This window comes from Prionailurus viverrinus, chromosome D4 (assembly GCF_022837055.1).
Source record: "Prionailurus viverrinus isolate Anna chromosome D4, UM_Priviv_1.0, whole genome shotgun sequence".
NCBI classification, from domain to species: domain Eukaryota; kingdom Metazoa; phylum Chordata; class Mammalia; order Carnivora; family Felidae; genus Prionailurus; species Prionailurus viverrinus.
In genome coordinates this window covers 93,549,824-93,660,768 of record NC_062573.1, presented here as the reverse complement: position 1 = coordinate 93,660,768, position 110,945 = coordinate 93,549,824, and the positions used below count along the sequence as shown (strand labels likewise).

At 59.4% G+C, this 110,945-nt stretch overlaps 2 protein-coding genes across 6 annotated transcripts; both read right to left on the bottom strand.

Annotated features, from left to right (window-relative positions):
* Window positions 1-8,152: 8,152 nt before the first annotated feature.
* Window positions 8,153-67,763, bottom strand: CAMSAP1 (calmodulin regulated spectrin associated protein 1). 3 transcript variants are annotated; one of them, XR_007146326.1, is made up of 18 exons: window positions 67,299-67,584; window positions 46,261-46,523; window positions 45,283-45,444; window positions 34,867-34,947; window positions 31,186-31,327; window positions 23,822-23,961; window positions 23,636-23,732; window positions 21,057-21,234; window positions 20,568-20,659; window positions 19,787-19,871; window positions 16,783-19,126; window positions 15,725-15,861; window positions 14,571-14,779; window positions 14,385-14,487; window positions 12,914-13,029; window positions 12,389-12,507; window positions 8,829-9,298; window positions 8,153-8,402 (listed from the first exon to the last, which is right to left on the bottom strand). XR_007146326.1 is itself a non-coding variant. In XM_047830148.1 (18 exons), the coding sequence occupies exons 2-18, from the start codon at window positions 67,456-67,458 to the stop codon at window positions 8,996-8,998; spliced, it is 4,731 nt and encodes a 1,576-aa protein (XP_047686104.1). In that variant the 5' UTR covers window positions 67,607-67,763; the 3' UTR covers window positions 8,153-8,995. The 3 variants fall into 3 exon arrangements, 1 of the variants encoding a protein (XP_047686104.1); XR_007146327.1 differs by having other exon boundaries at window positions 8,927-9,298; XM_047830148.1 differs by adding an exon at window positions 67,607-67,763 and having other exon boundaries at window positions 8,153-9,298; window positions 67,299-67,458.
* A 17,783-nt stretch (window positions 67,764-85,546) lies between these two features.
* On the bottom strand, window positions 85,547-103,709 carry UBAC1 (UBA domain containing 1). 3 transcript variants are annotated; one of them, XM_047830666.1, is made up of 11 exons: window positions 103,463-103,709; window positions 99,799-99,919; window positions 98,817-98,890; window positions 94,300-94,407; window positions 93,330-93,432; window positions 92,949-93,057; window positions 92,808-92,849; window positions 92,069-92,291; window positions 89,329-89,415; window positions 88,417-88,555; window positions 85,547-86,156 (listed from the first exon to the last, which is right to left on the bottom strand). In XM_047830666.1, exons 1-11 carry the CDS (start codon window positions 103,598-103,600, stop codon window positions 86,041-86,043), a joined length of 1,260 nt encoding a protein of 419 aa, XP_047686622.1. In that variant the 5' UTR covers window positions 103,601-103,709; the 3' UTR covers window positions 85,547-86,040. The 3 variants fall into 3 exon arrangements, with proteins under 3 accessions (XP_047686622.1, XP_047686623.1, XP_047686624.1); XM_047830667.1 differs by lacking the exon at window positions 92,808-92,849 and having other exon boundaries at window positions 103,463-103,705; XM_047830668.1 differs by lacking the exons at window positions 94,300-94,407; window positions 98,817-98,890; window positions 99,799-99,919; window positions 103,463-103,709 and adding an exon at window positions 93,708-94,293.
* Between the last annotated feature and the right edge of the window lie 7,236 nt (window positions 103,710-110,945).

The window sequence follows — 110,945 nt, the reverse complement described above, 5'->3', positions numbered from 1 at the left end:
CAGCGGGTGTCGGCGGCTCACGGGGCCCTGCCGGCTGGCATCCCCTCCCATACCAGCATCCGGCCGCAAGGGACCCAGTCTCCCCTCCTGGAACCCACTGCCCGGCTCCCTGAGGGAGCGCAGGGGGAAAGGACGCTCCCCGCCACCAGGACCGGGAGGGGCTCGGGGCCTGCAAGTCTGGGGTCACCGGCACAAGTGGCGGGGACGGCACCAAGACACTGGGGGCAGGCTTCCCAGCAGGGGTCCTCAGACACCAGCGGACACGCCTCCTGTCTTCTTCCCGAGCCAACACAACTGCCCGCGGGGGGGCGCTCCAAGTCCGGGATGGCAGCCCGCCTGCCTGGGGCTGGGACTGGGCAACCCCGGCATTCCCGGCCCCTAGGGGCAGCCGGCCGGCCAGGACCACCTTCACCCCCAATGAGGCCAGCAGGAGCCCGGGGACACCCAGAGTGGGGCCGCTAGCCCAGGACCGTCCACCGACGGACCCGGGCCAGGCCGGGCCCTGTGGGCGTCTTCCACGGGCACCCACGGTGTATCTGGATCCTTTGCCTTGTCCTGGTTGCAGAGCACTGAGCTGGTGGTGAATGCCACCAATGGTGTGGCCTGACCGTCCAGCCTGGCCCAGGGCCCGGGGTCTTCGGGGAAGGGGCCACCACCGCCCAGGGCGCTCTGCAGGGGCCCCTGCCTCAAGGGGGCAGTGGGCACGGCCTCTCGGCCACACAGGCAGGCTCCTGGGGTCCCCTGGCTCCACAAGTGGACCCCTTCTCGGAGGGGCTCCTCAGAGGGGCTTCCCGGGAGGTCTGCAGAGTGCCTGGCTCCCGGGTCCTCACAGCCACTGGCCCTGTGCTTCTGGGGTCCGTCCGGGGCTGTGCCGGGAGGACTGCTCCCCCAGGCCACCTCCCTGTGGCCCCGTCCCACGTCCAGAGCCCACAACTGGGCATCTGCCACAGCCCCCATTCTGTCCTATCTCAGGGTCCCGGCCCTTCAGGACAGAGGGGGTCCTGGGACACTCCTCACCCACCTGGGGCTCTGAGGTGGCCCGGGGCGGGGAGGGGAGCCTTCCGAGGGGAACCCCTTCCCCTGGTGCCTCCTTGAGAGCTGGTGCCGAGATGCCCGGGAAGCACCGGGCGTCTCAAAGCCCCTCTCCAAGCCTGAAAGACAGGACAACAGCACAGGCACCTTTGTCCTTGGTCCCCAAATCCAAACCCAGGAGTCAGCTGATGGAGCCACACACCATCTCCAGAGACTTGCGCCCGGGGCTGTGCTCCACCCGTGGACTCACCTGGCCGGGAACCCACCTGGGTGACCTGGGGTCTCCCCAGCTGTGTCCTGGCCACGCCCCGCGGCCACGTGCTTCCCTCCACAGCCCCCCGCCCCCCCCCCCCCCCCCCCCCCGGCCCTTCCGCTCAAAACACTTTCCCATCGGCTTGTCCTCCAGCCCCCTCTCTGGGCTCCAGGACCTGTCATCTGCTCCTCCCTGCGTTTCTGGGAGGACTTTCTCATTTCTGCAAATAACGATCATTTGGGTTTTTACCTTTTACTGACCTCTTAAAAAAAAAACAGCCAGTTATTTGACCCGCAAGACGACTTTATTCGGGAACGGCGGACGCGTGCAACTCAGAACAAGCAACCTATGGCGAGCCCCGGAGCTCCAGGGCGCAGAGCAGGGGAGAGGCGGCCGCCAGGGGCTGTTTCTCCTCCCTCCCTCCCGCGGGCTCCCTTCCTCCTTCTTCCTTCCGGGCTGAAGCCGAGTGCTGGTGCGCGGACTCCCCCTTCCGGACGCCGCCGGTGACGCGCTTCCGGTCTCCACGCGTCACACCTCCTCGGTCCTTCCGCTGTTGCCACGGCTCAGGTGTGCGGTGAGCCCTTGGCCGGTCCCTGGGGCCCAAGGCCACCTGGCCTCCCCCCCCCCCCCCCCGACCCAGACGGGGATCCTTCCAGCGTCCCAGCCGCTAAGCGTGGGGTTTGCCGGAGGTCTCGCCAGGTGTTGCCAAATGGCACGAGCTCTAACTGCAAAACGTGTCGTGAACACGGACCGATGGCCGCCAAGTACTTTCCCGGGCAACGTGGGCGCGCGTGCACTCCTGACCCACCAGGCACGGTGCTTACCGTCCCGCGCCGCCGCCGGGGTGGCTTCTCGGCTTCGGCTGGCCTGCGGCACGTGCGCTCAGCGGGGACAAGCCGACCGCAGCTTCCTCTTCTCGGCTTCTCCTCGCGTGCCGGCACGCCGCCGTGCTGTCACCGGCCGGCTCTCCTGTGTCGTCTTCCCTTTCGGCGGTGTCCACTTCTGACGCGCGTCTCTCCCTTCCCCCTTCTGCTATTCTTTTAGCCTCCCCGCTGAAAGCTTGTTTCGCTGGTTTTCCATCTTTCTTAACGTTTTCGAAGTTTCTCTGCCTCCTTAAGCCATCTCTACCCCCAAGGTGGGGCTCGAGCTCACGACCCCAAGACCAAGAGTCGCCCCCGCTCTTTCTTAATTTTTAGCAAATACGTTTAAGACTACAAATTTCTGAGGGCGGTTTTGGGGGCACGTAGGTGGCGCCGCACCAAAGTACGCAAGCCGCTCTTGGCGGGGGCACCTGCTCTCCCAAGTATCAAGAGTTGTGACCAGGTCACAGGAAGCGACCGGGGGCAAGGTGCCGCAGAGACGGACAGGTGGACGGGGTGCTCCCTCCTGTCGCCGCAGTGGCTGCGGACGCGAGCGCCCCACCTTCACAGTTCCGTACGTCGGGGCCACGAGGCCGGTCTCCCTGCGTGACGCCCACTCCTTCCAGGAGGCCCCCGGGGAGGGAGGGTCCGCTGCCTGGCCCCTTCTCTCTCTCCCGCCTCCCTCTCGCACCTCTGAGGGCCCGTGAGCACACGGGGCTCACAGGACAACCCGGGTCGCCTCCCATCTCCAGGTCGGCTGCCTTACCCCTTCCACCCCCCTGCCACCCAGCAAGCACAGTCCCGGGGCCTGGAGAGGAGGCCGTTACTCTGCCTCCCACGTGGACCGAGAGGCCAGGAGAGCCCATCGCGGCTGCATCGCGGCAGAGGCAGGATGCCGGGGAAAGGGGGTGCGGTGCGCTCCGAAGGGCTCCGGGTCCTCAAGCTCCTGCAGAGAACGGGGACCGGGCTGCTCCCTCGCACGCGGCCAGGAACGCCGGCTCCAGGTGCACAAGGACCCAAACCCAAACGCCCAGGATACAGGCTGCACAAGTTCATTTGCAAAATACCTTCCTAAAGTCCTGGTAGCTCTGATGAGAACCATGGCAACTAGGCCACATGAACCTGAGGAACGTGTGTGGATCAGGACACCAGACAGTGAAAAGCCACAGGATGGGACACTTGTCCTCGTCTGTGTGTCACCTCTCAGAAATTCATCTGCCGGGAATTAATTAGAAAGAGGCAAACAACCCAGCAGAAAAACAGGCAAAAACACGAACAGGCATCTTACGGGAGGAAAACCGAAATACACAGCAAAGACGTGAAAACACGCTCTGCTTTCCTGTGACCAGGGAGATGCGGAGTCGAGAGAGGCCGCGGGAAGAGCCCGCACGCCAGGGGCCCGCGACCCCTGAGCTGTGCAGACTCGGCACTGGCGGGAGCACGGAGATCTGGGGCACGCCAACGTCCTCCCCTCGAGCCCTGGAGACCCCGGGCTTCCAGGCCCGTCTCCCCACGCAGTCTGCACTGCATCACCCAGGCCGCTTCGCGGTCTGACATGCACTTGGCCCCCCCCTCCCCGCCGAGCGTCCCTCAGGTCGCACGGGTCTCAGCCGCAGCGCCGTGGCCCGGCCTAGCTGGCCACACTTCAGACAAGGGTGCCCCTGGAGACCACTGACGCCCCTGTACTTCCTGCCCCTGCAGCTCCACGAGGGCTGGACGCGTCCCGTGTGCGGCATCCACACCTGTGGGCGCCCGGGCCGGCGGGAGCCGTGTCCCTCCGCGAGGGGAGAGACGGCTCCCGGCGCCCGTCACGCTTGGGAGCTATTTACACCTTACGCTTTCACCGAAGCCGTTAGGTTTTAAGTAAACAAAATCAAATTTAACAGCGTGGCAAGCAGGGACCGTCTCACTCAGTGACTCCGTTTCCAGCCCAGGCGAGGAGCAGAGCTCCGAGTGGGCCGTGCCAGCCAGCGCCCGCTCCGACTCGGCGGGCTCCAGGACCTGCCCACCCTTGCGGGAGGTCCCGCTGCCCTGGCCTCGCATTTCGGGCGGAGCCTGCCATCCGCACCCCGATCCTAGGCGACGGTGTGCTACCCCTGCAGGCCTTCGAGACGAGCGGTGCGTCACCAGTTTTAATTTAGGAGCAAACAGGTCAGGATCGCGGCGTCACCATCAGTAACCGGGTATAAACCCTCAGACTGAAAAAACAAACCCATGTTAAGAAAACCCAGCCTCTAGCACGGTTTCCAGATGTGCGTTCCAGAGCCTGGTACGGAAGGACTGGAGCCTCCGCCGCGCTGGGCCGGGGAGCGGGAGCGCCATCCCTCGGGGCCGGGCCGGGAGCACCGGGAGGTGGCCGCGAACCCACAGCGACCGCCTGCCGCCACACTGCCCCGGGGCCGGTTCAACGTCAACACGGGACAACGCTCCTCGGGCCAGAGGTCCCCACGCACGGAGGTTTTTGCAGGAAGCGTCAGTAACGTTGCTGCTTCCTGCAAAAACAGGCCGTCTGTCCCCGGAGCGCTGACGCCCCCGAGTACCGGCTGCTTACACCGGGAACATCACCCCCCACCTCCTTCCCACTCTCTGCTTCTTCGCTTCCCCGTCCTACCGAGGGCAGTTTTCGCCGGGTCAGCCCCAAACGCTCACTGCCTGCCGCGCGTGCCCGGCACAACGTCGAGCCCACAGGCGCGTCGGCAGGACAACCGGAGCACGCCAGATTCTCTGGGGGGCCACCCCCTTTTCGGCAGCTAAGGTCACTTGAGGCCTGTTTACAGCATGGCCCTCCCTCCGCAAAGCCCTTCCGGAGGCTTCTCCTGGGCACTCGGAGCTCAGGGCTCTGGCACGAGGCTGATTTGGCTGAGCACCATTCACTTACGAGTCTAAAAAGGCCCTTTGTGGAAACGCAGCAGGCTGCACGCTGGGATTCGTTAACTTTTCTGTGGGTGAGCTCTGCTTCAGGATAAAAAGAGAACGGGGGTACCCCTGGGGGACTCAATCAGTTAAGCGCCCAACTCTCGGTTTCGGCTCAGGTCATCATCGCGTGGTTCGTGGGTTCGAGCCCCGCGTCCGGCTCTGCACGGATGGTGCGGGAGCCTGCTTGGGATTCTCCCTCTCTCCTCCCTCCTCTCCCTCTCTCTGACCTTCCCGTGACTCTCTCTCGAGACAAATAACCTTAAGAAAAAAAAAAAAGAACAGGGATTGGTTTACAACAAAAACAAACGTCATCTGGAATAAAAGGGCAAAAGGTAAATCCCGCCTCCTGCAAATCTGCAGGCGAGCGAGCCTCATCGGCTCGACTGAAAACGCCGCGTGACAGCGAGCCTCGAGCGAGCTGGCGTGCCCCCCGCCCTGGTGGCCCCTCCGCGCCCTCTGGCTGCGGACGACCCCGAGACCACGTCACCGTCCATTTGACCCGCCACGTGAGACGGCGCTGTGACCAGCCACAGGACTTCCTCTTCGTGATGACGTACAACAGTGAGGGGCAGTCTGTCCGGTTCTTTCTAGAACAAGAGAGCGGTGACACGAGATCGTTTCTTGCCTGGCGTCGTGGCCTTCTGTCCACCTGGGTCTGGTGGCACGTCACATCCTGAGGACACCTCCGCCTGCGCCATCGGCACGGAACGCGGGTGGAGTGTCCTGACGGCCCCAACACGGGAGCCGCGCAGAGGACAGGGGCTTCGCGCCCCCGGCCGGCGACACACACCCGCCCCCACCCCACTTCCGGGGAAGCGGCTTCAATGCTGTTGCCGTGTCTCTGCAGCCAAGGAAGGTTTTCCCGACACACGCCTGTCACAGCCTCGCGCCTGCATGCGGGCCTGGACTGTGGCGTTTATGCATTGCTTCCCTCCACTGTTCACGCCGCCGTAAGGACCCACCGGCGCCATCGAGGAGACAGCAAGGCGCCCCGAGCTGCTGAGAAAAGACGCCACCCTGGGCACGACCTGCTTCTCCACTGACACGGACGGATGCGAGCAGAAACGCAGCCACAGCTTTCCACGCGCCACACGCTCTGACACAAAGACGTTCAGACCCCATCCCACGGAAGGAGCCGGCACCGATCATCGAAGGCGACGCAAGTTCATTCCAAAGGGAAAGTTTCTTTCAGCAAATACTTTCCCATCCGAGTGACAACCACAGTTGCAAATGCAGCCAAGGACCGACTTGAGAGCCCCCCCCCCCCCCACTCCCACCCCCTCTGCCTCACTGAGGGCAGCTCGGGGGCTGCAAGACCGGACCAGAGATGGCCCCGGTGTGGCACACTGAGGACACGGGGCCGACGGGCCCAAGGGCACCTGTACACACACACACCTGTACCCACAACACTCGTGCACGCCTGTGTATGGGCGCGAGATAAACGTCACCACGGGACTCACCCACTCCAGTGTCATTTATCTCAAACATCCACCCTCTCGGGCCCCCGGGACTCTGTGTCAAGACCAAGAACTTAAACTTCGCAGTTCCATCATTTGCTCAACGCTTTCGTTACAAAATTAAGTTCTCTACAGGCAGACGAGTGGCAATACGAGACGTACTTTTGCACAGTAAGAATTTACAACAAGACGCAAGCCCCAGAAGGGCTTTGGCGAGCGTGAAACATTCACAGAGCTACCAGTGCAATCCTAGAAACTGAAAAATAACGCTTGCCACATCGGGCCCAAAGAGACGAAAATCTCGACCGCAAAACGCATCCCGTGTGTCTGAAACTTTCCATAGTAAAAACGCCCGCCACACCATTCAGCGCACAAAGAACCCAGAGGGCGCCTATCGGCCCTTTAAGCACACACGTCGGCTGCCGTGACCGACAGAGCATGCCCACGATGGTCAGGGCACCCCAGAGGCTGACTCACCACACCGAGAGATCCTGAACTTTCCCAGAAGTCTGGCGGGAATGACCGCCCAGCTCTCCGCCGGGAGCACCCCTGTGTCTCCGTCGAGAACAATCCCACCCCACTAGCTCCGCGCGGCCACGTCGAAACCGGCGGCGACGCGGTCGCACGTTTTGACTTCGCAAAGGAAGCAGCTGGGAAGCCTCCCCACCCGACGGGCCAGAAGGAGGTGCTTTTCGAGAAGCGTGTTGGTCAACTAACGACGCGAAACTCCTCAAAAGATGCCAACCCACAGAAGGAGCCACGACAACCGCACACGTGTGTGATTACTAAAAAGCAAATTAATTACTTTATTACATCTCAGTGCTTTCTTAAAATAAATAGGATAAGAGAATATCGAACACACAGCGAGAAGCACAGGAGAACAAGTTCACTCAGGACCCTTTCAGAGCACTCGGCTTGCGGCCCAGGCGGCCTCCACCACCCACTGGCAGGACGCGGCTGCCGCGGACACGGTACTTACAGACGAATCTTCGGAAGACGGGGGCGCAGACGGGGGAAGCGGGAGGGAGGCCCACAGCCCCCCCTCGGGGTCTGTAGCCTGCTCCCCCCTCCCTGAGGCACGGGGCTCACTTACCTCGTACTCCACCCACAGTTAGGGAGCAGCTACGTTTGCCTAACTTTTCCTACGGATCTTCGGCGTCTCTACAGTTCAACACAGATTCAAGTAACACTCCCAAGAAGACATGTGCAAAACTAACGTGACTCCGGAATCTTCTGTCAGTCGGGTCAAGGCTCAGAGCAGCCGGTCCATCACACGGCGTCAGGCCTGCGACCACGCGACGGCCAGGCAGAGGGGAGCCGCGGTGCACACCCGGCGGGGCCGAAGGCCGGTCTCCCGGAAGCATCTGGTCCGGAGAAGCGTTAGCGACACGACCGTCTGGACCAACGTGGAGAGAACCCAAAGCCGCTCCACCGCAAATGACCACTTACGCCGCTTTTAAAGGCCCAACGGAACAAGATTATCAATCTGGACGAGGAGCCGCACACTCCTCTCGGGGCCTACTGCTCTTCGGAACAAGAATCAAGACAAGTCACGGAGCGATACGGCCGCCAAAGGGACCGTCGGCCTAGCGCGTCACCTCTCAAGAGAAACATGCTCAGAGTGAACACTGGTCTACTGTACCAAAATCTGTCTTTATTAAAGTGAACAAATCATCAGAGCGCAATCCCAAACTCCGGGAGCGATGGCGGTCACCTGCTCCGCTCGTCTATTTCCAATGAGGCGAAGGCCGGCTGATGGCACCACTCACCGTCCTCATGATTGCGTGGCAGAAAACCATCACGTCTGTAAACGTCATCTTAGTAGGAGACAGACTTTGCAGATTTCAGTGCTTTTAGTGAACTGGGGTTTTCAGTAAACGTTTTCTGAGCAGCAAAGAACAAGAATTTTTTTCAGAAATCTTAGAACTGGATATAAACATTGGCAGTAGACACAATCAATAAATATCATACAGTTTCTCAAACGAACAAGGTTCCCCCAACTTGAATTCCTTTCCTAACGACATTCAAACACCCTGACCCGAGACCGAGTCTCAGCCCTGTGACCCCCACGGGATTACAGCCGGCCGGCACGAGGGGGGGGGGGGGGGGGGGGCCGGGTCACGTGCAAAAGGGGTCGGGGTAGGAGGTGAGAAAGAGAAGACCGCTTTCCATTCACACCGAGGAGAACTTCAAGTAAAGGGATCCACTGCCCGGAGACCTCGCGACACGCGCACCCCACGTCCGGCCCCGCGTGGCCGGCGGTGGCCGCGAGCCACCCGACACGGCGCCTCCTCCCCCTCCTCGCCCCACCTGGCACCCGGTGCGTGTGGGGGGCGCCGCCGGGGAGGCTTTTCTTTTGTCAACCGAAGCCTCTCTGAAAAAGGTCCGCGACTCCACACGCTTCGTACCAAACGAACGAAAATAATAAATATCGATCCCGTCCACGCATCCCGCAGGCCGCCCCGCCGGCGCCGGTGTCATTTACGAGTCTGGGTCTTCTTTGGCACCGCGGGCCGCTTGGGCTGCCACAGGTGGTTGTGAATAGTGAGGGCGTCCACGCTGACGGACATGGTTTTGGCCGGGATCAGGTTAAACTGTTTCCGGTCTGAGCTGTACTTATACAGTTTGTCAACCATCTTCTTGGCGATGCTCTTTGGCCCCGTGCCGGCTAACTTGCAGATTTCTTCGGTGTCGGGGTAGTAGCAATAAAGTGCTCGGAACTGGCAGCCCGCGTCCCGGAACAGTATGATGTAGTGGTTGGCGTCACACTTCTCCAGCTCCTGTGTTGGGGAGTAGAGGAAAAGAGACAGGGACTTGAGGGCCACGCCCAACAGTCACGGCCGCCACAGCGCCCCCGCGGGTGCCCTGCCGACGCCCGGCCCCAGCCCTCCCACCCCGACAGCCAGCGCGGCAGGCATCACAGGCCACGGAGACTCAGGTCGGGCTACGCGAGAAAAAATGCTTTTACGACGGAGTGAAGAGCCACACACGGTAGGAGCCACCCGAGAAACGCAAATCAAAACCATGCGGGACGCCAAGGATGCCCCCGGGGGGGGGAACACAGCCTAACGGGAAGGTGGCCGCAGGTGCCGCTGCGGGTGTGAAGCTGGGACCTCCCGCTGCCCACCGGGGACCGGAACTCACGTGGGCGGCTGCTCCCAACGCCGCGGTCACAGCGGGCCACGGCACTTCGGTCTGAGGTGCGCACCCGGGACGCCGAAGCACCCACGCCGGCACACCCGCACGCGCACAAGCACGCCCGCCCGCCGGCACGCCGGCACGCCTCGCACAACAGCACCGTCAGAACCGTCAGGAAGGCGCGGACGGCCGAATGGCCTGTTACTGGCGCGGCTACACGCCCCGGGGCCGAGAGCCACAGGAGGAGGGGAGCCCTCACCCGCACCCTGACACGGAGGGGCAGAACCGCAACGCTCTGGGAGAAAGGCCCCAAAAGGCCGCCCGGCGAGGGGTTCCCTCCCGCGAGACGACCAGGAGACGTGCGTCCAGCGGCGGAGGGCGGGCCGGTGGGAGCGGGGCCGGGGAGCGGCCAAGCGGGACAGGTTCTCTCTGCGCTCCCACCGCGCGGTGCCGGGGCCACCGCTCCACCCACGGACGGGAACCCACGGAGCCCGCGGACGGGGTGTGTGTGTGTGGTGTGCGAGGGACACCTCAGTGACGCCGCCAGGAGCAGGAACCGGACGAAAGCGGCACTGCGGGTCCTCGTGACAGCGTCTGGCCCGCTGTGCTCTGAACTAAGCGTCCTGTGGCGGTGACGTTTGTGAACAGATCCTCCTCGTGCTTGGAAAGACCTATTTCGACGCTGTGCCCTCTCGCTTCCCAGGCCCCAGTCCCGGGGCTCCCGAGGCGCGACCAGGGGGCTCCGAGGTCACCGCCCTCCAACAGCAGCTACCGGGTTCCGCCTTGACCCCGCCCCCCTCCCCTCCCTCGCCCCCCCAGCGTGCAGTGGGCCTTTCCAGAGGCGACGTCACGGTCTCTCCGGAACACGCTGCCTGCGGAAGCAGACAAGGACCCAGGAACTTGAAGGGTTCGTAAAACCGTGAAACGGTGCCATTGTTCTTCCGAATCATTTTTTGCTTTAGAGACACTTACTTCTCAGAAACACACGTTGGTTTCATCACAGTACACAGGCTTGTCGTTAACTCAGAATAACACACAAACACGTATTTCAAAAGACTAACCGGGGAGAAGAGACTCCAACTCAACAAAAACCGTGTGGAGACTCACACGCCGCTGATGCACCTCCAGACAGGCCCCTGGGGGCAGCCAGTCCCATCACCGCCTTTCGAGTCCCCACTCCCACCCTTGCTCCCCCTCACGTCCGTGCTTGGCCCGCAGCCAACGTGGCGTTCGGAAGGCAGGCTGTCCAGGGTCCTCGGCCCACAGACGCCCCGTGGGAGCTTCCTGGTGCCCTCTGCCCTGCCCCGGGCTCCTCCGGCCCAGCGGCTCGCTCCCACCTGCCTGCAGCATCCTTCCCCTGACCCGCTGCCCGGCCCCCCAGGCTCATCACCCCCTCACCTACAGCACGGGCCACGCGTGGCCACCACCTGCCGCTGCAAACGACTTTATGGGGACAGAGCCACGCCCGTCCGTCCACACACAGTCTGTGGTGGGATTCACACTATGACATCGTGCTGAGCCCCGCAGAGCAGGAACCATTTCCTGTCTGGCCTCTTACGGAAGAAGCCGAGACTCCTCCATCAAGGGCCGCCTCATACCCTAGAATGCCAGCCGCACAGCCGGGACCTGTAAGTTTGCTCCCGGATGGACCCTCGGCACCTGGACCAGCATGAGACATCAAAGGAAAGGCACGCCCAGCCCCACACGGTGCAGAGGGCGTGGCTCACTCCACACTGAACACCGGTCAGGCGAAGGGCACATAAGTCCTAACCTTGACTCTCTACTTCCAAATGCCTTCCGCATCGTTCTTGCTGAGACCACCCCATCTCACCTTTAAAACAACCAAGGCCCAGGGCCCCCGGGTGGCTCAGTTGGTTGAGTGTCCAACGCGATTTTGGCTCAGGTCGCGATCCCAGGGTCATGAGATCGAGCCCTGAGGTGGGCTGTGAGCATAGAGCCTGCCTGGATCTCTCTCTCTCTCCCTCTGCCCCTCCCCCTGCTCGAGCCCTCCCTCGCTCTCTCTCTCAAAATAAAATACAAAACCCAAGGCCCAGCAGCGTTCTCGCGGCAGATGTGACGAGTGTTGCCCGTAGGAAGGTGGCGGTCAGCGCAACTCTCACCACCGAACTTCCACCCGTGCGGTGACCTGAGCGGACACTGAGCTGCTCCTGCCGCCGGGCGCCCCTCCACCCTGAGGACACCCCTGCCGCCTCCTCCTGGCTCCATCCGCCCATCCGCCACCACCGTAGCCAAGGCCATCAGCGTGCACAAGCTCCGCTCCCCCCCGCTACCTACAATCACGCTGTCCCCCGCTGGTGCGTGACGTCCACCCGCTCTCCCCCCGGCTCCCCGCCGCACGGCCCTGCCTGAGCCTCCGCTCTGTCCCGAGTGCGAGGCCCTCCGGCGCGGCCCGTCCGAAGCCTGCTCTTCCTCGCGCCGCCCCTGCCCCCGCGCCGCCCCTGCCCCCGCGCCACAGAGGCCGTGCAGATGGCTCCCGTGCGACGGCGCGCTCTCCCACGCCCCAGCACCGGGGCCCGGGGGGCTCAGCAGCAGGGCGGCCCAGAGCCACAGCAAGCAACCGCCCTCAGCACGACTAAGTGCCGCTTTAGGAAGAACCCTTAACTTACAAACACCCTTCGTTGTACACAAAGACTCAGCGGTTGGTAACGCTGTGCGCCAACTGAACTTCAATAAAAAATTCAAAAACCTTAGTGCTGACGTTTGACACTTGCCTCTAATATGGAATTCTTGTGAGGCTCGTTCACTTTCCCAGCCAGACAGCAGTGAGAGATGGCGTTGTGAATAATCGGCTTGTTTGATTTGCTACTAGGCTCCTTGAACAGCTTGGGACCTGTCAAACGGGCAAGACCCACGACGTTAATCCCCGAAGATGCGCTCCAGGCGCACATGCACCAGAACCGACGGTCTCCCAGAGCCAAGCGGCAGCCAGCCTCCCTCCATCAGCAAGGTCCAGCCACCCCAAATCTGTTCGGAAGAATTCTCAACGACAAACTAAGAAAAAGATTAAAGTGGCTGTTAGTCTGTCCCTTTCTACTTTCTCTTTGATCCAAAAAAAAAAAAAGAAAAAGGAAATAGTACGTTTTAAATTCTGAGGCTCCCCAGGACACAACACTCGTCGCGGGGCCGTGGGGACAGAAAGGCGCGTCACCCGCCATTGGGGTGGCCGGGGCCCAGCACGGCCCGCCCCACCCGGGCAAGGAGGTGCCCGTGCTCTCCACGGGGGGCAAGGCCGTTACCTGTGTACTCGGCCACGGAGGCGAGAGAGGACGCAGCGGACGCGGTTTCCCAGTCTCTGTCTGTGCTCCTGCTGGGGTTACGGCTCAGCGTGGGCAAGGCTTCCAGGGACTCAACTCTGCCGAAGGAAAGGGCGATGGGACAGGGATGGTCACAGGCACCCCCTGGCACCCCCATCCACACGGGGTAGTGGAACCCCGCCCCCCCCACCATCGGTGCAGGGAAATCCAAGGTGGAGACTTCCCGCAACGCGGGGGCGGGGAGGTGCCTGTCTGTCCGCTCCGCCCTGCGGATCACGACTGTAAGCCTGGGCGAAATACAAAAGCCCGACACCTCAGGTGTGGGAGAGTGACCAGAACAGACCCGCTAGAGGGACGTCGGCCTCCACCAGACGTCCGCCCGAAGGCTCCACCCCGACAGGGAGGGGCAGCCGCACCGGGTCCCCGCTGGCTCGGGAAGCGGGAGGACAACGTCTGGGACACCGGTGCTGCCGACACTCGAGGGACGAGGCCTCGGACAGGGAGGAGGGAGGGAACACCGAGGGGTCAGTGCAAAACCCCGGGTCTCAACAACTCTGATCCCTGAGCCGCGTCCCCCAGGGCAGTGTCCACCCAGCACAGCGGAAGCCGGTGGCACCGAGGCTGCGTGAGCTGCTCGCAGAGGAGCAGGGGCTCAAATCTAAAGCCGGTCCCGGCGACCGACCATTAGAACAAAACCCCGACTGGGATCTGGAGTCCCCGAGATGTGCCCTCCCCGAGGCCCGGGTGACAAGAAGCTACCAGACACATGACGAGCAAGAACAAGGTGGCCACAGCCAGGAGAGGACGCTCACGGGGAGGACAAGAGGAGACAACAACACACGCAGACGAAGGGACGAGGCAACGGCAGTGGTTACTGACGCCCCTGAGCAAACGGTGGGATCGACAGTCGCCAGCATCTTCTCCCAGATCCCTTCTTAAGCACAAAGGAGTTTCCCGGGGCCAGCAGGACCCCTGCCCCCGCTGCCGGAACGGCCCAGTAAGGACATGCCTGACAGGCCGTGCCAAGAAACACACGCTCGCCAAAAACGCACAGCCTGAAGCTCGTCGGGGGGGAATCCTCGCTGGGGGCGGCCCAAGACAGCCGGCCTGGACTGTCAGAAGCATCAAGGTCAAGGGAGGGAGAGGAGGGCAGAGGCCGGTCTGGCCTAAGGAGGCACAGGATTCACGTGACGAGCGGTCCCAGCAGGGTCCTCACCCTCAAGGACGCCATGGGACGGCTGGTGACCACAGACAGGGGCTGTGGGGCCCAGGGAAGCGCTATCTGGGAACTGTGGGTAACTGGTGACACGTCCTCGTTCACGGGAAAGACACGCGGCTAAAGTCAAGGCTACAGAGCAAAAGGGCTCCAGCTCGGCAGCAGCAGCCGGCCGCGGAGAGATCGCCGCAGAACCACCGCAGGCAACCCGCCGCCCCGCGCTCCGCTCCCCCTTACCGCTGGGAAGGCGTGCCCCCCGAATGCACGCTCTCGGGCTCGGTGGTGGCGGCAGAGGCCAGGGACAGGCTGGAGCCCGACTGGGCGCGGCTCAGGTGATCAGCTGGCGAGACAAGGGAGCTGCTGCGAGGCCCGCCGGGGGCCGCCCTGCCCGCCGCAGCCGCCCTGCCCGCCCCGCCTGCTTACGGGTGGAGGAGCACTTGGTCCCCGAGTCGCTGCACGACTCCTCCCGGTGGACGGACTTGGGCCGTGGCTTCCGGGACTTGTTCTTCGGCTTCCCCAGCCCCTGCTCCTCCAAGATCTGCTGCTGCTTCCTGCGCAAATACTCCTGCTTGATGAGCTCCCGCCGCGCCTTCTCCTCCTCCTTCCGGATGCGCTCTTCCTCGGCTTTGCGCCTTCGGGACACACGCTCCCCTCAGGCGTGGGCGGCGGCCACCGCGCCCGGTGTCCCTGCACGCCCCCCCCCCGCGGACGCACCCGCGTCCGACACCCCGTGCCCCCGCCCCCCTGCATCCAACTCTCCGCGCCCCCGCCCCCCGCCCCCCTGCGTCCGACACCCCGGGCCCCCGCCCCCCTGCATCCAACTCTCCGCGCCCCCGCCCCCCGCCCCCCTGCGTCCGACACCCCGGGCCCCCGCCCCCCTGCATCCGACACCCCGTGCCCCTGCCCCCCTCGCCCCCTTGCCCTGCCCCATGTCCCCGCATCCCCGCATCCAACACCCCGTGCCCCCACACCCCACACTCCGTGCCCCTGTACCCCTGCATCCTACACTCTGTGCCTCCCACACCCCACATCCCTGTGCCCCACACGCCGCATCTCTGTGCTCTGCACCCCTGCGACCCGCACCCCCACATCCCACACTTTGTGCCTTCGCAACCCTCACCCCTGCATCCAACACTCTGTGCCCCTGCACCCCTGCATCCGATTCTCCATGCCCCCCCGCACCCCACGACCCTGTGCCCTGTACCCCTGCGACCCAAACCCCCATGTCCTTCACCCTGTGCCTCCGCATCCCACACCCCTGCATTGAACAGTCTGTGCCCCACACGCCCACATCCGACACTCCACGCCCCTGCACCCCACGCCCCCGCCCCTGCACCCCACGCCCCCACACCTGCACCCGCCTCCCCCGGTGGACACCCCCGGCACCCCTGTGGAGCCAAGCGACCCCAGGGTGAGCACTGACAGCTCAGGGATGTTGTGCTGAATGAGAGGGATCAGTCCCAGAAGTGCCTCAGCCAGAGCTTGGCCTTGGGGCTGGGTGGGGGAGGCTGGGGCGTGGCAGCAAGGAAGGCAGACGGCAGGGGCGGGGCAGGGGCCAGGGGCGGGCGCCAGCTTACCGGGCCTCGTCTCTCTTGAGTTCCACCTCCGCCTCCAGCTGCTGCTTCCGCACCCGCGCCTCCTCGGCCTTACGCTGCTGCTTAAGGAGGAAGGCCGCCCGCTTCTTGGCGAGCTCGTCCTCTGCCTTCTGCTCATCCTACGGAGCAGACAGCGCGCATCACACCGAGGGACACGGCCCTCCAGGCGCCCGCATGCACGTGTGCACGGAGAACACGCGTGTCCACCGTTCTCCCTGATGAATTAGCGGGGGTTTACAGACGCTAAGATACAAACGGAAACCAGTCCCGGAAACAGCCCCAACCTGGAGCGCCTAGAGGGCTCAGGTCACAATCTCCAGGTCTGTGAGTTCGAGTCCTACACCGGGCTCTGGGCTGACAGCTGGGAGCCTGGAACCTGCTTCAGATTCTGTGTCTCCCCCTCTCCGCCCCTCCCCCGCTCACGCAGTGTGTCTCTCTCTCTCAAAAATAAACATTTAAAAACAAAACAAAAAAAAGAAACAGCCCCAACCGGCCACCTTCCTCAATGTCTCCTACTGAAGCCAGTTTAACCGCACGGGCTGTGCCCCGGGTTTCCACACAGTGAGCTGACACCCAGATCGATATCCGTTCATTTACAGTTTGAAAGCATTAAACACCAAACCCTGCTTCTTGCTTTTGGGAAAAGAGAAATCCTGTGCCCTGTGGGAGAAAGCCCATGAAAACAGAAAGGACTCCCCACCGTCCGTCTCTCTCCTCCACCTAAGGAAACACTATGAGAAAGGCAGAGACAGAAACAAAGCCCCCGGGGAACGTGCCTCCGCCAGCCGTGGCTCTGACACGTGCAGGTCACAAGGGATCCCCGAGTCGGGCCCAGGACAGCAGCCTCACCGGCACGCGGCCCCAATCGCACCTACAGGCCCTGCCCCGCGTGCTTCCAGCAGAGTCGGGTCCTTGCGACCTGGGGTGGGGGGCTCGGATCCCTCCCTGGCCCTTCGGGGGGCGGTGGGGGAGGTCCGCCAGCCCTGCTCTGAGCGTAAGGTCCTGACCCGCCAGCTGAGAAGATGCCGGGAGCAGTTTACCTTGAAGAAGAAGCCGACCCCCGGCTTCTGGTCGCCTTCACTGGCGAGGTCCACGGCGCTCTGAGGGCCCTCCGTCTCCCCGTCCTCGTCAGGGGCCTTCAGGTCCGAGAGGTCCACCTCGATGAGACTGGCCTTGCCTCTGGGGGGCTCATCCACAGGGACGTTCTCCTTCCCTGAGACCGAGGGGCAGCTGAGCCCCACCTCCTTCACGCCGCTTTCCAGAACTTCTTTGAGGCTCATCTGTTCGGACAGAATATTTGCATCTTTGGAAGAAGACAAGACAAGAGTCCGCTGGTTGTTCTCATCGTGGAGCCGGTAGCTGTCAAAGAAGTACTTCTCGGGAGGGTCACCGCCAGGCTCTGCAACACCGTCCCAGCCCGGGTCGGAAGGGGTGCGGGGCGGGCAGGGCCGTAGGTGCGGGAGGCTCTCCACGCTGGGCGTCGGGGTCTTGCTGCGGGAGGAAGCCTGCCGGTCCTTGGGGACTTTCAGCTCGGCCGGCCTCCCGGAGCGGGAATTCCGAGCCTGGCCGAGACGAGGAGGTTTGCGGTGAGCGGCCGTCCCGGGCGGGGAGAGCGGCTCCACAAAGTGGATGGCCGCGCGCACCTGCTGGTCCGGGCCGCCGTGCTTGGGGCCCGGGGCCGGGGCCGGGGCCGCGGGCGGCTTCATGAGCAGCTGCTCCTGCTGCTGCGAGATCCTCAGGATGGCCTGCTGCAGCGTGCTGATGGTCTCGTTCAGCTTCTCGATGGACAGGTCGCACTCGCTCGCGTCCACCGCCTGGCCGGCGTCCTCCAGCAGCGCGGCGGACAGCGCCCTGCTCTTCTCCAGCTCGTGCAGCGCGGCCGGGGCCGTCGCTTTATGCTGCAGGAAGACCGGGCTCTCGGCGTCCACGTCCGGAGACTGCAGGGCGCCTTCCCTCCCCTCCTCCTTCGCGGCCAGCTCCTCCGTCCCGGAGGCCCCGTCGAAGTCCTCCCCGTCGTGCCGCGCACGCTCGCCCGCCGGGCGTCCGGGCTGGCGGGGCGGGGCGGCGCCGTCCGCCTTCCCCTTCTTGACCACGTGCAGGAAGGCGGCCTTCCCCAGCTTCAGCCGCTGCCGCGCGGACAGGGCCTCCACCTCCCTCTTCTGCGCCTCGATGGCCCTGCGCTTCTCCTCCAGCTGCATGTGCAGCTGCACCAGCTCGGAGGCCAGGAGGCTGGCGTGGTCCGCGCTCGGCCCGCCCGGGCTCTGCTCCCGCCGCTGCTTCCACGTGGTCAGCGGGGCCGGGCAGCTCTCCGAGGCGTCCGGCGTGGTCTTCTGGGAGCTGCTGGTGCTGGACCTGGTCTCGCAGCTGTTGAGCCTCTGGAGCTTCCGCTCCGCGAAGCTCGTCATCTTCACGCTGCCGCTGGCCGCGGAGACGCCGCTGACCTGGGACACGGCGCTCAGACAGGGGCTCGAGCGGCCGCTGGCGTCGTCCTTGTCCTCGTGCTCCCTCACCTTCATGTCCTCCTGCAGCTTCGCCGACTCCTCCTCGCCGACGTACCCGGCCATCACCACGGGGTGATCCTCGCCGACCAAGTCCTGCTCGGCTTCCTCCAGGTCTGCGACGTCAGAGTCCGAGTCCTGCCTCAGCACGGCCCACGGCTCGGGGTCGTGGGCGCCGGGGCTCCTGGCACAGCTGATGCAGAACCTGCCCTCCGCGTCGTCAGCGGCCCTGGCCACGTGGAGAAAGAAGCCGTCGGCAGACTGTCCCCGGGGTGACGGATCGAAATCACTCACCGCCTGCGGCCCCGTCTCAGCGGGCACGGGGTCCACGCCCGCGGGAGGTTCCGGACAGGAGATCGGGGTGAAAGTCCTGGTCGGGTCACGGCCGCCGTGACTGCTGGGCGCCCTCTTGCGCACCAGGGGCTGGTGGCCCTCGCTGGGTCTCTTAGAGGCGAAGCTCCGTGGCCGCCCCTCTCCACACTCGTCCTCCTTGGCGATCGCCTGCTTCTCCTTGGCCGGCCTAAGCACGGCCGGCATCAACGGCTCCAGGAAGAAAGTCTCAGGCTTCCTTTCTAGGGTGTCTGCCGATCTCTGGGGAGACCTGGCACTTGCTGGCAGGCCCCGGTCGCCGCCATGGGGAGCCACGTCCGTTCTGATGACGGCCACGAGCTCTTCATCCTCGATGTGGACGTCGTTCAGGAGGCTTTTGCCATCGGTCTTCAGCGCTGCGGGCTGGGGCTGGTTCTGCGGAGTCAGGTTAATGACACTGGACGCCAGGCTATCCTTGCTGATGGAGCGGGCCAGGCTGACACTGTCACCGGAGCCGGGGTCCAGGTCACAGCTGGCAGCGTGATGGAGAGCAAAGGGCGCTGGCTGAGACACAGGCCTGCAACGTGGGGAAAGAAGCCTGTTGGACACGCCACCGTCTATTCGAGAAGGGGACTCAAACACACGGAGAGACAAGGCACTAGTTACGAAAAGAGAGCACCGGCCTTACGTCTAGGGGATTTAAGCAAACCCTTCCCCGGAGCAGAGGACAACAGAGACCAGCTCAAGTCCGGCAGTTCCCAAACACTTAGGGGAACACTTGGTTTGTGCATGAAGAGGTCCCGGGACCTCTTTGTGCCCTTAAAAGCGGCCGAGGCTCATTGAGTGCTCGCTCTGGAAGCACAGAAGCTAGTATTATTATATATCGATACCAATGTTTACGGTGCTAACATTAGAGCTGAAACATTTCAAAAACAAAAAAGATTATGGCAAGAAAGCCATCCCGTGAGGTATGACCGTATTTTCTAAACTGAAAAAGCTTATGTGGAGTGAAACACTCTCGTGATCCTCTCTGCCGTCTGCCTCGGGATTCGATCTGTCACAAGAATGAGAAAAACCGAGGAGAGGACACCCCGGCACTGTGAGGAAACGGTTCTGAGCCACGGACTCCCTGCGTGGGTCTCGGCGAGCCCAGCGGCCCCTGGACCCCCTCCGGAGAAGGGCAAGGTTAACCTGATGAACGTTTCACACAGAAACTTCCTTGAAACACAGAGTTCACCTGTTCTGTTTTTCTGGCCATGCTACTGCTGCACCTCGTGGCTGGCCATCCACTCGGGTTAAAGAATTGGACCGGTGTCGCTGATCTGCAGGGAGGAGGAAGCAGGGCGTTCGGTATTAAGCAGCTGACTTCGTGGCATCTCAAATTCTTGCAACCTAATATGGAAATTTCTCAAGGAAACGCACCATAATTCAGTATACCAGAACTGCCCAAGAAAAACAATGACAACCACAATACAGCCTTCAAGAGTTTCAGTAACACATGACTTAGTATTTAGTCCAAATCAAGACATGAGACCATCGGACCTCTAACTAAACATCCGTACGTGCAAGTCCTTGCTTATTAGGTACGACAGAACAATTTTCTGTATGCTTCACGTAATTAATTATACTTTCACCAGGGGTGCCTGGGTGGCTCAGTGGTTGGGCAGCTGACTTCGGCTCAGGTCATGATCTCCCGGCTTGCGGGTTCGAGCCCCGTGTTGGGCTCTGTGCTGACAGCTCAGAGCCTGGAGCCTGCCTTGGATTCTGTGTACCTCCCTCTCTCTGCCCCTCCCCGAGTCGTGCTCCATCTCTCAAAAATAAATAAGTGTTTAAAAAAAAAATGATACTTTCACCATAAAGACTATACATCCTAGGAAACATCCACACAAATTAAAATTTTCCGGACTAGAATGACCAAATCAGAGTAGGAATATCCCCCCGAGGACCATCACCTAATGCACAGGCTGCAGGAGGAGGGACAAAAGACCAAGGCAGGTGCAGGGGACGTGTGCTCTTACCAGGAAGGCCCTCCCCCTGCGCGGTCTTCTGCTGTCTCTGTCTCAGAGGCAGTAAAGGGTGTGACGGGCTAAAGGCAGAGGCGCCTTTCCCCCTGAATGGGAAAGAACAGGAAAAGAGAATCACCAGTATATCAGTCTTCAAGTTCAATGGCAAATGTATGTAATAAACCACAGAGAATAAACCACAGACAGAATCATGAATCACGGCAACATACGAGAAAATCACAGGTTCTTTGGGAAAAGTTAATTATAAAAATTAGCCAAGAGTACCAAGAACTTCAAACCCGGGATAAATATCCCAAAAGTGCCACTCGAGGACACAGTGGCTTGTGCAGACCCTCCCCTGCCTGGGGCTGCCGGAAGCAGAAGGCAACCGGGGGGAGGCCTCCCACGGCCAACCCCCCCCTACTTTCCCCATCACCCCTGCAGAACACGAACTGCGATTCTGAGTGCAAAGTAACTGGAGAGGAGAAGCGGACGGGGACTCACAGGTGCTCGGGCTCCTCGGGGTGCAGGCGGTGCCTGTGGCCGCCTTCGGCTGGCAGGGCAGCGGGGGGCTGCAAGTCGGCCGGGCTCGCCGCCGCGGGGCTGCCCAGGAAGCTGCGCTTGGTGGCATTGGAGATGGGAACGGGAGGCCGACTACTCTTGTGGTGCGACACCGTCTTAGCTGCACAAATGCCAATTTACAGAAACGTCCGTGTTATTCGCAGTTACCGAAAACATTAGCAAGAAGCGCCTAAAAAATGAAACATCCCGCAGACCTCTCCCAAAACAAGACGACTGCCGAAAGTGAAAGCTGCAACACCGGCAGGGCGGGAACCGGCCGGAGGCCCCGACCACTAGCAGGGACACAGAGCCTCAGCCCAGAACCGGGGGTACGGTGGTCAGGGGCACCCCAGGTCACCCACCCAAGTAAAACACAAACCACCACATCCCACAGCTCTCATGGGGAGGAGGGTTCTAGACGTGGCACGCTCTGACCTGGGGGGACACCCCGCCCGAGTGGCACACGGGCTCCGAAGGGGGTGCAGAGCAGCCAAGGGCCCCTCCACAGGCACCGCCACGTGGACTACAGGTCCCAGTGGGAGACACGCAGAGGCGGACGCTGGGCCCCTGCAGCCCCACGACGCCTGCTGACAGAAGAGAAGCCCAGGCCCGCTTAACAGGTGGGGCAACTCTGAACGCGGACAGATGCCGCAGGCTGCTGCCAGCCGGCCTGTCTTCAGCCCCGCCACGCAGGCACGGTGCGCCCGCGCACGAAGGGGCCGGGGCAGGGCTGCACCTACACGGGGAGGCGAAAGGCAGGCTCCCCCGGGGCCGGCACAGACCCCCTCAGAGGGACGGGTCCCCGGGAAGCCAGATGCCCACGTGGTGGCACGTCAAGTCTCTCAGACCCGCCGTGGGAGGACCGATGACCCACTGAAGCAGACGCACACACGTCCCGCCTCGAGTCCGCCTTCCCGTCCGCAGGGCTCAGCCACGCCTGTAGCCCAAAGCGGCCAGCAGGTGCCCACGCCGCCCACGTGATGCCAGGGACGTGCCTTAGAGCAGAGAGGCGCCAGGGTGGGCCGGTGACCCGTGAGCCCCGCCGTGCCCCCTCTCCCTGCCCTGCTGCCTCCAAGCCTCCCTCCCGCTGTGTCTGAAAAACCACCACCATCCTTCGGAGGGCAGCCCTTCCAGGCCAGAGCGCGCGTCGTCACCACACCCTGCAGCCAAACGCCACGAGTTTGCCCATCTCCGCCTCCAGCGCCGGCCCTGCTCCCAGGTGATGCTCAACACCTCGGGGTAAAACCCCAGGGGGGCGGGGGCGGTCGGAGACTCCCGGGAAGGCACTCAGGGTCCGGTGCACAGAGAGGGGTCATGTGCAGCACGCGACCTCACAGGACACAGTGGGAAGGAGAGCAACTGGGCAGGGACCAGGACGAGGCCCTCTGCAGAGGCAGAACAGGCGACCAGCCTCTCAAGCAAGAGATGATGCTAAGGTTCCTGAGCTGGGGAAGCCAGTGACAAGGACAGGGAAATGTACCCGCATTCTTCCCCAAGCCCTGGCACCGTTCGAGTAGCCTGCGGCCAACACGGCGGGGACATCTGTCGGTCACCGTTCCATTACCGATTAGGCGAAGCATCTCTGCATGCGTTTACTGGGCATTTGGAGCACCGCTTTATGGAAGTACCTGTGCAAGTCTTTTGCTTTTCTTCTGTTTGTTTGTTTTTTTCTCATTGGTATGAACAAGCTTTTTATACGACCTGGGTACTGAGTATACGCTCTGGGTACAGGTATCTGTTGTAAGTTCTAGGAGTGTCTTTTCCCCTTTATAGCTAGTTTTCTTTTTTTTAACTCTTTATCTCCCTTCAATGAAAACAAAGTCTCAATTTTAAGGTGTCTGTGTTACTAACTGTTTCCTTTGTGGCTTTTTAGATTCTTTCTATGGAATCGCAAGGACACGAACACATTCTTCCATACTGTCTTTTTTTTCCTTTTTAATGTGTACTTACTCTTGAGAGAGAGAGAAACAGAGCTGGAGCAGGGGAGGGGCAGAGAGAGAGGGAGACCCAGAATCCAGAGCAGGCTCCAGGCTCCGAGCTGGCAGCACAGAGCCCGACGCGGGTCTCGGACTCACGAGCCGTGAGAACATGACCTGAGCCGAAGTCGGACTTAACCGAGCTTAACCGACGGAGCCACCCAGGCACCCTTCCACACTATCTTCTGAAGTCCTTACAGATTTGTCCTACCCCGTGGCAAACGCAGTTTTTTCTGCCCCACAGACAAGACTAGAGCTGCATTCTTCCCAACCGAGGAGGCCAATCGCTCTCCGAACGAGCCGGACTCTGATCTTACGGGACAAGCACAGGCCCAGAGCTGCGCGCTGGGAAAAGCTCTAGGACATGATGCGAGAGCTGCAGACACGCAGCTGTGAGGACAGCGCAGGTCTCTGTATTCCCAGAGGAAACCACGTAAACGCCACTGACGATGACAAGGCGGAGACCCGTCAAGGGCGCCTCTGGAGCACTGTATTCGGCATCTCTGGGAGGAAACGGCCATCGATTCCCAGAAGGTTTTCACTCACCATCTTTCAGTTCCTGAACATCCCTGGGCTGAACGAAATCTGGTTTGACATTCTCAAACCACCAGAAGAGCTCGGCAATAAAAACCATAACGTTCGGCTGAAAGAAAACAAACAAAAACAGGGACACGGTAAATAGTTTATTCATCGATGGTTTTAAAAAATGTGTCTTTAATAATTCATGATTACCTTCAACACTAAGGGAGCATACAGCATGTCTTCTAAGGTGAGATAAAAGCATTTGTTAAGATACTCATTCGAGAACTCCCTCAGAAGCCGAATATTATACAGACTGTCAGCCATCGACGTTACCTCCTTCAAGCATATATCTGACGGGCAAAGAGAAAACTACAGTTTATCATACACACGCTGCTTCACAAGTGTGTTTGCATTTACATATGTATACATATGTGTGTGTATATATAGGGGTGTATATATATATATACACACACACGTGTATATATACACATAATTTGAAATGGAAACATTTTAAATGAAGGGAAAAGTGATGTCTAAAAGGATAACATTAAGACATTTAAACACTGTAATAAGTAGGGCAAGTAACAAGAAACACAGAAAGTAAGCACTCGAGAAAAAGACCGGAGAATCTCTAGGGTTTGAATTTAGCTGTTAACGTCTAAAAAAGCATACGAGAAACTTTGAGACCGTAAGCCTGCGGTTCCAGAATGGAGAGTACCGTCACTTTTCAGTTTATAAAGGACATTGCTGCATAAAGCTGTTAACATTTTACCAAGTTTCTTGCACCAGCTGGACCCCTTGCATGAGGTCATCTCCACTGTGGGGGCAGGGGGGGGGGGCGGGCAGGCTACCCAAGGAGTAGTCCAGAATACCACTGTTCCCCCCAAACCAGGAGACGACACGTAGCAGAGGTCTCCCTCCATGAAAGAGGCTGGGAACGGCTGGTCGGCGGCATCTGGGGCGCTGCTCTGCAGGCTGGTGGCGCCCCCACCGGACCAGCACCGCCAGACAGCCTCACGCAGCTCAGACTAAAACGGAAGGAGCCGTGCAGATGACTTGAGAGAACTCTGCCTGCCAATACACGTAAGTAAGAAAAGAACCGATTTAAAAATAATTTTTTAAAATAACTTTATTCTTCAGAAGAAATCACCGGGAAGAGTTCAGAAGCACAGATTACATTTGCGGTGCCCCAAATTCACGACGACGAAGTCAGTCCTCCGCCGCGTCCTGCACGATCAACACAAAACAGTGTTCTAAGCGGACTGACTACGCACTGACATGGCTAACGGGCGGAGTGACTCCGCGCCCGGGCACCGCTAACAGCTGCTTCCTTACTTTACGCTCTGATTATGAAACATTACAGACATCGGGATCAGACTCCCAAGGATCGTCCGCTCAGACGGAAGCGTTAACACCACACCTTATCTGATTCGGATCTCTTCCTTCAGTAATGAGACGGCACAGCACCCGCACCCCCACGGTAAGGCTCTCCTCCGCCGGAGACCGCTGCCCGCTCGCGGTCCGCGCGGCCACGGACGGTGCGCGTCCACAAACACTACCCTCTGGACCTGGCTCTCTTGAATCTACGCTCGCCATCCCACACCGCGCCTCCCGTTTGCAGCCTGTCCGTCCCCCAAACTCAGCGCTGTGTCCAAGTCCGTGTACGTTGATGGGGGTGGATTCCAGGCGTTCGTCTGAACAGCTGGACAGCGCTCCACAGTTTGCACTCTTGCACGCGAGAACCAAATCTGCATGTGCCCTCTGCGCCCCGCACACCCGGCCGCCCGGTGCTGGCAGCCCTGTGGGTCGCTGCCAGTTGGATGGGGGTGAGACGCCCCCTCGTGAAGCAGCACGTCGGTGACCACGGGCACAGTGTCACTCTCCACTTCTGCTTCTGCAACAAGCCTGCTCTCTCTCTGTCTCTAGGTTGTTCAACTTCGTCTAATTTGTACAAATTCTTTACCTGTATGGCCACAAAAGGGTCGTGTGACGGTCCTTTGTCAATTTGTGTTCGTTCCAAATACTTTTCCATGGATATAGCTTGTCCCTTAATTTTCACACAGTTCCTCCGTCAGCACGCCGAATTCTCGTGTGGTTAAATGTAATAAAATCTTTTCTATCGCTTGTGCTTTTCTTCTTGTAATTTCAGGAATCCATCCCAACACCAATGTCCCAAAGGTATTTTCCCGTGTTTTCCTCTCAAAATTACTATGTTTTGCTTTTCAGGCAGAGATCTGTCATCCAAGGCAGGGACGCCCATCTCATGTGGACTGAAGCCAGATGGCCACTCGTCCACAGTGCTATGCGCCCCGGAACGTCGCCGGCCGGGCTCCTTCGGGCCACGTGACTCTCCGGGACCCAAACCACAGCAGTTTAGCCAAAGTAAAGTTAAACCAAACTTGGTCTTTGTCAAGACAAGTACCCACACTCTCATTCTTCAAAATCACCTTGCCCGAAACCGGCACTCATCTACAACGAAACAGTGAACGCGTGGGTTCTCATCTGCTGAACGCACAAGAAGCCACAGGGCCCTCGTGGTGCAAACCAACCCAAGAACAAGTGGCAAGAAGGCACCCCACTCCCTTGCGGTGACAGGCCAGCTGATAAACAGAGGAGGAGGACAGGGCGAGCAAACTCCCCGTGGACGGGAACACCAGCAGGTCAAAGTCTGCTGGGAAACGGGCTGTTTGTTCAGTCTCAGAGCCAGTTCCCCAAATGACTGACGAGAAAGCGAAAACCAGCGACCTCAGACTGGAGAAGCCCAGCGACACCGCCTGAGCCAAGGGCGCCCCGACCTCACGTCCCCAGTCAAATGCACCGGGACGGTGCATCACTTTGGAGGCACTCTTGCTAGCCCTGAATCTAATCAGAGGAAACATGGGACAGACCCAAACGGGGACATCCGACAAACCAAATGGCCTGTACTCTTCACAAGGCCGAAGCCAAGAAAGACAAGAATGACGGAACCGCCTGACAGCCACCTAGAGGGAGTAAAGCCGGGCCACACCCCGCAGTGGGAGCAACGGCCACAAAGGACACTACTGGGACAAGTGACAAACCGCTCGGACCACGAGGCAGTGCCGCGTCGCCGTTAACTTCCCCGGTGTTCGTGGCGATCAGAGAGTGCCTTTGTCCCCCAGATTGTTCTCAGACGGCTCAGAGGCAGAAACAGCTCGTGTGACAAAATGTAACAACAGGGGCAGTGTGGATAAACGTACAGCCAAGGATGCCTCGTGCGTTCTTCTGTAAACATAAACACGTGCAAATAAAACGTTACAGGGGTTAATTTCATCCCTTAGGCCTTTACTCTTCCACATGAATTTTTACCTTACTTTGTCCATTTCTGTAAAAAAAAAAAAAAAATTATGTATTGGGCTGGCAATAAATGAACAAAGGAAATCACAATTTTTATACTGATTATCGGCATCTGAGAAAACAGCTTAGATCTTCTTCCAAGGACGACAAACGGGTCCTCCTTTGTCCAGGACTCACGGCGAGCTGCTGCGGGGAGCAGGGCTGGGGCAGGGAGGGCCCGACGTTGGAAGGCAAAGGCACCGAGCCTGACCCCCACGTGGGAGCGCGTCCACGGCAGCAGGGGCCGGGGCCTTGGTGGGTGGCATCGAGGCAGCAGCAGGCCGACAGCGTCCGTCACACGTGGGCCGTGGCTCCTAACATGCAGTTTCCTGCACATGTCGTATGCGTCCAGGGTAAGTCCTCCCACCTTCCTGTCCCGTCTTCCTGGACCGAGCCTCTCGCTTTTCCGCCTCTTCTCTCCCACTGTCCCTTCCGCTTTTTAGATGTCCTTTCCAGGAGATTTCTTTAAAGCCGTCATCTAACACTTCAGTAAACTCTTAATTTATTTTCAGAGACAGAGACAGACAGACAGAGATGGAGCAGGGGAGTGACAGAGAGGGAGCTAGAGAATCCCAAGCAGGATCCACACTGACAGTACAGAAGAGCCTGACACAGGGCCTGAACCCAAAACCACGGGACCGTGACCTGAGCCGAAGTTAGACACTCAACCGACGGAGCCACCCAGGCGCCCCACGCACCTCCGTGAACTCTTAAATTTCAGCAGCCACGTTTTCTCTCCACGGGCCCGCTTCTGCCCAGTTACGGCGCACCTCCGTCCAGGACACCGTGTTCCAGACGCTCTCCTCCAGCGCCCAGTCCGTGGCCACCGTCCTCTCTCGCCTGCGGGGCCCCTGCGGACTTGGCCTCGTGTTCACACCGGTGCCTTCCTCAAGTGTCAGGGGATCCGTGGCCACCCAGAGTCGAGCGCGGGGCACCGGGACGTGGGCCTCACGGTAGGGGGGCGGGCGGCGGCAGGGGTCTCAGTGATGGCCGCCCAAGGGCAGCGGCTGTGGGTCTTTGCCGGAGGCCAGATTCTGCAGAGAAGCGTCCTTCCCGGTTTTTTAGCACCGTATATCCACTTACTTAGTCAACGACACAAAGTCGGTAAGACGACACGAAACGAGATATAAAACACGCTCCCTTGAAAAATCACTAACACGAAGAAACGCTGGTAAAAAGCAAAGGTCTTCAAGCACCTTCGTTCGTTCCACTTGAGACGGCGAGAGCAAGCAGGAGCCACGGGAGACGAGCTGACACCCCTTACGCGTCAGGAGTGTCACACAGCAGTCCGGCGGCCACACACGTTAGGAAACGCTCACCGCGTAGGTGCGCTCACGTCTGTCACCGGACGAAGTCGCTCCGATACCGCGATCGTCCCCGTGCCCCTCGTCCTGTGGCTCGTTCTGTGCCCCTTCGCCCTCCGGCTCTTTTGTCCGCGCCCGCCCACCCCCACAGCGACCAGTTCGTTCTCTGCATTTACGGCGACTTCGGCTTTGCTCTTTACAAGCTCCACACACGTGAAATCGCACACTATCCTTCTGTCTTATTTCTTTATTATTTCTTTTTTCTTATTTCACTCAGCCCAACAGCCTCCAGGTCTGCCCACGTGGTCGCAGGTGGCAGGGTTCCGCTCTTTCTCGTGGCCGCCTGATATTCCACTGCGTTTATGAACCGAGTCCTCTCTACCCGTCGGTGACTCCTTCCCCGGCTGGAACGTACGCAGCCTCCTGGGGCAGGCGGACGGAGATCAGGCTCGCCTCCCAGCGTGAAGGATTTCACACAGAGCACCGATGCGGCGATCACCTCGTACCTGCCGGGCCGTGTGCGACACGTCTGGGACTCGAGCGTCTGGCTCAGCTGCCCCGGGAGCGCGGGCCCATCTCTGAGGCGTGTGGGGAGGAGGTCACCGCGGTGTCCCACGCCCCGGGCGCGTCCGTTCCCCCGCCTCTGCGGGATTCTGCGGGAGCGAGCCGGCCTGCTGCCCTGGCACGAGCCCGCTGCCCTCCTCGCCGCTCCCTCACGAGGTGCCGGCCGCTCCGAGACCAGACGTGCCCCGTCTCCTCCCAGACGGAGCCTGCGCTTCAGCCCCTTCCTGGTGTCGTGATCTCCGACTGGCGGGAGAGAGAAGACCACCGGCCACCCTCCTTCCTTCAGCGTTCTTTGGCTTTACCTCTTCACTACCGCTCGAGATGACCGAGTTCACGCTCATTTTCCAGAACGTGCCCTGAGGCCACCGGCTCTGGCGTGCGTGCGTGCGTGCGTGCGCGCGTGCGTGCGTGTGGTGCTCGCCCATTATGCAGTCAGTCGTCTCCTCAACACCGGCGTGTCCCGGGCGCCAGGTCTGCCGGCTGGGACGCGTCCCTGAACAGAACGGATGAAAACCCTGCCCCTCGTGCAGCCCGCGCTAGACGACTGCGCCGAGCCTGCGACTTTGAGCCACAAGCACGTGACAGCATCCTCTTTGGTTTCCGAGCATTGAAGAGTTGAGAGGTTTGCAGAAAGACTTCGCGCTCTGCCGCGCCGCGGGAAACCTGTCGTGGTCTGCGAGCTGCTGAGGCGTCTTCTGGGGCCACGGTCAAGTCCACTGTTTACACACGCTTCCGGGCTCGGCTATTCTCAAAGAGCGGACGGCATCGCGGCCGGCACGCTGGCCCACGCCCGTGACTCTCGTGTTCCACATCCCGTGGCCTTCCTCCACTCGTACCTGCTTCGTCAGCCAGGCCCCGTGACCGAGCTCGGGAGCGAGTCCGCTCGCTGCTCCTGAACGTCCGTCGCGTTTCTGACCTGCCAGCGTGCCAGGGCCGGACGCGACGAGGCCCGACACGCCACCACGTCCTCGCGGGCTATTCCTCCTCCTTCGTAAGGGCCCCCTCCTGCCAGGAGTCTGCTTCGTCTAAAGACCCCCAACAGATCGGCCAGAGGCAACTGCGGCAGGAACCGCCCGACCTGGCGAACCGCAGGCAGACCTGGGCAATACCGAGGACGCAGAGGACAACAGAACCAGGTGCTGAGGGCCCCGGAAAGTTCCATCACACGTTCAACAAGCTCGTTCCCCTGTCTTAGTGTTCCCACCGCCTCCCTTCCGTCCGCCATCACCGCGAGCATCCGGTGTCTCCTTCCAACGTCCTTTCCGCCCACGCCCGGGTGCCAGGCCTGTCTGCCACCTCTGCCGGTTCCGCGCAGGCTGTCGGCCCACGCGGTCCTCCTTTCCCACTGGGCTCACGCGCAGCGGCCGGGGCACCCCCCCATACAGCAGACCTCCCTCCTGCGTGACCCAGGGCTTCCACTAGGGCGAGACTCAGTTCCACGAGAACCTTCCCCTCGCCACACGGGCAGCGTCTAGTTCAGCCCCTCCCCGTCCGTGATGCAGTCTGGCAGCTCTGTCTCCTCAAGAAAGATCCCTGGCCCAGGGCCTGGGGCCCCTGGCATCCGACACATCTGCGGCATCTTTCCCAGGCCGGCAGATGGGCCTTTCCTAGCCCCGCCCAGGGTCCTGGTCACTGCCCCCAACCACACGCAGCCCCAAGGCTAGAGGGGCACGGGAGACCAGACAGGACTCGGGGCAAACGGGTGGCAACTCGGGACTGGCACTCCAGAGCAGAGACCCTCTGGAACCTGAGTCTCTCCCGCTCTTTCAAGTTCTGCTGTTGTTTTCTTTATAAAAGACGCTCTATCCAGCACTCTTGTACTGGGAGCAGGACCGACCCCTGCTCCGTCCTCTGGTGCCAGGATCTAAGACAAGTATTTCACGGGCGGGGGAGTCGTCTGGCCGTGCTCTTGGCCCGTACCTCCCTCCTTCAGAAAGAAGGACGCTCAGCAAAAGGTAAACCAGAATCCCCGTTCCCGAGGCCCCGCGCGCGGCCGCTGTCGGGCGGGGAGCGCCTAAGACACACGCTGGCACCGCACCACTCGTGCACGAGCCGCTCGGAGACGGCCTCTGCACCTTCCCAGCCCCCAAGCAGCTTCTAGGTGCTTTACATCAGCTGTAGCGGGATGGACAAAGTCCTCCCCGTTCTGAAACTTAAGAGAAGTCACGTACACTCAACACTCTACAATTTCTTCACGAGATACAGCTGCAGGTTAAGTGTGAGCACACGACCCGCTACCGTCCCAGCTGGCGTCTCAGCGAGCCACTTCCCAGGCTTCTGCGCGTGTGCATCAGGCTGCACGTGACGCTGCCCGGGGCCTCGCGCCCACCCCGGGAGGCGCTCTGCACTCACCATCCAGCTTCATCTGCTCCGGGCAGTAGTAGTGGACCACGGCCAGGAGGGCGGCCCCGTCACTGCCGTCTCTCATCAGGTCTTCCAGCAGCGGGAAGTAGGGCGGCTGCCTCGCGGACAGGTGCTCTCGGCGATAGCGCACCTGCGGGCGATAGAAGGGGAGTGGTCCACGCGTGACGTGCCTCCACGACCCCGGCCGCTACGGGCAGGCCGTTAAATCTAGAACTGCCCCGATGCCCGCGGGATGATGTTTCGAACAATGGCGATCATATGGAAAAGCTCACACGCCTGGATGACGTACTCGGCCTTGGACACACACGTCAAGATCCAGGGAACTGAGCGCCACGGCCACACTTGGGGGACAGCAGTTAGCTGCTAACGGTGCCAAGGCTGTCCCACGCTACAGGGCGCGTGAGACCGGATACGGGACGTGTGGCCACGCCACCAAAAGCCGCATCCTCTGAGCGAGCGAGAAACAAGTTAAGCAGTGACCACCCTCATGCTCCGAAGACCCACCTGACTGTTCCTTTCCTCCGCATCATCGGCACGAACCTCAGCCAGTAAGAAAAGTGCACAACAACGTTAACGTCCGGTCTGAGAAACTCCCCAAACCGGGTCGACAAAATTTCATAGAAAACATCCACCAGACCCTTTAATAACTGCAACGAAGCGTCAGGAAACCGAACGCACGCGAGGTGCCACGTAAAACAGGTGCTTTTCCAAGGTTTCCACACTTGCGCCTCTGGAGGGCAGGGTATGCACGCCACCCCGAGCCTCTCCGCGCGGCCCCCACGGCACCGCGTCAGGTTCCGAGCGTGCAGACACGCAAGCCGTCCGGGGAAGGGGGGGCCCTGTCCCAGACGTCCTGCCGCGCACTCCGTCCCTCCTGCGTTAACGCTTCCGGTCTGGACGCGCCTTCTCCAGCGGGAGAAAATACACGACAGAAGCGGGAGAGAGGCAACCAGCAGTCTGTGCTAACGACTGTGGGTCGCTGAGAGCTGCACAGATGGGTTCAGCCCGAAGAAAAACCATCTCTCGGCAGTCGAGAATTTAAAGTCGTCTGAATAAATACACAGGGTAATCGATGCTGGGATCGGGTACAAAACACGCCTAACGCATTCTTTCAAAACGGGAATGCGGTTTATTCTGTGTCACTCAAGTCTGTGTTGACGGAGACCTTAACTTGTTTCTCGAGGCCCGCGGCGGGCCCGGGGTGCGGCATGCAGGGCGTGGGGCATGCTCCAGGCCAGGCTTCCACACAGACCACACGGCACACATGGGACGGAGCACGGCATGCGGTGAAGCAAATGGTTTCTCCACTGAGCACAGATGGCATGTGTGTAACTAAAATCAGGGGACACAGCTGAACTCCGGGGCCCAGGGAGCCCGTGTAGGACCTTCGAGTCAGGTTCCTAAAACCTTCAGGCTGCAGAGCAGCGGGCTGAACCATCCAAGCCTGCCGGCCTGGCCACACCCGCCCGTGCTCGTCCTCACTGGCCCGTGCGCTGTGCGCTGGAGGCAGAGCCACGGCCACCAGCGTCTCCGAGGAGACCTGGACGCTCACTGCCCTTGGTCACGGTTTTCAGCTTCTACAAACCCCTCCGCTGAGACTCTGCTTCCTACAGGACAGCTCCACTTCTGACGCTCTCTTCACTAAATAACACAAGTTCATACTTAGCGCTGTGGCCTTCGGGATTCGGGAAGTTAAGAGGCACGTAAAGATTCACAAAAATGCTTTCCTCTTCTTCGTTACTGATCCATCTCAGAGAGAAGCAAAATTATCCACAAAGTTGGCCACAAAGCAGAACATGTCACTGCTCACGTGGGTCGGATTTACCAGCTTAGAGCCGTGGTATTTCCTTTATGATAGAACTCTAAGGATAACCTGGTCTGAGTAATTAAACTAAAGGAACAGACAATTGAAGGGGTGTGCAAAAAGGTGTGTTCTAAGACTTCACTGCAAAATGCACCCCTTGGAGTAGCCGGTGTTCTTCCACAGGAATGGCGTTAGCACGCTGGTTCTGCTCCCAGAATGCACCGCCAGGTGGGGAGCACAGCTAACGTGGTAGGTCCAAGTCACTAGCTCGTAACTTTCCTTTTACGGGAAGTTAACTTGGGTCCCAGAAAGCCTGCATCCACGCTGACCTAACTCAGACCCTTTCCCCACCCTGGGCAGGCGGGCGGGCAGCAGGGGTGGTCCCCACACCCAGGGAGCTGTCCCTAGAGACAGAAGCCCCTCTCTCCCTTCCACAAGGCCCTTCGTCCTCGGACGACCCACACGACACTTCCTGAGAGAGATCGCGTTAGATACCACCGTCAGGGAAGGTAACGTCAGGACAAAACACGTAGACAGTAACTCGGGAAATGAGACTAGTCTCATTCCCTCCTTCCCTCCGGTGTCTGCGAGAAGAAAGAACGTACGTTCGTTCTCCCGTAAAGAGCAACTAGGTGTCCGTAAGAAGAAACACAACCCTCGGTCTCTGAAATTACCTAAGAAACCTGGCAAAACCAAACTGGGCACGTCTACGGAAAGCCTGCTGAGCCCAGAATCGCGTTCTCACTAGTACTGCGGGAAAGCGACAACAATACCAAGGAGGACATTGGACAAAAGAGGCAGGTTCAGGTGTGAGCAGCTGTTTGATGGAAGCGGGTGATTGCGACAGGATGGCCGTCTGGACGCAGCGGGTGCGCGGAGGTCACTTACGGGCACTAACTTCCAGTACCACTTGGAGGGGGACTGCGCGGGAAGCAGGGAAGGAAGGCAGGAGACGGTGTCAGCGGGCGGGCCGCGGCCGGACCGCGTCACGCACACTTTCACACAATATTCACAGAAGAGCCGGGTGTCCTCTGACGAGTGAGACCCGCCCAGGGCACACGACCTGGATGCCCTGTATCGTCACACGACCGAGGCGGAGGGGACACAGGCACCTCCGCGGGACGCTCGGCGTGGACCGGCCACCAAAAAGGACAGCTGCCAACTGCAACTCGGGGGGTGCCAGGCGTGTCCCCTGTGCCCACGTGACGGACAAGGAGGCTCACAGACATGCGGCCCGGGGTGTGCTGCCCACGTTTCCCCCCCCCCCCCCCCCCGCCAGCCCCCCGCACCGCCGGCAGTGAGAGGACCAGGTAAGGGGTCGCAAGAGACCGCAGACGTGGCCGGGTCGTATCTCATGCGCATTTAGGGGATGGGGATTCAGTCACACACCCGCTTGGCAAAAAACCACGATCACAGGGGAAGAAAAGGGCGGAAATGACCAGAACGCATCGCGCACCACCTGTGTCATTTCCACACCCATCTGCCTGAATTCCACACAGGCTCGCAGAGGCGCACCAGCGGCTACGCTGGACCTCACGGGGGACAGACGCGGTTTTCAAGGGCACCCTGGACAGGAGGCAATTTTCTCCCCATTTGGTGAATCTAGAAGCCAACTCCCGGGTTGTCCCGTACGGCCCGCCTCCTCGAGCTTCAATGCGCCCGACCTCTCCTCCCTCGCCCTCCCCAGTTAAATACAAGGCCACCCCCGTGCAGGGAGGAAAGAGGAGCACACGGTCACGCCCACCACCAGGGCCACTGGGCGGAGACCTGGAAAATAGAGGAAGCGAGTGGCGGACTCGGACAAACGTCCTGACACCCGCGAGCGTCACCAGACGCGTTCCGGGAGGGTTAAGGGCACCCTTTACCTTTTGATGAGCCGGACTTTCCAATAACTGCTGTTTTAGCTTGACTTCTTTCTCTGTTATCTCTCTCATTTTAAGATTTACCTGAAGCAGAAAAAAATGCATTAAAAGGGTAACAACTTTCTCTGTGGGTCGTATCGGTAGCTTCACCTCCCACCCAGAGAGCCCGCCTCGCTCGTTTGCAGCCGGACTCTCAGACGCAGGTTGAGAATAACTGGTTTCGGCCAATTACACAAATGCAGAAACACGGATTCCACACGGTCTGTGCTGGGCGAGACCCCAGAGCTGGCCTGCAGTTCCAGGACACACTCTGTGCCTCCACACGCAGGCCACGCTCGTGGCCGCCCGCAACAGGGCCAATGAGCCACGCCACCGAATGCCCGGGGTGCTCAAACAGCGCGAGCCACCACCATCAGCAAATGCCGCCGGTAAGACAGTGTGGGGCAGACGCTCCCGCCCAGGGCCTAGGGGGTGGCTCGCATGTTCCCTGACCGTTCACAAGTAACACCAGATAAACTTCAATCGTAAAATGTAACCGTGCACTCCCTAGCTAACACGACTTCTTAGAACTTACTCTCTCCTGGAATGATTAACCCAACGATAAAATCAAAACCACAATTACAAAGTAACACCACGAGGAAAGACACTCATCAATGCTTCAAGGACATGGTCAAAGCTATGAGATGAAAAGACACAGAACCAAATGTTTTACTAAACAAGAATACACATAAACGAACTCACGCAAACCGAACCAAGAAGGTAGAAAATCTGTTTTGGAAATATGGTAAAAGGAAAATCAATACAGATAAATTTTAAAACAAATGAATCAGAATAGACAGTGGGGATGCCTGGGGGGCTCTGTCGGTGGAGTGTCCTCCTTCGGCTCGGGCCATGGTCTCGCGGTTCATGGGTCCGAGCCCCGCGTCGGGCTCTGTGCTGACGGCTCGGAGCCTGGAGCCCGCTTTGGATTCTGGGTCTCCCTCGCCCTCTGCCCCTCCCCCGCTCACACTCTTTTTCTCAAAAATAAACATTAAAAAATTCTTCTTTGAAGGAGAGACGGATGGATAATATAGCAAGTATTATAAAACATTATTTGTAAAATCTGGGTGGTAGGCACATGCACGTTCTCTGTGTATCTCTTCATGTTCCACAATTTTTCACAATAAAACCTTTTCACACGATGTGTTTCTGTCACATGCGAGAGAGTTTTCTAATACGGAAAAGAATTTTCTGATTAGATCGATGGCGATACCAACGAATGTAATCTTTGATACCGTTCATGAAACGTGACAACGTCACAAAGACCTTCACAACCCTCCCTGAAACTATTTTCCGAATGACCAATGTGCGACGTTACCGAGACACGGTGACTAAAAGAGCCAGGAAGGACACAAGAGCCACAAGTGGACTTTAATATAACCGAGGACGAAGGTCATGGAGTTAGTATCCAGAACATGCAGAAGAATTCTCCTAACGATAAAAAGACAGAGGATCCGAAAAGGTGTCTCTCCGGAGGAGACCTGCAGGTGGCCACGCGCACAAACTCGCAGGGGCTCCCCCCGAAGGAGATTCGAACCTGAACCGCAAGACAAGACCTCACACCCTCCAGAACGGCTAGAATCAGACAATCAGAAAGCAAGCGTCCGTGAGGACGTGGGACACTGGAGACCGGAGACACCGCCGAAGAGGTAAGAAATGGCGAGGCTGCTCTTCGAAAAGGTCAAGTTTCCACACGCTTCGGCGATCCCATCCCCAAACACCCAAGAAACAGGACAGCACAGCACACAAACCTCGTCCACAACGACCACAGCAGCATCCACGAGGGCCGAGGAAGGGCACAAGCGTCCCCCGGCCGAGGAGCGGCAGGTCCGCCACACGAGGGAGCGGAGCACCGTCGCGGGCTACGACACGCTCCGGCACGGGTGACAGCTGAAAACGCGATGCTGAGTGCGGGCGGCCAGACGCAAAACGCTACCAAGCGTAGGACCGCGCTGACCCGAAATGCCACGGTCAGCAAGGGTGCAGACAGGAGGCAGACCCGGGGCGGCCAGGGGCCGGGGCGGGGATGGGCAGTGAGTGCCGACGGGAACTCTCCGGACGTGATCAGAACGTTTGGAACTGGCGATGACAGCTGTACGACTTTGTGAATATATTAAACACCACTGAACTGGAGACTTCAAAATACTGCATTTTATAACCTCCATCTTATCCCAAAATTTTTTAAGGAGCTAATTGATAAGAGTTTCAAGTTCCATACTGCAATTAACCTCTGAGAAACTACTACCTGTCAAGTTTTGGTGTCGAATCAAAAGCAAACGAGCACGCGGACTTGCAGGGAAGTGGGCGGAGCGGGACGACCCTAAGTCCCCCGCTCGTCAGTGCAGACGACCCAGAAAACGGCCCGCAGACCGGCAGGACAGACCCCACGGCTAACCCTGCAGAAGCGGCCGCTTGGACATCAGAAGGGAGGACGGCATTCTGCCACACCGCAATCTCAACAGAACCCAACGGCACTCACTCTCCCACCCACACGTACTTAGGAAGCCAGACCATCTTCGCGTGCTCCCACGCAAACGCTCTGGGAAGGCAGGCAAGAGAGTCCGGCTTCCCTTGCAGTAAGCCAGATGTTAAAGAATCATACAAATTTGTAAAATACCATTTCCTCTTTCAGAAAATATAGTTATTTTTGGTAAAAAAAAAAAAAAAAAAGGAATACGTTATTTATATTAATATGAAATGAGTTTTGTTATTTTTAAGCAAATTAATAAAAATTTTAAATTTTGTGGGGTTTTTTTAATGTCTATTTTTGAGAGAGAGAGAGAGAGAGTGTGAGTGGCGGAGGGGCAGAGAGAGAAGGAGACACAGAATCCGAAGCGGGCTCCAGGCTCCGAGCCGTCGGCACAGAGCCCGATACGGGGCTCGAACCCACGAAGCCAAACTCAATGCTTAACCAACTGAGCCACCCAGGCGCCCCAATGTTTATTTATTTTTGAGTGACAGACAGACAGAGCATGAGTGGGGAGGGGCAGAGAGAGGGAGACACGGAACCCGAAGCAGGCTCCGGGCTCCCAGCTGTCCGCACAGAGCCCGACGCGGGGCTCGAGCCCACGGACCGCGAGATCGTGACCTGAGCCGAAGTCGGACGCTCAGCCGACTGAGCCACCCAGGCGCCCCTACATTTTCTTGTTCTTGATGTCTGATATGATCAATACTGACAGATGAACTTTTTTAATTCTTTACAATCCAGTTTTCTTAAGAGCATAAAAGGGGACCTGAGACCAAAAGTGTGAGAGCTCCTTACGCACACAGAGGAATGAAGGGGAACAGAAATGGAAACTACGTGGATGAACATTCCCTAGTTCCAGTCCCCTTAGGACACGCCTAACCGGACAAGCGCCGAAAACACAAGTCCCGTGATTTCGCTGAGGCTGCAGCAAAGCAGGTGGCAGCGGCACAGCGGCCAGGGAGGCAGAGGTCATCACCGATGAGCCGAGGGACACGGCATCACCCTGCCTGAGGGCAGACGGTGGGGACTAAAGCCTGGACCGGCCCCAAGAACTCCCGGAGAGAAGGGAGTGCCAAAAGATGCCCAGAGAAGAGGGAAGAAGGCAAAATGAGATGGGTCGAAAGCCGACACCATGTCAGCCCGAGAGACCTCAACCATCGCATTAAACGGAACAACAACAAGGCAGACTCTCGGACTGAATAAAAGAGCAGGGCCAACTCCACAGGGTCCGTAGGAAACTCGCGTTAGGGAGCGCCTGGGGCGGGGGGGGGGGGGGGGGGCTCAGCTGGCTGAGCAGCTAACTCTCGACTTCAGCTCAGGCCGTGATCTCGTAGTTCGTGAGTTTGAGCCCCGAGCCGGGCTCTGCGCAGACAGTGCGACCGCGCGGGGCCTGCTTCTGATTCTTTCTCTCCCTCTCTCTGCCCCTCCCCTACTCGTGCTTGCGCTCTCTCTCTCTCTCTCTCTCTCTCTCTCTCAAAATAAATAAACTTAAAACCAATGTTTTTTTAAATAAACGAACTCGTTTTAAGTAGAAAGAAAGCAAGAGGGGCACCTGGGGGGCTCAGAAGAAAGAGGATCTGACTCTTGATCTCACAGTTCCAGAGATCAAGCCCCGAGACAGGCTCTGTCTGCACTGACAGCCCAGAGCCTGCTTGGAATTCTCTCTGCCCCTTCCCCACTCACACTCACTCTCTCTCTCAAAACAAATCCATAAACTTGAAAGAAAGAGAAAGGAAGAAAGAAAAAGGGAGGAAGGGAGGAAGGAAGGAAGGAAGGAAGGGAGAGAGACAGCATGAGAGGGGCTCCTGGCAGGCTCAGCCGGTGGAATGTGCACCTCGGGGATCTTGGGGTCATGAGTTCGACCCCAGTGGGTGTCGGAATTACTTAAAAATTAAATTTAATTGGGGCGCCTGGGTGGCGCAGTCGGTTAAGCGTCCGACTTCAGCCAGGTCACGATCTCGCGGTCCGGGAGTTCGAGCCCCGCGTCGGGCTCTGGGCTGATGGCTCGGAGCCTGGAGCCTGTTTCCGATTCTGTGTCTCCCTCTCTCTCTGCCCCTCCCCAATTCGTGCTCTGTCTCTCTCTGTCCCCCCAAAAATAAATAAATAAACATTGAAAAAAAAAATTAAAAAAAAATTAAATTTAATTGATTAAATCATTAAAAGAGAAGAAATTAAATAGAAAACAATAGAAGAAACCAGTAAAAACCTAACGCAGGTTTTTAGATTAGAGAGACTGACGAGCCAGACCAACCCGAGGGAAGGAAAAAAAGTGACAGAAATCACCTGGAGCAAGAAAACACCAGGGGGCATGGCTACGGGCACACGGACACGCGTTGAAAGGACAGCCATTTAATTCAACGAGGAAAGCACAGCTGAGAAATTCCTTGAAAATCACGGGCTCCCAAAACGGACACAGAATTAAATACAAAACCTGAAATCGGGCAAAATATCGGAACACGCACCTAACGAAACACACACAGGTGCGTTCAGCGGCGAGGGGCACGCAAATGAAAACCGCGGGAGGACAGCCCCGCACACGCGCTCGACGGCTACCGCTGACAGACAGACCGCCGCGCGTGCTGGCACAAGCCTGGAGCGGCTGGGATTCCCCTACCGGCGCCGCTCAAAGTGGTGCCGTCGCTTCGGGAAATACCTGGGCAGCTCCTCCTCACGTTCGATGCGACTTTATCACCGACCCGGCAATTCTACGCCTAAGAACGTGACCCAAAGAAAGGAACACGTGTCTCAGGTAAGACTTGCACGCACAGGTTCCCGGCAGCCTTCGCCGGCACAGACCAGAACTGGAAATGATCGCAGCGTCCGCCGGCAGGGGAACGGGTAAACCGTGGTCTGTTGGCGCGACGGAACTCTCCAGAGTGTGAAAAGAAAACCACTGCCAGATGCACTGACACGGATCAACTGCAGAATCACTTTGTTCCGTGAAGGGCACATACGCGTGACCCAGTTTTATCAAAACCCAGAAGAGGTAAAACTAACTTCTAACCGTAGAAAGCACATCAGGGGCGATCTGGGCTGGAGGGCAAACCGCAAAGGGAAACAGAAGAACTCATTTAGGGCGATGGAAATGGTGCCTTGTGGCGAATGTTAAACAGCAGTCACTGGTCAAACTCAAAGAACCGGGCCCGTTCGCTGCGTGCGAATCATGAAGCGGCGAAGCCGGGTTCTGTCTTTCAAAGACTACAGCAACGGGCTGGGCAGCGGTAAAAACGTCAAAAGCCACAGCAAGACGGTCACGGTAAAAGTCCACAACTCTGGGGACAGAGGACAGCTCAGTCCCTCACACAAAGAGCAGGGAATCTGGGGGACGGCTTGGTGGTAGCCCCAATCCTGGGGAGGGCAATTTCTACCCCCCAGAGGGCCTGATCATCCAGGGGGAGGAGGGAGGGGGAGGGGGGGAGGGGGAGAGGGAGAGGGAGAGTGGTCCCTGGAAGTGATGCACATAAAAAGAGAAAGAAACTCACAGCAGTCACCTGACGGGCCTGACTGTGACTCCAGAGCTGCGGAAGAGGGGGAGAGCACCCAGACCCAGAGCCAAACACGAAAAGGAAGCGAACCCACAAAAATACCTTCACGAGTGAAAATGGCCAGCACGGAGGTGAGAGAGCTTAAATGTACACTATTCACACAGCAGAAATCTTGGGAACATTATCCACAACCACAGTTTCAAAGGAGATCCAGATCTTATGAGGCATCAAAGACTGACGCTGAAGGGAAAACTCACCGCACGTGAACCCTCAGGAGCCCGAACCTTATCAAACACGGAGGCTGCTTTCGGTGGGGAGAGAACCCAGCCGCCAAACGAAGGTGGGAAGGCTTCTGGACCCGGCTCTAAACTGCCAGGCACCAGAGGACCCACACTGCAGAGGCCACGGCCACTGTCCCTGAAGGAAAAGCTTGGGGGAGCTGACACCTCCTCTGAGTCCAGGGAAAGACCCTCAGTACACAAAGCACGGAGGCACATCTCACCCCGCGTCAGAGCTCACATCCGAGAGGAGCCCCTCGGGCAAGTGCCGGAAACCTCCTCAGCGAGCGCCCCCCTCATCTGACACCGTGAATCCGCGCCGGAAAGAAACCACACGGAGGCAGCAAGTGTGGGGGAGCCCTTGGCCAGAGCTCACCGCTCAGTCGACATCAGAGAATGAGAACACACACAAGGGAAAATCTATCAACGTAAGAAACTCAGTTCGTTTGGAAATGCTAAGGAAATACAAAATTTGGAAAACGCTGAATAAAACGATAAATATTAGGCAAGGACCAGAAAGGCCACAAAAAAACAAAGCAAGTACCAACTCCAGGAAAACCGAAGTGTGGCACAAGAAAAGGGACGTGAGCTGTTGAAAAGTCATACCTGGTCATCTGACTACAGATCCAACCACAGTAGGCCGTGTGACCACAGTGGACCAGCAGGGACCGGACGGGAGGGTCACGTGAGCTAGCAGTACATCAGAAGGCAATGCCCGCCAGAGGCCGATGCAGAGTCAGAAATACAGTGCACCTCTTTGTTTGTTTTTTTTTTTTAATTTTTGTTTTCAACATTTATTTATTTTTGGGGGGACAGAGACAGACAGAGCATGAACAGGGGAGGGGCAGAGAGAGAGGGAGACACAGAATCAGAAACAGGCTCCAGGCTCTGAGCCATCAGCCCAGAGCCTGACACGGGGCTCGAACTCACGGACCGCGAGATCGTGACCTGGCTGAAGTCGGACGCCTAACCGACTGCGCCACCCAGGCGCCCCTACAGTGCACCTCTTTGAAAGACAGAGGTTAACACCGGAAAACGCACGTCAGCAGATAAAGGCTGCACCACATGAAGATCGTCTTCCACACGTCAGCCAAGTCCACAGGCAAACGGGCGGCAGTAACCTGGAAAACCGTCTACACAAATACGGCAAACAGGGAACGCCCTTAATGGGATCAGGAGAAACTTGATCAGGCACAGGAGAAAAGGAATGCACCCCTCCCCCGAAGAAATATGGCCAAAGATCACAGACAAGTAATTTATCAAAGAGAAAGACAAACAGCCAAACGTACACTCTATCTCTTAAACTTCAACTTTACCAGTAAATGAAGAAACGAGAGTAGATGACACTATTCCCCACCTTTAAAAAATGGGAGGGGCGCCCGGGTGGCTCAGTCGGTTGTGTCCGACTTCAGCTCGGGTCACGATCTCGCGGTTTGTGAGTTCTAGCCCCACGGTGGGCTCTGTGCGGAAAGCTCAGAGCCTGGAGCCTGCGTCCGATTCTGTGTCCCTCCCTCTCTCTGCCCCTCTCCTGCTCATGCTGTTTCTCTCTCTCTCAATAATAAATAAATGTCAAAAACATTTATTTTTTTATTAAACTTATTATTTTTTCATTAAAAAATTAAAATTAAAATTAAAAATAGCAAATATTCTTTTAGTAATATCCAATCTATGGGAAATCATGGAAAAAGACACCTCGACGGACTGAGAGTACGAAAAAAATACTATAGTCTTTATGGTCAGAAATTTGGCAAAAACCAATCAAAACCAATCGGAAGCCTTTACAAACGAACCTCAGCCATGTGGCCACCACTGCCCGCCCATTACATGTGGGAGGGAAATGCCCGTGGTCACCTACAGAGCCCGGCGCCTGAGACAACAGCAGGCGGGCACTGAAGCCGGCCCTGGAGAGACCCCTCCCCATCCTGCCACAGGCCTCAGCTTTCGGCCCAGCACCTGGGAGCACCTAACTGTGCTTTTAAGCCTGGGTCTTACACCCAAAAAAAACTATGAGGATTTATTCTTTTTTTAAGTTTATTTATTTTTGAGAGAGAAAGAGCACAGGCGGGGGAGGGGCAGAGAGAGGGGGGTACAGAGGATCCAAAGCAGGCTCTGAGATGACAGCAGACAGCCCAATGTGGGGCTCAAACTCATGAACGGTGAGATCACAACCTGAGCCGAAGTCGGACGCTCAACCAACGGAGCCACCCAGGTGCCCCTAAAAATTATGAGAATTTATGTTAAAACGCGTGTGTAGGTGGTAAGGTTATGGGGAGTTTATATTTCGTTTTATTTGCTTATTGTATTTTCTAGCTTTTCTATAATGACCACGTCATTTCATTTACAAGAAGGAAAAACTGGGGCGCCTGGGTGGCTCAGTGGGTTAAGCGGCCGACTTTGGCCCAGGTCAGAATCTCACGGTTCGTGAGTCGGGGCCCCGCATCGGGCTCTGTGCTGACAGCTCCGAGCTTCAAGCCTGCTTTGGATTCTCTCTCTCTCTCTCTCTCTCTCTCTCTCTCTCTCTCTCTCTGCCCCTCCGCCACTCACGTGCTCGCTCTCTCTCAAAAATGAAAATAAAAAAGGAGAAGCCAATACAAGTTATCAGAGAGAAACAAGTTAGAACCTGGATTTTGCAAGGAGGAAAGGTGTAGCACAGGGCATACATCAAGTCCCCTGACGAGGCTGTGTGGCGACAGCTGGCAGCTACACTTGTTGAATCACCACGCTGGGCACCGGAAACAAACGGAGCACCACAGGTCAGTGGCTGAAAACACACACGTGAACTCGTGGCTGCAGGACGGCCGTGTCGGGAGTACAGAGCTATCAGCCAGGGCTCAGTTTCCTCTGGAAATGTGCACCGGTCCCGAACATCCTTCCTTAACCACGTTCCCGTGGTTCCCGTGGTTCCTGCTTCCCACAGGCACGGTATTCTGCACGGCCAGGGGGCAGGTGAGGCACGGTGCCCACCACCAGGAGGCAGACTTAGGGGCACTGGCCAGCGTCTGAGTCCAGACGTTGCAGCGAACCCTGGAAAAGCCCTCTACCCCACCCGGCAATCGGGGATTTAAGGGGGTCTGCCCACGGACTGGATTCCCCCACCCCACCTCCGGGCAGGAAACCAAGTAAACAGCAGGGCAAGCGTCTTAGCTGGAAGTCACAACATGCGCTTGACGTAAGGCCTTGCTCGTCACAACCACGGAGGGGGCCCTCTCAGGGGAGCCGGCACACGCGCCACGGCCTGGCTTTGCCACGTTCTTCAACTAATTCCGCGGCCACTGATTTTTACTTGGTCTCTCATAAAGCCTCACGTTATAAAGAACACGTACACAAACCATATGAGGAAATAATTTAAATCTTGTGGGCAGACTAACACAACTACTGAAGTTTGTTCATTTATTCGGTGGGGTGGGAGGGGCAGAGAGAGAGGGAGAGAGTCCCAAGTGGGGTCACGCTGTCAGCGCAGAGCCCGACGCGGGGCTCGATCCCACGAACCGTGAGATCACGACCTGAACTTCAATCGAGAGTCGGACGCCTCGCCGACCGAGCCCCCCAGACGGTTGCCTCAGCTGCCCCAAGACAACTCTACGAGGGGCTGCCCCGCCTTCCACGTCCTCACTCCGTTAGCTAAGTGTCCCCAGCTGAACACCTTTTTACACACGGAGACGCTTCACGACCAAACTGTTGTGGAAAGGTAACCCCATGAATAATCCCGCGCCACTGAAAATACCCTCTCTATGCTTGTGTGAAAGATCACGCTGTAAGCTCCTAAACGTAGAAAGAGAAAACACTTAGGAAGACACCGCTTCTCTCTTCATAATCAAAACGCCTCTGAACTCGAGCACCCCTTCGGTGCACAGAGACCCTGAGATGAAAATAACAAGAACGTAGTAATTCAAACCGCGGCCACGCTCCGCGTGCTCACGAGGACCCCTGCCTGTTCTGTCTGGACAGGAGCAGACGTGCTTCTGGACACAGCACATCCATCTGACGCTCCTGGGGCCCCTGCCGGCGCCCGGTTCTCGGGCGACACACGAGGCGGGCGCAGCTCTCGGGGGAGGACCTGCCACCAGGGAGCGCCCCGGCCCGCTCGGGCCGCTCGAGGAGACGACCCGCGGCCCCAGTCCTCGCACCGGCCACGGCTCCCAGCACTGACCTTGTTGACCCAGAACACCATGGCGTCCTCGAGGTCGTACGGAAGCTCTTTCGAGGCGCTGAACGTTGAGAAGCGCTTGACGCTGGCCACCACCTTCTCGATGCTGATCATCTCCACGGTGTAGGCCATCATGAGGGCGTCCACCATCGCCATGTGGGCACTCTGGGAGCAGAGGTAACGGTTAGGGCGGCCCAAGCCCACCTCACCTCCGCGGCAACCTGGCGAGCCCCAGGGGCTGGCGGAGGGGAAACGTACGAGCACAGAGAGATGCGCCCAAAGCTGCACGACCGCGAACAGGGCCCGGGGTTCCAGCAGGAGCCCTGCTGCCGAAAAGCCCGCCACGCCTCTGCACCGTCTCCTCCCGGAACCCGAGGCACATCCCGTTGACCCACGACGCGTCCTCCGCGAAACCCACGCGTGAAAAGCCACAGAGCCCAAGTCGCCAGAGAACAGCCAAAACCCAGTGACGTGGGAGGCACCCAAACTGGCCGACCTAGGGCAGTCTGGAAAAGTCACATCGACAGTGCGGCTTCCAGAGAAAAGGGGGGAGGGGGGAAAACGGAGTCTTTCCTTCTTTATTTGGACACAAAAACACAACGCGCGTGAACAGCCTAACAGAATAGGCCCGACAGCTGCACGTCACAACGTCCGTGAAAGATCTGCCTCCGGATGTTTTCGTTAACGTGCCTCGACTTACCCTCCGGCGCACAGAGGGCTCGTAGGGAGGAAGAGAGCTGACGGGGAGCTGCTCCTTCCCCGTCCTCCACAAGTCACAGGCACTTCAAGACACACAGCTCAGGAGACCGCCGCGCAGCCGCGAGCCCCGCCACCCGGCCGGACGCTCCCACCATCTGCACCGCGGAGGGCCGGCTGGCGGGACGACAGGCCGGGGCGCCGCACGAGTGCCCGCGGCAGAAGCAGTCGCGGTCGGTGACAGACCCTGCCTCCCCCCCCGCCCCCCCACCACAGGACACTCACCATCTTTATGGGTGCGTGGCTGAGGTCGGGATCCGTCACGGGGGTGTCGTCACTCTCCATCACGTAGATCCCTTTCCGGCACAGGGCCTGGATGACAGACTGGTGTCCCTGTAAGGCCGCCACCTGGTCCCCCTTCAGGATGAGGCTGCACACACGGCAGTAGAGCTCGCTGGACAGCAGGAGCTTGATGACGGGCGGCTTGATGTGCTCCTGCTCATACTGGTCAATGTAAAAGGGGTCCCTGAGGTCCTCGGGGATGTTATCTGAGCCAAGAAGAGACCGGCACGTGAGCATGATGCCAACGGGGGACAGAGCTGCCGTCAATCACGACGGGCACCTAACCACATAAAAAGACCCCATCGTCTCCTCGGGCAAAGGCGACCCGGCTGCCGACACCGCCTGGGCGTGTGGGTGACGCGCTCGCCTTAGCGACGTGGCCGCCACGACCTCCAGGGGTGACTCTCCTGCCAGATGGCAGCGAGAAGCACGTGTGGGAGCCCTAAGCAGGGAGCGGAGCCCAGGGGAAACCGAGACGCGAGCCGGCTGGACTGCACGGCACCCGGTCACGCCACGGGGGCCACGCGTGGCACAGGCAACACGCAGGCCCTCGTCACCCTGCAGACGGCGCGGGGCACACGTAGCACGGGTCCCGGGGAGGAGGTCAAGCGCGCCCTTTCCTGAGGTCACACTGGACACGACAGCGAGGCCCGACACCACAGCCAGGCCCGCAGGCACCGTGACAAAGGCACGACCGCAGAGACAGGCCCTCACCTGACCCCGGGCCAGGCAGCACTCAACGCCACGAAAGCCATGTGACTTAAGCACGCGGCAACTGTCAAGCTGAGACTCTTATCCCTGCGTTACTAACGGGAAAACGGAGGCACGGGGAGAGCGTGCCATGTGCCCAAGGCCCCGAGCGGCAGAAGCCGACTGTGAATCCGGCCCGACTCACAGGTCTACGCCACCTCCCGCACAAACACACCAGCCACACGTGCACCGCTGGGGACGCTCAGTTTCTAAACGGCTGGAGCATGGTCTCCCCAAGTGTCCCTCACACTTGCCCTGCAAGACGTCCATCGCTGTGCCCTGAAGCTGCGCAGGCTAAGGCTGATCTCCTGCAGTGAGGCCCCCAGACCTGAGACCGCCCTCTGGATGCTCTGGAACGACCCCGCCTGTGAAAGAGTTCAGACGGGCCTGGTCTCTCCGAGGACACCGGGGAAGGGCACCCACGGCACCTAGTGCCGAGACCCGGGGCGCCAGCGCGCCCTCTCCCCGCACAGTCCGGGCTCTCTGCGGCGACCTGGCGAGTGGCCTCCAACAGTGGCCTCTGCCTCCCCACCCCCCCCACCCCATCCTCACTGTCCTCATCACAGACGCTTTTCTCGGGGCCCTGACTCACTTCCTTGTGGGTGTGGGGCTCCTCGGTTCCCCACTGGCTCTCCTAACAGTGGCTAACATTCACACTGCCCTTCCGTTTGCAAGGCCTCGGTTCACATCTCCCGTGACCGTGACTGACACCGTGGCAGCCCTGCGGGCACACAGAGCCAGCCCTTCCGAGGCGGGAGGGACACACCCTTGGCTCAGGGTCAAAAGGACCCTGTCAGAGCCCATCCTATTTTAAAATCACCCAGAGTTCTGAGACAGAAGAGATCATCCCGACCACAGAGGAAGGGAGCCCCAGGGCAAAACGCCGTGGGAAGATTTCTGCTGCCTTTGTAGGCGGGGTGACTTGTGAGTGGGGGGCCGAGGAAGGGACAGGAGCCGGCCCCACGCGCACCGGAGTGCGCCGTCCCAGGGAGCAGACGGCAGCCCGGGAGGACACCCACACGGACGATGCAGGACCTGGTTCTGACGGACGGGAGTCCAGGATGGGAGTCGAGGAGGTCGCGGGGCCAGGGGGTCCGCCAGCCTAGTCCGCTTGCAGGTGTAAGAGGCCAGGCGGACTTCGGCAGCGGGGACTGAGACGCAGGGACCCGGGCCCACCCCGTCCTCCTCCTCTCCCCACGCCTGTCCCAGCTCCATCGCCTCTGCTGTGGAGAGGCCTCCGTCGCTCCCTCACCTCTCCAGGACTGGAAGGGCGCAGGTGACTTCAGTCAGTCTCGTGGCTTGAAGGAGCACGGGCGTGTTGTCACCGTGAACACACGTCCTGAGCCCAGCCACTTCCCTGGGTCTCCGTCCCTCTGCCCCTTAAGGTCCGCGCGACGGGCTGGCGGGCGCGACGGGCTGGCGGGCACGGGGCCTAATCCGCCTGCAGGGTAACTCCACCTCCCAACGTGCCCCTCCCGGCCTCATCTCAAGGTCGGCCGCTCACCAGAAGTTTCAGGGTCAGCCAGTTCTCCTCCTGCCAAAGCCCTAGCAACTCTGGCTGACCCGCCCCCCCCCCCCTTTTTTTGTTTACTTTTTTGTTGTTTTTATTATGTACTGCAGTGACGTGCGACCATAACCGAGTTATTTTCATCAACGGGGAAGAGGCTCCCTTAATCAATATCCTCCACATCCTTTGACACAAAGTAACGATGAACTCCAGAGACCTGCCTGTCAAACTCCACTAACTGGACAGGAGACAAGCCTTTCTTCCTCGCCCCCAGGACCGAGCCCGGGGATGTGCACGGTGGCTGTGCTGGGGATGAGCAGCACACGGCCAGGACACCGATCCTGGGCACAATCTCGAACGACATCGTGCCACAGTTGCTGGGGCCACACTCTTCCTTCTGGCCCCCTAAAGGCGGTGACCCAGCCTCCTAGCCAGAAAACGACAGCTTGGGGCCACGCCACAGCCACCGCCATGCCACCGTCCCCCCAGCGCCGGCCCCCTCGCCTCTCAGATTACCGATGGGCTCCCCTCCAGGACAGCAGAGACCTGCAGGCCTCAGGACAGAAAGGTCCCTTAGGGTCACAGCTCTGGGAGGAGGGGGTGGGACACAGGCACAAACGGAGGGTTGGCTGCAGGAAGGACAGGCGTCCAGGGGCACAGGTTCGGAAAGACACAGCCTACCCGCACCCGGGAACCCGGAGAGGCTGGACAGAACCGCAGCCAGGGTTCTGAAGCAGCTTCTCTGTCTACCCAGGAGAAAGGTTTCCACGGGCGGCCCACTTGGTGGAACTTTCAAAACTAATCGATATAAACTGAGTCGGATAACCCACTTTTTAATTACACGTGAACACGCACGTATGAATCACAGAGCTGATCCCCGTAAACTCCACATTTATGGGAAGATGACGCGTCGGCTGCAGGGAAGCGCTCTGGACACCGTGCGGCTGCGCCCCGCCTCCCCCCCCCCCCCCCCGGCCCCGCGCCCCCCAACCCCTGCGCCCCCCGCCCCCCTTCAGGGCAGCCTCTGCCCTCAGCCGTGGGCGGAGGGGGGCCGGTTACTGTGCTTCAGCAGGTCAACTGCTGCAGGGGCTTTGTGTGCCAGCTGTGAAATTCCCTCTCGGTTTTACTAAAACCGACAACTGTTTAAAAGACGACAACTTCGCAAGTGCCTTACGGCTACTGCCAGGGACTCAGTTTTCGTTCCCGCTACAAACTGCAAAGACGATCTGTCAGAATTACTCCTGTGCGGAGCCGTCATTTACTGAGCACCTACTGTGAGCCAAAGACACACAGAAATGAGGGGGTTAACGAGGACGAAGACGTCACCACTCGGGGCAGAGCCTCTTAAGATGGCAGGAATCACCAAGCGCCGTGCACAAAACGTGCTGGGCGCCACGCAGGACAGGTACGGGGTGCTCTGTGCTGCTCTGGGGCGCAGATGAGCCGGCACCACAGGGCAGGGAGGCCGGGCAGACTTCCGGGGAGGGAAGCAGCCAGGCTCTGGTGGCAGAGAGAGCGGGAACAGGGGAAGGGATATGAGACCAAGGGAGGGGGACGGGATGACGACACATGAGGGACGCACAAAAGAACGACCCCGAGAGAGGGTTCTGGAAAAGTGCGGCTCAGCACAGGAGCAGCCAGCCGCACAGGCCACTTCTCGGCTCACCAACAGGCAATCAACTAAGTACCTACCAGCAGCCTTCACCAGGAGGGACTGGGGGCGCCAGTGGGGTCCCTCAGTGACAGGGACAGGCACAGGGGGCTCTGAAGGCCTGAAGGGATGTGACCAGCCCCCGTGGGGGACGAGGGGTCGGAGGAGTTGGAGGACATAAGTCCCTACCCACCAGAATCCCACCACAGTCAGCGGCCCGAGCGACAACGGAGGCGGGCCAAGAACCGGTGGCACCAGGAAGGGGCACAGACACCCAGGAGGCATGGGCATAGGGCCTGGGGTGTGGCCAAGGCAGCAGACCTCCCACTCTGCCGACGAGATGCAGGACGGTGCCTCCGACACAGGAACCGGTAACGCGGAGGACGGTCAGGGGAGAGGGGCGGTTACTCTAGGCAGGACGTCTCTGAGGTGCCCGTGGGACCCAAGTGGAGACTTCAAAGCCGCAGGAAAACACGGAGATCAAAGCGCAAGGGAAAGGGTCTGGCTGGACACACAGGCTTGGGATCTACCACGCAGAAACAATTATCGCAGCCACGGAGCACACGCACGGGGGCAGGAAAGGTCATCGGGTACACCTGGCCAACGGCCACGTGTGGGGCAGACCTGGGCAAGTGGGAAAAGGAAGCCGGAGACCGGCATGGAGAAGTGATCGGGGAAGGGGGGAAAACAGAAGGCGGGCTCGGAGAAGACACTTCAAAGCAGGAGCGACCAGCGACCACGGCGGGAAGAAGATGAGACAGACACAAGGCGGACTGAGAGGGGTCCGCGGATTTACAAGCCGGAGGCAGTGCCAGCCTGGGAGAGAGCAGCGGGAGGAAGGGTGAGGGACGGAGGGGCCAAGGAGAGGGCCAGCAGCCCCCTCTGCTTGGAGGGAGGCATGCGGAGGCCGGGGCACCAGGAGCGGGCTTGACCGACCACGGGAGCGCAGCCGGTGACGGGGGTCCGAGAGCAAGGTCTGGAGGCGGAGGCGGCCAGCGGGAGGGAGGAGCCCGCGTCTCTGGCAGAGAGGGCTGGACGGAAGGACGGAAGGCGGGAGGGGTGAAGCAGCCGCTAAGCCGGAGGGCAGTGGCTCCGTGCCGAGGGCACCCCCAGGACATGGCCTGGCGGGAGGGACAGCGGTCCCCGTGACCCCGGTCTGCAGCAACAGCGACAGTGCGTACACGGGCTGGCGATCCGGGGCTAGGGCCCTGCAGGCACACCAGACAGGAAGGCTGGAGGGTCCTGAGAAGCCCGCACCCGCCAGGCAGGACGCAACATGCAGCAGGAAGGAGAAACGGGTGACAGCTGGGGGAGAGCAGACGCTCAGAGCTCCAGGTCTCCAAGGCAGGAAGGCGTGCGGCCAGGAGCAGGACCCGCGCCGGCCGGCCCGGCCCCTCAGAACCCCAGGCACACACATGACAGCCCGGCCCCCTGTCCCCCGGGTGAGGGCAGGTGTGTGAGCCGAGGCGCTGAGGGCAGAGCCTGCCGTCAGTGACAGTCACACAGGTGCCAGCTATCACTCTCATCCGTCGCTGTCCACCACACGCCCCACCCTGTCGACTGACGCCGTGCCTCTGCACCCCGAGCAGGGCCAGGGACCCCCCCCAGGTGCCCCACGGAAGCCTAAGGCCTCACCTGGCCCGGTTTGGTCTCAGGAGAGCAAAGCCCACACAGCCACCAGCGACCGGCAAGACGGTGGTCCAGTCGCCTGCTGGTGCCCAGCCCCTGCCCAGACCGTCGACCACGACGTCATGGCCAGAGGCCTTGAACTGTGGCCACACCCCAGGCCTATGCTGGCAACACCAGACAGAAGAGAGAGAAAAACAGCTCTGCCAGGCAGACTCACTGGCTCCCCTGCCCCACGCCAGGCCAGCACCAGCAACAAAACCGTACCCAACGGTGGGTGGGGGGTGGGGGGGAGTGAGGGGGCGCCCACAGGCTCTTTTCCCTCCCTCTCTGCTGACGCAGCTCAGGTGCAGGAAGCACACAGACTCTTCCAGCCGGACTGGGAAGGGAGACCCCTGCAGGGGAGCCCACCGGAGAGCAGGAGGGGGTGCTGAATGAAGAACCCTAAAATCCGCGTGTACCATCCTGGATGACGCGAGTGGCCCCGTGTGACACTACCCAGGAATGGCACAGCGTGGACTCTGAGAACTACAGCGGGGCCCCGGTTTCACAGAGGTGCCCTGCGGACAGACCAGAACGGTCCAGAGGCTTCGGGACTAAGCCAGCGTGGAGCAAAGGCCCACACGAAGCAGCTCACGAGGACTCACAGTCTCAGCCTAACTGGGCTGACTACCTGTTTAAAAGAAAAAATTCTCGGGGCGCCTGGGTGGCGCAGTCGGTTAAGCGTCCGACTTCAGCCAGGTCACGATCTCACGGTCCGTGAGTTCAAGCCCCGCGTCAGGCTCTGGGCTGATGGCTCAGAGCCTGGAGCCTGTTTCCGTTTCTGTGTCTCCCTCTCTCTCTGCCCCTCGCCCGTTCATGCTCTGTCTCTCTCTGTCCCAAAAATAAATAAACGTTGAAAAAAAAAAATTTTTTTTTTAAAAATTAAAAAAAAAAAAATTTTTTTCTAGATTTTAGCAGACCCCAGGGTCTCACGCGCAAGAATCAGAACGTCCCAGACACGATGCAAACTTACTCGGCGCAGAAGACAGACGGAACCCACGAGCACCGGAGAAAAGGCAACCAACAGACCCCAACCCCTGATGGCCCAAAGTCAGAAGCTTCTGACGAGGATGTGACTGGTCTCTAAAAATGCGCTCTAAGAGGAAAGAGCAAACGCTTTTTAAAGGCACAAAAAACTAGCATAAAACGGTGATAAAGCCCAGGCAAAGAGAAACCCCAGGATGGAGAGAAAGCACAGGCCAGAGCAGAAGATGGCCAGAGCCGGGGAAGAGAGGGGGCAGAAGGTCTCACAGCCGCCTGTGCCCCCCCACGGGCCCCGCCCCCGCTGGGAGGCAGAGAAGCGGCCACACTGATGCAGGCAAGCGGCTCACGGGCCCCCCCACGGGGATGCCGTGCCAGCAAAGTAAGTGGGGAGCCGCCCGATCAACCCTCAGCACCCCCCTGCCCCCCCACACTTCGAGGCCCAGGGGACAGCTTGGGGGACAGCTCTGACCTGGGACGGTGCCCGAGGGAGGGAAGGTGACCAATGGGAAGGACAGGCCACAAACCTGAATGCCAAGGTCCTGGCCAGACCTCCCTCCCTCACACCTCACACTCCCCAGGGAAGTGACACCCCAGGGATCCCCACGCAGCCGCCCACCAGCACATCCAGCAGCCCGCGTACCAGCCCGCCTACCGGCACACCCGCCCGCGCACCCCCCAGCCACCCACCAGTGCGCCCACCAGCTGCCCAGCCGCACGCGCAGCAAGCTGAGCAAACCTACGTCCGGCAAGGGAAGATTCTGTGACCAAACGTGGCCAAATGCAGAGGGAGCATCTGTAGGCATCCGGCGTGGAGAGGAGCTCTCCGGTACCAGGGGACAGCATGGTCCAGTCGGCACGCACAGAACGCGCCTCCGCTGGCCGCACTAGCTGACCAGGGGGCAAGGTGGCCGGGCCGTGTGCCAGGAGAAGCCTGCAGCCGAGAGCCCCGGCTCCCACACCGCGCCGACAGAGGCTGTGCTCCGTCCGTGGCAGGTGCGACGAGGGGGACCTGCGTTTCTGGCACCTCCCAGGTCAGGGGGACGGGACTTGCAGGGGACCCTGGTCACCCAGCAGGGCAGGCATGCGGCCGGGAACCCCAGAGGCTGCTCCCTTGGAGCCGACGTGACCCAAGTACAGCAGCCCTCGAGAGCACCCCAGTGCGTGTGCTGGAGCACGGGAGCGAGGGGGTCAGGGACGGCCGGTGCCTGGAAGTGCAAGTTTCTCCGGAGTACGGCACCGTCCTGGGCCTCTGGTGACGCCCACCGCCTCCCGGCCACCTCACCCACTCAGCCAAGTGAAAGCAGCAGCCGAGCAAAGCGACAGGACACCCTGAACAAAGCCAGCGGTGACACCGAGCGAGCGACAGAAGCAGGCTCCCAGGCTGTGGAGCTGCCACTGTGAAGCGGGCCACGACTAAGACCCCGCCCAGCGCCACGTGCAGCCACGGGAGGATCCTAAACGTGAAGAGCAGCAGGCGACCAGGGGGCAGACACAAAGGCCCAAGAAGCCACACCTACGGGGTCCCCGGCTCCGTGCCCACTTCCTCTAGGGGCTCTGACCCACAGGGCAGCTGGACGCACGCGCGCGGGCAGTCAAAACGCGGACAGAAACCCGGCCTCTCTGGCCAGAGCACCAGGAAAGGGGCCCCCGCACGCTGGAGAGCGGGAGGAATCTGGGCTTTCCTCCCCTTCCTCTCTTCCAGCCCAGGTTACGGAACTCTGGCAGGGCAGGGCCCTCGGTGGTCTGCAGAGGTGAGGGCACCTGACGTTCTCGTCCCCTGCGCAGGCAGTACCGCTCCGAGCGAAGCCCCGTGTTTCCAGCCGGAGGACAAGGAAGGGGGGGCTCCCTGGAGCAGAAAATGCAGAGGAATCCAAGAAAGGAGAGAGCCGGGAAGGGGACTCCTCCTTCCGCGTATGAGCCCACGCAACCCTGAGGACCCCCCTGGCTACGTGCACGTGGGACAGACCCACAAAACCACACTGACCTTGAAACCATGGCACACGAAATGACAAAGAGACTTGGGGTCTGAGCTTCAAGGTGCTCACTGCCACCCGGCTACACAAACGGACCACCAAGAAGACATCAGCGTGGACCGGAAAGCAGCCCCACAGCGCAATATCCAAATGTCCAGGCCACGACCCATAGTTACTCAACATACAAAAACCGGAAAATGCAACCGATTCCCAGGGCAAGAGACAATCCACAGATGCCAACCCTGACATGACCCAGATGTCAGAATTATCACAGACCTTAAAGCATCCGTTGTAAACAAGCTCCCTGAGGTCAATGTAGGAACTCTTGAAAGAAATGAAAACACAGACATTCTCCACAGAGAAAATTTTTTAAAATAATAAAAGAATCAGAATTCAAGAACAATACAGTGTATCGACAAAATGTTCACCGCACAGGAGAACTGAGAGGGTCAGTGAACCTGAGAGACGTTATGGAAACTGCCACCCGGAAGGCAGGGACTGAAGAGAAGGAAGAGTGTCAGGGAGCAGGGGGACATCAAAAGCCTCGTGGCCGTGCTCCTGCAGGACAGAGACCGCTGCCCAAGAGCATCTGAATAGGTAATGGCCAAAGTCGCCCCATGTTTGGAGAAAGACACCGATCTGCAGGCACAGGGAGCCCAGCAAACCCAAACAGAACCAAGCGGAAGAAAACCATGCCCAGACGCTTGTAACCAAACTGCTAAAAACCAAGAGGAAGGAACAGGCCCCGGGGACCCACAGCTGGCGTGAGCAGCCACAGACTTTCCCTGACCACGCTTGAAACGAGAACATGAAGAATTCTGACAGAAGTATTCGGAAATTACAGAAAAGAAGAGAAAAGAAGAGAAAAGCACTTGGCACGGGAAGACAGGGGAAGTGAACTGCATTCACACGCTGGGGTGCCGAACAGCAGGCCAGCCAGAGGAGAGACAGGACAGGAGGGAAGGCGGGTGACAGGGACCACAGGCGTCACACAGTGTGACCGGAGGCCCAGGGAGGCAGGACAGAAAACATGGGACAGAAAACGGTATTACTGCAAAGAGATAGGACGCAAGGAGTTTCCCGTCCCTGTAAACTTCATGAAACCCAGCGGGACAGAAAGGAGACACACACACCAAAGCACGTGCTGCTAACAGCGATCAAGTAGAAAAACAAAGCAAAAACATAAAGCAGCCACGAGGGCCTTGCGGTCAGGACGAGGTGGCAGGGACTCTTCTCCACGAAGCGCAACTGTAAACCTTGGAAATGACTCAAAAGACAAGCACAGGAGAACCCAAAGGCCGCACGAGGAGGCAGACGGGGGGGGGGGGGGGGGGGGGGGGAGGGACACCAGGGCGGGAGGAACAGCACAGTGGCCACGGGGCGTCTCCCGACCTCCCACCCAGCAGGTGACCTGACCCGGCATCTCCCGGCCCTCGGCCTGGCGACGGAAGGCGAGCCGCGCGGGCTCATCCCCGCCCCAGACACCAGGCCAGCCTGGCAGAAGCCGGGGCACGAGCTGGCGGTCTGCAACACCTGCCCCAACAAAGCCCCCCGAGTGCTCTCCCTCCCCACCGGACTCGAGGCACAAGCGTTCCCCCGACACCGTGCGCAAGGGGACCCCGCCACGACAAGCACCGGGACCGGACCGGGAGACGCCCTCTGTCCTCCAGGGGCACCGGGCAGTCCGGCACCAGAAAGCTCCTTCCACCTCCAAAAAGCAGCGCCAGCAGGGCCACGGGAGCCCCACACCAGCCACGCCGGCAAAGGCACGCTGCGAACGTCAGACTGGCGGGACCGCATGCTGCCCCAGACCGGAAGCTGCTGCCGCTGCCGCTGCTGGGGACACTTTCAACAGGACCCGGAGTCTCCGACAGAAGAGGCAGAGTGACCGGGGAGCAGCCGGAGGTCACCCGGCACACCCAGAACCAAGAAAATCATGACTTTAAGGAGAAAAGACGACCCACGGACACCAGCACCAAAACGAGTCAGATGCTGCAATTCTCCGACACAGAGTTTAAAGCCACTGTCGTAAAAGTGATTCCTCGAGCGATTACAAATTCTCTGGAAGCAAACGAAAACCAGAAAATCTCAGCAAAGAAAAAGAGGTTCTAAAAAGAACTGAAATGTAAAACTGCAAAATAGAGCAACAACTCAAACTCACTGGACGGGCTTGAAAGGAAAGTGGAGGTGACAGGACAGGATCGGTGAACTCGTGGACGGATCAACACGAGGTGCCCAACCCCAACGACAGACAGAAACCACGCTGAAAGAACCCGAACACGGCCTCAGGGACCCACAGGAGGGGAACACGAGACCCAACGGCTGGATCACTGGAGTCCCGGAGAAGAGGGCAGAATCAGAGGGGGAACACGGCCTCAGGGACCCACAGGAGGGGCACACGAGACCCAACGGCTGGATCACTGGAGTCCCGGAGAAGAGGGCAGAATCAGAGGGGCCGAGAGGGCACTGAAAGGACCACGGCCGAAAGCCTCCCAAACGGGGCAAAAGGTACAACCCCACAGGTTTCGAGGAACTGAGCAGACCCCTAATAACACGAACCCAAAGAAATGCACAGCAAGGCACATTATCCCCAACTTGACGAAGAGCGTTATCGTGAAGCAGCTGGAGGGAAACACTGCGCCCCAAACGGGGGCCACAGGCTTGGGGGACGGCAGGTCTCTCGGAATCACGGGGCCAGAGGGAGGGCGCGTCACTTTCCAGCGCTGCCCGAAAAGAGACGTCAGCCAGATTCCACAGCTGGGGAGACTTCCCTTAAGGCAGCAAGGAGCCCTACAGACCTTCTTAGACCAAGGAAAACTTACAAAAACTCATCTCTAGCAAACCTTAAAGAGCGGTGGAAGGAGATTCCCCAAATAGAAAAAAATGAGAAGGAAGGGGTCCTGAGAACCAGGGAGCAGGAGTGACAGGTGCAGCTCATTTGGGCAAATACAATGGTGAGTTTCCTACATTCCATTGGTGACAGAACTCCCACGCCTGCACACCCTCACAACAATGGCATTTGAAGGTGGGGAGAGCAAAGATGGAAGAAAAGATTTCTACGCCTCACTTGAAGGGGCAAAGCAACACTGGAGAGCTGCTGGAAATCATGTATAAATACGGTCACACCCAGAGCAACCACTGAGAAAACTACAGACACACCCCAAAACAACACATATAAATCACAACGGGATCTTTTTTTTTTTTTTTTTTTTTTAAATTTTTTTTTTCAACGTTTATTTATTTTTGGGACAGAGACAGAGCATGAACGGGGGAGGGGCAGAGAGAGAGGGAGACACAGAATCGGAAACTGGCTCCAGGCTCTGAGGCATCAGCCCAGAGCCTGACGCGGGGCTCGAACTCCCAGACCGCGAGATCGTGACCTGGCTGAAGTCGGACGCTTAACCGACTGCGCCACCCAGGCGCCCCATATCACAACGGGATCTTAAAAAATAGTCAAGTAATCCACAGGAGGGAAGGAGGGAAGGAAGGAAGGAAGGAAGGAAGGAAGGAAGGAAGACAGACAGGAACAAGAAATACAGGAAAGACTAAAACTGCAGATGTAAGCCTTAACGATCGACAATCACATTAAATATAAATACCCTAAATACACCAAGTAAAAGACAAAGATTGGCAGAATGGCTTTAAAAAAAAAAAAAAAAAAGGCAGGGGCACCCGGGAGCTCAGCTGGTTGAGCTTCCAACTTGTGATTCCAGTTCAGGTCATGATCTCACGGTTCAGTTGGGCAGTCGGAGCCCCGTGCCAGGCTCCGCACGGACAGTGAGGAGGTTGCCTGGGATTCTGTCCCTCTCTCTCTGCCCCTCCCCTTCTCACATTCTCTCTCTCTCAAAACAAATAAAATATACATACATACATACATGCAAACAACACGGCTATATGCTGTTTACAAGAAACTCGCCTCAGACTCAATGACTTCAATATGCTGAAAACAAAGGGATAAAAAAAAAAAAAGGCTATACCAGGAAAACACTGTCAACAAACAGAAAGCAAGAAGAGCTGGGGCGCCTGGGTGGCTCAGCTGGTTGGGCGACTAACTTCAGCCCAGGTCACGATCTCGCGGTCTGTGGGGTCGAGCCCCACGTCGGACTCTGTGGTGACAGCTCAGAGCCCGGAGCCTGCTTTGGATTCTGCGTGTGTCTCTCTTCTTTTCCTCCCCCCGCCTTGTGTTCTATCGAAAGTAAATAAACATTAAAAAAAAATTTTTTAAAAAGGCAGGAAAAATTGTATGAATAGACGATAAAGTAGAAAGAAACTTACTGAAGAGAAAGAAAGGTACCTAAGGGTAAAAGGGTCAACCCAGCAGGAAGACCTTATAATCCTAAATGCATATGCACCAAAGTACAGAGACGCAGACGTGAGGGAAAAAACAGAGCTGAAAAGAGAAATACACAGTGTGCAGTATGGCTGGGGTTTCAAGAGCCGTCAGCAACTGACAGAACCGTTAGACAAAAATGAACAAGGAGAGAGATCTGAACGGTACAACCAACCAAAAGGCCCTCACTGGTATGTGTGGAAGCCTCCACCGACAGTACCAGAAAACACATCTCTTCCAACGCCCGTGGAACATCCACCCAAAAAGACCCTACCCTGGGCAAGAACACAAGCTTGAACAAGTTTAAAAGAACAGAAACCCTACAGAGTGTCACCTCACCACGACGGAACCACACTAAAAATAGTAACAGAAAAGCCAAACGAGAAAATCTCAACACGTGGAAATTACGCCTACAAAAAATTCACGGGTCAAGGAGAAGTAGCAAAGGAAATCAAGGACACAGAACTGAATGAAAATGAAAACACAACACACCAGACCTTCGTGGGATGCGGCTAAGGCAGCACCAAGGAGAAAATTTACGGCACTACCCGCTTACCCTAGAGAAGAAAAAAGCCATTAATAATCCGAGTCCATACCGCAAGAAGCCAGAAAAGGAAGAGCAAAACAAGCCCCAGGCAAGCAGAAGGGAGGGAGGCAGGTGTGGCTACAACAGGGCAACAAAACTGAAGAGATCTTTGTGGGAATGGAATGTTCTACATCCCGATCATACAACGTCACTCTCCTGGTTGTAATATTCAATTACAGTTTTGCAAGAAGTTACCGCCGGCGAAACTCTCTTACAAACGCACGTTAACACAATTGCCTCGAATAAAAGTGCAGTTTTTTTAAGACTCTGGCCAGAGACACGAAAACGCTCAACTGAAAAAAGATACTCAAAACGGCCAATGACCGGATAAAAAAATGTTCGTCACCATTAGTCATCAGGGAGATGCACATCCAAACCACAGCGAGACATCACAACCCGTTCACTCGAAAGGCTAAAATTAAAAAGACTGACAATGCCACGTGCTGGCAAGGATGCAGGTCGTCTGGACTCACACTCGGGCTTCGCTGGCGCAAACAGGAACGGATACGCCGACCTCGGAAACCAGCAGGGCGGTCACGCACACGCACGTGGGCCAGCAGCTCCACGGTTTCGCCCCGAGACAACCGAAACGTATGCTCCCACGGACCTGTCGCGAGCGCTCGCGGCGGCCGCATTCGTGGCAGACAGGCGGGAGGCGATCCGAGGGCCCGTCCACGAGCAGGGGAGGGAGCAGAGCGCGGGCAGCCAAAGGACGACACCGCTGCTCCCAGCACTCGGCGACAAGGCGCGCTCACGCGGCTGAAGCTCCAAAACACGAGGCGGAGTGAAGGAAGCCGACGGAGAGAACAGAGAGCGGCCGATGTTCGGTGGGTGGTGAAGGCAGCTCTAGGAAACCGCCGGGATCCACAGCGACCCCAGATCAGCGAGGCTCCGGGTGGCGACCGGCTGGAGGGTTCAAGCACACCCTGGAGACGTGAAAACACCGTCAACCGTGACCGAGGTCCTGTTCACAGGGGTGCGGAAGTCAGCCTACTACCCTCAAAATGTGTGCAGCCGGCTGTACGTCAAGTGCACCTCACCGAAGCTGGTGCTCTCAGAGCTCCAAACTGAAATTCTCACCGCATTCCAACCAAACGACAGGCATTTACCTCCCCTGCAGAGACTTCTCCGAAAGGCCCGGGTCTCAAACACCTCACTTTCCGGAAGGGAACACTCCAGACTCCCTCAGGGGAGTTTCCCCCTCCCCTCCCCTGTCCTGCCGCGGCACCTGCTCCTCTCCCAGGTGCCCATCTCCTTGGCTATGCAGCCCAGGTGGCTGTGTGCATGGCCGTGGCCAGCGCCACCCGAGCCCCGAGAGGCCATCGAGGACCCCAGGGTTCGCAGCACGGCACTCGCCGGACGGACGTCGGGTTAATTCCACGTGAGGCTCTAGTGACTACAGGACAGAGGGCGAGGGGCACTAAGTGACCTGGGCAGCGTAAACAACAGAAAGGGCCAGGCCACAGGGCGGAAAGGAGCCAGAAGGAGTAGCTCGGAGGTGGCCCTTCTGCGTGTGACGACGAAGCCGTGAAAGCAGAAAAGCTCCATGGACGAAGGGCTGACTACTCCTGCCTCCTTCCCCTGCGTCAGCCAAGCCGGTCTCGGGAGCTCTGCTCCCCTCACACCTGTCGGCGCATCCCCGCTCTCCTTTCCCCTGCAGACAAGACAGGCAAGGCCTGGGCACCGCGGGGACGCAGCCCCCAGGGTGACGGCAGCGGAGACAAGGCCTCTGGGAGGTGAGGGCGCTGTGAAGGCGGAGCCCTCCCGAGCAGGGTAGGTGGCCTTATCAGGAGGCTCCAGAGAGCTCGGTGAGGACACAGCGAGAAGACGGCCCTCTACACACCGGGAGGCGGCCTCGCCGGACACCAGCCCCGCGGGCAGCAGGATCCGGGACTCGCACCTCCAGGGCCGGGAGAGACCCACGCGAAGCAAGCCCTCCAGCGCACGCGACTGTCCGGAACGCACCTCGATGCGACTCCTCCACCTGATGACAGTCCCCACCCACACCCACCCGCTGAGGAACCCCTCCAGGCTCCGTCTCTCATCGCCCCACGCCCCTACACAGAAACCCTCCCAGGCACACGTCACAAAGAAATCCCCAGCAGGCCCGGAACGCCACCGCCACGCTGCCCAGACGGTCCTCTAAACTAATCACTACCATCTCGTCCGCAAATCCTATCGGGACGTCACTCACTCCGCCGAGCATGTCTTGGCCCGCACAGAACCGGGCCAGCCAGCCACCCCTGCACTCCTGGAGCGGTCCCACACCTCACCCGCCCTTCAGAGCCTCTGGCCCCACGCCGCCCCCCCACCCCCCACCGCCGCCCGCAGCCCCGGCGCCCGGTCCCCATCCACCCGCCTGCTGCTCCACAGCCGGCCCGCAGACGGCTCTCGTGGTGACGCCACGCGGCTTGAGTTCGCTTCCCCTCGCGTAGCTCAACCGCGCCCGTGGCTTCGAGCAAGCGAGGGGACGGCACCACAGCGCCAAGCCCTGCACGTCACGTAGCGCGCCAATGACACGCGGGACAGCTACGTGGCTGTCACTGGCCCAGCGAACGTCACGTTGGCTCCATCCTGGTCACATTCAGATGAAAAATGAAAGCCGTCTGACTTTTTCAAAAGGCAGTTCAGCTAGAAAGTGAAAAAGAACGCTGGTACCCGCAACAGCACTACGGCCACAGAAAAATCAACAGCAAGAGAAATCTATGAGCCGGGAGGAGGCCAAGTGAGATAAAAAGCCTACACGTTCCAGGATTCTTGGAAGAACATGAGCGCAAGTTTAACATGCGGCAACACAACAGTGGCCAACCACCTCGAGGGTCGCTCGAATTTAAAAGATGAGGGCAGTGCGAACTTCAAGATGGGGGTCAGTTCTCTGATTAACATTCAGACGGTGGCGCCGGGACAGGAGAGAAGGCCCGGGCACACGGACGCAGCTTTACAAATACAAATTCACCCGTGCCCCGGGCACCACGCGGCAGAACACAGGCGGCATCCCTCTACTTCAGCTGGTATGTGTGTGACGAGTAGCCGAGTGCTGCAGACGTGGCATTAAACCGGACAACGGTGACCCCTGAGCTCACACACACCAGGCGGTTCTCGGCGCCCCAAGCAGAGGGAAAGTCACACCAGAAGGCCAAGCGGCGGCCCCCTCGGTATCTAGTCGACCCAGCAGGTGCACCCAGGACGCATCACCTCCGTCTCAGAAGCACCCAACCCCTCACCAAGAACAAAAGACTGTTAAAAAATACACTCTAAACTCGTAACGCAGTAATCCGGGTGAATCACCAATTGAAAAACGACCATCTGCTCACGGATGAGGGCCTCCGCACCAAGACTGACACGGCCCAGGCTCTCCCGTTGGCCCAGGGACAAGACCGGCAGCCGCACTCCATTTCTGGTTGTGGGGCCTGGAGAGGGGTCCCGCGCACACGACTCATCTTGACCGAAGGTCACTGCCGCAAAGCCAGGTGGTGAACCGGGAGGTGACAACAAAGAGACATTGCTCCCAGTATCAACAAGGCTCTCCTCGCGGCCCGGGCGGGGAGGCCACGGCGGCTGCACTGCTGACGGCCCTCACGGCTGTGCCGGCCAGAGCGTCCCATGTGACCACCCATCGCACGACACGCACTCGGGTCAGTTGTGTGATTACTGCCACGCAAGAGTGAGGGGAAAAGAGTGTCAACTCCCCGCCAGCAGCGGGCTCTAGACGGCCCGTAGCCTGTCTCCACCCCAGTGTGCTGCCCATAAGAAAGAAGGCTGACCGTGGCGGCCCCTACGGCCCTGCCCGGTTCAGGTGGTGGAGTGGGGAGCTGTGGTCGGCCTCGGCTCAGCTTCCAGGGCTCCTCGAGGGTAAGTCACCACCACTCGGCTACGTGGCAACAGGTCCACAAACAGCAGAATGCCGTCTAGCACTTTCCCTGCTGGTTTTTCCCTCTGAAGGTAACAGAAACTACCACCCTCCCCTTACCCCCGAAACCAAGGCCTAGACGCCCCTAGGTTTCTAAGGTCGTGGGCTAAAATCAACAGGCAGGAGCGCAGCAGGCCCCCGCACTCTGTAGGAGAGGAAGTGCCGTGAGCCACTCCTTCAAACTGCTAACGCGTTACAGCTCTCGCCCAGAAAGACAGCGCAAAACATTCCAGCTGCACGGGTTCTACGCTTGTTTTTTCTTTAAAGTCAAGTCTAGGCCCCCGGTGGGTCTTGAACTCATGACCCTGCCAGGCACCCCAGATTCTACTCTTGCTTGCAGACACTTTTATTTGTTTTCTTTATTAACATTTATTTATTTTTGAGAGACATAGCATGAGCAAGGGACGGGCAGAGAGAGAGGGAGACACAGAATCCAAAGCAGGCTCCAGGCTGAACTGTCAGCACGGAGCCTGATGTGGGGCTCCAACTCACGAACCGTGAGATCATGACCTGAGCCGAAGTCAGACGCTTAACTGACTGGGCCCCCCAGGCACCCCTCTTGCAGACACTTTTAAAGGAATAACTCCCAACACATCCAATATATTATTTCTTAAAAAGAAGAAATAATTAAGCGTCGTCAGTGAAACCACTGTTGCCCCAAAAACGGAGGAGCAAAATCTAAAATTAAAAGTACAAGGTGGCCCACGGTCCTGGTGGCAGCAAGCAGAGACGGAAGCCCGAGGAAACCTTCCCGGACTGAAACGTGCCGCCACAGGCCTGGCCAAGGTGACTCTCCTGAGCCTCCCCACTTACTACAAATGGCAGGCACTGGCCCAGAGGATACCCCAGGAGACACCGAGAGTCCCAAAAGGCCAACACAAAACAGGAAGGGCGCCTCCGTGCACCTTACCTAGCCAGCCTGCTCGCTTTCAATCCCCACACAAAGGGAAACCGCCGGTCAGTTTCATTTAGGTGCTTAACGACAACTACACAAGTGAAATACTGAAGCCATGTTCATCATCATACCCACCCCCAACGCTGATTCACCATTAAAGCTGCTGATTGAAAGAACCATGTCTAATTAGCTGGAAACTAAGCTGGAGACACACAGGGAAACGTCCAAAAGAAGAAACAAAGAATAGGCCCCTGGATTAGGAAAGGAACTTTGCGGGGGGGGGGGGGGGGGGGGGGGGGGGGGGGAGCCTATACCGTCCTATCAAAATCCCCCCCTCCACCTTTCTGCTGTCCTCAAAGACCAGACTGTGTGCCGGTAACACCGAATCTTCCACCCAGGCTGTGTGACCTCCACGAAATCGCTTCAGCTCAGCCAAGGTGAGTCTTCTCGATCACGCGAATTAGGATCTCCCAGATTTGTAAATTTAAAGAGACTCCCAACTAGAAAAAACACTGCACCTGCTCCCCTTCTGAATCGACGTACAGAATGGAAAAACTTTCTCCTTTAGGGAAACTGAATGGAAACCAGACCTCCCAAAGTCAGAGTTCGATGAGCACACCGCTGCCACAGGATGGTGACCGATGGGCAACGTACAACAGTCCTAGATGCTCAGACAGCACCTACTCTTCTTCCCCACGCACTCACGTTCTATAAACACCCACCTTTAACGATTTCAAAACCGTAAGGCCCATTTTATTTTTTTTTCTTTTTTTTTTTAATTTTTTTTTCAACGTTTATTTATTTTTGGGACAGAGAGAGACAGAGCATGAACGGGGGAGGGGCAGAGAGAGAGGGAGACACAGAATCGGAAGCGGGCTCCGGGCTCCGAGCCGTCAGCCCAGAGCCGACGGGGGGGCTCGAACTCCCGGACCGCGAGATCGTGACCTGGCTGAAGTCGGACGCCTAACCGACTGCGCCACCCAGGCGCCCCCCGTAAGGCCCATTTTAACACGAGTTTTTGAGTTAATTACCTGATGAGTCGACAAGTATTAAGGCGAGATCTGGTACTGGAAGTAACACTAGACCAACCCTGAGAGGCACACATTCATTACCAGATCGCTGACCAATCCCACGTGGAGTGCCGAAGTGAAACGCAACAAAAACCCGGAAAGCCAACGGAGAGCACTTCGTAAAGGTATTCGTGTCCGTGTAGCATTCATCACCAGAAACTTGTCATAACCATTCGTAAAATCTTAAAAATACATACAGGAGCAACACCTCGCACATGTGCCCCAGGAGCTGCGCCCAAGAACGCACCGTGTGCCCAAGAGCAAAGCACCGGACCGGCCAGCGCCCGTGGACAGTGAACGGGCCTCCAGTGAAATACTACGCAGGGGGGAAAAGCAAGAACCCTGCACGAAGCTGGGAAGAGCCTCCGGACGTCACAGGTAAGAAGGCAGTGTCAGAAGGTGCAAGAACCCGTGGGCCTCCACCACGTAGCTGAGGGACGGAGGCGGAGGTGGTGAACCGTAACCAACCGCCAACACGAAACAGAGGCCGCTAAGGACTACGCGCACCTGCTTGTCCTTAACCTGACTGCCCCGTACCAAGGGGCCACGCCAGCGTTCCTCTTCGCCTCTTACTGTACAGTTTCCTATGTAACTTGTACCAATTCCACGCCTCCCCCAACAGCACCGAAATTCGCGGATGTGGCGGCGGACCGGACCACACAACACACAAACCGAGCAGTCTTCAACGGAACCATAAACAAAAGCGGTCAACCGCAAACTCTAGGAAAGCACTCTCCTTACGCGCCATGAACCAACTTCAAACGGGGCGACGCATGGAATGGCTGGGACTTGCAGGGCGCCTCCCTACGGCCCCGGCCACGCCACCTGGCGAGACCCTGGCACAGGGCACCCCTGCTCCACAAGTGTTCACACCGGGTCCACCAAACTCCTCCCCAAAGGGCCCTCTCCAGATCAGGGTCACTCTGGAAACAGGCACGTTTGCACCAGAGTAAAGGCCATCTTTGAACAGGCTTCAAGTTAAAAGGCAGAAGATTACACAGTATCAGCCCCCAAGTTTGTGCCCAAAACAAAGCACCAGATATTAATAAAGCCACTACGAGAATCACTTGGTCTGTAAAATTCCAAGGGCTGGAAATAGGAAAGTCTTAATCCACTAAGCATATTAAGGCCTAACGAACTGGATCCAGTACCAAGGTTACCTAGTTCTTCAGAACGGGAATTAACCGAAGGAAGGATGCTCATTAAGCACAATCCGTTCAAAGACCGATTTCTCGTTAGGAAACTCCGCGTCGGATGCTCGGCGCGCATCCAGGGCGGTTGGGCGTCCAGGGTTTACCCCTGCACTCCAGCCCCACCAGGAGTCTAACTCCACGCCCGGCCCCGCGCCCGGCCCCGCACCCACCCCCGGGCAGCTAGGGGAGCGCGCCCACTCCTCGCGGCACCTGCCGATGGACCCCCGCAGACGCCCCCGCACCGCGCGCCGCCGCAGCCCGCTCCGGAGGCGACCGGCACAGCGCCGCGGCCCGGGACCCTGAGCACAAAGGCGGCCCCTGCCCCCAGCCCCCGGTGCGCCCAACCCCGCAGCTCCGGCGCCGGGCTCCGACCCCGCCCTCGGCCCCGCCCCGGCCCCCGACCCCGACCCGACCCCGCGGTCCGACCCTCCCCGGGCCCCCGCCCCGCCCCCGCCCCGGCCCACCTATGCCGTAGGCCTTGGCGCAGATCCACTGCAGGTTGGCGGCGATCTTGGCGCGGGCCGAGTCGTAGCGGTCCAGGGGCACGATGTCCACGGCACCGTCGGGCGCGGCCTCCATCCTCCTCCAGCCCTCCCCGGCCGGGCAGCCGCCCGCGTCCACCATCTGCACACAAAAAGGCCGCTGCAGCGCGGGCGGCGCCCGGCCTCCGCCGCAACAAAGGCGCCGCGCCCCTCGCTGCGCCGGGACCCGCGAGGGGGCCGGGCCCGCGAGCACCGCGGCCCCCGGGAGGCCGCCCCCGCCCCGGCCTCACCTCACAGCCGCCGCCGCCGCCGCCACCGCGGGTGCTGCTGCTGCATGCTGCGGGGCCGCGCCGGGAGGCCAGGGGGCCCGGAGGCCGGGAGGCCCGGAGGCCGGGGAGGCGGCGAGGTGAGGGGCGCGGGCCGGCCGCGGGCCGGGGCGGGGGGCGCGTGCGCGGGGCCGGGGGCCGGGGGCCGGGGGCGGCGGCGGCGGCGGCGGCGGCGGCGGCCGCTGAGGGGGCGGCCAACCGGCGGGAGCGCGCGCAACGCCGAGGCCCTGCGCACGCGCGGTGGGTGCCGCCCTCCGCCCCGCCCCCGGCCCCTGCTAGCCCCTCCCCTTACCGCACGCGCAGTGGGTCAACCTGCGGCCCCGCCTCCGGCCCGCGCTCGTCCCGCTCAGTGCCGCACGCGCAGTGGGAGCGGCCCGCCCCCGGCCCCGCGCTCGCCCCGCCCACCGCCGCACGCGCATAGGGCCAGACTGCGGCCCCGCCCCTCTCGCCGGGCGCCGGGCGCGGGTCGCGCGGAGCGGGCGGGCGCTGGTGGGCAAGCCCGGGCGGGTTCCGCAGCAGCCCTTTGTCTGGGCCGCGCCTCCTCCGTCCCGGCACCCGGCCGTCCGCACCGGAGGTTCCAGCCGCCGTCCGACGGGCCGACTGCCACCCCGGGAAGGCGACCCCCGGGCCCCTGCACAACCCCGGCGTCTCCCCCTCCCGGAGAGAGGCACTGCTGACGGGGCCGCCCTGCCCACCATCGCGGGGACCCCGAGCCTGCAGCGGGGGGAGGGGGGCCTGGTGGGCACCGACCCCGCCCGCGCCTCTGCCGCCCCCTCCCCCCGAGACCTCCAGGCCCAGAGACCCAGGACCCGCGGAGAGCAGGGGCGAGGGCTTCCTGGGTGGGGATCCCGGGGCGGGGAACCGCCGCCCTGAGCCCGAACGTGGAGCCCGCGGTCGTTGCACAAGCACCCAGCGGAGAGCCCCGGTGGAGGTCGCGCCGGGGGCAGGGGCGGCCAAGGACAGACGCGCGGGGGTGGGGGGTGAGGGTAGGCGGGGGCCGGGCAGTCCCGTCACGTGAGCGACAGGGACGCCTACTAGTCCAAAGCCAGACTAGGCCGGTCAGAATTGGGAGCTCCAACCCCTTCCCCCGGATGGGCAGCCAAAGAGTGACTGTGAACACAGTGGGGAAAGCGTGTGAAAGACCCCGTCGAGGTCAAGGAAGAGGGGGTGGGCAGGGCACGGAATTCAGCAGGGACACCGCCCCCTGATGTGGACCCTGGAGCGGGAGAGAAGGAATGGGGGTCAAGGGTGACTGTTAGGGTCTCGGTATTGATCCTGTATCCTGCAACCTTGATGGACGTGTTATCAATTCCGACAGTTTTTCGGCCTATCCCGAAACCTGATTCCTACACACAAGATGATGACCTCGGTGATGGAAAATAGTCGTACCTCTTACCTTTGAATCCCCGCGTCGTGTATTTCTTCCTCTTACCTAACGGCCTGGCCACAGCCTCCAGTAGAGTCACATCCTAGTCTTGTTTCTGGGCTTAGACGAAAAGCATCCGGTCAGCCACTGCCCAGTGCCCTGTCAAATGTGGCTTTTCTGCCTTAATCAGGTTGGGGAGTTTCCCCCCTATTCCTGTTTTGTTGAGTGTTTTATCACGAAAGGGTGTTAGGTTTTGTCCGGTGCTTTTTTGTGATTATTGAGATGATCCCGTGAGGCCTTTTCATTCATCCCATTGATGTGGTATATTTCATTGATTTGATTTTCGGATACTCAACCAGCCTCACAATTCCTGAGACAAATCCCACCTTGCCGTAGTATATAATTTTTTTTTCAAGTGTGGCAAATCAGTTTGGGGTTTGGGTTTTTTTGTTGTTGTCGTCGTCGTCGTTTGTAACTTTGCTGAGATATAGTCAACGTACAACACTGTAAGTTTAAGCTGTACCACGTGACAATTTGGTACATGTGTAATACACAGCACACGTAGTACTTATATGTAGGTACCTATTGTGAAATGATTACCACGGTCAGGTTAGTTAACATCCATACCCCACCTGGTTGCCGTGTGTGTGTGTGTGTGTGTGTGTGTGTGTGTGTGTGTGTATGTGTGTGTTGAGAACATTTAACATTTACTCTCTTAGCAACCTTCAAGGGTACAGTTAAGTATCGAATGGCCAGCATGCTATACGTTACATCCCCAAAACTTACTCCTCTTAAAACTGTACGTTGGTAACGATTTTGACCGAAATCTTCCCATTTCCCCCACCTCCCAGCCCCTGCCAACCACAGATCCACTCTCTGTTTCTGTACGAGTTTGGTTTCTGGATTCCACATGTCAGTGAGGTCATGCAGTGTTTGTCTTTCTCTGATTTATTTCACTTAGCGTAATGCGCTGGGGGCTTATCCGTGTTGTCACAAATGACAGGATTTTCTTTTTTATGACTGTATTCGTATATTTCATTCGTGCCTGTGAGATATACGTGTGTATGTGTATAACAATGTAACTGATGGACACTCAGGCTGTTTCCATGTCTTGGCTCTTGTGAAAAATGCTGTAATGAACATGCGGGTGCGGGTATTTTTTCAAATTAGTAGTTCTGTTTCCTTTGGATAAATACCAAGCAGTAGAATTGCTAGATCATAAGGTGGTTCTGTTTTTAATTTTTGAGGAACCTCCATACAGTTCTCCACAGTGGCTGCACCACCATTCCCACCCACGGTGCACAGGGGTCCCCTTTGTCCACATCCTCGCCGACACCCGTCAGTTCTTCCATTTTTGATTGTAGCCATTCTGACAGGGTGGGTGAGGTGATAACTCCTTGTGGTTTTGATTAGCATTTCCCTGATGATCAGTGGTGTTGAGCACCTTTTCATGTACATGTTGGCCATTTATATGTCTTCCTTGTGTTTTTTTCTTTGTTTTTTAATGATTATTTCTGAGAGACTGAGTGGGGAAGGGGCAGAGAGAGAGGAAGACACAGAATCCAAAGCAGGCTCCAGGCTCCAAGCTGTCAGCACAGAGCCCGACACGGGGCTCGAACCCACTAACCGTGGGATCATGACCTGAGCCGAAGTCGGACGTTTAACTGACTGAGCCCCCAGGGACCCCTATATGTCCTCTTTGGAAAAATGTCCAGATCCTTTGCCAATTTTTTAATTGGATTATTTGTTTGGGAGTACTTAAATATTTTTGGAAGAGTTTGAGAAAGACTGATGTTAATTCTTAAAATGTTGGGTGGAATTCACCAGTAAAACCATCTGGTCCTGAGCTTTTTTTTGTTGGGAGATTTTCGATGACGTTTTCAATCTCACTGTTGGTGTGTCCAGATTTTCTATGCGTGATTCAGGTTTGGTAGGCTCTACGTTTCCAGGAATTTATCCATTTCTTCTAGGCTATCCAGTTTGTGCCATATAATTCTCCACACTAGTCCCTTATGATCTTTTGTATTTCTGTGGTGTCTCTTGTAATGTCTCCTCTTTCATTTATACTTTTGTTGATTTGAGTCCTTTTTTTTCTTAGTCTAGCAAAAGGTTTGTCAGTTTTGTTATCTTTTCAAAACACCAGCTTCCTTGATTTCTTTCCCATTGTTTTTCTAGTTCCTATTTCATTTATTTATGCTCTAATCATCTTTATTACTTCCTTCATTCTGCTAACGTTGGGCTTAGCTTTTTCTTCTTGTGTTTCCTTGAGGCGTAAAGTTAAGGTGTTTATTTGAGATCTTTCCTTTTTTCTTAATGTAGGCATTCGTCTCTATAAACATCCCTCTTGGAACTGCTTTTGTTCCAGGCCGTCAATTTTGGTATGTTGTGTTTCGTGTGTCTCAGGATACTTTCCGATTTCCTTTTTTATTTCTTCTTTGACCCATTGGTTGTTGGTGTGTGTTGTTTAATTTCAAGGTATTTGTAAATTCTCTGCTTGTCCTTCGGTTACTGATTTCTAGCCATGGTGGTCATAAACGATACTTGATGTGATTTCAATCCCCCTCACTATGTTAAGACTCACTTTGTAGGCCAGCATGTGATCTGTCCTGGAGGGTTGGTCTACAGTGTGGTTCAAATACACTGTTTCCTTCCCGACTCTCTCTGGACACTCTATCCAGTGCTGAAGGTGGGGCATTAAAGTCTCTCCTGTATACTGGATGTCTGTTTTTCCCTTGATGTCTGTTACTATTTATCTCAAATATTTAGGTGCTCTGTTCTTGTTGGGTACACACACTCTCTCTCTATGTATACACACACACACACACACACACACACACACATATATGTAGTATTTACCATTGTTATATCTTCTTGATGAACTGACCCCATTATCACTATACAACGACCTTTTCTGTCTCTTGTGACCAATTGTGACTGACAGTCTGTCTTATGTGAATATGAGCACAGCCTCTCCTGCTATCACTGGCTTTCCGTGTGTAAGGCATGTCTTCTCGTGTCCCGTCACTCTCAGCCCTTGTGTGTCCTTAGAGCCAAAGTGAGTCTCTTAGAGGCAGCAGGCTGTTGAATCTTGTTTTTTAATCCGTTCAGCCAGGATATGTCCTATGTTTTGGAAAACTTAACCCATTTACATTTAAAGTAATTATTGATAGGTAAGAACTCAGAATTGCCACTTTGTTCATCGTTTTGTATTATTTTGTGCTTTTATTCCTCTCTCGCTGTCTGCGTTTGTGGTTTATTTTTTGCAGTGGTATGCTTTTTTTTTTTTATCTGTTAAGAAGATATAACAGTCTATGTATTTTTTTAAGTAATCTCTATGCCCAACGTGGGGCTTGAACTCAGTGCCCCGAGACTGGGAGTCGCACGCTCCACTGACTGAACCAGCCGGGCACCCCCAAAACAGTGTGTTTTAAGGTGACAACCCACCTTCGGTCAGCAGTCAGGTACAAGAGCCCCACGCTGTTACTTCTCTCCCCCCCCCCCCATTTTATGCCATTAACATCACACTTTGCACCTTTGCGTATCAAGCATCCATTTACAAATTATCATTCCTGCTGTGAGTTTTAATACCACTGCCTCGTCTTAAGTGTTACACTGGAGATGGGAGTGATTTACGTGCCCATCACAGTGTCGGGTGTTCTGAATTTGACTAAACACTTACCTTTACCCGTGAGGTTGACACTTGTATTTGTTTCTGTGTTGTCGCTTAGCAGTCTTTCCTTCCCACCTGAAGAGCCCGTTCTGCCTGTGTCCCGAGGCAGGTTATGGTGACGAACTCCCGTGGCTTGTGTTGGTCCGGAAGTCCTCACCTGTGCCCGGCTCTGAAGGACTGAACGGAGCACACGCCTCTTCCAGGCTGCTGCAAAGACTGGTTTGGGCAGGCGAACGCAGCTGCCCCTGGCTCAGGACGGCAGATCCCCTCCGCTAGTGCAGTGGTTGGGGGAGGAGCGGAGTTAGGGGCTGGGGCTGCGGTGGGGCCCTCGGGTAGCCCGCTGTGACTGCACCGAAACCCGTTCGCCTCCTGGTGGGCGTTGAGCCAAAACACAGGAAGAGGAAGGGTTTCACTTGCAACGGGTAAAGGGGCTTTCCCAGAGCAGTGTCTCCCCACACAACAAAATTGGAGAAATAGTGTTTCAACATTTATTTATTTTGAGAGAGAGAATCCCAGGCAGGCTCCGCTCTGTCAGCGCAGAGCCCAACACAGGCCTCGAACCCACGAACCGTGAGATCACGACCTGAGCCAAAACCAAGAGTCAGAGGCTTAACCACTTAACCCACCGAGCCCCCCAGGCGCCCTGGAAACCGGGGACCTTTTAAGCTAAGGGTCCGTGCGTATTCACGAAGGGGCTCGCGCAGTGGGGAACACAGCACAGAATCGGGGCAGAAGTCCTCTTGAGGTGACCGCGTGCCAGTGGTGGTCCCAGGGCGCCAGGGATCAGCGCCCTCGGTTCTGGCTCCAGACGGCCCGGGACCCGAGTGTCAGAAGGCTTCAGATCTGCGAAGATAACTGGGTCAGGTCAGTCTTCACTCTGGGTCCCGATTAGGCCTTTTCCTGCCCTGACGGTGACGTTCGCTCTTACGTTTTGTTCATAAGACGGCCGGGGGGCTGACACGTCCTTATGCCGAGAAAGCTGTCTGTGTTTTCTGCTCGTTACCAGGTGCACAGAAGGTGCCCCCACCACATCCCTGGGAGGGCTCCGGCCAGGTCACCAGGAGGGCCCCAGACGGGCTGGCTGAGTCCCCACCCACTCCAGGCTCCACAGCCACCACCGAGGTCTGCAGACCGGCTTTGCAGGCCCAGATGGGTATGTCTCCCGCCAGGTTCCTGGGCAGCCCGGGCTGGTCCCGGCCAGTCGGAGGGGCTGCAGCCGAGTGTAGGGCCCCCTCGGTATCTCGGGGGCACAGATGGGAGTGCGTCCCGCCGTGTCCCTGTACCTGCAGGACTGCTTGGGGGCTGGGCCCGGTCACGGGCCCCTCCGGTGTCCATAGCCACGATGAGGTCTGTGTCCTGTTACCAAGGCACAGCTGGGAGTGACCCCTTCCAGGCCCCTTGGCCAGTGTTGCTGCTGGCCCAGTGTCGGACGGGGCTGGAGCCGAGGCCCGGGGATGAGCTTTTGTGGGGTCTGTGGCCAGGACCTGAGCTTGGGGCAAGTCAGCTGCCGGGGCATGAGTCTGCCTTCCCCAGTCTCCTCTGTCTGGGGCTGCGCCAGACCCCACAGCCCCCACCAAGGCACCTTTGTCTACGAATGGATGCCCCCTTGGCGCAGGTCAGCGGGGGCCCCGGGGGGGCGTCTTACTCGGCCGTCTTGCCCGTGGCGCTCCCGTGTACCTGTCTGCTTGCACGTTCCCGGACCCGGTTTACCACGGCTGCCTTGGAGGTCGTGTGTCCATGTTCCTGAGACACGGGCCTAGTGCGGTGATGTCTTTGTCTGGCGTGGTGTCAGGGTAACGTTGGCCTCCTAAGAGGAGTCGGAAGTGTTCTCTCCTCTCGTAGTTTCTGGAAAGTGCGTGGAGAGCCGGTGCTGTGCACTCCTCTGTAGGTGTCGGGCAGGGCTGAGCATCGAAGCCTCCGGACCCAGGCTGGTGTTCGATCGAGAATTCTCCCTCTTCAGTTGTTCGGGGTCCGCTCAGATCGTCTGTTTCTTCGTCGGTGGTTTCGGTGATCTGTGTCGTCCTGGGAATTCACCCTTCCATCTCAGCGCGAGGACTTGGTCCTAAGAATTCTAAAGGCCCAGTTACCCTGCACCGAGATGGCAGAGGGAGGGTGAGCGGCCCGGGGGAAGGGGCAGAGGCTGGTGCAGCTTTAGACACATTAAGTCCGAGATGCCCACCGGACCCCAAGTGGAAAAGCTCCCCGGGTGACCCAGGGAGGGCGCAGAGAGGCCACTGCCAGGCGTGGAGGAAGGGGTGTGACGGGGAGAGGAGGCGCCCACCATGGGACCCGTTGCCCCGGGCAGCGGGCAGCCTGGGTCCTGTGTTTGGGCCTGGAGGCCGGGGTGAAGCCATCCCCGAGGAGGGCTGATCTGCTGAGAAGCTGGGCCTGGGACTCGGCGATGCCCTGAGGGCCCCTGACGGGCAGGGGTGTGAACTGGCAGAGGCAGTGCAGAGGGAGGTACCCCCACCACCCCCCTCCCCCGGGCAAAGGATGGCGGATAAACCGAGCGGTGGCCCCGGGCAGTGCGTGTGCGCCGAGGCGCCTGTGTTTTCAGGGCGGGAGAGGCTACAGCCACCGGGACTGGTGCAGCGAGGGGAACCCGATGACGCTGGACCGTCGCCGGCGTCCTTCCTCCCCGGGCAGGAGAGGGGCCGGTCACCGGTCTGCGGGTGCGGGGACGGCGACAGGAGGAGGCCCAGGACAGGCGTCTGGGTGGGTGGGAGCGGGAGGGCCTGCGATGGCCCCCACGACCGGGCAGCCGCGAGGGGCTTCTCCCCGCGGACACCAGGGCCGGTGGTGCAGGCCCGTGTCCCCTGTGCGAGCGCGTGACAGCGCGTGGGGGCTTCAGGGGCGGAGCGGGTGGGGGGTCCGGCAAGGGGGTGGCTGGGGCCTGGAGCACGGCTGGGGACCTGGCGGTGTCAGAGGGCACGGCGCGGAAAGAGCGGAGAGGCTCCGCCCGGTGCAGCAGGGCTACGTGTATAGGCATCAGTGCGACCACACTCCGGAAAGATCGGTGCCTCCCCGCTCCGTGGTTTGGTTTCATTTCTGGATAACTCCTCAATGTGAAGGAGCCCCTGGCACAGGCTTCCGGGCGTTGCTGGAAGGCGTAGCCTGGGACGCACCGTGTCTGAGCCACAATTGCAGACAGACTGCCCGACGGCCCAAACCGGACCTGCTCGTGCGCGTCTGAGGGGGCGTGTTTGCAGAAGCAGTGACTTGTTCGGGAGCCATCCAGACTCCGAGGGGGCGGTGGGACTTGCTCCCCCCTGGCCAGCTCTGGGGGGAGGCTGTGGGGAGAGACCCGAGGCGGGGTTCCGGCTCCCATCCCCCCCCCCCCGGCCCCCTCCCCTCCGAGTGTGAGCCCGTGGGTCACTGCGCTGGGCCCCTCGGAAGTCCAGCGAGGACAGAAGGAAGCAAATTCCCTTCCAGCAGCAGGCGGCCCGACCCCACCAGGTGCCTTGGCCCGAGCTCCAGCCCCGCCCCCCGCAGCCCCAGTGCCCTCCCGCCCTGCAGAAGGACCACCACCGTCCTCGGGTTCCACCCGCTCCCCTGCTTCTGCCACTTTCTGCCCGGAGGTGTCTGTGAGCCCCCAAGTGCCCGTGCTGCTGGGACGCAGAGCACAGGCCACCAAGCGAGGGGGCAGCCTGGCTCCCGCCTCGTTGTCAGAACGGACGGGTGAAGGTGGGGGTCACGTCGCGCTGGCTTCCCGAAGGCGCCACCTGAGCCAAAGGCCAGCTTAACCTCTCCTCAGCTTGGCAGCCGTCCCTCCGTTACGCAAAGTTTAAACTGACATCTTTCCGTTTTCCGTGTTGATTCCATCAAATCCCGCACGTCTCGGTTTTTCTGTGACATAAACGGGCAGGGAGTCCCGCTGACACGGGTGTCTTGGGGCCCTGGCGGCCGTCTAGGGCGTCCACGCGCCCCGTGGTCGGGCCCACGGGTTCACGGGCACATTCGCATCCCGTATCCGGGAAGGAAGATTTTGTTACAAAAGAAAGAATTTTTGCTGGGGCAAAATAGGCCAGTCTCTTGGCTTTTTTCTCTTTTTGAACGTTGAGAATAGGTCAAAATAAAGCAAAACCCCGGGAGGCCTGCGTTCGGGGACGTTCTGATGGCAGTTCGCCTGTGGTGAGACACATCCTCCGGGCTCGATCAGGGCAGCGGCTCAGCCCTGCCCGCGGCCTCCCGCGTGTCACTGAGGGCGCCAGGGGCCTGGTGCAGTCCCGAGCGGAATGACCGATCCATTGACGGACCCGCCGAGCAAGGCCCCCCGGGCCGCCTGCAGACAGCCGCCCCTCCGCGAGCCCTTGGCGCCCCCCGCCAGGGACCCATCGCCCGGCCCTCCAGGGCTCCTGCCTGCCTTCAGGATCGTCTGACCCCGCCCCGCCTTGCTGCTGCCCCCGCCTTGCTCCTAGACACAGCCGACGGGCAGGCTGCATCCTCTGGGCTCCTCACCAGCAAAATAGTGCAGTGGGCTGAACCTGCCCCCCAGGATGCCCACGTCCTACCCGCCAGAACCCGTGGATGTGCTGCCCAGCGCGGCAAGAGGGGCTTCGTGGACGGCACTAGGTTCAGGACCTCGAGGTGGGGGACTGTCCCGGGTTTCCCTGGTGGGCCTGGGCACAGGGTTCCTCTGTGGGCTGGGGGTGTGTCCCCCACAGTCGCCCCAAGGTGAAGGTGTGAGAACTCGGGGCCTTTGGGGGCGGGGAGCGGGTCGTGGGGTGGGGCCTTGGGGGAGGGACCCCAGAGTCCCACTGGAGGGCAGTGAGCAGCCAGCCTCACCAGGCCCGCGGTCATACGTGGGGCCAAGAGGGTCCCGGTCACAGGGAGACGCTGCTGGCCTTGGCCGTGGAGGCAGGGCCACCAGCCAAGCACTCGAAGCCTCTGTCTAGGAGCCTGAAAGGCAAGGAAGCCGAGCTCCCGGGGCCCCGGGAGGGACCAACCTGCCCCACCCAGACCGTGGCCCGTGAGGCCCATGCTGCCTGCTGGCCTCCGGAGCTGTGGGCTCCACTGCTGAGTTTGTGGCGTCTTGCAGGGCAGCCCGGGACTCCCATGCACAAGGTCACCAACGCCTTCCCCAAGACGCTCAGCATGGCGTGGCCGCCCAGCCACACGGGACACGGGCGGGCATGTCCAGGGCCCGGGGCCTCCTCCCCCCTGGGACACCGTCCGCCACACCGGTCCCCCGTCCAGCCGGGAGGCCCCTGCTCGGGGCTGTGTCCCTGGCCCCTTAGGTCGGTCGCCTCGGCTTCTCCCTCCAGAGAGACGCGTGACAGATGACGTTCATGTACGTGACATGCTCCACACGGTGTCCAGGGTAATCGTAACTCCCAGCTATGACGTGATAAAAAAGTACCGGGCCTTTGTCTCTGGGTCTTGGCACACAGCTCCTAAAACCCTTTCGATTTAGGGGTGACACAGGTGTGCTCTGTGCGCTGCTGAGGGGAGTGGGGTGCATCTAAGGGCTTCGGCCTGCGGCTGCGCAAGACCGGGCGCGGGTCGGGGGCCGCCCAGCCCCAGCCCCGCTGCGGGTGGGGACGGGAGACTGAGTCCAGCACCTCGGCCCAGGACACCGCCAACCACGCCAGTGCAGCGAGGCCTCCGGGAAAGCGCCTACCGACAGGGTCCAGGGTGGCGCGCCCCAACTGCACGGGGCCGGGAGGTCCGGGGCCCGCCATCCTCCCAGACCTCGGCCTGCATGCCTCCGATCGGCAGCTACCTGTACCCGTTAAACAGGTGATGGCGAGGGAAGTGTTTTCCAGAGTTCCGGCAAACTGAAATGGGGGGTTGTGGGGGCTGTTGTAGCTGGTGTCTGGAGGGGGGCAGTCCCACGGGGCAACTCCAGGGGGTCTGAATTGTAGGATCTCCCGCCGGTGTCCGGGAGCCGGAGAACAGGTTGTCTGGGGGGGAGGGGACCCCACATACTAGGTGTCAGAAGCGTTGGAGTAAAAACGGGTGGACAGGGGCGCCTGGGGGGCTCCGTCGGCTAAGTAGCCGACCCTTGGTTTCGGCTCAGGTCACGATCTCACGGCTCACGAGTTCAAGCCCCGTGTCTAGCTCTCTGCTGTCAGCACGGGCCCTGCTTGGGATCCTCTGGCCCCTCCCCCGTTTGTGCCACCCCACTCAAAACTAAAGAAGACATTAAAAATAAACCAGATGGACAGTGTGCACGCAAACTCTGACCACACGCCGGGACGGGAAATCGGCCTGCCCGCCCTCAGGCCTGTGACGGAAACGTGACCTTTCCTACACCAAGGACCCGGACGGCAGTGGTGCTGGGGCCCTACCTCCTGCAGAAGTCCCATCTCCCCATCCTGCCCCACCACCGCGATGTCACCGGTAGCAGCGGGCCCGTCACAGACGCAAAATGACCCGTCAGGCGAGCCCCGAGGTCTCAGCATGACGCACTGATAAGGAAGCCCCCGCATGGGACACCGCAATCCAGAGGCCTTTTGATAACAGGGTTTCAAAAGTACAACGCGTCCGCACAATGAAATCCTGTGAAAGGGCATAAAGGTGCCGGGTCCCGAAGCAGGAGTGGAGCACTGACCCACTACAACCTGGGCGGACGCGGATCCAAGAGGCCAAGCGACAGGAGCCAGACGCAGACCGAGTGCCCAGGCTCCGTTCCTGTGAACCGTCCAGGGCGGGCAGACTGTGGCCGTGGGGAAACACGGGCAGGAGGTGGATCACTGCTTCATGGGTGTGGGGATGGCCACGGGGCTCTGCTGAGAACTCTGGGTCACGTGCAGCGGAAGGGAGTTCTGGGAACCAGACCTCAACAGAAAACTGGCTGAAAACAGGCAAAAGCGACCCTGCCAGGGAGCAGAGGGGAATGGGGACCCGTGGCCTGTGTCCTGGCCTAGATGGTGGGCTCAGAGATAACGCACCCAGCTGCACGGTCCAGCATCGTCCACACGTAAGTTCATATTTCAACTAAGAAATCAAAAAGTGGGGCGCCCGGCTGGCTCAGCTGGTGGGATGTGCAACTCTTGATCTTGGGGTCCTGAGTTCGAGTCCCCCATGTTTGGGGTAGAGATTACTAAAAACAAAAGTGGCTTGAACAATAAACAACGACTTTAAAAAACGGGTGGGGGGACACAGAGCAAGTAAGTGAACATACTGTGGGGCCAGGGGCCAGAGTCCCATGTGGAGAAGGGACATACATGGGTGGACAGTGGGACAGTGAGGAAGGCCCTGTGTGGCTGGATTTAGCTGAGGATATTGGTTTAAATCAATGAGTTTTAAAAAAAATTTCCTGGGTCTTGGGGTGCCTGGGTGGCTCAGTCAGTTAAGCATCCGACTCTGGATTTCGGCTCAGGTCACGATCTCACGGTGCCTGGGATTGAGCCCTGCATCCGGCTCTGCGCTGACAGTGTGGAGTCTGCTTAGGATTCTTTCTTGCTCTCTCTGCCTGCCCCTACTCTCCCTCAAAAATAAATAAATAAAAACTTAAAAAAAAATTAAAAAGCAAAAGCATCATCACAGAACCTGGTTCTGTTGGACGGTCTTAATTGAATGTATTTGAGATCAAAGGTTTTGCTTTTTTTTTTTTTTTAATTTTTTTTTTCCAGCGTTTATTTATTTTGGGGACAGAGAGAGACAGAGCATGAACGGGGGAGGGGCAGAGAGAGAGAGAGACACAGAATCGGAAACAGGCTCCAGGCTCTGAGCCATCAGCCCAGAGCCTGACGCGGGGCTCGAACTCGCAGACCGCGAGATCGCGACCTGGCTGAAGTCGGACGCTTAACTGACTGCGCCACCCAGGCGCCCCCAAAGGTTTTGCTTTTTGCTTTCCGACCCTCTTCTGGAGCCCAAACCCATGGTGAACCCCCGAATGCATCCCTGCGGCCCTCGGGACACACGCTTTCCTGTGTTCTTCTCGGGTGCGCATGGCGGGGGGGGGGGGGGGCAGTGTGCCGCCTGTGGGCACCTTTCACTCCAGTAAAAAGTTAAAGGGGGGGGCGCCTGTGGGGTTCAGGCGGTTGAGTGTCCGACTTCGGCTCAGGTCATGATTTCACGGTTTGTGGGTTCGAGCCCCGCGTCGGGCTCTGTGCTGACAGCTCAGAACCTGCTTGGGATTCTCTCTCTCTCTGTCCCTCCCCCACTTGTGTATGCGTGCTCTCTCTCTCAAAATAATTAAAAAGGGGGGTAATGGGGGCGCCTGAGTGGCTCCGTCCGTCGGTTAAGCATCCGACTTCGGCTCAGGTCATGATCTCACGGTTCGTGAGTTGGAGCCCCACATCAGGCTCCGTGCTGACAGTTCAGCCTGGAGCCTGCTTTGGATTCTGCGTCTCCCTCTCTCTCTGCCCCTCCCCTGCTCACACTCTGTCTCTGTCTCAAAAATAAATAAAACGTTAAAAAATTTTTAAATAAATAAAAAGGGGGGTAATATCCTTAAACATACAGGAAATGATTTCCTCAACACGGACTTAAAACATCAGAAAGTCACCACCACCCAGACCCGGCTCGTCTGAGGGTTACCCACAAATCCCAGGACCTGGATCCAGGGCAAACGGACTTCACCCCGGAAGGCAGGGGGGATGGCGTCGGGCCGCGTTCCCCAGTGGTGATCCCTGGACGGCAGCGTTTGGACCCGAGGGCTGCGTCTGAGGACGATGTTCTCACTGGGCACCTCTAACTTAGGAAAACGCCCCCAAAGGGGCATCTGCCGGGCGCCCTGGCACGTCCTCCAAGGAGGCGACCCTGCGTCAGCGCCCGGTGTGATAACTGGCAGGAACGAGCAGGAGAGATCCCGTCACGTCGTCCAGCTGCGGCCGGTCCTCGCGGGCCAGGGCTGGGATGTGCGGGCACAGGACACTGCGTGGGCGCCCGTGTCCCGGCTGGACGGTTGGAGGGAGACAAGCACGTTCCCGCTCGGACCCGGAAAGGCCTCGCGACAGGGCGCGGAGGGGCCCCCACCCCCACCCCGTGGGCCCACGCTCGGTAGCAGAGGCCGCTCCGGGGGCCCAGCGGATAGGCACACGTGGAGGTCCCAGGGACGTCCCGGCCGGGGCAGGGGACCACACGCCATGACTGAGTGCTTGGCAGAAAGCCCCAGTGTCAGGAGGAGGGCAGAGACCCATCTTCCCGTGGGGACCGACGTGCCGCGCTTCACAGACACGAGTGGATGGTCCCGGGCGGAGAGCGCCGGAGACGGGGGTGGGGCGGGGTGGGGCACAGGGGCCGATGGGAAGGGAGCCGGGGGCCGGCAGCCCAGGCTTCCACACGTTTCCCGGAGCCCCTCTGGGACCGCCACGGGCTCCCGGCACTGTGCTCACACCACACCGCCGAGGCGGCAGCAACGAACGGGGTGATGGGGTGGACCCTGACTCCTCACCAGGCAGGAGGCCGTGGGCCAGGGAGGCCCTGACGGGACGCCCGGCAACGGTCAGGGCCGGGCTCTTCTGGAACACTCACCTGATGATCCAGAAGCATTTCACGAGTGAGCTGGGCAGAACTGCTGGCCGAGCCCCCTTCGGTGGGACCTTTTCATTTTGGAAGCAAACGCTCTTGAGAAGGATGCATTCTCCAGATGCACCCTATCTCTGCTGCTCGGAGCAGACGCTCCCCTTCCCTGGGGCCCGCATCTGACTTAAAACAGCCGCCCGGTTCCCAGAGGGAGAGTGTGCGGCGAGGGCCGTTCCGGGGACAATCCGATGGCCCGTGGACCCCACACCCTCCATTACCTGCTGCCACTCAGGAAGGGATGGCGAGGGCAACGGGAGGCAACAGGGAGAGTCCCCGGGCCTGAGCGCCAACTGGGAGCGCCCACGTTCCTGGTCCGGGCAAAGGAAGGAAAGCCTGGGGTGCAGGCCTGCGGGGGGCTGCTGGGGCTCGTACCCAGCGCGGGCCAGCGGCCTCCCTCCCCGGCTTCGGTGCCCTCTCCCCTAGGGAGGACGCGCTCGGGTCAGGCCAGTACCCGGCGTCCTGGCCAGAAATGCCACCCGGTTCCAAACCGGCTTTAAAGGTGAAGCCTTGGGGCGCCTGGGTGGCGCAGTTGGTTAAACGGCCGACTTCAGCCAGGTCACGATCTCGCGGTCCGTGAGTTCGAGCCCCGCGTCAGGCTCTGGGCTGATGGCTCGGAGCCTGGAGCCTGTTTCCGATTCTGTGTCTCCCTCTCTCTCTGCCCCTCCCCTGTTCATGCTCTGTCTCTCTCTGTCCCAAAAATAAATAAAAACGTTGGGAAATAAATAAATAAATAAATAAAGGTGAAGCCTTGAGGGGACGTTGCACCGGGAAGGGGCCTCTTGATAAACATCGGGCTTCGTCACCCCTGCCACAGCCCCCTGCGAAGGAGTTGAGAGCCCACGAGAGGGCGGGGCACGCAGGAGGGGTGCCCAGGGGGCAAAGAGGAACCCCCAGCGCACTGCTTCTCGTCCTTCTCACCCCGGGCCTCCCACACACCTGCCCCGAGCCCAGGCCTCCCAAAAATGTGCGGTGCCTCATCCACCGGGTGCCCAGCTCCCCTCGGCCCGCCGGGCATCACGAGCTCCCCCCTCCCTGCACTGCCCGCACCTAGAGACCAGCTCCGCCTTGAGCACACAGCCCTTTGCACTAGCTCCCCTGGAATCGCCCCAGAACGTGGCCGAGCTGGTCCAGGAAGCCTGCGCTTGGCAGTGTCTAGAATGTCATCGAGCCCTGGCCCATCCCGGGAGCCCCAGGATTTAGGTCACAAACCGTTACCTTTGCTTCGGTCTGGTGGCCTGAGCGCGAGGCCACCGAGGGCAGAGTGACAACTCACAGGCGCAGGAAACGACAGCGTCACTTCTCCTTGCATGATGGCCATGCTGGAGACGTCCGTTCCATCCAATTCAAATTGCTATCTTTATTTTTCCCACTCCTGTTACGGCATTAGGTGGGCTTTTCTTTTTCTTTTCTCTAACGTTTGTTTATTTTTGAGAGAGAGAGACAGAGCATGAACGGGGGAGGGTCGGAGAGAGGGAAACACAGAATCGGAAGCAGGCTCCAGGCTCTGAGCCGTCAGCACAGAACCTGACACAGGGCTCGAACCCACAGACTGTGAGATCATGACCTGAGCCGAAGTCGGAGGCTTAACCGACTGAGCCGCCCGGGCACGCCTTGAATTCTCAAACCACGCGTGGAATTAGGTTATATTTTCTCAAACTCTCATTGCAGACACTGAAGCAGACATCACGAGATGTCTGTTACAGAGGGGGCAGGAGTCCAGCTGGCGGCGAGCAGACCCCCCCTGCCTGCCCTGGCAGCATGGCCGCCCGTGGACAGGCTGGGGGACGGAACAGTTCGGCCACCTCTCCCTTTGGACAGAGACCTGCGCCACCGGCCGTGCACCGAGGCCTCTCCTCGGCCTTTCCCACCCACCGGGCCACGCCTGACACAGGGGTGAGGCTCCCAGGAAGACGGACCACGGTGGGGAAAGGGCCTCGCACCGCAGTCTGCACACGCGTGCACTGGTGACACGCCAGCAATGTCCTTCTGCAGGTGCGTAGGGCAGGCCCTCATCAGTCACAAGGGCCGCAGCTCCCCACGCCCGGGGGGCCGCAGCACAGGTCCCCAAGCAGGGAGGGAAGCCTTGCAGGAGCCGGAGCCCAGACAGGCCATCGGCCCCCCCGGGGAGGGCACCACGAGCTGCTGCCGCCCGACCGAAACCAACCCCCAACAGGCAACACGGCCGTGTCGGTCAGAGAACAGGCTCCGAGCCAGGATCGGACACGCTTTCCCTCCTGAGGAATGTCCTTACACAGTGGACAGAAAAGAAGGCGCACGGGGTGGCCTGAGGCCTGGCCCAGGAGGCGGTCCACAGCCGCCACGCCGCAGGGCCGGCCCCGGGGTGTTGCCTTCGAGCGGTTCGACCAGGAATGTGCTTCCACACGGAGACTGCGAAACGCACCGCCCCTTGCGTGGGGCTCGGAGTCCGGGGCACGCAGGCCACGGCCCCGTGGCTCACTGCTTTGCCGTGAGGCAGAGGAGAAAGTCACGAGGCCTAAGAACCTTCTAGTCGGTCGCTTTAAAGACAGGGCACAAATAATGGAGCGCAGGGCACATCCCTGGTGCTTCGGGAACAGCTGGGACTGTATTTTTTTTTTTTTTTATTGCTTACTTATTTAGAGAGAGAGAGAACAAATCCCAAGCACACTCCGTGCTGTCAGTGCGGAGATCTATATGGGGCTCGAATTCACGAAGCTTGAGATCATGACCTGAGCCGGAATCAAGAGCCGGAAGCTTAACCGACTGAGCCCCCAGGCGCACCGCGGTGGAGACCGCCTCAGGCTTAGAAAATGTGAGATTCGCCACCTGTAAAAATTTTTACTATTCTGTCCACAAGTTCTAAGTCTGAATCAAAAGAATGAGAAAAACCCAGATCTGCGGAAAGAAACACTTCCTTACGACACCTGCGCTCAGCTGAGCGCGGCGGGCGAGCGGCGGAGGCCCCGGGGCAGCGAGGCGGCCCCCAGCCCGCACCTGACCGCGCAGCCGACGGCCGAGCGCACCCAGGTCTGGGCCCAGGCAGGTGGGGCTGCTGCAGAAGACGAGTTCAGAAAACATCTGAAAAATGCGTCAAGCAGTAAGTGACGAGCAGCATTGAAGAAAAGCAAAGCGCTAACCCATTTTCTCATTTTGCAGCGCGAGTGACGTTTACAAAGGAAGGGCAGCCCCACCGGCATCCGGTCCGCCCTCGGAGGCCTGGGAGCGCTCGCCGGGCCCACACAGACCGTCCGCTCCAGTCGGAACCGCCGTTCTGCCCCCAGGACGCGAGCCCGGGCAGCCCGCCGCGCCGAGGGGGCGGCAGCGACTGCCCGGAGCGGGACAGGCGCGGCGGGCGTGCTTTGTCGGGAGCGCACAAGCCCCTCTCCGGCGCTAAAGTCACACTATGACAATAGCAAAAAGGGAATTTATTTATTAAAGAAAAATCATCTGTGATTTCCTCTACATAAGTTAGTACTGACTTCACACTTTGGGTCGAAACATGCCTTCTTCCAAGTGACAAGCAGCGCCTGCGGGTCGGGTCAAAGAGCGTTTCCAGAGCCCAGAGGGACACTGTGGAGGGAGGGGACCCCTCCCGGGGCATCCACGCCTGTAAACACTGTTGGAGGCTGGAGATGCGGCCGGCCGTGCACGCTGCCATCACACGAGTGTTGAAGCAGAAGGTCAAAGCCGGAGAAGGGCCCCCGAGCCCCGACGACCCGGGGTGGGGTGCGGAGGGCGGGGTCCGGCGAGCCTCCCCCTCCCCCCCAGCCTGCGGCACTGGCACCGAGGGGTCTCCACGCTCTTCCGCGGCTGGCTGGCAGGCTGGCGGGTAGAAGAGGGCCGTGGCTGGGGCCGCCCCGGCTCCCGGACAGGTGCTGGAGCCGTGCAGGGGAGCGGCCGCACTTGCGCCTACGTGCGGTTCAGGGTCTGGAAGATCCTGGAGATCTGCAGCATGACCGGCCCCGTCTCCGGGTCGTTCATCCACTGGGTGCTGTTCAGTGGGTTTTCCAGCATGTCCTCAAACGCTGCGGGGAGAACACGGCGAGGCCGGCTGAGACACAGCTCTCGGCACGCAGTCAAGTACCACGGACTTGCCTCTCGACCGGCCCTTAAAGCGGGGAGCCGTGAGTACCCGGGTCACCCCTCCCCAACAACCCGCCGGCAATGTCTGATCTGCTCAGCCCATCGGGGCACCCGCGTCTCCAGCCCTGGGCGGGCAGGCGGCGTGCCCGTGTGCTTGCTGGCGCACCGATTCTGGAAAGCAATCTGGCAACGGCTACCCGCGATCTTAAAAATAGTCGCAGCCTATGACTCAGTAATTCCAATTCCAGCCCTATCCTGGCAAAATAATCAGAGGCAGAAAAGACATAAAAACACTGTTGCAAATTTAACGATATCTGATTGGGAAAATGAGAACGTTCAGTGTTCAGGAAATGACTTAAAAAAACCGGACGCGGGGCCACCTGTGCGGCTCAGTCGGTTAAGTGTCCGACTTGACTCTGACTCGGGTCATGACCTCCCGGTTTGTGAGTCTGAGCCCCGGGTCAGGCTCTGTGCTGACAGCCTGGAGCCTGCTTGGGATTCTGTGTCTCCCTCTCTCTCTGCCCCTCCCCTGTTCGCACACGCACTCTCTCTCAAAATAAATATCAACATTTAAACCAGTTTTAAAAGAACAACAAAAAAACCCGAGCGTTAAAAATGTGAGTGAGGGGCGCCTGGGCAGCTCAGCAGGAACCCCACATCCCAGGGTTGTGGTTCGAGCCCCACGTCGGGTGTAGAAACGACTTACAAATAAAATCTGACAGAAGGTGTCTCCCAGCACACGGCTGTCCCCCGCAAACCCTGGCCGTGTGAGCTCACAGGCCGCAGGCGTCACGCACGTCTGGAAAGTGCCGTCCTCCCTCCGGCCTCACCCGTCAGCACACGCGGAAGTGCGGAGCGGCCCCACGCGCACCAGCCTCGGGGAGCGCACTCACCCTGTCTGCTCATGGCGCTTCAGGGCCACACGGGACCGCGGTGTAGCAAGAAAGTGTGACTTAGTCACTTGCTTGTGTGACCTGACAGCCCTCCCAGCCCTTAAAACCACCGGGGGACCCCCTGATGGGCACCCTCCGGAAACCAGTCACGAGTATCAGACAGGGAGCCCAGAAGGACGGCAGCGCGTCCAGGCGAACTCGAGGAAGCACACAGCATGGGGTCAGTGAGGAAGGACCGGCTGCTCCGTGAACGTGCTGGGCACCCCACCCGCCGCCTCCTGGCACCTAGAGCCGTCCTGGGGACAGGGGTAAACGACGCGGGGCCCCAGGGGCTGGCTGGGACAGACGGCAAGGACGGACATCTATCAGAGCGAGGACGGTCTCCTATCAGACCCGCACCTGCCAACGTCCAAAAGAAACACCTGTCCAGAACAGGAGCGCGAACAGGACGTCTGCACGTGCGACGAGAGACGAAGGGGAAGGTGTGGACACAGGATGAGCCCCGACCAAGCCCCAAGGTGGAGGTGACATCAAAGCCGCTGGCAGACGCGGGTGATGGGGGGTGGGGCTCGGGCACAGACACAGGCAAGCTGCCCCCGAGGGGCCCACGGGACGATGAAGGCCCGCTCCTGGGGTGGGTGGGGGAGGGGACCGGAGCACCCGCAGGGCCTAGAATTCCACACTGTTGGTGGTGCCTTTTTCAGTTTATTGATTTGAGAGAGAGAAAGCGAGAATGAGAACGAGTGGGGGAGGGGCAGAGAGAGGGAGAATCCCAAGCAGGTTCTGTGCTGTCGGCACAGAGACCGACGTGGGGCTCGAACTCACGAACTGGGATCACGGCCTGAGCAGAAATCAAGAGTCAGAGGCTTAACCGACCCGGCTACCGGGCGTCCCCAGGCTCTTCCCATCCCATCCTCTGAAGCCAAAAGGATGTGTGGGTCTTAGTTCCGTTACTATTCTGCGAGTCACAAAAACCATACGCGCTTCCGGACGCAGGCTGTTTCACGGTCAGACGGGAGGGCCAGAGAAAGCCCTCGCGACCAGAAAGAGCAGAGGCCAATGTCTCCCGCACACCTGGCCCCGGCCCGCGGGGCGCTGCCCGCGCCCTCCTCAACCTGGACGGGCCACTCTGGTGCCCACAGCTCGTCCAAGTCGTCTGCGCGGGAGGCCGCCACACCACGGCCACAGCCCGGCCGCTGGGCCCCACCGTGACTCAGGCAGGAGCTCCCCGAAGGTGACAGGGACATCGGTGTCACTCGGCGACATCCACGCGGGGTGGCGGGGCCCGCCCCTGGGGAAGCCCACGTACCTAGTAACGTTTTAGGGTTGGTCAGGCCCAGCTGCACCACTGGATTATCCAGGATGGCTTGAAAGAGGGGGCTGTCGGGGTCGATGCCCTTGTCCAGCTCCTCGGGGGAGGGCTTCCGGTCTCCCAGCAGCCACTCGCACTGCGGACGCAAAAGTCACACACACGTTAGTCGCTCCTGAGCCCCCACCGGCAGCGGCTGCCCCCAGGGAGGGGCCCAGGCCGGGGGCTCCGATGTCGGCACGGCCGGCAGATCCCAGCTGTGCCGACAGCATGAAGCCTGCCTGGGACTTCTCGGCAGGACCCGCGCAGGGCGCTGGGAGAACAATGAAGAGAGGCATGGAACCCCCAGGCTGCATCCCTGGAAGTCCCCGCCCCACCACCGCGCCCTCCTCGGGCAGCTGTCGTGGGTCCACAGCCTGGGACCCGTCCCAGGTCTGCTCGGCCAACTAACGACTCACATGCGTGCCAAGGAACGCACGGGGTCGTACAAAGACAGATCCCGGGGCGCCTGGGGGGCCCAGTCAGTTAAGCGTCTGACTCTTGGTTTCTGCTCGGGTCATGATCTCGCAGCTTCGTGGGTTCGTTCCCCACGTCGGGCTCTGGGCTGACAGCATGAAGCCTGCCTGGGATTCTCTCTCTACCTCTCTCTCTGCCCCTCCCCTGCTCTCTCTCTCTCAAAATTAACATGCAAACCTAAAAAAATAAAGAAAGAAAGAAGAAAGAAAGAAAGAAACAGAAAAAAAGAAAAACAAGGCCCAGAACTTTCTCAGTATGCAAAACACGTTACACTGTGACACCATCGACCCTCTCGTCTCCCTCGGAAAGAACGGAGCGCCTGGGACAGGAGCCTGAGGCGCGTGAGGCGGGCGAGGGGAGAGCGTCGCTGGCACGAGGACGCGCGGCGGTACTCACGGCGGCGTTCTGCTGGTTGTTGTTCACTCTGAGGGCGTCTATCACTTCCTTCTCGTCGAAGCCCATCTCCATCAGGGAAATGACGGCCTGAAGGAGAACCCACAGGCCCCTCAGTGCGCGCTCGCTGAGGACCAGGGAGCCGGGCCGTGCGGCCCGGATCCACACCGGGAAGCCTGCTGACCAACGTGCCACGGGCAGGCCACGCCAGCGTCAGACCCTTTTAGGTCTGTCCCCGTGTGTGGCCAGAAAGGCCTCCACCACCACCGTGAGCTCACTGCAGGGGCCCCGGTCCCCAGAACGGAAGGGTGAGGGACAGACCACGAGGGAAGCAAACCCGACTGAGGTGGGGAGAAAAAGATCCTGCTCACTTGCGGGAAACAGAAAGGAGGTTTCTGCACGTTTTATCCTTTAAAAAATGACACTAAAATTAACTTCAAACATCTTACACTTAACAAAACAGAAACTGTAAACGTAAACGTTTGAGAATTCTCAGAGGGAACAACGACCCAACGTTCAACATTCTGGGGATGAGAGATGTACGATTTCAGGACAAAAACCACAGAACACGTTACATCCTTCACTTTACCCTTGACTTTTATTGTGCAATCTCTAAAAGGGTCAACTTTTTAGGGAAAAAAAAAGGTAAAAGATTCATCAAGTTAATTGTCTGGAGATAAAACCACTCTCTTGTGAACTGGGTCCCCGTCTTCTTCCTGGTAGACTTTTCCGTGTTAACCACTCTACCTCGCCACACACCCGGCTGTGGGTGCTGGCGGCCATGCCCAGGCTGGACCGGCCCGACAGGTGTCTCAGAGAGCACCCGGTAGGAGAGGAAGTCAGCCGGGGCGGCAGCCAGAAAGATGCTTCACTGGGGCCAAACGGTGTCCACTGAGCTCACGAGAAAGCATCTGTGCGATGACCCACTTCCTTTCCTTTCCCGAAGCAGCTCCTAACCCCAGGGCTGGCGGGGGTGGGGGTCCCCCGCAAATCCCAGGAGAAGAACGCACCATGTGGTAGTTGTCCCCCGGGTCACATAAAATCACCGGGACCTCCCACTAAATTCAAGCACACGGAGACCTTCCTGTGAACGTCAATAAAAACCTTCCTCTCCTTTCACTCACTCCCAGCTCAGCCTAGAGAAACCACGGCCCAGTCCTTCCGCACGGGGACTCTGGGGTCACGCCCCCAGCCCGCCTGCCAGGGGTCCACGCGCTCACAGGCCCCAAGACCCGGGCTCTGCCTGCCCCACGCACCGCACGCACTGTCCCCCCGCAGCTGGCGTTGGCGTGGGGGGAGGGGAAGAGACCTCGAAAAGTCCGTCTTGGTCTCCAGTCCAAGCCCTGCTCCCTGATCCAGACTTCCTGGGAGCCACGCTAACACTCCCGTCCTTCCAGACTATCCTTTCAAATGGCATGGAACCAGAGGGTGGGAGACGACGATGTCCTGGGTCAGCCTTTTGCAACAATTATCACAGAACGTCTACCACAAAGAGGGGACAGGAAGGCCTGGCACAGGCGTGCGTCTTGGGAGAAGAGCACCTCAGGTGTCACTCAGCGTCACGAGGTTGAGAGGGCAGCAAAGACCACCGGCCGAGCAGTGGTGTGCCCGACGAGGACAACGTGAGACCACCCTCCAGGGAAGTCCGGAGCCCGGAGGAGCACAGAGCACCCTCCAGGAACACGGCCTCCCCTCCCATGGGGCTCAGCCCGGCGCCCAGACCAGGCTCTAGAAACACCACCTACGGGCTCAGCTGTAGCTGAGCTCACAAGAAAGCAGACAGAACAGCAAACTAGCCAGGGAGGGGGCAGGGGCATTAGCAGGGCCTGGGGGTCAGGGTCTAACGTGCACACGCAGACAGGACGTGGGCCTTGGGTCCACGTGAGACGACGAGCTGGAGCTTACACCCGGAACCCTGGAAGGGGTCTGCACCCCCAGAGGGAAGAGGAGCCAGAACAGCACCGGCCCCCGTGCGGGGAGCGGTCGGCCCCCAGAGCCAGGGCTCACACCGTGTGCAGTCGGCGCGAACCGGGCCCCTGGCGGGAGGTGCCGCTCGACCCAGGGAGACAGGTGCAGGATAGGCTAGGGTGGGCATCCCACGAGCCCGCGGGTGAGCCCACACGGACAACACGGCACCCCAAGCCAAGTCAGGAACTCACGGACTCAGAGCCCTAACACCTCGAAATGACCCATCTATAATCTGAAAGAAAACCGCAGTCTTAAAGCACAGAAAACATCCAAGGGGAAATCACAACCCTGGTCAAATAACCGAACAGTGGAGAACAGGGAGCCACAAAAGCACCCAGGAGGAGGCGACAGTGGAGGGCAGCCACACCAGACACGAACGTCAGCCGGCCAAGTGCAGCGCGAGATGGCCCAGGCCCCGGGTCCTGACATCCCGCAGACACCACGACCAGGTGGTCAGAGCCTGACCGCCTCCCCGTCCACAGACAGTCCTGCGGCGCCCCAGCCTCTGGTCTCCGGGCAGCGTCCCCGCCAAAGCCCACGGCTCACTCACGGCGGGAACGTGGACGGGACCGTCGTGAGTTTTCAGGTGACAAATGAATATTTGGAGGAATATCTGGAGGAAAAACAGCCACCTGGATTCACGTGAGGACAAGTGAAAACCGAACCTGGGCCTGACAATAAGCCCCTCACCAGGTCCAGCTTCCTCCACACGGCGCAGCCCCACGTGGACAAACGCCAACCCTGCCGGGCGGTGTCCAGGCCCCGGAGCACGTACCCGAGCATCGGCCCGGAACTCCCTTTTCCTCCGGATCTTCTTGAAGATCTCCGTTAGCTCATCTCTGGGCTCCTCGTCTCCAGTGCTAGTCCCGGCCGCCTCGGAGGCAGCCTCAGGGGCAGCCTCAGCCCCTCCCGGAGAGGCCTGGCCCGGAAGAGGCGTGTCGATGGTCGGGTCTTCTGCGTGTTCGATCAACCACTCCATGGCCTGAGGCACCGACATGCTGAAAGGTGACAAGAGACTTTCCAGATGGCCCAGGCCAATCATTGAGGGCCTCCCACCTCCTTCACGTCCCACGGAAGGTTCTCTGGCTTTAGTGACTTCTCCGGCAGGAGCTGGGGACCCCTTGGGAGAGGCCGTGGCCCTGGCCCCGAAACCCCCTAAGACCCCGGCCACAGCACAGGGGCCCATTCACTAAGCAAGGGCCGTAAGCTCATGAAGAACGTGAGACTTTTAGGTCCAAGGCCAAGAGCAGAGCCCCCCCCGACCGTCCTCTGGCTGTCGAGGCACTCGTTTCAGAGCTGAGTGTGGACGCAAAGGCAAGTGGCTGCGGCGGGGCAGGCGTAGGAGGCCGCTTAAGAGGACACGGCTCCGGGCCGCCACGTCCCTGCCATAGGCAGGCTTCCACGCGGCGCTGGCAACGACGGCCCGGGAGGACCCGGCCACCCTGGCCCGTCCCCAGCGAGGGCGAGGCCACATCACACTGTCCTGAGACAATGGAGGTGCCCCACTAGCTTACCTCGGGGATGTGCGTGCAGGATTTCTCTTTAAAAGCTCACATCTATCAGAAGCGGTTCAATCAGAGAGTTTGGGACGGAGGACGTCACCCCAGGGGAACCCACAGCATGGGCAGCAAGGGGAGGAGGTGGCCCACACATACTGGTTCAGCCGCAGGGCCTTGGCGGCCCTGCTCTCCGGGAAGCCCATCTCCGTGAGCTGCCGCAGGGCTGCCTCGTCCACTCGCCCGTCCTCCTCTTCGTCCAGCATCGCTGTGGGCGAGAGACGGGGCGACCCGTGAGGGCCGGGCCAGCGCGAGGGGCCCGGGGTCCCAGGTGCGTGCCAACCCCCCGAATCCTCAGCAAATCCACACGGTGCCTCGGCCGGCACCCGTGTGGACAGGAGCCCGCGTCAACTGGAAGCACAAACATAAGGCATTCTTCGTCCCCCCGTGTGACCCCGGGGCCGTGGCCAGCGAACGGGCGCCGCGGGGCCCACGGCGGGTCCAAGCGCAGGATCGCGGCCAACCCGGGCTTGCTCGTACCGTTCGCCTTCTTGAACAGCTCGACCGCATCCGGGTTCAGCGCTAACAACTTCTGTGCCACCTCGATGAGAGACACCAGGATCTTCCGGAGTTCCGTCTGGAACTGCAGGAAAGGAGAAAAAGGCTCTTAACTGCCTCACGTGCCCGAGACCCGCCTGGAGGTGTAACCGCGCTCCTGGGCCCTAGACCCCACATCCCAGTCCCAACTATGCTGCTGCCGCTTCCGCAACACCAGAGGCGGGGGAGACCGGACTGGCAGGAAGGACTGTGTGCCGGGCAGGGAGGCGTCGGACGGGCGACACCGCTCAGCCCCTGGGACGGGAGGGGAAGAGAACAGCCTGACCCGCCGGGCCCCCCGCACAGGCCTTGGGCTCTCACCAGGAAGAAGGCTGCTGGGAACTCGATCAGAACCCTCTGCGGGTGGGCCCCCGGTCCCACGGGCGACACAGGGGCCGGCCACCGCTCGTTGCCACGACGGGCCTCCGACGCCGCAGGAAGGACACGCACGGGGCAAACCGCGTGCGGGCCGGGGCAGGCGCGCAGAGTGCGATGGCACACTCTGCTGCTGAGGTGAGCAGGGCCGTCCGTGGTGGCACTCTCGGAGCGGGCGGCCACGCGGTCCCAGTCCGCGGGGCACGCTGCACCCTGCTGGGACCGCTCCATGGGACACCGGACACACCCTGCTTTTCTAGCTCAGGACTTTGCATCCAAAATTACTAAGGGTCCAGATTTCTCTCTACCAGTTTTTACCAAACTTCGGGCAAAACTCTAGCATTTTCCAGTAGCATCTACCTTTGCGGTCCCACTTTCCAATGTCTTCTTAACCTTTTTATTTTGAAATCGTTTAAGGTCTACGGAGAAGCTGCAAAAACGCACACAGAACTCCTGTTTGTCCTTCCCCCCACTTCCCCAAGCACGGCCCCCACACAGGCGTGAGGAGCACGTGGCGTGGCCCATGGCGGGCACTCACGTCTCTGATGTTGGTCTGGACCTCGGCCCGGTCCATGTTGTAGGAGGGCAGGTTGGCGGTGGCCCGGAAAATAGCTTCTCTATCCGGGGCTTTCTCTTCCTGTTTTTTCTACACAGAAAAGTAATCAGAAAGTCTGAAACGAATAGGGCGCCTGGGGGGCTCAGTCGGTTAAGCCTCAACCCCTGGTTTTGGCTCAGGTCAGGATCTCGCGGTCCGTGACTTCAAGCCCCGCGTCAGGCTCTACGCGGACCGTGAGGAGCCTGCTTGGGATTGTCTCCCTCTCTCTCTGCCCCTCCCCCACACGTGCGCATGTTCTCCCTCTCAAAAATGAACAAACGTTAAAAAGAAAAAGGAAGTCCAAAATGAACACGAGAGCAAGAAAAGGCAAGGCCGCATCAGCCGGAACACGGGCTCCCGCGGGGAGAGCGCCTTTCCCGAGGGGGCGGGCGCCGCTCTCGCCTCGGCAGAGGGTCCCTGCGGGTTCTGTGCGCGTCCTCGGGGACAGAAGACGTGATGCTCTCGGGGACACGATTCCGGCCTGTCATAACCAGAGGGCGGCAGGGCAGGAGGGAAGGCAGACACGGTGTCTTGTGGCCACAGGGAGGCCGTGGCTGTGCCGGGGCGCCCGACACAACAGCACATCCGCACCAGATGGCAGCGACTCCAACACAGAGAACCAGAGCGACAGAGACTGTTCCTCCGAGACAGAAAACAGACGGGGGTCAGCCGAGCACGCGGGGCAGGAATCCAGCCGGAAACCAGGCCAGGCCGACGCCAGGGCTGGAGGGAAGCGCCCAGGTTGGGAGTGAGCGGCCGAGGCCAAGGACAGTGGCCCTCTACCACCCTGCTCGGCCAGCAACCGCCTCGGAGTGGGCAGACCCGGGGAGCCCCGGAGCCAGGCAGCCCGGGCTCAGCAGCCGGAAAAGGGGGCCCCGTCCTAACCCTGGACGAGACCCGGTCGCTGCGCTACTCGGCTTCAAGGACCCCCGGCAGGAGACACACCCCCGTGGAAGGAGGGAACAGGGCCGAGTCTGTGCCCCACAGGCGCGACCGTGGGCACAGAGAGCAGCCGGTGAGCCCCTGGTGCCTCTTGGAGAGACGGCAGCCGAGGAGGCCCCGGGGTGTGAGGAAAGCCTCCAACACGAGGGACAGAGACCCGGATGAGAGCGGGGAAGTAAGGGAGTGTGAAGGAGACGACAAGAGGAAAAGGATTTCACGCCAGAAAACCCTTGGAGATGGGGGCGCAGCAGGAGGCCATCACCGTCGGAGGAGACACCGCTGGGAAACGCAAAAGATCACCACCAGATAAACAGGCCATAGCAGTCAGGGAAAGATGTCCAGGAAACCGCCAACACCCAACCAACAGGAACTCCGGGAAGAGGGAGAGAAAACGAGGGGAGGGCACTGTCCAAGAACAATCCAGAAAAACTTCTGGAACGAAACCCCACGAATCTCTGACTCTATGTGCCGGGGGCGGGATCTGCATCAACGCAGATCACGAACTTCCAAAGCCCTCAAGAGCCTTGGGGGGTTGGGGGGGGGGGGGTGCTAGAAGACCCCAGGGGGAGGGGAGGGGAGGGGAGAGGAAGCAGAGCAGGGACAGGGGACAAGTCAGGACCGACCAGCCGCGGCCGGCCACATGGAAACCCCGGACGCTGGGCCCAGCACCTTCATCGCGCAGTGCACGCACACAGGTGGTGCTCACCAAAGCCACCGAACGCTGGAGGGCAAAGCCGCAAGACTCTTTTCCCTTCCCAGATGCTAAGGGAAGCCAGGCTCCACCAGACAAGTCAGCTGGAAGATATCTGATTCTGCAGGTGGACTCCGAATCGGGCCCTAAGATCACACTCCTGCAACCACACCTGCACAGTCCCAGGGGCTGTGAGTAGGATGCATTTTGTTGTGGGATAAGGTCAGGCTATGGCACAGTCAACTTTAAAGGAAACGCCCCCCGCCTTGGTGGGCCTGACCTAATCAGGCAATCCCTTCAAAAGCAAAGTGCTCTTTCTGGCCAGAGGGAGAGTCGACGCGTGAGAAATTCTGTCACTGGCCCTGAAGATGCAGGGGACCGTGAGGCAAGGAATGCGGCGGCCCTGACTGACCGAGCAAGAAAACAGGACCCCGGCCTGTTAGCGGTAGGAACCCACAACCACCAGAACGCACCCAAAGCGGACCCTTCCCCAGAGCCTCCAAAGAGGAACGCACACCGGCCGCACCTTGATTTAGACCTGAGAGCCTAAGGCAGGGCCCAGCTGAGCCCACCCAGACCGCTGACCCACAGACCTGTGAGCTGTGTGCTGTCTCAAGCCGTTGTCTGTGGTTATGAGGCAGGCGGCAGCAAAGAGCGTACGGATATACAAGATTCAGAAGCTCGGACACAGGGGGCGAGATGGGAAAGCCTAGAAGCCACTGAGGCAGAGGGACGCGGCTGGAAGGAGCTGGAGGGACGCTTCCAGGACAGCAGGAGCTGGCAGATGGCCTCACACATGTGACCCTGTTTTCAGAGAGATTTACTAATCCCGGCAAAGAATTTGAAAAACTTAGCAATAACCCTACAGAAAACAAAAGAAGTAGGGGCGCCTGGGTGGCTCAGTCAGTTAAGCATCATCCTGCTTCGGCTCAGGTCATGATCTCAGTTTGTGAGTTCGAGCCCCACGTGGGGCTCTGTGCTGACAGCTCGGAGCCTGGATCCTGCTTCAGATTCTGTGTCTTGCTCTCTCTCTGCCCCTCCCCTGCTTGCACTCTCTCTCTCAAAAATAAATAAGTGTTAAAAAAAAAAAAGGAAAAGAAAAGAAAAGAAAAGAAAAAAGAAAAAAGAAAAGGAGGAGGCAATTGTGGGCTCCAGGAGAAAGTTGTATAAAAAAGGATAGTCTTGGGGCGCCTGGGTGGCACAGTCGGTTGAGCGTCCGACTTCAGCCAGGTCACGATCTCGCGGTCCGTGAGCTCGAGCCCCGCGTCGGGCTCTGGGCTGATGGCTCGGAGCCTGGAGCCTGTTTCCGATTCTGTGTCTCCCTCTCTCTCTGCCCCTCCCCCGTTCATGCTCTGTCTCTCTCTGTCCCAAAAATAAATAAACGTTGAAAAAAAAAAAAAAAGGATAGTCTTAGGGATGCCTGGGTGGCTCAGTTGGTTAAGCATCTGACTTCAGCTCAGGTCATGATCTCACGGTCTGTGGGTTCAAGCCCCACATCGGGCTCTGTGCTGACAGCTCAGAGCCTGGAGCCTGCTTCGAGTTCTGTCTCTCTCTCTCTCTCTCTCTCTCTCTCTCTCTCAAAAACAAACATTTATAAAAAAAAAAGGATAATCTCAGCACCCTTCAACTCCTAACAGAAAACAACATGCATACACTAATCCTAACGGAAATCCTGAAATCTTCAACCAGCGTGGAAACAACCAGGGCTATGATCTAACACACCAAACACCAAGAAGCCGAAGAACCTACAGCTGATATTCTAAGAAATAATAAATTATGCGTGCTGTTTATCCATCAGGAAGAGAATCGCTGAAGGAAGAGCGAAATGAGCTAAAGATGTTGCCTTTAGGGTGTGTGACTCCCGTGGGAGAGGGAGATGCTGATTTCTATTGAGAGACCGGTAGCATTATTTGCCTTCGGAAACGCATGTTACTTTCACTTAAAATTAATAACAATTCACAGAAACAAGCATTAACGTCTTACGATGTTTTGTTTTGCAAACGTGCGCAGACAAGGTGAACTGCCGCGTGAGGTCCGCAGCTGCAAGTTACCCAGAGCCGCCGTGGCGGTGGGAACCCCATCGTCTACACTGGTTACCAAGGGCTCGCACTGTAACCGGAGAACCGCGTTCCGCCCAGGCAGTTCTCAGGGACAGGCAGGGGCGGGCCCGGTTCTGTCTCCCGGAGATGGGGGGGGAGCGGCTGGCCCATCTCCATGCCAGTGCCGTGGCCAGGTGTGGCCACAGATAAGCCCCCAGGCACTCCCCCCGTGCCGCCTGTCCCAGAGGAGACCCTGAGATAGCTCACTGCTCAGAGGCCCACGGCCCACGGAGCCTGGCCTGCTTTCTTGGGGGTGAACGCCCTCCCTAGCATTTCGGAGCATGAGTAAGAAACTCCGTCCCCAAGATAAGTGAGGAAAAGTTGTGAAATTAGTACGGCAGCCCCTTTCCAACAGCAGCGTTTCGCACCCGGGCGCAGGTGTGGAAGGCCCCCCGCTTCTCCAGGAACTTCCCGAGCACGAGCCTGCGCTCCTGGCATGGGGGCCCAAGTGTGTGCCCGCCACCCCTTCCCCGTGCTCCGGGTGCCACCCAGGAGAGGAAGGAGGGCGCTCCCGGAGATCGGGGCGGACGGGTGGCCCGGGGGGCGGAGTGCCAGCCACGCGGCCAGCGACCAGGAGAGGCTCCGCCACGACAGAGAAGCCCCGTGACTGTGACCGTGGACGCGCTGGGTCTGCGAGCGGCCGGCATCCAGAACCGTGTCAGGCCGCGGGCTTCAGCGGGGGGGCCTCCTGCTGACAAAGGCGTCCGATTCCCAACTCTGAGACTCACCTTTTCTTCTGCGGACACGTCGGCCATCTTGGGCAGCGGACTCGGGGCACGCTTTTTTATCAACAGTAAGACATCTGGAAAGGAAACACGTCTATCAAGCCGGTTACCTCCCTTATGCGTGAAATGGCAGAACGGGCGCCAGAGGACGCGAGGACACAGGAGCAGGGGTGCCCTCTGGGTGCCCCCCCAAGCCGAGTGCTCACATGAGCCCCTTCGCGCCCCCCACCCCCGTGCACGTGCGGGTCCCCTGGCCCGGCGGGACCCCGGCTGGGGGTCACACACAGCACGGCCCCGACAACTGTGCCAAGAACGGGTGGAAACCTCACAAAACGCTCCCGTTTCAACGGGCTCCGCTCTCGGAGGCTGCGGGGCCGGTCTCCACCCTCAGAGCTAAACCCGGGGTGTGCCGGGGGGGGGAGGGGGGCCGCGGGCCGCGAGGCTGGCAGCTCCCGCCTGGTCCCCAGCCCGACCCCCACGCTCCACGGAGGTCTGGGAACAGTACTTCCGAAACGGATTATTTAAGAGAATCCCAGAATTAAAACCACCCTTTGAATGACATCTAGAAAACCAAAGGTTTCTCCCCACACGCTTCGGACGCAAAGCCTAAGCGACGGGACGGACGTGTCTGTAGCAGGAGTGTCATCCCAGGACACCGGCGCCCTGGGGTCCGGCCGCACGATACAGCCGGGAGCAGCCCTGCAGACCCTGGGTTTGCTCAGAAACAGAATTAGAAATGAGGTTGACAGCTGGTTTCTCAGATGGATGCTGCCCGTTCCATTTCGGTCTGTGCTGTTTGTCACAAACGTCCCACAATGCGTACTTTGTTGTACCAAAGGGAAAATAAAATCCTTTCAGTGGACCCAGTGTTCTCGGCCGGTCCCAGCCTGGAACGCAGACGCGGACGTCGAGGGTGCCTTTGCCTCTCAGGTCCCCCGTTCCCACGGGTGCCGCGGCTCCGCCCGCTGCCCCGTGAGGCCCCTACCTTGGTCTTGGATGTTCTCTTCCAAGATTGTTTTGGCATCACTCAGCACCCTCTCCGAAGCAGCGTGTATTAATTTGTGATGGGTCACACTTTTGGGGTCTTCTAAGCTCCCGTGAGCACACTGGGGGGAAGAATCATATATTTCAAGATAGCAAATAAATAAATCGTAATGGTAACGATACAGGACCTGACCCTCAAACCACAGCAGGAATGTACTGGCTACTAGCTAAAAAGTCAGAGCGCAGACCAAGTCAAAGAATTCTCATCAATGGCGGAAGCCAAACAAAAGGCCACAACATCTGATCCCTAGGGCAGCAATCTGTCCACCAACCCAGTAAGTACTCCTGAAATAGGTTCACGGCTTGACATAAAATACCCTGCTGGCAATTAGTGGCAACCTGAATCGCTTCCCTAGTCTGCAAAGATCTGGAGCAACATTTTAAAATGAAAATAGCAGGTCCACCGTTACCTGAAAACCTAAAAACCTAAGTATGATTTGTGTACTTTTTCTTTCTTCCAGACGCACGGAAGGGGCTGGGAGACGGTGAAGAGAGAAGGCGAGTCCGCAGACAGTAGAAACAGGGCCCTGGCCACTGAAAAGCCCGCGAAACCCCGAGAGGAGAACAACCAGCCTTCACTCGGCCCTTGGCTTGCGCTCAGCACGGGACCACCGCACAGATCCCGAAGCAAGCTGCCGGTGCCCCGGGTGGGGCCCCTCCTGGGCGGCCAAAGGGGACTGGCCGACTGGCACGCAGTTGTGACTCACTGGCCAGGGCCCCAGGCGCCCCAGAACGTGGCACCGGGGCAGGGGTGGGGGGACACTGAAGTCCAGGCAGGAGAAGGTCGTGGCAACAGCCGGAACACTCTGGCTTCAGGGGGGCTGTTGTGCACTCACGTCGACGGGCAAGGATGAAGGGGGCAAAGAGGGGCCCAGCCCACAGCAAGATGCGCTCCTGCATCTATGAGAGCAGATGCCACCCTCCCCCCACTTGCCTTGAATTCGACTCTGGCTCCGCTCCCAGAAATACCGGGTGTGCTCCTTCTAACTCTGAAATTCGCAGGCTCGCTGATCTGACAAGTTCAGAATACAGTGTATGAAACACAATTCTCCAAAACAACCCTCATGTGGTCCCTGAGAAGACCGTACTGTGCAACCTGTCCACGGCGTGCCAGGAGCACAACACAAGCGTGAGTCATCCGCACACACCGTGACTTCATCCTGCTCCTTTGTTCTCGGCACAGACGCTCCGAGCGAGCGAAGATTCGGCAGCAGGACGGCCCCAGCGGAGCCCATCACGGGAGCCGGGCGCTGACACCCGCTGAAGCTGCTTCCTCCCCAGAAGGGTGAAGAGGCCGTTCCTCCTACACGTGACGTGACCTCCTGGGTCATCCCAAGACACACCGTCATGTGATCTCATAGCCATATTAACAGGTACCATGCCACGCAGTGACAATTTCACAAGAGACCCCAACTGATGCGGAAAGAAAAGAAAAGCTACAGAGCTCATCAGGTTCTTTAAGAGTTATGGTAAGAACGCTCCTCATTAATAAAGCAACACGCTCCCACGAGTACCACTGGGAGGGGAGAAACCCACAGCGTCCCCTTCGAGGAGGAAGGGAAACATTGCGCCAGGGGAAGATTGGGAAGGAGAAACAGAAGCCCGGGCGGGCTGAGCCTCACTGCCTGCTGCAGTACGACACTCAGGCGATGGTTTCCCGGGTGACGTTCAAGTACACAACGTGAGAACACTCGTCGCCAACTACTGCATTCTGACCGGCTCGAGAGACGGCGCGTCCTGCCTACAGAACAGGACGGGCACGGAGGGGGGAATACTTCCCGACCACTCAGCTCTCGAGTCCCGTGATTTACGTGGCTCCCCCACCCCTGGAGAGACTGCAGAGCGGAACAAAATCTCAATTTAAAGAAGGAGGGTGCCAGAAAAATCCCCAACGACACACCTGAATCCCGACTAGAATAATAAATATCAGGAACATGGTAATTAGCATCTTATTCAAATTGGCTGCCTAATGAACCCCAAGAGCTCCTGAAATTCATTAGCAAGCAACTGCGGATCGGTCCAACAGTTCTCACTTCCGGTTCCCCTTCATAAACTAATATTATGATAGCTATGTAAATTAGTGAGTTAAGTCAAATGCCACCCCGATTTACCCACCGACTTCTCCCTGCCTGACTCAGCAGGTGTCGCTCCAAGTCCGGGCAGTTCTGAATTGACAGTCCATTAACCCACAGGTTTGTTCTGGGCACAGAGAGCCTGGGTCTGGACATGTGAACACAGACCCAGCCCTCGAGGAGCTCCTGTCCTGGGTGGGCTGGGGGGAGGGAGGGGGAACAGCAAGTCGGGGAGGGTTTTGGCTTTTGTTTTAAACGTACAGGACTCGGGGCACCTGGGTGACTCAGCCAGTTGAGCGTCCGACTCCGGCTCAGGTCACGATCTCGCGGTTCGTGAGTTCGAGCCCGGCGTCGGGCTCTGCGCTGACAGCTCAGAGCCTGGAGCTCTTTCGGATTCTGTCTCTCCCTCTCCCTCTGCCCCTCCCCCACTCATACTCCGTCTCTCCCCGCCTCTCAAAAATGAATAACAAACGTTAAAAAAAAATTTTTTTTAAATAAATGTACACGACTCGACAAGCAACAGGGCCTGGTTCTAACAGCCTGCACGCTCGCGGAGCCCCCAGCCTACTAGCCTGCTGTCCGGGGGGGGTTTCTAGATGGCGAAAACACCCGACTGGCCCCCTCCTGGATGTGAGGCCAGGACCGCATCGTAACTGACATCCAGCATGTTCCAGAAAGGGATGTGCTCTGGAAACCAGAATGCCTGCCTGCCTTGGCCAGTCACAAAACAGCTCCACAGACCCTCACTCCCAAGTGACTCAAAAGTATCTTCGTGCGTAGTTCCCACAGTAACTGGAAGTTCGTCCTTGGAGAGGACGCTCGCCACAGTACAAGCGTGTAATTTACTACATGGAATCCGCACCAGAAGACGAACCTAAACCCTGACAAGAAAACACCGCACGGGCCAAGGGCAGCGGGAGTCAGGTGTCCCAGCCTGCCCGAGTGGAGGAGTTTACAGAGACACGGCCAGCAAGAACTACTTCCAAAAATTAGCAAACTAAGGAGCCAACTATACAGGGGTATTTCACATGAACTGACCGTTAAAAAGTGGCTTTTTCAGCGAGGAGACTCTTCTCCTAGACCCACCCGCCGAATGGATGCAAAGGCCACGGCAAAGCAGGGGCTCGGGGACGAGTCTGGTGGCAGCGGCCCCATTTCAGGGACTCCAGCTCAGAGGCTCAAGTGGGCCAGGGCCAGACCCCATGCCAGCCAGCGGGAAACAGCTCCAGGTCGCCCGCCCCGCAGGGAAGGGAAGCCACTTCTCCACGGCGGGTCCCTCTTCCTCGGCCCCGGCTAAAAACCAAGAGCCTCACCCCAAGCGCAAAGCGAGCACAAATGATGGAAAACCACGAGGCCCGGCTCCGCGCGGCGACTTCACCTTTCCTGCCTCAGTTTCCCGGCCTGCCCCGAGCTCCTCGGGCTGCGGCAGGAGTTGATCGTGAAGCGCTCGGCCCGGAGCCCGGGCCGGGGAGGGCGTCGGGAAGGTGTAGGGGCTGGGGGGTCGGGAAGGGGGCGGCCGCGGCCCGGACTTACGTGCTTGAGGCAGCGCTCCTTGAGCTTCTCCACCGAGGTGTCCTCGGTCGCCTCCTCCAGCCACTCGGCGCCGTCGGACGCGCAGATGTGCAGCCGCAGCACCTTGCCCGCGAAAATCTTCTCCTCCTGCACGAACATCGCGCCGCCGCCGCCGCCCGGCCTGCGCCCGCCGCCCGGGCCGTGAAGGTCACCGGGGCGGGGCTAGGCCGCCCGCGCGCTCCCTCGCCGGCCGCCGCCGCCCCGCCCCGGCTCCCCCTCGGCCGGCCGCCCGTCACTCGCCGCGGGCCGAGCGGTCGCCTCGCTCCCGCCGCCGGGCCGCCGGGGGCGCGCTGTCCCCGCCGCGCCGGAAGTGCGTCACAGCGCGCGCCCGGAGCCTACCGGGAGATGTGGTTCTCCCGTAGCCCCGGCGCGCCTGGCGCCGCGCAGGAAGTGCGTCAGAGGGAGCGCCCGGGCATGCCGGGAGATGTAGTTCTCTTGCTGCCGCCTCCGTCCCACCACAGCTTCCTTGCACTTCGCAGCTCCCGGCCGCAGGCACGCGGGACGGTCGAGTTTGGTGATCAGTTCTGAGATGCGCTCTGGGTGAAAAGTACACAGCAGGTCTCCGAGAGTCCGCAGGGAAAAGGAATGAAAAATACTCCCTGTTGTCTTTGTATCGACTATAAGTTATTGATTATAGACTGTTATATGAAATAACAGTCTAGGTGTATCGGGTAATGTAAGGTATGTTGAAATTGATGTCTCCTGTTTCTCTTAAAGCGGAGCCTACCCACAGTTTTAATTGCACATGTGGCAGCTGTTGTGTTTTTCTGGACTGCACTGCTCTGGGTCAACTTCTCAGAGTGTGGTCCGCAGCCAGGCAGCTGCAGCCCGGGTTCCCGGCCTCCCCCGAACCTTCCGCGTCAGACAACCCTGAGCGGCCTCCACTAGGGGGCAGAGCCGCAGGCGGACACTTGTAGCAACTGTCCTCCCCACCCCCCCCCCCACCCCCGCCCCAACTCTGCACGTTTCCTGTGACAACGACAGATGTGGGTGCTGCGGTTTGGGCCACGTATGATCTGGTCCATTCAGAGAACCTTTACTGAGCAGAGATGAACGCCACACAGCTCCCCTGTTCGTGCTAAGGAGACCGGCAGCCTAAATAGGGCCGTGGTCCCCACATCTGTCCCCTTCGGACGTTTACTGTCCCCGTGCCGCTTTGTACCCATGTTCTCATTCTCCCCCACAATCACTCTGACCATGCCCGAATTTCGTTTGTCCTGTTAGCGTTTAGTGATCGCCTCCATGAGTCGGGACATGAACAAACGAGCGGGCTCTCTGCTCGGCTGGGAGGCAGTGGCGGCGAGGGGAGGGAAGGAAGCTGGAGGCGCCCAGTGGGGCCAGGCCACAGGAAGGGGCGCTACAGCTAGTGGCCTTCATCGGAGGCCGTGGGGGCTGCAGTGTGGATGGTCACCACCCTCTGGTGGGGCTAGGGAGGAGGACAGGAGCCAGCCTGGATGCGGGAGAAAGCTACGGCATCTTCCAGAGGGTGATGCGAAGCATCTGAACCAAGACCGTGGAGGCGGTGGCACTTGGAAATGCATCTGACGGAGGCCAGGTATTGGGGAGAGCAAAATCGGGGATCCCATGAGTGCCTCCAGCGTGCGTGACAGGGTGCCCCTCGGTGCCAGCACCCGAGGGAGCAGGAGAGGGTGGGCGGCAGAGGTGTTGAGCTCTGCTCTGCACAAGAAGTCCTGGACATCAGGGGACGTCCGAGGGGCCCGGGCCGGAAGGCACTTGAGTGCGCAGGGCTGAGGTCCAGCGGACAGGCCCGGCTGGAGACAGGGAAGGGCAGCCGCCGGCTCGTCCACAGGAGCCAAAACGACGGTGGTGCTCACCCCGCCCCCCTGTGCAGAGAGGAGCCCACCAAGGAAACAGAAGAATGGTACCAGAAAGTTCTAAGGGCGAGGCACCATGAGATCCAAAAGGGGGGTCTCAAGAAAAACATGCGGGCATGAACTGGAGGGAGTCATGGTGGGGCGCACACCTCTGAGACCGCACACCGGCTCGGCCACTGCCTGCGAGGGGCTACGCGGTACCGCTCGGCCCAGCTCCTGTTGGTGCCACAGGCCTTTCGCGTGTGCGGGACGGGGGCCCAGGGGGCCTTCCTGTCATATGTTAGCAATCAACTCTCGAAAAGCGGTTCACTGTACCTTTATCAGCCGAATCAGCCAAGCCTGGCCATGTGCCTAGCACCCTCCATCCACAGAGTCTCCCTGCTCACCTACCAACTCCTGGCCTCGGGGCCCCCCCCTTCCTCCAGGAAGACCACCCTGACTGTGCCTGCCCTGAGCCACCCCTCAGCACTTTGGGCACCGCTCACCCTGACCCCGTCACGCAGGCATAACTCCCTGCAGAACGGGTGTCCTGAGTGATCTGTTTCCGAGGAGACAGACCTAAAGAGGCAGTCGGTAAACAGTAACTCTTCTCATAGGAATTCAGGAGAAGAGTACTAGACGCCCCAGAGGACCTGGGTCCGGGGCTCCTCCTCCCGGGCTCTGCTTCCCTGCAGTCCACTGGGAGCAGGGACGAGGTGCTGTCCTGGGATTCCCTGCGGTGAGGGGGCCACGCTGTCCCCAGAGACCTCAGCGGGTTCCTCCCTGTCTGAGCCTCTGTTTCCTCTTCTAGGTGAGAATGAGGACACGTGTGCATCCAGAGAGGGAGCACCTGCCACCCAGCTTTGGGGAGCAGTCAGCCGCCAGCCCCGCTGCCTTGCAAGGTGACAGCTCAGGCTCCTCCGTGTAAAGACCCGGCATCCCACGCAGCCCTGGACACCCCCCCCCCCCCCCCCGGCCTGCCCGCAGCCAGCTCTGCTCCTCCCCTCGCCTAATGCCTGCCTCCCCCCTCCCAACAGACGCAGGTCCCTAAAGCACGTTGCGCCTGCCACTCATCGCAGCCTCTGCCTGCGCACCTGCCTGGGTGCCTGGCAGGCGCCTATTTCGTACCTACGGTGCACCGGGAGCCGCTTCAGGTGCCGGAAGTGCGGCAGGAATAAGGTGGCCGCCGGCTCCGGGAGGTGCTGCTGGTCTGAACGTGGCAGGCCCAGGGCCCAAGGTCGAGCCCGGAAGAGCCGAGGGTTTCCCTGAATGCCGCGGAGCAGCCTTGGCTCCGGACCCCGGAGGGCCCGCGAAGAGCGGAGCAGCCCTGGGAGGTGCCAAGGGGACGATCTCCCTTCCCATGGCCCCCTCTCCCCCGCTGACACCGGCTGAGACGCAGCTCCGGGACCCTGGGCAGGCAGTGGCTAGGCCATAAGGGCTGCAGAGGGTCTCCCGGCCAAGGGGGCCTCGAGCCCGGCGGGGAGGGGCATCCACCCTGCGGGGATCCCGAGCCTCCCGGCAGCGGCTGCCAGCGGTGCCTCCCGGCGGCCACTAGAGGGCAGGGGCGAGCTGTGGTCCTGGTCCTGCAGGCCGGCGGGTGAGCCGCGGGCAGGCGCCAGCCCCTGTCCTCTCAGCGCCCCTGCCGGGAGCCTGCCTGGGCACAGCGGCTGGGCCAGCACCCCCTTCGAGGGTAGTGGGAACGGGGCCCTAATGAGTGACTAAGAGCTCTCCAGACAGCAAGAGGGAGGAGGAAGTGATTGGGGGGAAACTGAGGCACCCAACAAGAGGAAACAGCCCCACCACCCCTGTGGGTGCCTTGGGGAGCCCAGTTGGAAAAGCACAGCTCTGGGCCAACACCTTTCAGCGGGAGACCCCAGGACCGGAGAGGCAGGCATCTGGTCATGTATCCTGTTCAATCAAAAGCCAGCACACGGCCCCACTGCCAGTGCCCGGGGTGGGGGGTGGGGGGCTCCTGGTTCTCAGGATGTAGCCCCAGGCGGGCCCTGGCCTCTCTCAGCTGCCCCCCAGCCCCGCCCCCCAAGGTCACTGGGTGTGGGAGTGGCCGGGGGTCACCAGAACAAAGTCTCACAAGGCAGGGGGCTTCAAACAACCGGAATCTGCTCATCCAGCTCTGGAAGCCACGGGTGTGGGCAGGGCTGGTCCCCTCTGTGGCTGTCGGGGGTCAGTGCGTCTGTCGCAGGTCAGCTGCTGGTGATCCCAGAAATCCCTGGTGTCCTTTGGCTTGGAGACGCGCTGGGCCAGCTCCCTGTGTCCCAAATCTCCCTCCTCTCCGTGCCTCTGTCTCTCCGTCTCTTGGAGGGCGCCCACCTGTCACGGGATGCAGGGCCCACGCTAAATCCAGGATGACATCGTCTCTAGACCCTTAACTCATCACATCTGCAAAGACCCTGTTGCCAAATGAAGCCATTCTGAGGTGCTGGGTGGGCGTGAGCTTGGAGGGGACCCTACACAGCCCCCCATGGGTCACGGGCACCCATGAGTGGGGGGCACGTACCAAGCCGGCCGCACCCTGCCCTTGGGGAGCCGAGGCCTCAGGAGCCTGGCAGATAGGAGTGGTCCCAAGGTTAATTAATTATGACATTAAAAATTCGCCCGTTAAGGGGCCCCGCAAACAGGAAAAGTATTAATCACTCGTTTCCTCAGAGTGACAAGTGCATTTCCCTAAATTCCTCTGCTGCTGACTTAACCGAATGATAATCTCCCGGCTGCTGCCATTCCCATGAAGTCACAGCTCATGAATATTCCAGTGTCACAATTTGCTTTTTAAAAGGACAGACTTATTATTTCATTTTTAAGCTTGCTGTCACGAATAGTAATTTTCCAGGCCCTGAAACAATGAAATGGCAGTGACTTTCCGGTCACCCACACACAGTCCCAGGGAGCCAGTCCCTGCCCTGTAGGGGACCGGGTGGGGGTGCCAGGCCTTCCCACCACTCATCCAGACACGCAGTCAGCCCATGGGAACATGGCTGAACAGCAGTGAACATACTGTACCCCCCCTGCCCTTCCCCTGGGCACTTTACAGTTTATAAGCAGGTGCACCGAGTTTCTGCAGGCGCTCTGCATGCGTGGGGCCACAACGGTGTCTCCAACCAGGAGCCAGCTGAGGGGGTGGGAAGCTTCTCCCAGGAGCCAGACAGATAGCAGTTCAAATCCTGACACCGAGTGATCTTAGGCAAGGCACTCTGGGCCTCAACTGCCCATCTGTGAGATGGGGTCTGGAGCCAGGGTTGGGCCCAGGTTCACCCGGCGCCAGAGCCGGGGTGCTTGCCCCCTCGCTGATGCCTCAGGTCTGGCGAGACAGAGCATCGGGACCCACTGCCCTGAAGTTTGGATCTTCTGTTCCCAGTAGCAGAGGGACTAGTGGTAACACCCAGCAGCTTCCCCGGGAGCGCCCTCTGGGTGTGATTTCTACCACTCGATGCAATTACAGGCCATTCCGAAAGCCCAATGAACCGTAGCAATTCACTAAACACGTGTTTAAGTGGAAAATCAGATGCCATGGCTCCCTTCCATAATTGTTCCTATGGGAAGGGACTCCTTTTCAGAGATGGGCTGGTGGTAGAGGGGAAGGGCCCTCCTCAAACCCCATCCCTCCCCCTGCGCCTCAGTGCTGTCTCCAGCGCCGGCCTCCCTAGCCCCAGCCTGTCTCCGGAGAGACCCCGAAGGCCCCCACCGAGGCTGTCCTACAGATTGGGGGCTGCTCCTCAGCCTGGCCTCGGGTCGGCCATCCAGGAGGCCCAGCCCTGCACCTCCCAGGCCTGTCCCCCCCCCCACCCCCACCCCCGCCTAGCCTTGCTCACACTCTGCACCCACAAAGCCCCTGCCTCGGCTTATCCTGCCCCCGTGACCCCCGAGACTCAACTCGAACATCCCTCTGCTGCAAAGCCCACCCCGGCTGCCCCTGCCAGGCATGAGCCGGGACCCTCTGTGCACCCCCGGACCCAGTCCCCTGGGTCAGAGTTCAGGTCTTCCCATTTCCCTGTGTTTGCTTCTGCCTGTCCCTCCTCAGTGGCGGGGATTACTGCATCCTGGACCCCAGCCCCAGCACAGGGCTCCCGGGGGAGAGCTGCAGTCGACCTCGTTCTTGTTCCCACGAGCGAAGAACGAATGGATGAAGCATCGATCGGAGGGACCTGTGACATAGGTTTACTCTGGAGATAACACGTCCTTACAAAGCGTGGCCCCCAAGAGAACCCTTCTTGGGGAATTACATCGTGCCTCACTTTTCCAGAACAGTGCTAGAGAGGATGTGTAAGAGCTGCGGTCTTGACCTCCAGGGGTCCACAGTGTCCTCTGCTGACAGCCGAGATGCTGCCCCGTGGGCCCCAGCGATGGGATTAAAGGGGAGATCATATGGGACGGGGAAGCTTCTCTCGGCTCCCCAGAGGGAGCCCCCAGCCGGTGCCGGAAGCGTGCTCTGATCGGCGGACAGCGCTGTGTGCACAGGAGGCAGCACTGACCCCGGGAACAGAGGGGCTTTACTGTAACCCGACGTCTTCAACTGTCCTTGGGATCTTGTCACAGAGAATCTGAGTGGCCGGGGCCTCCAGAGGCTTGGTTTCCGGAAGGCTGTGTGCTCTTTGCTGAAATGGCATTTGTGGAACGTGCAGTGACTTTTCACAGGGACACCACCGGCCCCGTGGGGGAGGGGCCTAGGGGGCAAAGCTGGCTCACCCACGAATGCCGTTTACGGTCCTGGGTGGGGGCCCTAAATGCCGATTGCACACCCCTGCCCCCTGGAACAAGAACATCGGGCAAGCCAGTCCCAGGGGCTGAGGCCACACCACCCCAGGGGAGAGTGCTGGTGTCAGGAGATCTCAGCTTGGTTCCAGGAAGCCCCCGGGGCGGTGGGGGAATCAAGAGGCCCCCAGATGGGCAGGGGCCCTCCCGAGGCCATGGGGAGTCAGTGCAGGGCAGGGTGGGACCCAGGCCCCTGAGGCCCCTTCACAGCTGGGGTGGCCCCAGGTGCACAGCCTCAGGCTGCACCGGCCCCCCAGCCCCCCCACCCCCCGCTTGCTGGGGAACCCCTGCAGTCTGACATGCAAAGTCCTTGGGAAATCTCACCAAACACCTGCCTGCTTTCGCCACCGCGAGGAGAAGACGGAGGACGTCGGAAAGACCCCAGCACCTCCGGCGCCCAGATCCCCGGTCCAGAGGGTCCCCCCACCCCAGCCGAAAAGGTGTGGCCGTGCCTCTTTCCGAGGTGCTGAACCCCCCCACCCCCGCCCCCCCGCCCCTGGCCGCCCTGCTGTCTGGCATTGCCCCTGCGTCCTGCCCTCGCGCCCTGACACACACTGTTTGCTGTTCTCATATTCTCATTTTTTATGTTTAAAATTGTGGTTATACGCACAGACACACACACACCATTTTAACCATTTTTTAATTTTTTTAATGTTTATTCATTTTTGGGAGAGAGAGAGACAGAGCGTGAGCAGGGGAGGGGCAGAGAGAGAAGGAGACACAGAATCCGAAGCAGGCTCCAGGCTCCGAGCTGTCAGCACAGAGCCCGACGCGGGGCTCGAACCCACGAACCGGGAGATCATGACCTGGACCGAAGTCGGACGCTCAACCGACCGAGCCACCCAGGCGCCCCCATTTTTACCACT

Coding starts and splice junctions, on each gene's coding strand:
- CAMSAP1 (XM_047830148.1), bottom strand. CDS start 67,458: ATGGTGGACGCGGGCGGCTGCCCGGCCGGGGAGGGCTGGAGGAGGATG. Junction 20,660..21,056: donor CCCGAGGAGCCCGAGCACCT/GTGAGTCCCCGT, acceptor TTTCCCATTCAG/GGGGAAAGGCGCCTCTGCCT. Junction 15,862..16,782: donor GGGTCGGCTTCTTCTTCAAG/GTAAACTGCTCC, acceptor TCTGCTCCGTAG/GATGAGCAGAAGGCAGAGGA.
- UBAC1 (XM_047830666.1), bottom strand. CDS start 103,600: ATGTTCGTGCAGGAGGAGAAGATTTTCGCGGGCAAGGTGCTGCGGCTG. Junction 92,292..92,807: donor CCTGCACGCACATCCCCGAG/GTAAGCTAGTGG, acceptor GTCACCTTTCAG/CATGTCGGTGCCTCAGGCCA. Junction 86,157..88,416: donor CAACCCTAAAACGTTACTAG/GTACGTGGGCTT, acceptor TTCTCCCCGCAG/CGTTTGAGGACATGCTGGAA.